The 144,179-nt window shown below is 43.1% G+C and overlaps 3 protein-coding genes and 1 non-coding gene across 9 annotated transcripts; 2 read left to right on the top strand and 2 right to left on the bottom strand.

Moving 5' to 3' along the window:
* Positions 1-15,733: 15,733 nt before the first annotated feature.
* LOC115032605 (U6 spliceosomal RNA) lies at positions 15,734-15,839 on the bottom strand. Its single transcript, XR_003838248.1, has one exon. It is a non-coding gene; the product is annotated as a U6 spliceosomal RNA (small nuclear RNA).
* A 47,981-nt stretch (positions 15,840-63,820) lies between these two features.
* On the top strand, positions 63,821-75,596 carry Rnft1 (ring finger protein, transmembrane 1). The gene is made up of 9 exons (XM_021176923.3): positions 63,821-63,977; positions 65,253-65,697; positions 65,851-65,927; positions 68,190-68,290; positions 69,469-69,622; positions 70,820-70,978; positions 72,412-72,477; positions 74,286-74,387; positions 74,873-75,596. Exons 2-9 carry the CDS (start codon positions 65,304-65,306, stop codon positions 75,005-75,007), a joined length of 1,188 nt encoding a protein of 395 aa, XP_021032582.1. The 5' UTR covers positions 63,821-63,977; positions 65,253-65,303; the 3' UTR covers positions 75,008-75,596.
* Positions 75,597-81,355: 5,759 nt separating this feature from the next.
* Rps6kb1 (ribosomal protein S6 kinase B1) lies at positions 81,356-119,639 on the bottom strand. Of its 4 annotated transcripts, XM_085829707.1 has the most exons (17): positions 119,396-119,638; positions 118,757-118,871; positions 110,214-110,263; positions 108,838-108,958; positions 107,594-107,662; positions 98,626-98,773; positions 96,288-96,345; positions 94,798-94,898; positions 92,245-92,335; positions 91,999-92,089; positions 91,523-91,630; positions 90,480-90,542; positions 90,244-90,321; positions 87,951-88,007; positions 86,144-86,251; positions 83,595-83,707; positions 81,356-82,278 (listed from the first exon to the last, which is right to left on the bottom strand). In XM_085829707.1, exons 3-17 carry the CDS (start codon positions 110,243-110,245, stop codon positions 82,041-82,043), a joined length of 1,476 nt encoding a protein of 491 aa, XP_085685833.1. In that variant the 5' UTR covers positions 110,246-110,263; positions 118,757-118,871; positions 119,396-119,638; the 3' UTR covers positions 81,356-82,040. The 4 variants fall into 4 exon arrangements, with proteins under 4 accessions (XP_085685833.1, XP_085685832.1, XP_021032269.1 ...); XM_085829706.1 differs by lacking the exon at positions 118,757-118,871 and having other exon boundaries at positions 119,396-119,633; XM_021176610.3 differs by lacking the exons at positions 87,951-88,007; positions 118,757-118,871 and having other exon boundaries at positions 119,396-119,631.
* Positions 119,640-119,748: 109 nt separating this feature from the next.
* Positions 119,749-143,280, top strand: Tubd1 (tubulin delta 1). Of its 3 annotated transcripts, none has more exons than XM_021177255.3 (9): positions 119,749-119,955; positions 123,973-124,192; positions 124,517-124,664; positions 127,961-128,177; positions 130,886-131,117; positions 133,637-133,801; positions 137,179-137,319; positions 141,576-141,759; positions 142,964-143,280. In XM_021177255.3, the coding sequence occupies exons 2-9, from the start codon at positions 124,021-124,023 to the stop codon at positions 143,064-143,066; spliced, it is 1,362 nt and encodes a 453-aa protein (XP_021032914.1). In that variant the 5' UTR covers positions 119,749-119,955; positions 123,973-124,020; the 3' UTR covers positions 143,067-143,280. The 3 variants fall into 3 exon arrangements, with proteins under 3 accessions (XP_021032914.1, XP_021032915.1, XP_021032916.1); XM_021177256.3 differs by lacking the exon at positions 119,749-119,955 and adding an exon at positions 119,974-120,063; XM_021177257.3 differs by lacking the exon at positions 119,749-119,955 and adding an exon at positions 120,082-120,169.
* Positions 143,281-144,179: the final 899 nt, after the last annotated feature.

The following is a 144,179-nucleotide window of genomic DNA, read 5'->3' as shown; positions in this document are numbered from 1 at the left end:
AGAGGGCGCCAGATCTCGTTACGGATGGTTGTGAGCCACCATGTGGTTGCTGGGATTTGAACTCTGGACCTTCGGAAGAGCAGTCGGGTGCTCTTACCCACTGAGCCATCTCACCAGCCCATGGTCAGGGTTACTATTGCTGTGATGAAACACCAGAATGAAAAACAAGTCGGGAAGACAAGGGTTTACTTGATTTACACTTCCACGTTGCTGTTCAGCATTGAAGGAAGTCAGGACAGGAACTCCAACATGACAGGGAACTGGAGGCAGGAGCTTCTTCTGATGAGGTAGGTCATGGGGAGTACTGCCTACTGGCTTAATTCTTATGGCTTGCTCAGCCTGCTTTCTTATAGAACCCAGGACACCAACCCCGGGATGGCACCACCCACAATGGGCTAGGTCCACCACCATGTATCATTAAATAAGAAAATGTCTTATGGGCTTGCCTGCAACCTGACAGATTAGCTAAAGGCCAGAGATGACAAGACAATAAGTATTATAAAATTCAGGGGGAACGTATGGCTCTGTTCAGGTAAGGGCAGAAGTGTATTTTAAAATGGGAAGCCAGGCGTGACGGCACACGCCTTTAATCCCAGTACTCGGGAGGCAGAGGCAGGCGGATTTCTGAGTTGGAGGCCAGCCTGGTCTACAAAGTGAGTTCCAGGAAGCCAGCTCACACCTATAAACCCATCATTCAGTAAAAGCAGAGAGACAGGGGCATGAAGGTCATCCGCAGGCACACAGTGCCTTGGAGACCAGATTTAACTACCAGATTTAACTAAGAGCTTTGTTAACTGGGAGATGGAGTGGGGGTGTCTTTAAGCATTTTGGAGGCAGGTGGATCTCCGTGAGTTCCAGGATAGCCAGGGCTCCACAGTGAAAGAAAAAGAGAGGAGGAATCCAGACACCTGCATCAGGGACGCCACAACACCCAACACTGTACGGATCACTCTTTTGTACCAAACACCTCACCTTCGCAGTGAAAGGTTATTTGGTTCCGAGTGTAGCTAAGAAGACAATGCTTTCAGATAAAATGGCGCTGACCCGTGTGCGTTGATCAGTTTTACCGAGCAGCTGCAGATGAAGTCAGCTGAAATTCTAAAATCAAATCATGCACAGCAACAAGCTGGTTCTCATTCTCCCTAGGATGAATTTTAAACTGTTGCAAAGTCTAAATTCTAAATCCTTCAGTCTATCCCCCAAAGAGACTGATTAGGTAAATTGCAAAGAAAATAGAAATGAGAACAAAAATTTCAGAAAAAAAAAAAAAAAAGAGGTTCCTTTTTAAACAACTTGGACTCTGTATCAGCCACTGGGAGTAGTCAGCCTCCTTTATAGGTTAGTTTTGGTTTTTTGTTTTCTTGTTGCAGAACTAGATTGGAACCCATGCTACGCAGATTCTCTACCACTAATCTACAGCCCTAGGCTCCTGCTCTTTATGTATGTCATAAAAATATTGCTTTCTCTGTAACCCAACCTGATAAATACTTCGAACGTATTATGTTCAAGCAGGAGATCAATTGTTAGTCTATTTCCTGGTTAGATTTGTTAACTTGATGCAAACAGCGTCACCTGAGAGTCTCAACTGGGGGATAGGTCAGATCAGATTGGCCTGTGGGCATATCTGTGGGGAAGCTTCTTCATTTTTTTTTTTTTTTTTTTTTTTTTTTTTTTTGGTTTTTCGAGGCAGGGTTTCTCTGTTTCCTTGGCTGTCCTGGAACTCACTCTGTAGACCAGGCTGGCCTCGAACTCAGAAATCCGCCTGCCTCTGCCTCCCGAGTGCTGGGATTAAAGGCGTGCGCCACCACGCCCGGCCATTTTTTCTTTTTAGTGATGAAGGAGGGCCCAGTCCACTGTGGGCAGCACCCATCCCTAGGCAGATTTTCCCAGGGCATATAAAAAAGAGCCTGAGCTGGGCATGGTGGCTCACGCCTTTAATCCTAGCACTCGGGAGGCAGAGGCAGGCGGATTTCTGACTTCGAGGCCAGCCTGGTCTACAGAGTGAGTTCCAGGACAGCCAGGGCTATACAGAGAAACCCTGTCTCAAAAAACAAAAACAAACAACAACAACAACAAAAACAAAATAAAAAAGAGCCTGTGAGTGAGCTAGCCAGTAGTGTTCCTTTATGGATCCTGCTCTGACTTTTCTCGGTGATGTATTGTGTCCTGGAAGCATAAGCCAAGGAAACTCTTTCTTGCCCAAGTTGCTTTTGATCAGTGTTTTGTTCATAGCTACAGAATGAAACCAGGACTATCTAATTCATAGTTCCACCTTTCTCTGGGAAAGGCAGCAGAGAGAAAGTGACCTGAGGTTACCTCCAGGGACCAGACTGGACCTCTCTAGTTGATAAGTGCAGTGGGTAATTTTGAGATCTTCACCTTACTGGTTTTTCCGTTCTTTCAGGGCTTCACTTTCCGGAGGTGCCCTCTTCCTCTGGCTTCTTGCAGTTACGTTCTCCCGTCTTCTGGACACTATCTCAGCCTCTTTCTGCATCTATCTTCCTTCAAGTTTCACTCGAGTACCCTTTCCCCTGGCCCCGAGTCACAGGCCTCAGCCGAGTATGTGGGCATCTCCTATATCTAGACAAGTGACTCACAGGTCAGCAGTCTTCTTACATGAGATTCAAATTCTGTATCCATGTATTCTGCATGGCTCATGGCCACCCCAAGCTCCAAAATGGACCACACCATTGCATCTCAAAGTCTGTTTTCCCTGACTCCAAGTACGGGGGTACACACCTATTGCCCAGCACCTGGGAGCTGAAGCTAGAAGACTGCTCAGACCCAGGAATTGGAAATTTGCCTGAACAGCATAGTGGGGTGTGATGGTTTGTATATCCTTGGACCAGGGAGTGGCATCATCTGAAGGTGTGGCCTTGTTGGAATAGGTGTGACCTGGTTGGAATGGGTGTGTTACTGTGGGTGTGGGTATAAGATCCTCACCCTAGTTGCCTGGAAGTCAGTCTTCCACTAGCAGCCTTTGGATGAAGACAGAACTCTCAGCTCCTCCTGTGCCATGCCTGCCTGGATACTGCCATGCTCCCACCTTGATGCCTTGATGATAATGGACTGAACCTCTGAACCTGTAAGCCAGCCCCAATTAAATGTTGTTTTTATAAGACTTGCCTTGGTCATGGTGTCTGTTCACAGCAGTAAAACCCTAACTAGGACAGTGGGGCATGCCCCCCCTCCACTTTTCTAGTGTTACACATTAATGACATGGCACTCCCTCAGTTAACCATGCCAGCAACTTGGGAGCCTTCCTTCAAATTGGTCTTTCCCTTCATCCTGACTATTCTAACCAAATGATATTTTTGGCTTTGGCCTTTTTTCAGACGGCATCTCACATAGCCCAGGCTAGCCTCAAACTTCCTATGTAGCCAACGGTAACCTCCTGTCCCTGGTCCTCCTGCCTCTTCTTCCTGCGCACTGCACCCTCACAACCCACCAAACACTGTTTTCAAGAACTAAGTGTTTTCAACACTGAAACACTTGCAGGTGAACGCCACATTTGTTTTCCGTGTTAGTGAATGTGAAGTGCACTGTTTCATCACACAGCCCTGCAGTCGGTGACACCACCTATCTCTAGATGCAGCAGTTTTCATCTTCCCTAGCAGAAACCCTGACCTGTGAAACCTTAGCTCTTCATTCCCTTCCCCCACCCCCCAGCCCCACCCGGCAACCACTATCCTTCCTATGTCGTTTTAACGACGCCAGTCATTCATCCCAGGGGAACCACAGTCTATCTTTGCGGCTGATTCCTTTCACTTAACATGGTGTTATCGGCTGGATAACAACAAGTGTTCCACGCTGGACCATATGTCAGGTGAGTAGTACTTCACTTGCAGATATCTGGCATGTTAGTTGGTCCACGCATCTACTGATGGCCACTTCTGACTATGGGGAAACAGCGCTTCTGTAAATGTGTGTATACATTACATGCCTGAGCCCCCCTTTGAAATGTATTCAGAGATGGGATGGCTGGATTATATATAAATTCTATTTTTGATAATTCTTTTCTTAAATTAATTTATGAATTGTGCATGTGTCTGGGTGTGAGTGCATTCATACCACTGCATGTGTATGGAGATCAGAGGACAACCCGCAGGCATCGGTATCCTGCAGTGGAACCCGTGTTTTGAATGCAGTTTGTCAGGCTTGGCAGAAAATATCTTTACCGGCAGAGCCATGTCATCTGCCATTATCCTTAATAATCTTGAGAAAGCATCACGCCATTTTCCACAGCAGCCGTGCCATAGCGCACTCCCATCGGGTTGACTTTGATTTCTCTGCCCATTTGCTGACAGTTGGGTGGAATACTGTTGTTTTATAGTGGCCATCCTCACGGTGTGAGCGAGTCTCTTGATTGGCATTTGGATTTGGATTTCTCTGGTTGTCTCATGCTCCTTCCCCCACCCCCATGTTTGCTGGTGATCTGTTTGTCATCTTTGGGGAAAACTCTGTTCGTATCCTTTCTCCATTTTTAAACTGGGTTGCTTAGGGTTTTTATTGTTGTTACTGAGTTGTGGGAGTTATTTATGCATTCTACATCTCAAACCTGGCATGGTGGTACATGCCTTCCCAGCACGTGGGAGGCAGAGGCAGGTGGATCTCTGTGTTCAAGGCCAGTCTGGTCTGCAGAGTGAGTTCCAAAACAGCCAGAGCTACACACTGAGAGCCGGTCTCAAAATAACTAAAATCTAAGTATCAGTCCTCTTTCAGATAAGTAATTAGCAAACCTTTTTTTTTTTTCTTTTCATGTTAAAGGTGGTCCTTTCGTTTGTCACCCTTCCTTTTATGTGGGGGTGGGGCAGATGCCTGTATGCAGTGGTCAGAGAATAACACGCAGGGATCTGTTTTCTCCTTCTCATTTGTGGGATGTCAGGCTTGCCACGGGCACTTGTGCCCACTGAGCCACTTCGCCAGTCCCTTTCCTCTCCTTTATAATTTGCAGTGCTGGATCAAGCCCAGAGCCTACGAAAGACAAGCACTGTACGTGAGCTACATCCATGGCTTTGGAGCCTCACTAGAGTCCTTTTAAACACAAAAGACCTTTTCCCCAGATTCTGAGGAGATCCAACACATCTATTTGTTCTGGTCTTGTCTAGACTCAGTATTATCCAAGAAACTGTCACCTACTTCAGTGTCATGACTCGTCCTGTATGACTTACTGTTTTGTTGTTTTGTTTTTTAACGAGAGTTTTAGTTTTTTTTTTTCTTTTTTCAAAACAGGGATTTTTTTTTCACACAATATACTTTGATGGTGTTTTCCCTTCCTTAAGTCTTTCCAGATCCTCCCCACCTCCCTCTCCACCCAACTTTATGTTCTCTAGATCCCTCCCTCAAAATAAATAATAAAACAACAACAAAGCCACAAAAATGAAAATCAAAACAAATAAGACAAAAATGCCAAAATGAAATACAAAGGCTACACATTTTACAGAAGCAAACAAACATGGAGCTCATTATATGTCAGCTAACCACTCCTGGGCATGGGCCTGCCCTGGAGTGTGGTCGACACACCACCCAGGGACACACTAGAGAAAACTGATTTTTCCCTTTGCCAGTGGGGATACCCAGTGGGGATATCAATTGCAGATACTGTCTTGGTTGGGGATGGGACCCCCATGTCCACTGCCCCACCTCAGTACTGAGAGTCCACCTGCCTTGAACCTGTGCAGCTCCTGTGCGCGCTGTTGCAGCGTCTATGACATCACGTGTGTTTTGTCGCAGTCTGTGATGTCACGTGCGCGTCAGTCCTTGTGTGTGCATCAGTCCTGCTGTGTCCTTGAGTCATCCACCACCTCTGGCTTTTACTATCTTTCCGTCTCCTCTTCTGAGTAGATCCCTGGGCCTTAAGAGAAGGGATTTAACAAACACATCCCATGTAGAACTGAGTGCTTCTACTTCTCTCACTTTTCATACCTCATCCAGTTATGGATCTCTGTGTAAAAAAATCCCATCGACTGCAAGAAGCTTGGCTGATGCGGGTTGAGCAAGGGATGGATCTATAGGTATAGCAGTATGTCATTAGGAGTCATTTTAATGCGACCTTCTACCTGAGATTGGCCGCTGGCCTTTATATACGCATGTATCTGAATATGCTTGTGTGTGTGTGGAAGGGGGGCTCCATGGTGAATGTGTGGAGGTCAGGGGACAGCTTCCAGGAACCAGATTTCACTTTCCACCATGGAGATGCTAGGGATTGAACTCAGGAAATCAGATTTGTCAGCGATCACCTTTGCCCATCCCTCTGGCCTCATTTTCTTAAAATAGAGCCCTACATGGGCTGGTGAGATGGCTCAGTGGTTAAGATCATTGACTGCTCTGCCAAAGGTCCTGAGTTCAATTCCCAGCAACCATATGGTGGCTCACAACCATCTGTAATGAGATCTGACGCCCTCTTCTGGAGTGTCTGAAGACAGCTACAGTGTATTTGCATGCACTAATAAATAAATAAATCTTTAAAAAAAAAATAGAGCCCTACTGTGCTTTGAAAGCCACGACACTATCCATAACAGGTTAGTAAGATCGTTACTGGTCTTACAGTGTGCTGGTAAAATTAATGTAATAACTGCCTAGCTGGCCTTGGTGTTAAATATCAATGCAATGAACACGTTATTTTTTTCTTTTTAAATTTTCATTTATTTATTTTATGTGTATGAGTGCTATGTTTTTAATGCACATCAGAAGAGGGAATCAGATTCCACTACAGATGCTTGTGAGCCACCATGTGGTTGCTGGGAATTGAACTCAGGACCTCTGGAAAAACAGCCAGTGCTCTTAATTACTGAGGCATCTCTCTAGCCCCATGTGATTTTTTTTTTTTTAATTAAAGGCATGGTTCAGAGGTTCAATTCCAAGCGCACACACGATGACTCATAACCATTTATAACTCCAGTCCAAGGGGACCCAACACCCTCTTTGGTGGCTATAGGATGCATGGTTCCAGGCACACACAGACATACATGCAGGTAAACACACATGTTAGTAAAATAAAAGTTTTTCAAACAGTCTACGTGAGGGTAAGCCTGGTGATGCATGACCAAAATCCCAGCACAAAGAGGAGGCTGAGGCAGGAAGATAGTCAGTTTGAGCCTAACTTGGGTTATATAATGAGATTCTGTCTCAAAGAAACAGAATGAAAAACCAAAAACAAATAAACATTAAATAAATAAAAAGCTTATCTTCTCCGTCCTACATTGCACATGTTTTTAACATTTTCCCCAGTTGAGACTTTAATTTAAACAATACATATAGACAAAAATGAAAAAAAAAAAGCCAAGCTTGTAATTTATTCTATACGCAGCACTAATAGCGAAATTCTTAACATGGATGCTTCCCAAATCATTTGAAAGTTCACACAAATTTATGCATGGAAACATACGAAAGGCTACTATCAAAGGCTGCTGCTCTCTCCATCAGCTCTCAGCGCCAGCAGAAGTAGAGGCAGTTAAAAAAAAAGCCACTCCTTTTTCTCTGCCCATATTTTCAGATTTCCTCAAGTAAACATATTAAAGTGTAGAGATAGTTCTCTGTAAAAAGAAAACTATCGCATGAGAAATGATCTTTGGGATATTAAATCTGACATTTGAAAGTCTGAGTCTTCACTTAGCATATTTTATCACTAGGCATGGGCTGGAATCGCAGCTCACCTGGCCATCTGTTAGATGGGACTGCGGGAAGCAACCTCCCTGAATTGTTACTGTCTATCAAAAGCAGCCAGAAGCAAGCTTGTCCTTGCAAGGGGTGGAGGTGCTATTTTCTTAGTGAACTGTGACTTTCATTATTACTAGGCTATGCTAAATATCTAAAAATAAACCCCCTTGGTGCCCTTGAAGCCTTATTTAAACGTTTCCACATCAACGCAAGGCAAATATTTAGATCCATTAGAAAAGGAAATTCGAGAATTAGTGTTGTGTTTTTAAGTTTTCAACTAATGAAGTATTTCAAATTCTAAGACAATAACAAAAGAAATCCACCCACTTTCCCTTTCTACTTATCAGAGAAACTTGAAAAGCCTTCCCACTCCTGTCCCCTCTCCCTGCAGACAGCAACTGCCCCTCCACTGACTTCTGCCACATACACACGTATTCAGACTTTATATAGATATGACCCACAGCCACACTTTATGTTCATATATAATACAATTGTGGTTATATAATAGAAAAAAATCTTCATTCTCTACTTGGTTTTGCTTGCTTTTATGTTAAGTCTATGGTGCCAAGGCCTGGACCTGGGCTCTGTGCGTGTGAGGCTAGACCCCACCGCCTCGCTGTGCCCACCCAACTCACTGACTGCTGTAGGGAACTGCAAATCTCAGTCAGAAATCCCATCCAGTTGGAATGTTTCTCATCTTCATTTTCCCATTGCAATTCTACATCTGTTTTCATAAAGCGTTGCTTTATCAAAATGAAATGACTCCCATTATAAACCCTGCTTTTCACATTAGCCCATTCTTTGCTTTAAACTCAGGAGTTACAGAAGGAGCCGGAGCTCCCAAAGGCTCACTTAAAACAGTGTGTATCCACCTTCCATCGTGACTTTTAAGACACAGGATTCAGAAAAGTAATCACAGTCTAATAAGTTTGTTCATTTGTTAAATTGGGTTTTGTTCTAAAATATTTATACTCATATGAACACAACAAATCAAATCAGTCAGCTTCGCCAAGGGACCGAAGCTACACACAGCAATAACATCTCTTTCTAATCCCTTAGTCAAATTGAAAGTACCAAGGAATTGTTGGGAAAGAATTAGTCATTTTCCAAATTACTATAACAATCCTATTATTTTAAATATTGCTATTCAATCTAAAAAATGTGATTTATGGTGAGCGGGTGCCAGTAACTATCAAGTAATTTAGCCCAAAATATGGACTGAATTAATTAACTAATTAATAAAAGCCAGTTTGAATAGTAACCAGTGTGGCCCCTAACAGACAGCTCCCTGTCCCTCAGTAACCACAAATCACCCACTTTGAAAACCATTCTTGGCAGCAGCCCACAGGGGCTGCCAAGCTCCTTGCAGTGTTATAGAGTGAAGGCCCTGTGCATTCTCAAAGCCTAGTCCTTGGGCTCCCACCTTAGCTGCTGTGCACAGGTGACAAACTAATTGCAACAAATGAGTCAAGTGGTCCTGAAATTTCACTCTCAGCTTGAGTCACTCCACGCAGAGAGCTTGAAAGTCCAAACAGTACCAATCCCCTAAGCATCCTCTCCATGGTACACTCTGGTCAGAAATATTACTTTCTTTTTTGCTTTTTCGAGACAGAGTTTCTCTGTGTAGCCCTGGCTGTCCTGGAACTCACTCTGTAGACCAGGCTGGCCTTGAACTCAGAAATCCGCCTGCCTCTGCCTCCCAAGTGCTGGGATGAAAGGCGTGCACCACTACTGCCTGGCAAAATACTACTTTAAAAAAAAAATTTTTTTTTATGTCTATAAGTACCTTGCCTGCAGCTAGGTGTTTATATTTGTGCCTGGTGCCCATGGAGGTGGGAACAGGGCCTCCGATTCCCTGGAACAGAAGTTATACACAGTTATGAGCTGCCATATGGGTGTTGGGAACCAAACCCTGGTCCTCTATAAGACCAGCCACTGCTCTTAACCACTGAGCTGTCTCTCCAGACCATATTCAAACCTTTACATTGTGTGTGTGTTTCACTGAATTCAAGAAGAGGTCAGAAGACAACATCATCCACGCAAATACATAAGTAAATAAATTTTTGAAACAAGACACACCTTTAATCCCAGCACTTGGGAGGCAGAGGCAGGCAGATCTCAAGGCCAGCCTGGTCTACAGAGTGAGTTCCAGGACAGCCAGGACTACACAAAGAACCCTGTCTTGTAATAAACAAACGAACAAACAAAAGACCAATCCTAAGGACCAAAAGGAGACATATAGAAATGGCTAACAAGTAAATCCCTGTCTTCATTAGTCCTTAGGGAAATGCACATTGAGCTACCATGAGACAGCCACAGAGATGGATGCCCACATGCCCCTAGTTTTCCCTGGCCCATATACTCTAGTCCCTTCCCAAGGCCGTGTACTGCAGTTGCATACAACAGGTGAGAGTGAGCTGCTGGATATTCAGGAGAGGCCCCAAGATGGAGGTTGTTTGTTTCAGAGGGGCAACCTAGGGATACCAAGGCTCTTTCTGTCCAGAACACTTAGTGTCTGCTCTGAACGTTGTTGTAGATACTGGATCTTTCTTTCATGTCATATCTTACATGATTATTTAAGGTTTCCTCTCTGACAGAGAAATGCTGAAACAATATTTGGATAGTCATTTATAGAACCACTCATTTATAAAATTTTAAAGCCGTCTAAGAGCTATGGCGCTGGGCATAGTGCCAGGCTCCCAGTATGAGCCGCTGAACTTGATGCTCTGACTCCTCCCCTTTCTCCTCTTCCTTCCCCTCCCTCTCCCTTTTCCTCCTCCCTATTCTCCCCTCCTCTCCCTACCACCTCTTTCTTCTCTCTCCATCCCCCTCCTCTTCTTCTCCCTCCCCCCTCCTCCTCTTTCTTCTCCATCTTTGGAGATGGGGGTGGGGTCTCATTGTATTGCCTGAACTCCCCTCAGACTCACTCCCCCCCTTGCCTCAGCCCACACCAGGGCATCACACCTGGCTGTGATGCTTCTATGGATACAGAACTGTGACGGAGTAAGGCTCGAAGCATTAATAAACACACAAAGATCTACTTTAAAGTAACCAATTCCTGACTCTTTGTCTTGGCAGTGGTCTCCAAGGATTCATGACTTCATGCCTGACAGTTTTCTTTTTTAACTCCAATATATGAAGGAAATTTGGGCAAATTCATATTGCTTTATAAAAGACTCTTGGACAAGCTTGTGACTACACCAACACCAACAGCTCCATTAAAAGTCGGTGAGGAAGACAGATTTGGGATGTACCTATAAAGTACTCAAGGACACGGTGACTATCGAATTCAGACACTGTTGATCACTTTGATCCTGGCTGTTCCGATTTCCATCTCCTCCCTCATCAGCAGGATTCACCCTGTCTATAGATAAAATCTTGCAGAGACCTCAGCAATCAAGAGGCAGCTCCACTTCCTTTTTACCAGATTGTTCTGCCTTATTTTAGCACCTTATATTTCCCTCCCACTTTACACCGTGACAGTCCTGTGTTGAGATCGGTCTGTAAAACCCTCCATGAAGAGAAGCGGTTGTCAGCCTCAGAAGATCTGAGCAGTTCCACACCTGGCTCTTTGCAGTGGGCACTTCAAAGGCAGAACAATCTAGCCACGGAGGGAGGAGAGTTCAACAGAAATTATGACTTTTCGGGGTCTGGATGACTTTGAAGACCAAAGCGTGTTTGATCCTTGCTCTGATACTGGCTTTCTGTTCACGCCACTTGCAGAGCGTTGTTGGATGGCTAGTGGCTCATTCTTGCCGTGCCACCTTCTAAACAATCAGCATAAACATTAAGACATCGCGGTGCTTAACAAATGTGTGGCCAGTACAGACCTCCTCTTTCATGCAGTGCTCTCAATTCATTTCATTAGTTACAAGAAATAGGCATTCGTTACAAAAAAAAAAAAATAAACTGTCAAAAATAAGAAATCTTGAAGATCATATTTATAGATACTATCCAAAAAGATATTTCACTGCGTCTCCTTTGGGGCTTTTATTTATACATTTTTAACGGCACTGGGATCATTCTAAAAATACACACATCGTGAGTATATACAGTTATGTCCTATTTTCACTTCTAATTATAACACAAGAAATGCATACTTTGGGAGCTGATATGAGTTCAGAGTTTAGTAAAAAATATGCCTCTCTTTGGAACTGGAAGGTGGGATTGTAGTATTCTGATGCCCCTCGTTATTCTGGTTTCTTTTGCCTTAGTAAATTGAATAATTTCATTTTTCCTAGATTTTAGAGTGAGATTTTTTATTTTAGATTTGCAGTTAAACTTTATGAAAAAATGTATATATACATGAATCTAAATGTTTTGGGAGCCAGATGTGGTGATGTATATCTTTACTCACAAGACTTGGGACGCAGGAGAAGCACTTTAAACTCACGGCCTGTAGGGCTACATGACAGTATTCTGTCTCAAAAAAAAAAAAATGTTTTGGGGTTGGTGAGATGGCTCAATCAATAAAGGTGCTTGCCACCAAGGCTGACACCCTGAGTTCAATGCCCAGGACCCACTCTGGAAGGATCTAGTGATCATGATTTTCTGACCTGCATACTTGGTGCTGTGGAATCTATGCACATACCATGCACACACACACACACACAAATTAAATAAGTTTTAAAGTTTTTTCAAAATGCAAACCAGTTTGCATTAGGTTTGATACTTATAAAATATGTTTATTTAGCACATTACAGACATCCAACACTACCTTCGAGATGAAACCAATTCATTTCCTACATTAGGTTTCCTTGAGGCAATGATTTAGAGACTCCATATTACAAATATTTATTAAACTCTTGCATGTTATATCAGTTTCCTCCCACACACCCATACTGCAGACCTGGTATAAGACACATGAGGAGTGGTAATCAAGAATTAAATCTTTCTTTTTAAAAACTGTCAAAAGCTTGCTACATCAGCATCAAGCGACAGGAGGAGAAATGTCTCCAGTCTACTATACGCCCCTGCGAGCCAGGTTTTAATTTGTTGCGAACGAAGGAAAGAGCCTATAAAAAAATCTTGGCAAAACACAGAACTGCTAATTTAATCAATTTTAGTAGTTAAAGCAGTGACTCCAAGCGCTAACACAATCTGTTGAAAGAACTACTTTCCAAGGTAGGGAGATTCATTTATTTCTGCGTTTTCTTCCCAGTTTTCCAGTCTAAGGATATGTGGGAAGCCATGGCGCACCCGCTGAAAGCCTCTCCCAAGACTTAGGAAACAGACCCCGACCCAAACCGGAAGGAGCCTAGAAGTGGCTCTGTGATCTTGCGGGGGGGGGGGGGGGGGGGGGCGCGTGGTGGTGGGGGAGAGGTGTTGGGGGGTGATGCAGGGATAGTCCGCAGCTGAATGACCATGAAGGAAGAGACCAGTCGACAGTACAGGAAGACATGAAACTGGAAAGGGAAAAACAAAAACAGAAAAAGGTCACAATGTATCATACGAAAAATAAAAAAATAAAAATAAAAAAATAAAAATAAAAAAATAAAATAAAAAACTAGCAGGAGAATCATGAAGTGTCTGAGACAGCAAATGTTTAAGGTTATAATTTTAAATTGATATACGGGTTAAAGCTCTTGGTGGTTTTGATGCAAAAAAAAAAAAAAAAAAAAAACAAACAAACCCAAAGAAACAAAAAACCACCTAACTAGTTTATTCAGAATAACTGCAAATAAGGTCCTCCATTTAGCTGTGAAAGCTGAAGGCCTGTAAAATTCATTTTTTAGTACTTATTTATTTATTTATTGGCAGTGGTGGTGGAGATTGGAGTGAGGCAGGGTCTCTCTATGTAGCCCTGGCTGTCCCGGAACTCACTATGTAGTCCAGCCTGGCCTTGAACTTACAGAGATCTGATTGCCATTGCCTTTGCCTCCCGATTGCTGAGATTAAAGGTGTGTGCCACCATGTCCAGCTAAGAATTCAGGATATTTTTTTTTAACTTAAAGCATATCAACTATACTAAATACAATTTAGAGGCTTTAGTCTTCATGAACAGAGTCTGACCTGAGTGTGCAAAATGTGTGCTGTCACAGTGGCATTAATTGCTTTATCAACTTCATTTCAAACTCCTTTTCTTCTTTTTTTTTTTTTTAAGTTATTTATCTTAAAAAATACAGCTTGGTTTCCTAGTGAGTTCCAAGACAGCCAGGGCTACATAGTGAGACCTACCTTAAAACAAAAGCAAAGAAAAATTGCACTGAACCTGAAGAAGGAGCTGATGGGGGGGGGCATCCTGTGCCCCAGAATGAGAAAGCTCTGCCTCTTCCCGATGTTGCTCTTTTCCCCCTTCTCCTTGCCTCCCAGCTGGATTTCTTTGTGGTACTGGTACGTTTGTCATTATTGGTGCATCCTTTGTATCCTCACAAAATAAGCAGACTCTCAATGAGTGCTCAGCACCTGGGAAATGGTTGCTATAGCAGAAAAAGACTTTTTGGGAACAAGAAATCCAAATGCCTGAGCTCTCAGAGCATCAACAGTTTGCAAGGTCTGTGTGCCATCTGAGACTGGATAATGTGTATGTGGATCACAGGGGATGAGGAATTAGCAGCAAAGAAGGCTTAGATGGTAGTCATCAAAACGAGGGATCAACAGGTGTGGTGCATGCCTTTAATGCCAGCACTGGGAGGCAGAGGTGGGCAGATCTCTGGCAAAAAAGATCTCTGGAAGGAAGGAAGGAAGGAAGGAAGGAAGGAAGGAAGGAAGGAAGGAAGGAAGGAAGAAAGAAAGAAAGAAAGAAAGGAAGGAAGAAAGAAAGAAAGAATCCAAGAGTAGAGGAACCTATGATGCAGAGCCAGACAGAGCCCACGGGGGTTCAAGAGCCCCCACTTCCCACTCAGACATACCTAGGTTGTGAGACTCAGCAGGTAGAGGACAGAAGTAACCTTGAAGCATCCTCTTGGACTCAGTGTGTTATGCAGAGAAATAAAAGTTTTTGTAAACACCTGAGTGTAACCCTGACTTAGCAGATAGACTTGGGCACCCCACCTACTTTTGTACAGCCCAGAAGAGTGGGTCATCAAAGTAGAAAGAGGCTGTACAGGAAACTTCCCGGTCAGACAACGCTATTGGACAAAGACTGAGGAATCAGATGGGAGGGGGACACTGGGAAGATGCTAATGAGGACTAAGGTCGGGGCACTGCCTACCCCGCCCTGATGCTGTAGTCAGTCCCCAGGAGCAGAGGAAGAGAGCAGTGGGGACTCTAAGGAGACTGGGTAACATGCAAACTAACTAACTGAGGGCTGGAGAGATGGCTCAGTACATAAACATGCTTATCAGGAAAGCTTGAACTGTGAACATGACTCCGTAGAATACCTGTAAAAGCTAGGCACTGGCACACTAAGTGTCTATAATCTTAGGGCTCCTACAGGTCCACACAAGGGATGTGGAGAGCAGAGAAACCGAAAGTCTGAGGGGCAGGTAGCTTGGCATGAGCAGCAGAACTACAGCAAAGAGACCTTGTCTCAGACAAGGTGGAGACCAAGGTCCAGCATCCAAGGTTGTCTCTGACCACCCAGAGCGTTCAAATACATGCCCATGCTCACATAAATGAATGAGAATGCATACACACACACACACACACACACACACACACACACACGAAAGAGAGAGAGAGAGAAGAGAGGAGAGAGAGATACATTAAAAAAAAGAAAAGAAAAGAACAAAGAAATTGAGAGGCTGGAAAGATGGCTCAGCAGTTAGGAGTGCTCACTGCCCTATCAGAGAACCAGAGTTGTGATGTCAACACCCACATCATTCACGAGACTCAGAGATGCCTCACTCCAGCTCGAAGAGATCCAGAGCCCCCTTCTGGCCTCAGTGGGTGCCTGCACCCACCTCTCTCTCTCTCTCTCTCTCTCTCTCTCTCTCTCACACACACACACACACACACACACACAAATAATAAAATAAGTATGTTTTAAATCTCCAGTGCTATAAGATGATAATCTTGCATCATTCCCCAGCTCCCTCTCCTCCATCCACACACACACACACCCCACAGGCCCCTCCTTGTTTTCCCAAATTCATGGCCTCCTTTTTCATTAATTGTTGCTTCATGCACATACGAAGCTATAGAACACTTCACAAATGTGCATGTCATCCTTTTGCAGGGCCACACTAATCTTCTCTGTATTATTCCAATTTTAGTAAACGAGCTGCCAAGGCAAGCACTAAAATAATTTTTTTTTTTAAGAAATCAAACCAGAGAGAAGCAGAGCCACGTCCGTTTATGCAATATATCATGACATTTGTGCCAGTACATGCATCCCCATAGATTCCCAATGGTGGTTCACTTTTTGAAACTGCTGAGTGTTTGAGACTCTGAATACTCGATGGACATGCCGTGGGAGGGAGAAAAGAGACATCTTTGTTGTGCCCTGATCAGAATCATCTTCAGATTGGAATCCCAGCTTTGCAGCATCTCTTTGGGGGGTGGGGTAGCTATCTGGTTCATCGGGATTCTAGAAAGAGCCGAAGGACTGTACTGTGCCACCTGCTTTCATTAACTGCTCAGTTGGTGGACTGACAGCAATGCAGCCAGTTCTCCGTTTCTGCCGCCTCCGCCAACTTTGTTATCCCTGCCATGCCCTGATGCCCTGGTATACGGACAGTGGAGAGAGGCAAGGGTTCGCAGGGGGAGTTTCAGAAATGTACCTTCCTCAGATAGTGTTTCCAAGCTGGTTTGTGGCCAAATGGTTCAAGATGAATGACTGTTTATTCGTTTTCCCTAAGCCCTGGGGATCAAACCAGGTCCTTGCACATGCAGTTCCCTGATGCTGAGCTATTGCCCTGTGGTTCTAATTTTAAAGATTTTTCAAGGAAGGCAAGTCTCTAGTAACCTGTCCGAATTATGATCTATATTTTTAAGTGTTCTTCCTTTCATCAAATCTAAGCCTAAATTTGCCCTCTTTGTTCTCCTTTCAGTGAATTGTGATTCTTAAAATATACAACACAATTTCATTTTGAAATCCTGTTTGCATCTTAAGTGTTATATTATGGTTTATAGATAGCATTTATTCTGCCAGAGATGCTGGACCATTTTTGAGATGTTGCTGGTAAAATGGGGCTTTGTAACTCGAGTCTGGGAGACCACTGGTCACCCACGTGGTGATTTGATCAGTGTGAAGAGCCAGACACTGGGCTAAGCAGATGCTGTTCAAAGTGCTGTCTGTGCCCAGAAGCTGCTTGTGCCGTGAAACCAGGAGAGGACCAGAAGGAGCTAGCTGCCTCGTCAGCTGCGAGGATGGGAAGACGGAATAAGAAGCAAAAATTAAGTTGTCTGTTATGGACTCTTATAGTCCCAACACTTGGAAGGTTGAGACAGGAGGCTGGTAGGTTTGAGACCAGCCTGGGTTACAAACAAAGTGAGACCCTCTCTCAAAATAGCAAGAGGCAGAGGAGCTCCCACCTGAGGTAGAATGCTTCAGGCAGCTCAGAACAGAGACCTGGTAACAAAGTATCATGAAGAATATTCCAAAGTCTCCACTGGAATCCTAGATGTACATCTGAGACCCTGTGCAAGGGGAGTTAGAGGTGAGCATATTCCATTCAAGGATGATAAAAAGCCAGAGGGATGCTTAAGAGATAAAGGATATGGGGTAAGAGCACTGACTGCTCTTCCAAAGGTCCTGAGTTCAAATCCCAGCCACCATATGGTGGCTCATAACCTGAGTTCAAATCTCAGCAACCACATGGTGGCTCACAACCACCCGTAATGAGATCTGACGCCCTCTTCTGGTGTGTCTGAAGACAGCTACAGTGTACGTATGTATAATAATAAATAAATCTTTGGGCCAGAGCAAGCAGGGTTGACTGGAGCGAGCAGAAGTCTGAGAAAGAGAGAGAGAGAGAGAGAGAGAGAGAGAGAGAAGTGTAAAGTGTACATTAGGGCTTTGTTTTTGCCAATGATATTTTAAGTTACGCACGTAATATCAGAACAGGTTCTGTTTGTATGTAGCAGAGTAAGCATCAGGATTATGGTGACATGAGCTCACTCCTCACTCCTCACCTGCCACCCTGGTGCCTCTGAGAGGAGGGCCATCCTTCTCTTTGACAAGAGCAGCCCCTCATGCTGGGGTAGTGGCAGTGGGAGGGGCAGGCCGTGGGAGTGAGTAATTCTCTCTGTTCTTGGACACATAGAGGCTCCGAGGAGAACAGCTGAGCATTGACGTCCAACCCAATCGTTGCACAATTAGGAAAAGGAACATATTATTTTGGCAAAGTATTTTATGTTTTAAATTTACATTGTCATTAGCAATTTGAGTTTTTAAAAATTACATTCATTTGTTGTATACCCATTTTGTACCTGATATGCAGATCAGAGGACACTGTGTAAGAGTCAGATTTCTCCTCCTACTGTATGGGTCCTGGGGATTGAATTCAGTTAATCAGACATAGTGACAAGTGTCTTTATCCAATGAGCCATCTTACCAGGTCCCAGTTTGCTTCTTTTTATGTGTCTTCACAACTTCTTTTCTTTTCTTCTCTTTTCTTTTCTCTTTCTTTCTCTCTTTCTTTCTTTCCTTCCTTTCTTTTTCTTTCTTTCTTTCTTTCTTTCTTTCCTTCTTTCTTTCTTTGGTTCTTTTGGTTTTGTTTTTTAGTTAGGTGTTGGAGAGACTGCTCAGCGGGTGAGAGCGTCTGTTCAAGCTTGAGGGTCTGAGTTCAGATCCCCACTCTGGAAGAAAAGTGAAAGGTAGCCTGGTGTGTTCCCTTAGTCCCAACTGAGGGGAAGACACAGAAGGCTCTGGGCTCGTTGGTTGCCGGCCTAGCTTCAGGTTCAATGAGAGAGAAATCTGTTCTCAGGGGGATAAGAAAGAATGGCTAATGGAGTAGAACATGTGACAGTGTCCTCTGGCCTCCATGCACCCCCTTACACACACACACACACACACACACACACACACACACACACACACACGGTGAAGACGAACACACCTGTCACTATTAACAGTCCATCATAAGCTTTTTCTTCTCTCTCTAGGGTACTGTTAAAAATTTCCGAAACGAAATCCCTTGTTCCCTAAGTCCTTTGCTCCCCATCTTCCCACCCCTCTGATTCCCCAACACAGTTATAAAACACGAGCTACCACTGTTACTTTGTCAGGCAGAATGGCATGTTCTGGAACATTCTAGATAAGTCCTATGGCCTCTTTAGTTCTGGTTCCTTTTCCCCTCAGGAGGTCCAGTGTGGGTCCACTCAGGATTTTGGGGTGCCTAGACCCTACTTACTGTCTTTGCAGCCCAATAAAAGGTGACCTTAGTTAGAGTGTGAGCTGCCCTGTGAGGCAGAGCCCTCCTGTGCTTGTTGAGAAAGGGAGATGGCCGGTGTTTCCAGGAGTGGCCTCCTTCTACAAGCACATTGATCCAGGAGATCTGAGTGCAGTGACCGATGTCCCTAGCCCAGGTCTCGGGCTCCATTCCTTCCTAGTCAGAGTCCTGACATGGTGATGTGCAGCCTTCATTGGAAATCTGCTGCAGTAGAAAGAAGTCCTGCTCCTCGCACCCACTGCGGGTGAGGACAGCATTTGCTGCTGAGGAGTCTCTGTCCCCACAGTCCACTTCGTGTAGGTGCTTAAGAATTGTTAGCTTTCCTGGTCTTTCTCAGTTGCATCAAAAGCCAGGGGGAGGGGCTGGACAGCTGGCGCTGTGGTGAAGAGCACTTCCTGCTCTTCTGGAAGACCCGAGCTCGGTTCTCAACAACTAAGTCAGGCAGCTCACAACTGCCAGTAACTTCTGCTCCAGAAATCCCAACACCTCTGGCCCCTACAGACAAAGGCACTCCCATGCACACCACACACATACACGTAATTAAAAATTAAATTAAATTTAAAAGAAAGCCAGAGGAAGCAGCCATCCATTTCCCAAATCATTATAGAAATATAATTTCCCTTGAAATTCTCAAGTGCCCTTCCAGTTGATCCACTTGACGTTCATCCAAGCCCTCGGAATCAAACCCAGTGCATGCTGGGTAATCACTCTTAACTTCTGAGCACCCTCCCCCCATGACCCATTAAAAATCTTAACAATTACACCACAATCTCTCGGAGTCAACATTTATTATTAGTTTGACCAGGTGTTCACAGTAAGGCAGGGCATGGCCTTGAGTGAGATAGTTCATTGCAGCTGAAAGCAGTTCTCAGAGAAACACTTCCCTTTGAACCCTCATCTGCCCCTAGCCCTGGCCAACTGGAGAACAGGTGACTGGGTACCGCAGTGTCCAGTCCCAGCATAACCGAGCTTTCAGTCCAGCCACTGGGCCAGATTCTAACACAACCTCCCCACAGATTCTAACACGACCTCCCCACGTTGCCTCTGCATAGCAAAGCTTTGGAAGCAGAAATGTACAGGTCAGCTTTCTGTTGCTCCCAGGTACTGGAGACAGACAACTTATTTAAAAGTCTCATGAAGAGGTGTCTTTTGGCTCATGAGTCTGGAGATTCAAGTCCAACATCAAGTGGGCCCATTGCTGTGGGCCTTGAGCAAATGGACTATGCCTCATAGTCAGGAAGTACATAAGCACCAGGTGGTGGAAAATAGGAAGAAGGGGAGAAGGAAAGAGAGAGAAGGAGAGAAAGGGAGGGAGAAAAAGATGGAGAGAGAGAGAATATTCCTCCCAATAACTTAAAACAGGGCTCCTTCTCAAGATCCACCACATTTCAAAAGCCCCACCACAGGGACCACGTCTGTCACATGTGGGACCTTGCACATGAGCCTTTGGAGGACCTTCAACATCCAAACTATGGTTATTGGTTTAAAGCTGGTTCTCAAACTTCTGCGTCAGGATCGCACGACACGCCCCTTACACTCCAGCTCCTGGGTGCAGGACTGAGTTCTGAGGTTGGCATTGTTGGTAACTGCCGGGCACTGCGGGCACTGCTGAGCTGTTTCTGCTTCACAACGTCCACCTGAAGGAGGACTGGCTTAAAATATACAAGTACCAGCCAGGCAGCAGTGGCACACACCTTTAGTTCCAGCCCTCAGGAGGCAGAGGCAGGCAGATCTCTGTGATTTTGAGACCAGCCTGGTCTACACAGAGAACCCTGTCTCGATATATACAACACACATATACACAAGTATCTAATCCAGGCATTGCTGTGAGTTGAGGCTAGTCTGAACTACGAATTGAACTTAAGGCCAACCTGGGCTACATGGCAGAAAGCCCTAACTCAGAAATCATATATAAATATATTAAATATGCCTAGAGGTAGCTAGGGTTGCAGCTGGTTCTGTTCATTCTGCCAGGACTAGCATATTGGCCTTTTGTCTTTGGGCTGTTCCCATCTGGTTTCCATGTAGCTATATCTCCAGTTAGCACAGTCAAGGCAGGAGGTGAAAAGAGGGGGGCCCCAACTGGGATCTGCTTCTTTCAGGAGGAAACAAGAATTTCTTTGGAAGTCCCCTGCTCATGGGGACTGCTGGGTTTTCTTTCATAAATCCCTGTCACTCCAGTATTGCAACAATGTCCATATGCAATATATTCTTTCAAAAGCCAACTGATGGGAAGAGGGCAAGACAATCCAAAGTCCTCACTTCCAATGTCACTCAGAGGATGAGGAAGCACCCTCCACAGTGTGCTCCTAGAAAGGATGCCTGCTATGACTTTTTTTTTTTTTTTTTGAGACAGAATCTCATGTATCCCATGCTGGCTTCAAACTTGATATATAGCCAAAGGTAACCTTGAACTTATGATCCACTGAAGCGCTGAGAGCCTAAGAGTCTCAGGGTTTCATTTGCTGTGATGAAACACCATGACCAAAAGCAACATGGGGAGGAAAGGGCTTGTTTCATTCAATTGTCCACATCACTGTTCATTAGCAAAGGAAGTCAAGACAGAAACTCAAACAGGACAGGAACCTGGAGGCAGGAGCTGATGCAGAGGCCATAGAGGGGTGCAGCTTACTGCCTTGCTTCCCCTGGCTTGCTCAGCCTGCTTTCTTATAGAACCCAGGACACCAGCCCACATGTAACCCCACCCACAATATGTTGGGCCCTCCTCCATCAATCACCAATTAAGGAAATGCTCTGCAATCTTGCCTCTAGCCCATTCTTACAGAGGGAATTTCTCAATGGAGGTCTCCTCCCTTGGATGACTATAGCTTGTGTCTAGCTGATATAAAACTAGCCAACACAACAGGCATGTGCCACCATGCCTGATTTATGAACTTGAACTCCTAATTTAAACACACACGTGTGCACACACACAAACACACACAAAGAGACTCTAACAATTCAAGGCTGTATTTGATGAAAACGTCTTTTATCTTCTATCTTAGACCCCTAGTGAGAGAGGAGAGGAATCTGAGTTCATTCCGAGGCTACTATTTCATTAGATCCTCCAGCCTGGGACACTGGTGTGAGTACCCGGGAAGAAGATGGGCCAGAGTTAAAAGTGAAAGATCTGTCTTCACTGAAGTCTCTGAAGGTATCTGGAGAGACAGGCTAGTGAGAGGACTGTCTGGGTGGCCTGAAATCTGAGTGTAGCTTCAAGAGTGTGACATTCTGCCCACAGACCTCACAGGTCTGTGACAGTAGGAGGGCTCTGAAGGGCAGGTAGCTTTGATATTCCACAGCTTCAAGGTCATGAGTGTCTTGAGTGGTGTAAGCCCAGCTCTGAGGCGCTGACATCAAGCACTTTGAATAGAGCAGCACTCAGGTGGAAGCGAGAGAGGGCACTGCTGACTGGAGATGTAAGTCAGTTGGTACGGTGCTTGCCTGGCATTTATGAGACCCTGGGTTTGATTCCCAACACCGCACAAAACTGGACATGGTGAAACAGGTCTTGGGAGGTAGAGGCAGAGGGATAAGACACTTAAGGTTATCTTGGGCTGAATGGTTCACGCAGCAAGTTTGAAGCAAGGCTGGGACACATAGGACCCTGTTTCAAAATGGGGGACTGGGGGTATCTGCACCTCATCATTAGTGGCCACCCCAGCATCAGAGAGCATCCTCACAGTGGTGTTGTAAGGTCAGCCTCCCTGAGCTTCCCCCCACACTGCCACTTACCGGTTTCTAGTGCCGCCTTCTCCAGGGGGTGTTGTCAGAATTCATTCATAAGTGCCTTGTTTATGAGTGCCTTGTTCATGGCTGTCTCCTATGTGGGATTCATCAGGGTGTGGAGACCCCAGGAGGGCCTTGGCAAAGGACAGTGATCAAGGGAAGAGAAAAGGAGCCCCAGCTATAACAGTGTCCACGCAGGAGATGGGAAGGGAATGGGCTGAGCCAGGAGAACACTGTTTGTTTTTATGAAGGTGAATAGATGTTTTTGCTCCCGGGCCTCAGACCTCAGAAGACATAAATTACTCAGGTCAGACAGAGAAGAAAGCTGGGCTTCATGGATGGGCTTCATGGAGGGTTTTTGTGTGTTTATCTGAGGAGATTGGATTTCATTACAGGGGGTCTGAGGAACAGTTAGAATTGCATGACCATTCATCTAGAGCTCTGTGCAGAGAAACCAGAAAGGGGGATGGACCCTCTGAGGAAGAGAGGGCAGTGAAAAGATGGTTCTCGTGGACCGTGGGAGAAGGCAGATGGCTCTGAAATCCGATGGTAGCACCGAGAATGAAAACGCTGGGACAGATGTGAAAGAGAAGCTGGGCGAGAGAACCACCCCAGGCTATATAAAGCACCTTGCTTGCCCAATCCTTCAGTGTGTTCAAGTGCAAACACCAGCGTTTTAGAGACTTCTATCAAGAGAACCTTACTGTAGGTAAGCCAGGCCTCTGGATCGCTCGCCGGTGCTCATAGACGCTGTTTTACACCACAGTTATGGTTCTCTGCAATTAGAGGTGCGATCGTTTCCAGCGAGCCACACACTGCAGGATGAATTCTCCAGCACAAATATCTCCATTGATTTCTTGTTCCCAAATCATTTCACGTGTGTGGATTTTATGCTACTTTACCATCTGTTCATACTCAGAAATCAAATAAATTATTAATAAAGTACATGATAAGTAGCAAGCAGACTTAATAAGATCATTCCTAGGCTGCTGCTGACAAATGTCCATTTGCACATCAGCGGTTGATTTTCTATATCCATTGATTAAAATAAAATATTTACTCTCTATAAGGGGAGTAAGTTATAAAAATCAGGATGAGAAAAATGTGATAAATTCACTAAAAAATGATAACCAGATTCCCAGGATTTGAGAAAAATCTGTAACATGGTTTTCTTATTGCCACTATTAGCCACTCTCCTGGAAATCAATTTTTTTCCCTCATGTACCTGTGTGTGAGTGGAGGATGAATGTGCATGCATATGTGTTTGAACATGTGAGTACGTGTGTGTGCCCAGATTGCACATCGTGTGTGTGTGTGTGTGTGTGTGTGTGTGTGTGTGTGTGTCTGTGTGTGTGCAGGTCTGAGGTTAACAGTGGCATCTTTCTCCATCTTATTCATTGTGGGTGGGTCTCTCAGTTGAACCCAGGACTCAATGACATGGCTAGTCCTGCTAGCCAGCTTTGGAGATCCCCTGTCTGCCTTCAGAGTGCAGGAATTACAGCTAGGCTGCCATACCATCTAGTATTTACGTGGTTTCTGGACATCCAAACTCCAGTGTCACATTTATACAGCAAGTGTGGTACCCACTAGGCCATGGCCCCAGATCCTGGGAATCAGGATTCTTTTTTTTTTTTTTTTTTTTTTTTTTTTGGTTTTTTTTTTTTTCGAGACAGGGTTTCTCTGTGTAGCCTTGGCTGTCCTGGACCTCACTTTGTAGACCAGGCTGGCCTCGAACTTCAGAAATCTGCCTGCCTCTGCCTCCCAAGTGCTGGGATTAAAGGCGTGCACCACCACGCCCGGCTGGGAATCAGGATTCTTTTTTTTTTTTTGTTTTTGTTTTTTTTTTTTTTTTGGTTTTTCGAGACAGGGTTTCTCTTTATAGCTCTGGCTGTCCTGGCGCTCACTTTGTAGACCAAGCTGGCCTCGAACTCAGAAATCCGCCTGCCTCTGCCTCCCAAGTGCTGGGATTAAAGGCGTGCGCCACCACGCCCGGCTTTTTTTTTTTTGTTTTTTGTTTTTTTAAAGATTTATTTATTTATTTATTTATTTATTTATTATATGTAAGTACACTGTAGCTGTCTTCAGATGCACCAGAAGAGGGCGTCAGATCTCAGTACGGATGGTTGTGAGCCACCATGTGGTTGCTGGGATTTGAACTCTAGACCTTCGGAAGAGCAGTCGGGTGCTCTTACCCACTGAGTCATCTCGCCAGCCCCTGGGAATCAGGATTCTTATGCTAAATTCAGAACCAAGAAGTAGAAGTACTTAAGCCAGGAGTAGCGGCACACACCTGTAATACCAGAACCCCACAGGCAGAATATTGGGAGTTCAATGTCCTCCTCTGCTATGTAGAGAGTTCAAAACCAACCTGGGCAACATGACACCTTACCTCAAAGAAAGAAAGAACCACTTGAAAGGACAATATCAATGAGCTGTGACTTCTCTAGTCACCCAGAAATGGTGCTACTTAATCATTATTTCTGAGTTCTAGGCCAGCCTGGTCTACAAAGTGAGTTCCAGGACAGCCAGGGCTACACAGAGAAACCCTGTCTCAAAAAAAGAAAAAACGAAAAAAGAAGAAGAATCAGCTTGATTTTAAAAAAGGTTTGAGAGGCTGGAGAGATGGCTCAGTGGTTAAGAGCACCGACTGCTCTTCCAGAGGTCCTGAGTTCAATTCCCAGCAACCACATGGTGGCTCACAACCATCTGTAATGGGGTCTGATGCCCTCTTCTGGTGTGTCTGAAGACAGCAACAGTGCACTCATAAATAAAATAAATAATTAAAAGAAAAGGTTTGATATATCTTTATGCTTTGTGTATGAGTGTTTCGTCTGCATGTATGTATGTGCACCATGTGCATGCCTGGTACCCGGGGAGGCCAGAAGAGCACATAAGATCTGGAAGTCGAGTTACAGATGTGTGAGCTGCGATGTTGGTGCTGCAAATCAAACTTGGGCCCTGAAAGATGACTCTTAACCTCTGAGATGTCTCCTGCCTCTTTTCTCCTCATCTGTCAGGGGAGGGGGTACTATCTCCCTTTCTATGCTAAGTGAAGAAGTTTCTGTTGAATTATATAATATGATACATGTACCAATGTTATTTTTCCAGTTGTCAAAAATACAGATACTGAGTGTGTGGGATACTAACAGTCATTCAGAAATGTATTTTTTTTTTTTTTTGAGACAGGGTTTCTCTGTATAGCCCTGGCTGTCCTGGAGCTCACTTTGTAGACCAGGCTGGCCTCGAACTCAGAAATCCGCCTGCCTCTGCCTCCCGAGTGCTGGGATTAAAGGCGTGCACCACCATGCCCGGCCAGAAATGTAATTTTAAAATCAAAACACAAGGCAGGGGTGGTACTGGTGAGATGGCTCAGCAGGTAAAGGTGCTTGCCACCAAGCCTGGAAACCTGAGGTCGACCCACCTGGTACAGGAAGCAAACTGAGTTCTGAAAGCAATGCTCTGTCATCCTTACATGACATGGTATGTACACACTTGTGCATGTGCACACGTGCACGTGCGCGCACACTCACACACACACACTCACACACACACACACACACACACAGAGGAGGGGGCCAGAAACAAATGTAAATTTAAAAAATAATATTAATAAGGTAGAAAATCAAAGGAAGGAAAAAAAATACCCAAGGATGCCCCCTGCTATCCACACACAGATGCACACATACACACGCACAAACACAGCCAAATGTCTTTTACATCTCACCGGTGACACCTGTAGTGAGGCAACAGAGCTGTGAACAGCTTCTGAGGGCAGAGATTCCCCTAACTGAATAGCTGGATGAAGGAGAAATGTTCGGTTGCACACTATGCGTTTGTTTGCTCGTCTGGGGCACGCATGGTGTTCATGAGGTACACCAGACTGACCTTGAACTGACCTCCTGCCTCAACCTCTGGAATGCTAGAATGACTTGCATGGGCTGCTGCCATCGTTAACGTTGGTTGTCAACTTGACAACCAACCTAGGAGGCGAGCATGCGGGCATGCCTGTGATGGGGAAAACTCGCGCACTGTGGGCGGCACCATTCCCTGCGCTTGGATCCTGAACTGACTAAAAGGAAGAAAAAGCGCCCTGAGAACCAGAACGCTGTGCTCTGGACCATGGCTGAGAGGCGGCCACCTCCTGCCAGCTTGAGTTCCATGCTGCGATGGTCTGGACCCTCAGACTGGAGCCAGAATAAGCCTTTCCTTCCTTAATTTGCTTTTCCCAGATGCTTTATCACAGTCACAGCTCAAGTAACCAAGGCAACCACCATGCCTGGCTGTACACACTTAAATAAGCTTAAATTTTTAGATCATGCTCATCTGTGACCTGTTTAAATTCTGAGTCAGTTTTTGAGGGCACTACATTTGATACAATTGATGTCACAAACAAAATGTAGTCCTCAAACATAATCCAACAGGTCCTGCCACCCATCTTTAAGATATTATTATTACTATCATTATTTAAAATAGTATTATTCGTTTTGTAGCCCCTTGTTCTTCCGTGGGAAAATCCTAGAGGAATATTCCGTTAACTTGAAGTTAAAGCGGCGTTACTGCAGATGTCACCCAGAAGTGTCCTAAGCTGTTAAAAATATCTCTACAGCTATATGGTGCTAAATATGCATTCTTTCACCTTCCCTTTCTACATTTAACGTCCCTTGGAAATGCTTCATACTGCTTTTGAATTAAAGATGGTTACAGAAATCTCTGTTGCTGATTTTACGCAGTGAGTAAAGGCCTCACTGTCACTCCTGATGACCCATGTTTGATCCTCAGGCCCCCGATGGTGGAAGGCAAGAACAGACTCCTGCAAACGGTCCTCTGAACTCTGTATGCTCATGAGTATGCATGTACATGCACGCATGCGTGCACACACACACACACACACACACACACACACACACACACACGATGTAATAAACTGGGTGGATGATGCACACCTTTAATTCCAGTACAGAGGAGGCAGAGGCAGGGGGATTCTCCTAGAGACCAAGGCCTTCTTGACCTGCATAATAAGCTTCAGGCCAGCCAGGGATACATAGTAAGACTGGAATTTAAAATAACTATAATGATGGTAATAATAATAATAAAGTTTTTTTAAAGATTTATTTATTTATTATATGTAAGTACACTGTAGCTGTCTTCAGACACTCCAGAAGAGGGCATCAGATTTCGTTACGGATGGTTGTGAGCCACCATGTGGTTGCTGGGATTTGAACTCCGGACCTTTAGAAGAGCAGTCGGCGCTCTTAACCACTGAGCCATCTCGCCAGCCCAATAATAAGGTTTTTAATAAACTTTTTTTTCCTGGGTTTACCACTCCCCTTGGGTCTGTGTAGCTGTGTTTCTTCAATTTGAAAGCATCAGAGAGTACCACTGTGCACTGTATAATAGAACATAAAACATAAACTAATATCAAGTCTCCAAGGAGTGACCAAATGGCTGGGTTTCATATTCTTTATGGTTTTCATAAACATGGTGAACAATTGCTTTTTTAAAAAAATCTTATGACAGGTTACATGGCTTTTCATTAGAAACTATGTAATACTGAGCCTGATGGTGGATGCCTAATGGCCCCAGTTACTTGGAAGGCTTGAGGCAGGAAGACTGGCTAAGGCCCAAGAGTTCAAGTTCAGCCTGGGCAACATAAGCTCAGGGCTGGGAATGAGGCTCAGCTGGCAAAACGAGTGTTTAGCCTGCTCTGACTTGAGTTCAGTCAAGCACCTACATCTGACAGCTTGAAACCACCTGGAACTTCAGCACCAGGGGATCTGATGCCCTCTTCTGGTCTCTGTGTGTATACACACAATCTCTATTTAAAATTATCAGAGTTGTATGAGAGAGAAGAAGAACATCTTGTTGATATTTTCAAAGCAGTTTTGAAGCCTGAAGAAATGGCTCAGTGGAGGAAGGGATCTGGCAGAAGGATTGGGATTGGAGTTTGAATACCCAACAGCTACACTAAAAAAAGAAAAGAAAAGAAAAGAAAAGAAAAGAAAAGAAAAGAAAAGAAAAGAAAAGAGAAGGGAAGGGAAGGGAAGGAAAGGAAAGGAAAGGAAAGGAAAGAAAAGAAAAGAAAAGAAAAGAAAAGAAAAGAAAAGAAAAGAAAAGAAAAGAAAAGAAAAGAAAAGAAAAGAAAAGAAAAGAAAAGAAAAGAAAAAAACAAACAACAGACTAGCTTGGTGGCCTGTCTGTAATCCCAGTCTTTAGGAGTTAAACCAGGGAATTTTCAGAAGAAGCGGGATAGCTAAACCAAGTGAAGAAGCAAGTTGGCTAATTAGATTAGCAGAGCTGATGAGATGCTATCTCAGTCAATGAAGTGGAGAGTGGTTGAGGAAGACACCAGAGCTCACATACACTCACATGCATGCGCACACACACACATGCAAACCTGCACATATGTGCATGCATACACACACATGCAAACCTGCACATATGTGCACACATACACATGTATTCATACACATGCAAACACATGCCAAAAAAGCATTTTTATGAAAAGTACTAGAGTCATAAAACTAGAATGCTATACCCTAGGACTGTGAATAGATTCTTCACAGAACGTTGAGCTAGAATGAGGTTTATTTACACATGATTGACATGTCAGCTGATATTAATAAATTGGCCAACATTTAAAAAAAAAAAACATGTATTGAGCTAGACATGGTGGCCTTTAATCCCAGCAAAGGCAGCCTATTCAATGTAATGAGTTCCAGGACAGCCAAGGCTGTATTAATTGTAACACAACAATAATGAGATTGATCAGATTACAGAACGTACTATAACAACTGCACTTTGGGCCCATCTGATAGCCTTTCTGTTAAATGAGAAATACTTGATTTTTTTTCTTCTTTCAGATAAATTAAGGAATTGAATCTTTGCAACTCCTTTTTTTTTTTTTCTGAAAAGAAAAATGTGTTAAAGTACAAGATTGCCAAGACAGATACTGGCTTTTGAAAGAATACTAATAACTTTTTATGGCAGAGAGCTTCTTTTTATACACAGCAAAAAAAAACCCTCCTGCTATTCTTAAGTGTTTTGAAAATCCAAAGAAAGACTTTTGATTGAGGCTTGTACACAATGCTGTGGCTTTCTCATGATGCTGCTGCCAAGGATGAGGGCACAGCACATGCAAGCTCTAACCAGCCTATGGAGGGCTTTGATTTCCAGGAAGACATGATGAATGCCTGCCGCATCAGGATAGTGTGAAAGAAAATGGTGGTGCTGTTGGCAAAATGGGTCCACTGGAACAGAGAAATGGTACACGGAGAAGCACTTCTTGACGGGGTCTCTTAATCAGTCTCGAGTCAGCAGATGTGAGAGAGCAGTGGGCTTTCGCAGTCCAGCATCCTTCCCATCTGTGACAGTTCACTCTTCACTGTGAACTTGGGTCCATTTAGGATACAAACCTCCGGGCGTATCTGAAGATGTTTCCAGAGAGGTTTCACCGGCATGGGAAGCACCATAACATGGACTGAGATCCCAAAGTGTCTTAGTCAGGGTTTCTATTCCTGCACAAACATCATGACCAAGAAGCAAGTCGGGGAGGAAAGGGTTTATTCAGCTTACAATTCCACACTGCTGTTCATCACCAAAGGAAGTCAGGACTGGAACTCAAGCAGGTCAGGAAGCTGGAGCTGATGCAGAGGCCATGGAGGGATGTTTCTTACTCGCTTGCTTCCCCTGGCTTGCTCAGTTTGCTTTCTTATAGAACCCAAGACTACCAGCCCAGAGATGGGACCACTCACAAGGGACTCTCCCCGCTTGATCATGAAATGAGAAAATGTCTTACATCCTCCATCAAGGCTTCAAGGTTCTAGAAGCTTCTAAAACATCATTCAGCAGGAACCAAATGTTAGACTACGTGAGCCTCTGGGGACATTGCACATTCAGGGCATACCAGGAGGAGGGATGTATTTGACCTGTGGTTTTAGGGTACAGTATGTTGTGACAAGAAGTCATGCCAGGAGGAATGTGAGGTGGCCAACCATGTTGCCTTTCATCTGGAAGCAGAGATGGATAATGTGGATATTCTGCTTACCGGAGCGAGTGGGGCCGAGCTGGGCAGAGGTCCTAAAAATTCAATTCCCAACAACCACATGAAGGCTCACAACCATCTGTACAGCTACATTGTACTCTCATACATAAAAATAAATACATCTTTTAAAAAAAGATAAAGCTGAAGTGTATATGTGTGTGTGTGTGTGTGTGTGTGTGTGAGAGAGAGAGAGAGAGAGAGAGAGAGAGAGAGAGAGAGAGAGAGAAAGAGAGAGATTTACTCAAGAGCCTTCACCGTATACCTTTACCCTTCCTTGTCTTTTCTGCATTGCCCGTTTCCCATGAGCCTGTACTGTACTTTGGGCATCTTTCTTATCTCTGAGCCGATATTCTTGCTTGCATGTATTATTCGAGTAATCTGGAACAACAGGTGTTTCAGCTTGGCTGGGAAAGAGAGTGAGTAGCAGCACGCTATCTAGACAGACAGGAAACTAAGGTTGGGCATGGTGGCACACACCTTTAGTCCAAGCACCCTCGAGGCAGAGGTAAGCAGGGGAGCTCAGTGAGTTCGAGGCCAGCCTGGTCTACAGAGTGAGTTCCAGGACAGCCAGGGCTACACAGAGAAACCCTGTCTCAAAAACAAAACAAAACAAAATAAAAACAAAAAACAAAAAACAAAAAAACCCCAAGATGGTTGTCACTAGAAAAGAGCTGGACAATGGATGGCAATATTCTTTGATAAACATTAAACACAATTCAACTCAATGTATATCACTTATGAGTTCACTGTTTAAATTTTTAATTTTATTTTTAAGTGTGTAGGTGTGAGTAGGGGAGTAGGTGGGCATGTGTGTGTGTGTGTGTGTGTGTGTATGTATGAGTGCCCTGCCAGTAGCAGCCAGAGGCAGCAGGTCTCCTGGCACCTCTGGTGAATCATGTGACATGGATGCTGAGAGCCACATGTCACACATCATATGATTCCAAGGGTCCAAAAGCAGCAAACACTTCTTTTCTCTGTTTTTGTTTTGTTTGTTTTTTAAACAGGGTCTCTATGTATCTCTGAATATCCTGGAAGTTAGTATGTGTAGACCAGGCTAGTCTCGAACTCAAAGAAATCAGCCTGCCTCTGTCTCTACAGTGCTGGGATCAAGGGCGTGCACCATCATGCCTGTCCCAGCAACAATCTTGCTTCTCTTAGCTACTGAGCCATCTCTCCAGCTCCCTCTGTGAATTCAAACGACTCTAGCCTGGTATAGTCAGAAATTATAGATCCGTTCAGGGAGGTCACTTTTTGCTTTGTTAATATTCTGTGCCATATATAGATATCAATTAAATGTCCGATGCAATGGCAGATCATTATACTCTGATGAAACAGAAGAAAGAAGACAGTTATCGTGTGTAAACAGCGCTAATGATGGCTGTGAAGCGAAGTGATGTCTTCTCATCAGGACGAGGGTGAATGAAATGGTGGCCTGAGGGGACTTGCTGCAGAAGCTTTTCCACGAGCTAAGCTCCAACCCAAGTCAGACGGAATGGGATCGGAGTGAAAGGAAAACACCAGAATTAGATGCAATAAAGGAGTTTTGGGTGGGAGATCATTACAAGAACGGATTACTGAGCATGGATAGACTTCCCTCGGCAGGCGTGATTACCTGCCTGGGATGACTTAATTATGGAGCTGCCTGGAGGCATGAGGCTGAATTGATGACTTCTGCACTTAGATTTTATAGTTCTATTGAAAAGAATATAAAACCCACATAGTTTTAAATTCAAATTTATTGCAAGGCTTATATAGTCAAATGTGTCCATATAAAGATCAAATTGTTGATTTACAGACAGAAAATCTATAACCTGCATTCTGCGGCATCCAAGTTCTACATAATCTTTATAGAATGCTTCCTTGTAAAAAGTCTGATATAAAAGGAATCATAAATTTGATAGTTCTTGGCAATCTAGTACTTTCCTTCGCTTAAAGGTATACTACATTGGATTAATATGATATTACACATAATTGATTTAAGTTGCTCTCTTATGCTCAAATATGAAAATAACATCTACAAACCTAGCATTTCCATTAAGGCTATGGGTGTGAGTGGAGTGTGATCAGAATTCCCCATCCTCTGTTCTCTATAGATGGTCGTTTGATGGGATAATCATTTGTAAGTCAGATTTGAGTGAGAGAAAAGAATTCGCCATGGAGCCAGGGGTGTTGGGAGAGTCATGGGTGAGCATAGAGAGGCCCCAGGTTCCACCCAGCACCACACATAAAGTGTTTGGTGGAATAAGCCTGTGGTGCTACACTCAGTGGCAGAAGCTCGAGGATCGACAGTTCAAAACCACCTTTGACTCCATAGTGAATTCTATTCCAGCATGAGATACAAAAGATCCTGTCTCAAAAACAAGAACAAGACCCAGCACTCAGGAGGCAGAGCCAGGTGGATCTCCGTGAGTTTAAGGCCAGTTTAGTCTACTTGGTGAGACCTTTCTCCACAAAGAAAGAAAATAGTAAAGTGCAATCAGGCTTTGTTGCTCGTGGGAGGAGCTCTAGTTGTGGGAGGCTCTGGATTGGATAGCCCAGAGAACCATGGGAGGAGCTCAGTTTTGGGAGGCTCTGGATTGGATAGCAAAGTGCAATCATGCATTGTTGCTCGTGGGAGGAGCTCAGTTGTGGGAGGAGCTCTAGTTGTGGGAGGCTCTGGATTGGATAACCCAGAGAACCGAAGAGGTAAGGAAGAAGAATAAAAGGAGAGAGTCAGTTTTGTTCATATGCATTTAAAAGGTGACACAAACAAACCTGTTTAAGAATCCTAAGCATGGGACTGGGGAGAAGGTTCAGTGGGTAAAGCACTTGCTATTCAAGCATGAAGACGCCGAGTTACCATCCCTAGCACCCAGGAAAAAGCCAGGCTTTGGAGCCTATGCTCATAATCCTGGTTCAGGAGGCAGAAACTGGAGGATCCCTGCAGCTCCTTGGCTAGCCAGTCTAGTGACCTCCAAGTTCAATGAAAGACCCTGTCTCAAGTAAAATAAAACAAGGCAGAACCAGTCATGGCAGGTCAGTGGGTCACGGTAGCCCACACCTTTAACCCCAGCACTCTGGATGCAGAGGTTTGTGGTTTTGGGTCCAGCATGGTCTACATGTCAAGTGCCAGGCCAGCCAGGTCTGTAGAGCGAAACCCTGTCTCAAATGAGAACAACAAGAAAAGAAGGTGGAAAACGACAGAGGGAGACACCTGACTTCAGTGGCGCGCACATACATGCGTGCTCTTGTGTGTGTATGTGTGTGTGTGTGTGTGCGCGCACAAGACATATATATATATATATATATATATAGGCACAAAAATTACATATATGCTGCATAGAAAGAACATATCGAAAATCACTCAAAATCTTTCAAATAAGAGATAGCAGTCTGCTATATTTCTCTCCAATCTTAATTAAACATTGTGTGTGTGTGTGTGTGTGTGTGTGTGTGTGTGTGTGTGTGTGTGTAGACCAGGCTGGGCTTGAACTCATAGGGTTCTGGCTCTGCCTCCTAAATGCTGAGATTAAAGGTGTGCACCACTATGTCCACATTTATCTATCTATCTATCTATCTATCTATCTATCTATCTATCTATCTATCTATCTATCTATCTATGTATCTATCATCTATCTAGTTGGTTGGTTAGTTGCTTGTGTATTTGTTAGTTTATGGAGGAGACACACTCCATGGTGCATATGTGGTGGTCAGACAACAACTTGGCAGGGCTTGGTCCTCTCCTTCTAACGTGGGTTCTGGGGATTGGACTTGGGGCCCTAGGCATGATGTCTTTTCTCTCTGAGCCATAGCCCTATTAGGAAATATTTTTAATGATTCACTATTAAATCTTTGTTAGCTGTTAGTTTGATATAAGTTTTTCCCAGTGTTTAGGATATACTCTTGACCCATGTGGCTAAAATCTGAGATCCAGGTGAGCAGGCTGGCTCAGCTAGTGTAAGGGCACGCAGCTGCGTGGGTTATACACACCCTCAAGGGGTGCCGATCACATTGCAAACTGAATGCTGGTGACCCCAGTGCACTCTACATTGCTGGCACAGAAAACTTAACAACTGGTGTCCCTTTGTGATGTCCTGCTGACCATCCATAGCCAGTGCAGTCTGGTCCCTCTATCCCCAGCCCTGCAGTTCAAGCACACAACCAGGCCTGGGGTGCCAGAATCCTGAAGAGAGCAAGCAGGCAAAGAAAGTGAGCTTCCTTCTTCCATGTTGCCCTATAGGCTGCCAGCAGAAGATGTGGCCCAGATTAAAAGTGTTTCTTCTTACCTCAAAGATCTGGATTAGAAGTAGGTCTTCCCACTTCAAATTATTTAATTAAGAAAAAAAAATCCCTCACAGGTGTGCACAGTCCTTTGGGTTTTATTTAATTCCAGACGTAGTCAAGTAGACAGCCAAGAATAGCCATCACAACTGTCTTACCCGGCCTTGCCTGGGCTCATGAGGCACTACTGCACTTGAGCCACAGAGGATCTACTAAACATGGTCAGATTAAAAAAGGCTTCCTTGCCTTTAATCCAAGCACTCAGGAGGCAGGTGGACCTCTGGGAGTTGGAGGCCAACCTAGAGTACAAACCAAGTTTTAGGATAGGCAAGGCTCCTGAGACCCTGTCTAAATAAAGAAAAGGCTTTCTTATATTAGGATATAGCTTTGTATTATGGCACATGCTTAGCAGGATTTTATCTCAGCAACAAAGTGGAGAGTGACAGACAGACAAACAGACAGACAGACACACACACACAGAGAAAAAGAGAAAGAGGGAAGAGAGGCAAAGATAGTCAAACAGAAACACATATACACACAGAGGATGACAGACAGACAAACAGAAACACACATGGGGGAGGAGGGACAGAGACAGAAAGAGAGACAGAGAAACAGAGATCTTGAGATTTCCCTGACTGAATGGAGAGTGCCATCATCTCAAAGTAAAAAGCCAAAAGAAGAACAGGACAGACAGCCATGTACTGGGAGGTGGTGAGCCCCCATCACCGCCTCCTGGGGATCAAGCCAGGCTGTGCCCCTAAGCCTGACAGTTGCTTATAAAGTCTGGATCGGAAGGGTCTCAATTTCTCACTGGGGGTTTGGACAGTCAGGAGCCTTAGCGATGAATTCCATGTGGGATTTTAAAATGGTGAAGATATTCAAGCCTATGCACACAAACAGAAGCACTGTGTTCCAAGATCCACATGGACTGCGCTCTAGCTTTGCCTCCAGGTTTTGGTTTTTAGTTTTTTTTCTGGAGTGGCGAGGGTGGGGGGAAAGGAATTGCAAGACTATAAAGATGCTCTGGTGGGAGGGACCACCATTCAACTCAAGCATGACAGCAGGGCTTCGGGATTATGACTCAGTTTCTTGGTGGGTTGGCGCACAATTTGGGGATATGGCACGTTCCTCTGTGCATTGTGTTATTTGATGAGACTCCCCCCACATACCTTGTCCCCATATAGCCATTGTGATAGCACAAAGTACAGAGCTGTGTGTGTGTGTGATTTATGTCTTTTGTTGGCCTAATTTATTTACAGATTGACAGTTTGTTGTCTGTCTTTGTTTGTCTTTCAGAGTTTGGAGATTAATGCTAAATCAACACTCTGTATGAATGTATTCTCATTTTTACCATAAATGTCTCACAATAGATCATTGGACTGAGGTGGTGTAAAATTCCATTGTATATAAATGACAACATTAAGCAAGTTGAAGGTATAAAATCAGCTAACACCCTCGCATAGCAGCTTTGAGTGAGAAGCCATACAGCGTTTTGATGGAGCATATGGGGAAGCCATGCAGCCCGGGAGTTTTGAGCTAACATGTCAGTTTCTATCTCTGATGCAGCCAGACTTCAAGTGTGAAGTTTTCACTGCTGCGCTGAAGGGTGGACTCTCTGCCAGGGTGGCGCTGGAGGGCGCCCATCCCCATAGAGTAAGTCTAGACTACTCAGCATGCATACATAGAAATACTCCTAACTGCAGGAGACGCCAAAATGCAGTTTTTCTTCACATTACAAAGCTGTTCCAAAATTACTCTGTTTTAAGCAATATACCTTTGTTTGTTTGTTTGTTTGTTTGTTTGTTTGTTTGTTTGTTTGAGGCAGGGTCTCTCTCTAAGTAACCCAGGCTGTCCTAGAACTCCATATATAGACTAGCTTGGAACTGACAGAGATCCACCTGCCTCAGCTGCCTGAGGGTTGGGATTAAAGGTGTGCATCACCACATGTGCTCTGAGCTTTTTATTTTAAAACCGTCCAGATACCTTCAGGATAGAAAAAGACTTAGTTTCTGACTCATAAAATGTAAATTCAGTTACACAGACAAATGAATTTCTGTGTTTTTAAACGGAAACATATACACATGTAAATATATTCATAGTATTCTACTGTTTCTGTAGTCAGGCCCTCAAAGAAAGGCCCTGCACCCAGTGCTGGTGTTTGTTCAGTTTCCTAGTTTACTTTGTCTTTTTTTTTTTTTTTTAAGATTTATTTAAACCGGGCGTGGTGGCACACGCCTTTAATCCCAGCACTCCGGAGGCAGAGGCAGGCGGATTTCTGAGTTCGAGGCCAGCCTGGTCTACAAAGTGAGTTCCAGGACAGCCAAGGCTACACAGAGAAACCCTGTCTCGAAAAAACAAAACAAAACAAAACAAAAAGATTTATTTATTTATTATATGTAAGTACACTGTAGCTGTCTTCAGACACTCCAGAAGAGGGCATCAGATTTCGTTACGGATGGTTGTGAGTCACCATGTGGTTGCTGGGATTTGAACTCCTGACCTTCGGAAGAGCAGTCGGGTGCACTTACCCACTGAGCCATCTCACCAGCCCCCGTCTTTTTTTTTTATGATGATATAATTACATCATTTCCCATTATTCCCTTCTTCCCACCAACTCCTCTAATGCACACATGCACTCCCTTTCAAAGTTCTGATTTCTGATCTCTTTTTAGTTGTTAGTTGCTGAGACCATTCAGTGTTGCTTGTATGTCCATGATTGATTTCATGGCTGGTTGCCTGGCATTGGATAGATTATGGGGTGCATCTCTGGGGGAAGACTGCTCCCATTCCACTGAAGGACTGAGTCTGACCCCCCAGCTCCTGAATAATGATACAGAAACTTATATTTATTTATGAAATCTTAGGCTGTATAGCTTAAGCTGTTTCCCAACTAGCTCATCTATCTTTCTATCCATCTATCTATCTATCTATCTATCTATCTATCTATCTATTTATTTTATGTATGAGTACACTGTCACTGTCTTCAGACACACCAGAAGAGGGCATCGGATCCCATTACAGATGGTTGTGAGCCACCATGTGGTTGCTGGGAACTGAACTCAGGACCTGTGGAAGAGCAGTCAGTGCTCTTAACCACTTCATATTTCCTAATTAATCCATTTATTGTAATTTATGTTCTGCCAGGTGGCTCACTAGTTCCATACTGACACCTGTCCCTTCCTCCGTGGCTGGCTGGCAAATCTTCCCACCCCTGATTCTTTCCCAGAGTTCCCATCTCTGCCCGGATGTCCCGCCTTTCCCCTCCTGCCCTGCTGTAGGCCATCAGTTCTCTACTAAACCAATCAGAGCATGATGGAGAAGAATGTTTACAAAACACTGAGACGGGTGATGCTTCATAAAAATAACAGGTCCAGGGGCTGGTGAGATGGCTCAGTGGGTAAGAGCACCGGTCTGCTCTCCCGAAGGTCCAGAGTTCAAATCCCAGCAACCACATAGTGGCTCACAACCATCCGTAATGAGATCTGGCACCCTCTTCTGGAGTGTCTGAAGACAGCTACAGTGTACTTACATATAATAAATTAAAAAAAATAAATAAATAACAGGTCCAAAGTCCAGACCTCGGCACTGCGCTGGTACAGAAATCAACATCGGAAGGAATAGAAAGATAACATTTACACAGTGCACAAGAAGATTGTCCCAACACCACTCAGCATCTCTGAATTCTTTCAAAGAACAACATCCCTGTTGTTCTTTGTCTTGTGCAATTTCCCCCTTCCTCACACCATGTCTGTTGGAAGTGCCCATGTTCATCTGTTGGAAGTGCCCATGTTCAGGTCTTGCAGCCACACTGCTGAGGTCTCATGAACGAAATTCCTTGCCATGTCTAGATCCAGCTTCACAGTATATTTGCAGGTCTTCTGGCTCTTACAGGCTTTCCACTCCCTTTCTCCTTAACGTTCCCTGAGCCTTAGGTTCAGAAGCTGTGTTGTAGATGTAACGGTCAGAGCTAGGCACCCAGGTGTGGGGAATTGCAGGCTGGTCTCCAGTCGAGCTGAAGTCTGAACCCCGATGGTCATAATTCACCCACATGACACGGTAGGCGTTCCCTCATGCTCCTGGAACTCTGGCCGCTGCCTAAGGTACCACCTCCCACAGCCCCCACAAGAGAAGCATGGTCAGTAGTCACGTAAGCAATGGCCCAAGCTTCTGACCTTCAGGCTAAACTCGTCCCCAGTTACCTAGCAACAGTGAAGACTGTGGAAAGCCTTTTGGGGTGCCGCTTGGCAGGAGTCTGACATTGGCTAAGGACAAAGAAGGGGGCTTCAGACAGGAATCTGACATTGGAAGTAAACTCAGGCAGGAATCTAACATTAGGGCATAATAAGGAAGTAAGTTTTGGCAAGAATCTAACTTTAGGCTGTAATAGAGAAGTAAGGTAAGGCAAGAATTTTAGTCTTAGGGTGGAACAGAAGAACTAGGCTTCAGGCAAGATTTTGGGCTTGGATGAGGAAGTGGGCTCAAGTATTTCGGTCATTATGAGAAGCCCTTTTAAACAACTGTTGTGGGAGTAATCGCTTGCTGCTTTGTTAGTTCCTTATTGTACTGCTTGCCTAAAATACTTGCATATAATTAATATGTATAAAAAGTGGGTTGAAAAATAAAAATTTGCCTTCAGTCTCAGAATTGACTGGGGTCACGCTACAATGTTGTCTAACTGTCTTGTTTCTTTTTAATCCTCACTCCTGGGCTGGAGAGCCTGTTGACTGACTGAGCGGGCTTGGTCAGAAGACCATAAAAGGGGGTGCTCAGCCCCCACCTCGCTCTCTCACTCATTTGTTCCTTCGCCTCTCACTTCTCTCACTTCTCTCTCCTCTTCCCTTTCTCTTTGTCCTCTTTCCTTTCCTCCTTCTTTCTCTCTCTTTCTCTCTAGCCTTTCCTCTTCCTCTGTCTCTCTCTTCCTCTGTCTCTCTCTTCTCTCTCTCTCTCCCCCCCTTCTCTCTTTCCCCTGCATTTATTTTTTTTGTTTGTTTGTTTTTTTGTTTTTTTTCGAGACAGGGTTTCTCTGTGTAGCCCTGGCTGTCCTGGAACTCACTTTGTAGACCAGGCTGGCCTCGAACTCAGAAATCCGCCTGCCTCTGCCTCCCGAGTGCTGGGATTAAAGGCGTGCGCCACCACGCCCGGCTTTCTCCTGCATTTCTATAATAAAGCTCTTAAACCATTGAGTCTCTGTTCTGCTCCTTCAAGTTCCGCTGCGCACTCTGGTCAGTGTTGGGAACTTCTTCCCTCTTCCCTCTCTCCCTCAACCCTGGTGGCTTTAGCAAAGTAGCTTGGGGGGGGGGGGGAGCAGGCAGGGCTGCCCCTTAGCCACCCCCTGAAGAGTGGGATAAAGGAATGCCCACCCAGGGATGAGTGGATAGGGTAGGTAGCAGCCCTCCCACGCCTGACTGACCAGAGAATAGGGAAACTCTGGTGGGGTGTTGGCATCTTTTTCTTTCCATTCTTCCCCAGGGCCTCCAGGCCCCCCCCCCTTTTATTTTGTTCCCAACACCCAGGGTCAGTTCTCTGCGCTCCGAACAACTGTGGTCTTGTCTTGATCTCTGTCTGTTGCAAAGCGAAGCTTCTTTGGTGAGGATAGGGAGCCACACTTACCCGTGTAAGTGTAAACTTACACTTTTAAGTTCAGACTCCACTTTAGAGAACTTGACCTACGTTTGAACTCAGGTAAACTAACAGGCTGGCACTTAGCATTAGTTTCCAAGCTGCCCCACAACAAAAACTGAGCCTAGTTCCAGCCTCTAGGCTAATCCCCAACAAGGTTAGGGTCTCCAGGTTACACCCTCAATGAGACCAGGGTCTCTGGGTTATTTCCCCCAACAAACCTGCACCCCCAGGTTACAAGCCCACCCCCTGCCTAACGACCACCAATGCAAAGGGGAGCAGAAGTTAAGTTTATGATAAGGACTCCCAGCACCAACCAATTATGTTAAAGGCCACGGTAGCTTTCCAATCAGATGCTTGCACACTTAGCCCCTGCTTGCTGCTTGCTATAAAACCTTGCCTGATAGATATTTGGGGCTCCCCCACCATCAAAACTGCCCTGTGTGACAGCAGTGCATTAGAGGGGCCCTAGCTAGCTCGAATAGCATAAAGACCCTGCTGTGAGTTTCATCAGATCGGCTCCTGTCTGGTTTGGGCGGGGGCCGGAGGAGGGGTGGATTAAAGACTTCCTTGACACTACAGGCAGAAGGCTAAGTAAGTATTTAGAAGGCAGTTAGGAAGTTCGCTGCTTTAGGAAAGTGGCAGTTGTAGGTTCTCCTTTAAGATCCACGATTTCGCTGGCTCTAGTTGTTTAGCTAGGTTTCTAGTACCAGGCATAATTTCCTTCCTGTCGAGCAGCCTGAAGTCCACTTAGACAGATGTTGGTTACCGCCAAGATCGGAGTCCCACTGCTGCACCGTGCTGGTCATTGTTCATAGGCTTCACAACTGTGTAGCAGTGCTGGTGGTGTCCTTCCATTGGCAGCTCAAATCAGCACCTCCTGGGACTATGAAGATTAGTCCTCGGGGAGGGGGCTTTAAGGTCAGATCCAGCTCAGATCCTCCAAGTCCTGGGTCCTTAGTGCCTGGTGTCTTCAGCAATAGGATAGGGCCTTGCCTTCAACCTCTGGGAGGCAACCAAAGACAACAGAAAGAGCCTGTATTATTTTGGACTCCTCAGACCAGCAACTCAATAAGGGGTTCACCATGCTTGGCTTTGGGGTTTTTATTAGGTAGCCTCTGGCTCTCAAAAGGAGTATTGTCAGCCTAAGTCACTTAAATTCATTTAAACAGTATGTGAATAAGTATACATTATACTTAGATGTATCATATATAATTTGGGGTGAATAGAAAAGTAATATAATCCCTTATGGCTTTTCCAAACAGCCCAAGTATCGTTTTTAAAAGTTTATCCTTTAGGTATTTTATATGTTTGGACATTTTGACTACATGTAGGTCTATACATCATGTGTGAACCTGGTACCCACAGTAGTTAGACAACATTGGAATCCCTGGAACTGGAGTTACAGAGGGTTGTGAGCTGCCATGTGGTTGCTTTCTCTGGAAGATCAGTCAGTGCTCTTAAGGGCATAGCCATCTCTCTAGCGCCTTCATTTTAAAACATGTTTTCTCCTAAGGAAAAAGAAGTCTTTGAAAAAGCAGACATGGGCTGCTGGAGAGAGCTCAGTGGTTGATTGGGATGCAGGTTCCAGCACCCCCAAGGCAGCACCAGGGGACCCAACTTCCTCTTCTGGCATCAGTGGGTACTACATGTACTGTGGTGCACAGATATACATGCAGGAAAAACACTCATGTACATAAAAAAAAATCCTCTTCTGGCATCAGTGGGTACTACATGTACTGTGGTGCACAGATATACATGCAGGAAAAACACTCATGTACATAAAATAAAAATAAAATGGATAAATAAATAAGTGTTTAAAAAAAGGAAGAAAGAAAAAAGGGACAAATGGACCAGAAGTGAGAGCACATACCTATGACAGAGTTTGTTGGATCTCTGTGAGTTTGAGGCCAGCCTGGCCTATATATTCAGTTCCAAGCCAGCCAGGGCTACATAGTGAGACTATGTCTCAAAAACAAAAAAGGAAGGGGTGGAGGAGGCTGGAGCCTCCTCCACAGTTAGCTCCACAGTTAAGGGCACATGCTACTCTGGCAAAGGACCAGAGTGGGATGCTCATCACCCACGCAGTTCATAGCCACGTGTGGATCCATCGCCTCTGTCCTCCACTCGCAGGCGTGTGCATGGACCCACACAGACACATAATTAGGAATCATAGAATAGCTCTTTGGAAGAGGACATGTAGATACCGTGCGACCACATACTCACTGGTGTGAGGAAACAACTCTCTCACGATGGCATGAAGACAGTTTGGCCTCTAAAGCAAATGCTGTCACCTGCATATTGATGTCTGGAAAAAGGAATGTGTGTTCTACAGTCTCATCAGGGCTTGTCTTTCTGGGTGTCTATGGGCATCTTCTATAGGCAACCAGGTAGCTTTATATTCGCCTGAGAATCAAGGAGTGAACTAGCCATATGCCAGAGATAAGTAAAAGGCCACAGATCTCCAAGAAAGCAATTTGGGGTCAGAGTTGATCATAGAAGACGTGCCACATTTCACATTGTAGAGGAAATGTCATGAAAATAAGCATGTTTGTTTGTTTGCAATGTTTGGATTCAAACCCCGAGTCTCACCCATTCCAAGCAAGGAGTCTCCACCCAGCTGCTTCTTGCCATTCATAAATGTTATTAATAAACTCATTCTCGATTTAAATATATTATTCCAGGCCAACGGTAAATGTTTCAAATAAAGATTTGCCAGAACACCAGTCAAATTCTCCCGCATAACTTCATCAATCAGGGCTTGCACAGACTCTTGTGGAATCCTAGAGTCCAGTTGATTCTCTAAGAATGGAGAATGTTGACTCACAAACCTCTGAAATCTTGTTGTCCATAGAAGTTCAGCACAGCCCGGTGTGGTGGCACACGCCTAAAATCCCAGCTCTCAGGCAGAGTGAGTTCCAGGCCAGCCAGGGCTATGCAGAGAAACCCCGTCTCGAAAAACAAACAAACAAACAAACAAACAATTAAAAAAGCTGGGCATGGTGGCGCCTTTAAACCCAGCACTCGGGAGACAGAGGCAGGTGGATTTCTGAGTTCAAGGCCAGCCTGGTCTACAGAGTGAGTTCCAGGTCAGCCAGGGCTACACAGAGAAACTCTGTCTCAAAAAAAAAAAAAGTGCAGCACAGCTTTTGACTTCTCACAAACAGCTCTCAGCTCTCTCGTACTGTTTCTGGCTGATTATGGCGCCCCCGTGTGTGCCTTTGTTGTAATGTTTTACTACTCCCAGAAGCAATGCAATTAGTAATGGCTCTGTTTTCGTATTTGAAACTATTTCAAGTAAATACTAAAGAATGTGATTAGTCTATATATTAACTATCAGACTTGCTTTTTATTTCTGGGTATGTTTTGTTTTGTCTGGTTTTTTTGGGGGGGGTTTTATGTTTTTTTGTTTTGTTTTTAAACATGTATTTATTTTATATTATGTGAGTACACTCTCGTTGTCCTCAGACACACCAGAAGAGTCCATCAAATCCCATTACAGATGGTTGTGAGCCTCCACGTGGTTCCTGGGAATTGAACTCAGGACCTCTGGAAGAGCAGTCAGTGCTCTTAACCGCTGAGCTATCTCTTCAGACCCTTATTTTCTGTTTTCTTGTTTTGTTTTGTTTTTTCCTGGTGGGAAGGGCAGGACAGGGTCATACTTATTCCAGGCTGGCCTGGAACTCCCTCTACAGTCTGAAGATGACCTCCTGCCTCCACCTCTCCTATGTTGGGATTACAGGCCTGTGCCATCATGCCTACCTCATGCAACGGTGAGATTCTAACCCAGTACTTCATGCAAGTACTCTACGAACTGATTTCTATCCCTCCCAGGTTGTTTTATGAGATTTTAAAATCATTTCTTAATCATGAGTGCATGTGTGTGTGTGTGTGTGTGTGCGCGTGTGTATGTGTACATGCAGGTGAATGCAGATGCCTGTGACAATCAGGGGTGTCAGAATCCCCAGGTGTGGGAATTAAGATGGTTGTGTTCGGGGTCCAGGAGTCACCCCACAAACCACGCAAACACTGATCGCAGTCAGACAGGGATGGTTTATTAAGTACATACCATAATACTGATCGATCAGGGCCACAGCTCATAACTCTAGGGCTGAGCCGTATCCACGAAAATTTCTCAGGGCCAGCTTATGAAGGGAAAAAAAATCCACAAAAGCCACAGTGAGCTCATACGCAGGTGCAGGAAGTGCTGCTCGGTGGTTGGCTCTGACTCAAGCAATTTTGGACATAACAGTTCATATTGACTCTTAATTTGATGGGTCCTACATAAAGCCCATGGAATTTCTTAAGATTAACAAGCCTCATACAGAACATAACAGGATGTGTGATCAGCATGACCTTGCTCTGAGTCAAGTTATTTTTCTGCATCAATGATGGGTAGGCATATGACAGTGACAATATGAAATAGCTGGCAGGTATGGAACAAAATGGCTACAGCTATGCCAGGGGTGGGGTTGGGGTGGGATGACCTCAACAGTTGTGAGCCACCAACATGGGAGCTGGGAATTGAACTCGGGTCCTCTGCAAGAGCAATGTGTGCCTTTCACCACTGAGCCATCTCTCTGGGACCCTGAAAGGTTGTTTGTTTTTCATTACTTACCATCCATAAGCACCTGAAGTAACCTTTTTTAGAGGTTGGTAACAGCTTAGGGGATAATTCTAATTCAGCTTTTCAAATAAATTTGGATTTATTTAAATCATTTTAAAGATACTTCTAGGACACTTCCGCACAAAGACCACAGTAGATATAAATAAACAGGGCCTCATTTTCTTTTTGTGTATTTTGTTTGGTTTTGTTTGTTCATTTGTTTGTCGAGACAGGGTTTCTCTGTGTAGCCCTGGGTGTCCTGTCCTGGAACTCACTCTGTAGACCAGGCTGGACTCACACTTACAAAGATCCCCCTGCCTCTGCCTCATGAATGCTGGAATTAAAGGCGTTTGACAACTCTGCCCAACCCTCGTTTTCTTTTTGATTGTATTAAAAATCATTGTTTTAAATTCTACTTACATAGAGAGGAATTCACCCAAAAGTGACTGAAGCCCCACTTTCTCAAAATCAAAATGCCAAATTGGGAGGGCTCAAGTTACTAAAGAAAAAAAAAGGAAACCAACCAATCAACCGATTTTCTTTTTCCTTCTGTAAACCAGTAATGACTGCCTCGTCAGACAGGCTGTAGAAGGTCAGGCTTCACGCAGTGCCTTGTCATTACTGTTTACAAGGGAAGCCTTGCCAGCTCCCAGCATCTATTTTATGGATAGCTTTGTATGGAGAAAATCCCCGAATCTGGGGTTTTGCTATTTTTTTTTTTAATTTAAAATTTTCCTGACAGGACATGAAATCTGAAGACATGGTGATCATTCCCAAATAAAAGTCTGAACTTAGTAAAACCAGGATGGATCAGGTGAGATATCCCTTCCGACGAGAGGCCAGACAGGCTATACCAGATGAGCCAGAACGAGTAACGAGCCTCCCCTGGAGGAAGCCAGGGTTTTCACCTTCCAGAATTCCCTCAACTAGACACCAGCAACCCTTGAGACTCAAAAGAGGGCAGCAAGTGAGAAGAGATTCAGCGGCCTCTGACCCTCATGCCCTAAGGAACACTGAATGTTGTCTTGTTACGTGTGTGTGCACGCGCGTGCGCGTGCACGTGTGTCATACTTAGAAATGTCATGCTGTTGTGTGGAGGTCAAAGAACAGCTTGTGGGAGTTGGTTCTCTCCTGCCACCATGTGGGTCCAGGGAATCGAAGCGGTGTGCTCAGGCCTGGCTGTGGGTCCCTCCACCTGCTGTGCCATCTCACGGGCCCTGAATGCGGTTCTTGGTGTCCTCCCTCCAGAGAACAGAACCTGTCTCACGCTTTCTGCCATTCTTTCCTGTCTCTTGACCACTCAAGCTTCCCCTCCGGCTTCCCTCTACCCATTCAGACCGCTCTGCTGTTTCCAAGGAAAGATCCAAGCCCCACTGTTCCCCAGGACCCAGGTCCAATCCGACGTTCTCAGGTCGCTATTGTCATCAACCTTTTAAAGGTTTAGCAATGCCCCCTCCTGATTTTTTTTTTTAAGATTTATTTATTTATTATATGTAAGTACACTGTAGCTGTCTTCAGACACACCAGAAGAGGGAGTCAGATCTCGTTAAGGATGTCTTTAAGCCACCATGTGGTTGCTGGGAATTGAACTCAGGACCTTTGGAAGAGCAGTCAGTGCTCTTAACTGCTGAGCCATCTCTCCAGCCCCCCCCATCCCCAACCCCCCCTCCTGATTTTAAACGTATTTGCTGCTGCTGCTCCCCTTCCTCCTCCTCCTCCTCCTCCTCCCCTTCCTCCTCCTCCTCCCCTTCCTCCTCCTCCTCCCCTTCCTCCTCCTCGTCCTCTTCTTTTTCACTGTTTAGCCCTAGCTGACCTATAATTCCCTAAGTGTGCCAGGCTGGCCTTGAACTCATAGACCTATGCTTGCCTCTGCCACCTGAGCACTAGAACTAAAGGTATGTGCCACTAAACCTAACTTTATCATGAAACAAATGTAAGGTGTCAAAGGAGATAAAGGGGAATGGAGATGTAGCTCAGTCGGAGGAGTGCTTGCCTGGCAGGTATAAATAGCTGGTTTTTACTCCTAGCATGGCATAAACTAGGGGTAAGGGCCCATGCCTTTAACCCCCGCACTTGGATGACAGACTTCTGCCTCGGCATTCCTGGCTACCTGGTGAGCTCAAGGGCAGCCTGGCCTAGGACATAAGCATCAGGTGTCATCACCTGGCTTTGGCATGTGAGTTAGTAAGGACCGTGGTGGAGCACTCGCCTAACAGTAGTGGAGCACTTGCCTAGCTTGTGAAAGGGCCTGGTTGGATACTCAGTGCAAGATGCACAGCTCGCTACTCAGGAAACACACAAGCCAAACAAGGATGGTGCACTCCCCCTCGCAAGCAGGCAAAGATCACAGGCATACTGTAAAGGGAAGTGCTGGGAAGGGCACGTGGGGAAATGCTGCATGCTGGAGGAAACACACATCACTAAGACCAACCTGGAAGGTACTGGAGCTAGAGGTCTTATTTTGGGAAACCTTCCCTCCAGGAGGAAAAGCACTGATACTCGAGGTGAAGACGTTGTAGACACCCCCTTACCGTGCTCCTATGCCTCTGCCTCCAGTGTGCCATGCGTTTGTGATGGGATTTGCTGCTACTCACGAGAAGCCATGAAGTCTGTATCTACCTGCTCTTGAACATGTGACTCACAGCCCAACACAAACGTGGCACAATTGGAAGGCTCGAGATACTGAGCATTGAAACCCTCTCCTGCTTCAGGGAACCTTTCCCTGGGTAAGGGGAAGTATCCGCCTCCTGGAGGCTCAAGAGGCCATGTGGCACTGGCTCTCATCCCAGCCATCTCAGCTGAGGTCCCAACTAATGAGTGAGGCCACTCTCCAGTTGCAGTTGAGCTGGCCTAAGGATTAGCGATGTAACAGTCAACCTGTTTGTTTGTGTGTGTGTGCATGTGTGTGTGTGGTATACGCGCATGGATGTTTGTACATGTGTGTGCAGGTGTGTATGCGTGTGAATACACACGCATGTGGATATCAGGAGTCTTCCTTTATCACTCTTATGTGTTAAGGCAAGTTTCTCGCTGATCCTGAGTTCTCTGATTTGCCTTGCTAAGATGAGCTCTCTCCCTTGCTCCAATGCGGGGGGATCGGAGGCTTAGCTTCCACACCTGCTGCCTGCTGTCCAGTATTTGCTTGGTTACTAGGACCCAAACTCAGCTTCTAACACTTGCAATGGCAAATGCTCTACTCATTGACCCATCTTCCCAGCCCTGGGGTGTCTAATCTTGATTGCCAACTTGGTGGGATTTCAAATCAAGGAGGAACAAGTCTCAGGGCACGTCTGTGAGCAGGTTTCTAGATCAGGTTAAATGAAGCCAGAGGGTCCACCCTGAGTGTGGGAAGTACCAGTTCATAGGCTGGGGGCCCAGAATGAATTTTTAAAATGTCACATCTGACTGAGAGCAGAGCTCTGGTCTCTCTGTTTCCTGACTGTGGACACAGCGCCAGCAGCTCTCCCTCTTGCCTGCAGCCATGCCTTCCCGCTGTGATGGCTCAGCTTCTCCTGGCACCATAAACCTGAGACACCCTCCTCCCCTCTTCACATTTCTTCTGTCAATGACCTTGTCCCAGTGACAACACAAGTAACTCCTTCACCAGGAGCGCTTAGGATTGTGAGAGATGATGAAGCTTTGACGTTTTAAGCCATTATATTATATCTTAGTAGAATTTGATTCACAAGAAAAGATCCTCGATAAGTCAGTAAAACAGAAATAAATCTGCAGGAAAAAACAACTGCAATGTAATGAACAAGTGAATGAGTTTACTATATCCAGACTCTAATGCAGCTCTTAACAAAGTCAGGGTCTTCTGCTCTACTTCAGACTTGCTTCAGGTGTTTTTTAGTTTTGTTTTGTTTTTTGTTTTTTGTTTTTTGTTTTTTTGTTTTTAGTTTTTTGTTTTTTGTTTTTTGTTTTTTGTTTTTTGCTTTTTGCTTTTTGCTTTTTGTTTTTGGAATGGTCAAATTAAAAGCACGTTAGGGGGGCTGGTGAGATGGCTCAGTGGGTAAGAGCACCCGACTGCTCTTCCGAAGGTCCAGAGTTCAAATCCCAGCAACCACATGGTGGCTCACAACCATCCGTAACGAGATCTGGCGCCCTCTTCTGGAGTGTCTGAAGACAGCTACAGTGTACTTACATATAATCAATAAATAAATCTTTAAAAAAAAAAAAAAAAAAGCACGTTAGGGGGCTGGTAAGATGGCTCAGTGGGTAAGAGCAATGACTGCTCTTCCAAAGGTTCTGAGTTCAAATCCCAGCAATCGCATGGTGGCTCACAACCATCCATAATGAGACCTGATGCCCTCTTCTGGTGCATCTGAAGACAACTACACTGTAGTTATGTATAATAGTAAATAAAAGTTTGGGCCAGAGCAGGGCTGACTGGAACGAGTGGGCAGGGTTGACTGGAGCAAGCAGAAGTCCTAATCCCAACAACCACATGAAGGCTCACAACCATCTGTACAGCTACAGTGTACTCACATACATAGAAAAAAATAAATATTTTTTAAAAAAGCATGTTAAGCCGGGCGTGGTGGCGCACGCCTTTAATCCCAGCACTCGGGAGGCAGAGGCAGGCGGATTTCTGAGTTCGAGGCCAGCCTGGTCTACAGAGTGAGTTCCAGGACAGCCAAGGAAACAGAGAAACCCTGCCTCGAAAAACCAAAAAAAAAAAAAAAAAAAAAAAAAAGCATGTTAGTTTTAACATTATTACTTTATTTAATTTAGTTTGCCTAAAATATCATTGCAACATGTAGCCAACAAAATGCCGAGGTGGTTTACATTCTACTTTTTCTTGACTCTTAGAAATCTGGGGTGTAGATTTCACTTGGGGCACAATTCAGTTCAGATGAGCAGTTCAGGCCTCTCCAAGCTACAAGAACCAGGCATGAAGGAGCCTGGAAATCCCAGCACCTAGGAGGCTGAGCAAGGGGGAGTGGGGTGGGGGAACACCGCTGACAGTGACTTTGAAACCTGTCTCAGGAAAGAAAGAAGGGAGGGAAGGAGAGAGGAAGGTAGGGAAGGAGAGGGACCACAAATTGCTCAGTGAGAACATGCTTGCCTGGCTTGTGCAAGGCTCTGGGTACAACCACATACACAAGAAAGACGTTTTCATAAAGCTCTTTGATAAAATAAGTATCTTTAGATGTTTTAGATTTTTTTTTTTGGATTTTTGTTTGTTTGTTTGTTTTTGTTTTTGTTTTTCGAGACAGGGTTTCTCTGTATAGCCCTGGCTGTCCTGGAACTCACTTTGTAGACCAGGCTGGCCTCGAACTCAGAAATCTGCCTGCCTCTGCCTCCCAAGTGCTGGGATTAAAAGCGTGCGCCACCACGCCCTGCTATGTTTTAGAATTTGGAGTTAAAAAATAAGTAGAAAATGACAGGTTTTTTTTTAATGTAATAAAATAGAATTTCCATGCGGTGACCTTAAAATTATTTTCCATGAGTATTTTGTCTTTTTGTTAGTATGTTGCTTGTAATTATACAAACTATACATATAAAGCAAAGGCGGGGAAGCAGATGTAACTGTTGCCATGGGCTCCTTTGCACATTGACTAGCAGCACAGAATATAAGGAATAGCCAAGTACGTTTCTCTCGGCTTTGAAGAGTCAGTTAGTCCAATAGTCAGCAGGCAGTGTGGTGCAGCTACTGTGGTTACTGCCGTGTCTTTCGTGCGTTATGATTTGTGTGCCATGGTGATGTGGTGTGGCGTGGCTGGTGTGGTGTGATCTGGTTCTGTTCTCCTGCTGTCCTGCACCACTCTTTCTCTTTGGGATCATCCATTTCAGAGAAGTGAGTTCTTGCTCTCCACTATGGAGGTCTACACTACTGGCCGGCAGTGACGGTGCTCATCGGTAATAAGAGCACCTGGAAAATGGGAAAAAGAGGTTCAAGAACTCAGTCATCCACAGCTACCAAGGGAGCTAACAGCACGGGCTATATGACATCCTGCCTTTTAGAGAAATCCATACATCAGATATGCCAGCACCCCTTCCAACCCAGGAAGCAAACACATAGGGTCTGATCTGGGCTTGTCTGGCCAGACTCCCCCTGAGACTCTTGAAATCGCGAGTGGGATTCTCAAAGGCATCTTTCTGTTTCCTGGATTCACCTTCTGGAGACAGGGTCTCACTCGGTAGCCCATCTGGCTTCAAATGCACAGTCCTCCTCCCTTAGCTTCTCTGACACTGGCCTTAGAGACTTGCACCTCCACCCTTCACATCAGAACCCAGTTTTGACTCTGGTAGCCAAGGTCTACACCCTCAGGCGGCAGAACCTTCCCCCTCTACCCCCTGTATGAGTGACACATCCCTGCTTTTTCCCACTGCTGACCCCACTTGCTCAGTTTTCTAAGCCCATGTCTCCAGTTCCCCTGATCATTTATTATGTTCTTCAACAGTCTCTCCTTTTCTGCCTTGCTGAAAAGCCTTTCAACAAATCCTTTACTGCTCGTCCAAGAGATCCTATCAACTAATCCCTTAGCAACATGACAACAGAAACATTTCTCTGGGCTGGCAATGTAGGGCCGTGGTAGCACACTTGCATAGCACGTGTGCGCTATAATGGGGGAGGGGGGAGGCATATAAATGGTATCAAGAATGTGAGAAAACTAGAATGGCACAGAAATCTGTCCACGAGGCTGTGTGGTGCATGCATGCAATCCTAGTATCTTGGAAGCTTGAGGCAGGAGGATTATGAGTTCTGAGCCAGCCTGGGCTACTCAGTAAAACCCTGCCTCAAAATAAAGACAAGGGCTGGCAAGATGGCTCAGGGGGTAAGAGCACTGACTGCTCTTCCAAAGGTCCTGAGTTCAAATCCCAGCAACCACATAGTGGCTCACAACCATCTGTAATGAGATCTGACACCCTCTTCTGGTGTGTCTGAAGACAGCTACTGTGTACTTACATATAATAAATAAATAAATCTTTAAAAAAATAAAAACAAAACAAATGGCAAAACTATTATACATGTATGCCAACAGTATGCCTAACAATAACCAAGAAACAAAACCACCCAAGCGCCCATTGTCTGTTGATATGGACACTGGTATAATTTATACAATGGAACATCACTGTACATTAAAAACGAAAGGCTGGTGCATGGATCAGCATTACAAAACCTGAGAGCATTCTGTCAACTGAAAGAAGCCGGTGTCGCGAGCTGCTTATTGATAACTCTGTTTATGTCAAATGTCTAGAATGGGCAAGTCACAGATGGCAAGGTGGCGGCTGCCAGCACCAGGGCCTGAGGAGAGGGAGGATGAGCGAGGAGTTTGTATGAAAGGAAGAAAATGTTCATCTTAGGAATGATGGTCACTGTAGACATCTGTGAAAATAACAAAACCCACTGAGCTGGGTTCTTCGCAGGGGAGTGTTGTGCTATGTGGATTATAAACTTATCTAAAGGCACACGCACATGGGGTTCTGTCATCTGGTACATAGAGGTGACCTTCAGATTCATGCTGGTGAGAAGGGGGGAGGAGCATCCGCCAGCACAGCGACTGCCGCTCAAGAAACGCCAGCAGTTTCTAATTTTACACTGCCCTACATTTGTTGCTTTTTGGGGCTTTTGACTCACTCTACGAGCTGGCCAAACAGAAATGCCTTTTATGTTTTATTACAACGGCTAAACTGGGAAATCAACTCACCAATTGCTTTTTCACAAAAGGAAATGAGCTAAAAACAACCTAGATGTAAAGCGGAGCTCAGTGGGATGAATGTGTTTGCAGAGAGTGTCCACTAGTAACGCGGCGTTTTGTTATTTTAAAACGCATTCAGTTTCATTTACAGTAAGTGGCAAACACTGTTCTGAGAGGCACGGCAGAGCTGTCGGATGGTAAAGCGAGATGACATCTTGTTTCCATTTTCATTTTCTTCCAGCTCATCTTCTCATTGTAAATCATTTTCCATTGTGGGAGGATATTAAATTTAAATCAAATTGAGGGTGGAAAAAAATGCAGCGGCCGCATTAATCAATTTATTTCCCTGACTTAGCCCTGCCTCCTGCAGCTCTCGAGCAAACGCTGCGGTCTGAATAGTTACAGTTTTTAAAGAGTTTTCAAGGACCACGCCCTATCTTTCCTGGATTTGAACAAATGGGGTGTTTCTTTTCTTGAGCAAAAAAAAGCTCATTTTAAGGTCAAGAAACTGATTTGTCAAGAAAAACATTTTTTTAACTTAACTATGATATGAATATTTAAAATGCATTTGAATATTCTCTCACAGGGAAAGATGGAGCCTGCAAGCATTTGAGGGACGGCATTATAGTTGCCTTGTAAACACTAATAAAATGTGTTCACCCCTCCTTAGACTAGCCTAGGAGCTCTGAAGGAGGGTGTGTGCAAACGTCTGCACCCACAATTATTTAAGTCAGCCAAAGTTCATCACACAAGCCCAGGAACAGTCAGAAACTGAGACACAGCAAAGTCAAATCACTTCCCCAGCTGAACCTAAGGAAGTTCAGCACCAGCACATACTAACATACACACACACAGAGTCACATGCACACACAGACACACTCACAGACACACACACACTAGCAATCTTGAGGGAAAATGAGACCATTTTCATCCCAATGCTGACATGGGGCAGGAGGCTTCCTGGCACACACTCAGACAGACACAAGCACACACAGACACACACACACAGAGTCACATGCACACACTCAGACACTCACAAGCACACACAGACACAATCCCATGCACACATAGACACACACACTCATAGACACATGCATACACTCAGACAGACACTCCCATGCACATACAGACACACACACATAGAGTCACATGCACACTCTCAGACACTCACAAGCACACACAGACACACTCACAGACACATGCACACACTCAGACAGACACACACACAGACACACTCACATGCACACATAGACACACACACTCAGAGACACATGTACACACTCAGACACACATGTACACATAGACACACAATCACAGACACACCCACCCACAGACACAGACATACACTTACACACACACATGCACATGGACACACAGGCATACATACACACGCATGCACACACACAAGCACACAGATGAACAACCTATAAAATATAACTGATTTCTGTTTTGAATTCTCCTGACATATAATGAAATTCTACAAATGTAATGACTAATTTTATTTTTCTAATTTATGATTTTTAAAAAGTTTTATATACATTGGCGTTTTATTTGCATGTATGTCCGTGTGAGGGTGTTGAATCCCCTACAACAGGAGTTACAGACAGTTGTGAGCTGCCATGTGGGTGCTGGGAATTGAACCTGGGTCCTCTGAGCAGCCAGTGCTCTTAAAACATTGGGCCATCTCTCTACCCACTAGTGACTAATTTTAACATCCTAACTCTTTCTTCAGGCCTCAGTAGATGAGGATCATATGCAAATACATTTAAAAAGATGTGTTCAAGGGCCAGGCAACTGGGAGACAGAGGCAGGTAGGTATCAGTAAGTTCAAGGCTAGCCTAGTTTACATAGTGAGTTCCAGAGGAAAACCAGGCCTATGTAGAGAGACATGGTCTCAATGAATGAATAGATGAATGAATGAATGAATGAATGAATGAATGAATAGCTGTTCAGCTTGTCAAGGTGATGCTTGCCTGCAATCTCAGGATTCTGACGGTGAGTCAGGAACATTGTGAATTTAAAGATATGTATTGAGCATATTTAATAAGCCAAGCAGGACCAGACTAGCAATCTTGAGGGAAAATGAGACCATTTTCATCCCAATGCTGATATGGGGCAGGAGGCTTCCTGGTTTCCAGTGGGAAAGGGATTCTGAGACCTGTAGAGACTCCGTTTCTGGCCACATTTGCTGTTAGGAGTGCTCGAAGCTCTGAAACCGCCAACGAGGTGGTGAGGTTCTGATTGTTCATAGAGAGTGGTTTCTCAGTTACCAGTTCTGGGAACGTGGTGTCTGACCTCCAAACGCCACTTAAAGTGGAAGGGGTTCAGGAAATCTATTCCAGAGTGTCCCCATTGTCTGTCAGAGAGTCTGGCTGTTTTGTTATCATCAACCAATGGGGTTTTGAGGTTTTAAGTCTCTGTAAAGAATTATTCTAGAGTGACAAAACACAGTCCCCTGAAGGTCTCAGTATGAATAACTCTTAGCAAGAGGGATCTATGACCTGACAGTTGGGCTAGAACCTCAGTTCTTCTTGAGATCCATGGAAAGAAATCTGAACAAGCTATAACCTGAAGTCTTGTGCACGCCTATCCTGAAGATTGTATATACTTGGATGATATTCTTTTAGCAAATGTCTTGAATGTAGTACTGGGTACCCAGCCCTTCACTTTCAAATCTGATTTCTGCATGGCCACTGGAAGACTCCAGGGAACCTTAGCTTACTGGGGATCCCCTGAGTGAACGACATAGAGCTGGGATAGATGCAAAAAGCAAGGGAAATTTATTGTTCCAGTGCACTGGGGTCATCCCAGGCCCTAAGGAGAGGCAGTGACCTCCAGCACCCGTACAGTGGTTGTTTTTATATGGTTTCCAGGGGCAGAATACAGCATCAGCAACTAAGCACAATATGACTGGCACCCTTTAAACTGATTGGTCTTTAGGAGGTGACAAGGACTTCCCTTGTCTGAAAGTAGGCAACAATCAGTCCTATGGAATATGTCCCCACTTGCAGGTTGGTTCCTACCCTGTGGTCAGAGAAATGTTAATTAGCCTCTCCCTTTCGGAAGGGCCAGTGTTCCATGACCTTCCCAAAGTTCCTAAGCTGGCCTTTTCAGCCACCACTTGACCTGTAATTTTTGTGGCTACTCTCTACAAAACTGAAAGTGCCTTCTCCGGTCTTCTCTATTCGGGTGTAGCCTTCCATGTCTCCCAACAGGTTATGACACACACCCATTTACTGTCATATAGCCTCCTCTTGCAACTTCAAGGGTCTCTTGCTTATGTTTTGAGTTTGAATCTCTCCATGAACTGTGTTCCCCAGCACTGGGATTACAGGTTCTTTACCCAGCTTCTCCTTGGGTGTTGGGGATATGAACTTAGCGAGCATTATCACACCGAGCCCTCTCTCCAGCCTCCCCAACCTTATGTCTAAACCCAGCTTTATGCTCCCTCCAGCCTCCATCCACCATGGCTGCTCTTTCATTGGTTTGTGCAGTCAGAGTCTTACTTGGCAGCCCAGGCTACCCTGAAATTGAATATGGAGCGGCCCAGATTTGCATTTGCAGTAATGGTGATTCTCCTGTCTCCATCCCTCAAATGCTAGGATTACCAGGTGTGAACCACCATCCCAGCTTGGTTGGTTGGGTTAGGTTTGGTTTTTTTTAAAGGCAAGGTCTCATTACGTAACTCAGCCTGGCCTCAAACTCAGATCTTTTGCCTTGGCTTCCTAGTGCTCAGATTGCAGGCATGACCATTATTCCCCATTTCACACCCACAAAAGCAAGTCCTGGCCAAACACACTGTGGCACATGACTCTAACCCAGTATTCAGGAGACCAAAGCAGGTGAATTGCTACAAATTGAAGTCCAACGTTGTTTATATGCAGTTTCAGGCTAGTCAGAGCACACAGTGAGTGAGCCTCAATCTTAAAGAAAACAAGGGCCAGTGGAATGGCTCAGCAAGTACCAGCAACTGCCACCAAGCCAGACAGCCTGAGTTTGATCCCCAGGACTGATGGAAGGGAAGGACGGACTCCCTCAAGTTGCCCTTTCACATCCGCATGCCCTTGCTGCATTCTCATGTGCCCGTGTGAGATGGGCGTGGCGCACACACTAAATGAATGTCATCAACCATTTTAACGGGGGCCAGTGAGATGGTTGAGTGGGGAGAAGTGCCTGCTACCAAGCCAGAGGATCTGATTCTGATCCCTGCTCCAGTTTGCTTTCCTGTTGCTGGGAGAAGACTCTCTAACCAAAAGCAACATCCAGAGAAGAAAGGGTTTATTTGGCTTCACGTCTAGATCCAAGCCCGTCACTGAGAGAAGTCAGAGTAGGAACTGAATCAGACATCACAGAGCATCACTCCCTACTGGTTTTCCCTTTGGCTCGTACCCAGAAAGCTTGCTTTCTCTTTTATTATATAACTTATTTTTGTCTTTAAAAAGATTTATATCTGTGTATGAGCAATCTATTTGCATGTACAGCTGCCTGACAGAAGAGAGCATCTGTCAGAAGAGGGCATCAGATCCCACCATGGACGGTTTTAAACCATCAGGTGGTTGCTGGGAATTGAACTCAGGACCTCTGGACGAGCAGCCAGTGCTTTTAACTGCTGAGGCTCCTCTCCAACCCAGTTTACTACAACCCATTTTATCTTCATTGGTGTACTGCATGGATGTCTGTGTGAGGGTGTCAGAAGCTCTGGAACTGGAGTTACAGACAGGTATGAACTGCCATTTGGGTGCCTGGAATTGAACCTGGGTCCTCTGGAAGAACAGCCAGTGCTCTCAACTGCTGAGTCCTCCCTCCAGCACCTCAGCTAGCTTTCTTATCCAACCCAGGCCCACCTGCCCAGGGGTGATGCCACCACAGTGGGCTGCGGCCTCTCACAGGCCAGTGTGATTTGGGCATTTCTTCATCTGTGCTTCTCTTCTGAGGAGACTCTGGGTTATGTCACAAAGACAAAAAACAAACAACAAAACTAACTGGCACACCCAGGACAAGGTGAAAGGAGAAAACTGAATTCCACAACTCCACAAGTTGTCCTCTAACCTTCATCTATATGTCTCTACACATACACACAAATAATTAATAGGTAGATGAGTAAATAGATGATAGATGGATAGATAGTGTGATGGTTTGTATATTCTTGGACCAGGGAGTGGCACCCTGTGGAGGTGTGGCCTTGATGGAATAGGTGTGACCTGATTGGAATAGGTGTGTCACTGTGGGTGTGGGCTTAAGACTCTCACCCCAGTTGCCTGGAAGTCAGTCTTCCACTAGTAGCCTTTGGATGAAGACGTAGAACTCTCAGCTCTGCCTGTGCTATGCCTGCCTGGATACTGCCATGCTCCCACCTTGATGATAATGGACTGAACCTGTAAGCCAGCCCCAATTAAATGTTGTTTTTATAAGACTTGCCTTGGTCATGGTGTCTGTTCACAGCAGTAAAACCCTGACTAAGACAGATAGATAGATGGATAGATAGATATTAAAAAAGAAGAAGAAGAAAAGAGAGAGATTGAGCTGGGGAAATGGCTAAGCAGTTAAAGAGCACTTGCCGCTCTCCCAAAGGACCTGAGCCTGTTTCCAGTGCTGATGCTGAGCAGTTCACAGCTACCTGAGACTCTAGCCACAGGGGACCTGACACCTTCTGGTCTCTGCAGGCACCTGCTCCAGGCTCTACCTTGTAGCAACAGTTAGTCATTTACTGTAGTATGTAGAGTTTTCCAACGTCAATTTGTCTCAAGCAAAGACACTTCCTTTCCCACAGCACATGGAATCAGTCACTCGGGTATCAATTAATTACTGTTGTGAAGCAGATCTGGAGCTCTCCAAACTGGAGGCTTAAAATCAATGATGGTTTGGTTTTGATTTTGGTTTTGGTTTTTCTTCTTATGCTCTGTGTTGACTGGTTGACTTTTCTGGTCCAAATGACCTCAGTTGGGGCTAAGTCAAGGGTTGCCTTATACATGTTTAGGGCCCCTCGTAGGAAGCTAAGCAAGGCAGAATAACTGGACCTTGCTCCAATGGCCCCTTGTGTAAGAATCCAGCCTTCATTGAACCACATGGTTGCAAAAGCTTTCCAGCCATGAAGCTTTCAAGAATCCATTAACATAACTGCTTCTATACCAATGGCCAGGACACCTTGATGTCAACTTGACTGCACCTGGAATCAACTGAGGCACAAGTTGCTTAGGCATTCCTTTTTTCTTTTTTCTTTTCTTTTTTTTTTTTTTTTTCGAGACAGGGTTTCTCTGTACAGCCCTGGCTGTCCTGGAACTCACTTTGTAGACCAGGCTGGCCTCGAACTCAGAAATCCTCCTGCCTCTGCCTCCCAAGTGCTGGGATTAAAGGTGTGCGCCACCACCGCCCAGCGGCACTCCTTTCTTGATCAGATCATTTCCAATAGGAAGACCCATCCTAAATGTGGGGGGCATATTCTAGTATCAGTACAGGCAAAAGACTCGAAAAAGGGGAACTTTGCAGGGGCTAGAGAGATGGCTCAGCAGTTAAGAGCACTGACTGTTCTTCTAGAAGTCCTGAGTTCAATTCCCAGAAACCACATGGTGGCTCACAATCATCTATAATGAGATTTGATGACATCTTCTGGTGTGTCTGAAGACAGCAACGGAGTATTCATACAACTGAAATAAATAATTCTTTTTTTTTTTAAAAGGGGACTTTGCTTTTTGCCTGCTTACTTTCATCCTTGCTGGCAAATTCACCTATCCCATTGCTGTGGCATTCCTTTGTTGATATTAGAACCGACTTCTTTGGGATTCCAACTAAAAGAAACCCAAAGATGGAAGACCAGCAGCTCTCTAAGAATCCTCCATGTCTTCAGCACCTGATTGGGACCTCTGAGATGGCGTCTCCTGGTGTGTCTGAAGACAGCTACAGTGTACACACATACATAAAATAAACAAATAAATCTTTAAAAATAATCTTGGGGGCTGGAGAGATGGCTCAGTGGTTAAGAGCATTGACTGCTCTTCCAGAGGTCCTGAGTTCAATTCCCAGCAACCACATAGTGGCTCACAACCATCTGTAATGGGGTCCTATGCCCTTTCCTTGTGTGTCTGAAGACAGCAACTGTGTACTCGCATACATGAAATAAATTAATTAATACATTAAAAATAATCTTGGGTGCAATGTGGGAGGGAGTAGGGAGTGATGGCTGCCACCTGAAACCTGGGAATCCTCTCTTACAACCTCTCTACCCTCATCCTTACCCCTGAATGCACTAACAAAGTCCTCCTACACGAAGTACGGAGAGTCGCTTAATTCACCCTGCATTGTGTCCGACTAGATTGTGAATTTTCTGGAAACACACTCTGGTCACAGAACTGATGCTTAAAACTCAGTAGCCCCTCCTGAACCATTAGAACCAACCACAGTGGGCACTGGAGAGACGGCTCAGCAGTGAAGAGCACTGGCTTGTTCTTGTAGAGAACCCAAGTGCAATTCCCAGCACCCAGCTCACAACTGTCTGTGCTCTAGTTCCAGGGGATCCAATGCCTCACACAGACATACATGCATGCAAAACAACAATGCCCACAAAATAAAAATAAAGAATGAAGTACAGACTGCTAAGTGAGGCCCCTAGCTGTTTTGTATTGCTGCCTCTATACTGGGACTTCTCTTCCACTTCTCTACTATGCTTACTGCTGTTCCAAAAACCAAAAAGGTAAGTCTTAAAGGGCCATGGTATTTCAGTAGCGTGTTCTTCCACCACATCTTCCTTTCTTTCTTTCTTTCTTTCTTTCTTTCTTTCTTTCTTTCTTTCTTTCTTTCTTTCTTCCTTCCTTCCTTCCTTCCTTCCTTCCTTCCTTCCTTCCTTCCTCCCTTCCTTTTATATGAGTACACTGTCTTCAGACACCGCAGAAGAGGGCATCGAATCCCATTATAGCTGGTAGTGAGCCACCATGTGGTTGCTGGGAATTGAACTCAGGACCTCTGGAAGAGCAGCCAGTGCTCTTAACCACTGAGCCATCTCTCCAGCCCCCCCACTCCCCCAAATGTTTCTATACTCAGATCTCGTTCTTTAGCCTTCATCGCAACTGGCACAGCCATAATGAAGTGTTTCTTGCTTAGACCAAGTTAAAGGCTCCTACCTCTTCCCCAGCAATGCAAACGCAAACAACCCTCAATGACAGCGTCTGGTCCAGTCTACTGTAATTATTTGTTGTGAGGCCTCTCTAATCACGGACTTCCCTGTAGGATTTGGGCTGTGTTGTTTTTCATTCTCTCTGAGTATCTAGGACAATTTTTGTCAGTAAATCGTTAGTAAATGCTTTTTTTGCTTGTTTTCTTGTTGGTTGGTTGGCTAAAGACAGGGCTTTCACACAGGTGAGGCTGGCCTTGAACTCCAGATTCTCCTGCCTCCAGCTTCCAGTTCTGGGATTACTGACTTGAATTTACTGATTTTGTTGTTGTTGCTTTTAGCAGATTATCTTTTATTATTTGACAATTTCATCCATGTGAACAGTGCGTCTTGTTCAATATACCCATCCCTCCAGAGGTCCCCTCCTTCTCCTCCCCCTCTTCCCGGGCACCTCCAACACATCTCCCTTCCCTTCTCATGTCCTCTCTTCTTTTGTTTTTGTCAGTAACCCACTGAGTCCAATCAGTGATGCCTACTAGAATGCTAACTAATCCTGTTAACTTGATCTTGATCGGAGCTTCGTAAATTCATGGGTTCAACAACCATGCCTTGTCCCTGAAACAGAATCTCACAGCACCCCTCCCCACCCTCCTGTTCTTACCTCTCTCCACCCTCCTTCCCAGATGTTTCCTTAGCCTGGCAGGGAGGGAGGACTGAAACAGATGGCCCTGACCAAGAAGCGCTCAACACTCTCAGCATTAACTGCTGGCTACTACAGAGAGAAGTGTCTTTGGCCCAAATGGAGGGCAGTACTAGTCTATGGATATAAGCATATTCAGAAGGCAGTTCGATATGTCCCTTAATAGAACAGCAGTAGGTTCCTCCTTAGGGCCTATGACCTCCTGAGCCATGGGCTTTTGACCAGGTTGACAGTACTTGATCTGAATTCCCTCCTGTGGTTGGTTCTCCTTGTTCTGTGCCACTGCTGTACCAGCAGGCACATCTTGCCTGGCACGAGCCTTGCTTTCTTAACTAACTAATTAAAACGAAAACGCCCTTTCTAATATTCCGGATTCGAGTGAAAAGAAATCTTATCCCAGAAATCAAAGCTCATCTCAAATGCTCTCCTTCAAATCTGTGACTGTTTAGTCAAGGTATTTGAATAAAATGTACTAATAAATTTCCAGTATGTGCTGATATGCCTTCAATGTGTTATATTGTTAAAATGGGAATTTGGGGCTGGAGATATGGCTCAGAGGTTAACAGCACTGGTTGCTCTTCCAGAAGTCCTGAGTTCAATTCCCAGCAACCATGTGGTGGCTCACAATCATCTGTAATGAGATCTGGTGCCTTCTTCTGGTATGCAGGCATATATACAGGGAGAACGTTGTATACATACTAACTAAATGAATCTAAAGTAAATACATAAAAAAATAAAATGGGAATTTGAACATTAGGTATATTAAATTTACAAACATACTAAAACAAACTGTTGTTCTGCTGTAGTTGGGGCGTGATTATGTGAAATTTTATGATTTTCCTGTTTCCTAAATTTGCATTTATGTTATTTTTTGAGATTAAGAGTTTTACTCTGTATCACAGATTGGCCTGGAACTCACAGCATCTTTCTGCCTTAGTCTTCAAAATTCTAGGATTACAATCATGAGCCACTAATGCTTATCATACATTCATTTTAGTTTAAAATAAAACTACTCACGTAGGATCTCTGCTGTGCATAAAACATGCAGTCAGTCTCAGTTGGCTCCCTGGAACCCAAATAAAGGTAGGAGAGAAATTTCCCACAAAGTGTCCTCTGTCAGACCAATTCAGGCACTACCTGTCACCATCACGCACAGGCACAAATAGGCCTATTCTACTTGGAACCAAGTCTTAAAAAAAGAGTGCTAATGTGCTGGTCACAGAGAGAAGCAGATCCAAAAGAGGATTGGGATTTTTTTAAGTGCTTTTTGACTTGAGAGAAATTTAAGAATAGTCTCATGATGAATGAAGGGCTGAGGCTAAAACCAGTAGATTCAGTTATACTACTATGAAAGGAAGACAAAATTTCATGGCTAAGGAGATTTTGACAAAGACAAAATTACTGGACACGTAACTCAGAAGTGTCTGCAAAAAGCCAAGTGTGTGCAAAATGCCAGACTTTTGCCTGGTCACGTCAGCCTCCGATGAAATACTTCATTTCAAGAATCATAGGAATCCTGCTATACATATGATGTCCTAGATTTTGCAGAACTATTTTTTTTTCCTTGTAGTATCTTTTTTCCCCTTTAGTAGCCTTTATTTGTTCCCTGCTCGCCAACACGGGGTTTTCTAAATCTACTTCCACGGCCTCACGAACTTCCTGGCGCGTCTGATATCAGTTCTGGCACCCGGTTCTGGCACGAACTGGGGCACACTGTTCAACTTCAGGCTTGGAACCCGAATCCAGGTCACACAACCTCTTGGCCCAGGTCTGGCGTAGCTAGCAACACGCAGCCGGAAGCCAGATCGCGGCTCCCGGTACGCAGCCCGCTGCCAAGCAGGTTCCTGGACCTACCCATTCTCAACCTCAAGTACTGAAGGACTCCGAAGCGTGTGACTGATCACTAATACACGCAAGACGTGACAGCCACGCAGACTTAATTAGCACACACGTCCGCCGCCACTACGCCACTCGGATAACATCACCAACAGGGCCACAGGGCGGGGCCTAGATGCGCTCTCCTCCTCCTCCTCCCAGTGAAGGCGGGGCTAGGGACTCCGGACAGGGCCTAAAGGTTCCCTTCTCTGCCGGGAAGGGCGGGGCCGGGATGAACGCGGGGCGGGGCCTAGAGGCGCCCTCCTCCACCGGGCGAGGGCGTGGCCCTGCGAAGGCGGGCCGCGCGTGACGACGTCTAGGGAGCGCGCGCGCCGCCGCGGGGCCAGGCCGAGCGCTGCTGGTGGCGTCCGAGGCTGAAGGCTTGGCGGAGAAGGGCTTGCGGCCGCGTGTCGGGCTGTTGGTATTGTGGCTGCCGAGGCCGCCCGCTCCTGGTCATGAGAGGTCAGGCCTGGGGAAGGGGGTGAGGCGGAGGGTTTCCGGGGAGAAGAGCCGAAGCTCGGACGTGGGTGGAGAACTCTGTCCTCGCGGATTCCGGAAGAGTTGGCGTTGACTTTTCTTTCTCCCTTTCCCCTTTTCTTGTTTATGTATGAAGGAGGGCAGGTTTTGTGTTTCTTTTTTAATAGCAGAGACACAAACTGTCCTGTCCCAAGTCGCTCTTCACAGAGTGAGGCGATAGAGCCGCCGTGGCTTCCGAGCCTCTTCGAAACGTCACACAGTAACTGCACGGTTTCAGCCAGCCAGCCTCCGCCGCAGCTAGCTCCATCGCGGGGGAAACGGGAGACGCCCGGCGGTGGGCTCTGCGTTTCGTCGGGCGACAGCGCGACCCTGGCACCCTGGTCCGAGATCCACACTGGATCACGTAGGGATCTTGCCCTGCCCACAGCCTCTCTTCTGACACCCCTAACCAAGGCGATGGTGGCATTTTTATTCGGGAGGCTAACTCCTTATTTAGACTAAAGCATCACTTAGCAATTACGTGATGACTCCCCCTAAGGGTCCCCTTTCAAAGGCATTTGACTAACATTCTTTTGGAAGGAGAAGCAATATTCTCGGTGGCACCATTAATTACTGAAAACCTTATTAGCTTTGTGGAAGCTGTTTCAGCATAAAATGAAGTGTTTATTATCTTTGTTGATGCTTAATTAAGGCACTGAATTTTCCTTCTAAACATTAATGAATCTGTAAAAAAAAAATCTATTGTATTTATTTAGTGTGTGTGTCAGAGGACTTGTGGGAGTCAGTTCATTGCTTCCACCATATGAGTTTAGGGGATTTAACTCAAATTAAGGGTCTTGACTTACCCAGCCAGCTCACCCACCCTTAGCAAACTTCCTGATGTGGACTCTGCCTTCTCAGAGTACATGAGCCAATTTATTCAGCATGAGTGCTGCTATTCACAGTGGTATCTGCTGGGCACCCCTTCTTTAACTCTTTGCTGATGTCTTTTGGCATTTGAAAAATCAAAACATCTGCAGTGCTTTGTACTTTAAGTAACCCCTGGTTCAAAACTCCTGGTTTGCCAAGTTGGACTTCGAGGTTGGGGTGCGGCAGGGCAGCAGCGCTTTGACAGTTGCAAAGATTGAAGGAGTGTTAGGGGACCTGAAACTTGTCTGTGACTGTCAACTACCCCTTTAGTGAACAAAGGACACCTAATGAACCGATGCACTGCTTGTGATTAACTTAGAATGCTTTCTGCTCTTTGATTTTACTTTTAAGGAGAAAGAGTCCTGAAGCAAAGACATTTTAGAGAGAAAATACTCAAAGGCCATGCAAGCCAGCTGTAACCAACTGCATGATCCTCCGGGCACTGCACATGAAGATGCTGCAGCCTCCCCGTGTGGTCATTCAAGATCAACGGAAGGTTCCCTTCACCCTGGGGATGTACATATCCAAATAAACTCCGGACCAAAAGAGTATTCTGAAAATCCAAGCTCTAGAAATCCCAGGTCAGGCGTCTGTACGTGTGCCCATGGATGTGTGCATGGTCGTTTCCGGAGTTACTCCCACAGTGAAGCAAGACCACCTGATGACTTTGCCACAGAGTCTGGGGAACATGGAAGTGGCTCCTTCTCAGAATTCCGCTCTCTCTTCAAGTGGTTGCAAAAAAGTCTCCCTTATATTTTAATTCTGGGTATTAAACTTGTTATGCAGCATATAACAGGTAGGAAATAAAACTGCTGAATTAAGTTTCCCATTTTATTAATAATTTTAACATGTTTTGGTTGCTAGCTTTAAAAAATTATATTAGCATATATAATCTTGTTGGGTTTTTTTTTTCTTTTCTTTCAATTAACTAGAACTTATTTTCTAACAGGAATTTCTCTTGGAATTGGGCTGCTAACAACTTTTATGTATGCAAACAAAAGCATTGTAAATCAGGTTTTTCTAAGAGTAAGTATGACAAGCAACTAAATTATTAACTGTTTCTCTCTACAGAATTAGAGATAACTTTGAGAGAAATATAAGTTACTTTCCAGAGGAGTAGGAAACAACAGGATACATTGGATGGCCACCACATGCTTTGTTTTATTTATTTATTTTTTTTGTTTTTGTTTTTCGAGACAGGGTTTCTCTGTGTAGCCCTGGCTGTCCTGGAACTCACTTTGTAGACCAGGCTGGCCTCGAACTCAGAAATCCACCTGCCTCTGCCTCCCAGGTGCTGGGATTAAAGGAGTGCGCCACCACGCCCGGCTATGCTTTGTTTTATTTTCTAAATGACTTGGAATAAGTTCCCTATCCTTTTTTTTTTTTTTTTTTTTTTTTTTTTTTTTGGTGTTTTCGAGACAGGGTTTCTGTATGTAGCCCTGGCTGTCCTGGAACTCACTCTGTAGACCAGGCTGGCCTCAAACTCAGAAATCCGCCTGCCTCTGCCTCCCAAGTGCTGGGATTAAAGGCGTGAGCCACCACGCCCAGCTTAAATTCCTTGTTCCTAAAAAAAAGAAACAAAACAAACCTAGACAGGAGGGTTAAGAGACTTAGACCACACTGTGATCTAGTTTGGCAAGGACCTTTGTACTTTATGAGTTAATTATACAGAGTAGTATAATATTTTAAAAGCTGGTTGATGCTGCATGAGATTGGCAATAAATAAAAGCAAGCATTGAGTACATTGGCCCTGGTGTTTTACGTAGGTGTTTGATACAGGATTTCACTATGACTTTCTGGTTGGCTTGGAACTCACTGTGTAGACCAGGCTGGCCTCAGACTCAAGAGCTACGCCTGCCTCCTGAATGCTGGGTTTAAAGGCATGCCCTGTCACGAATGGAAGATGTCTCTTATTTAAAAAGAATAATCTCAAGAAGTTTTTCTAGTAATGTGAAAAGTTTTAATCATCTGAATCATTAGAAAAAGTTCCAAGAATCTATGAAATTTCACCATAAGAGGGGTTGTATCTGGGAATTTATAGTATAGCATATTAACAAAAATTTTAGTGCACAATTCAAAACTAGCCCAGGTTAATTCTGGGCATAGTGGTATGTGCTTATAATCCCAGCACTGGGGCTGCTGAGGCAGGAAGATTGTCATGAATTCAGAACCAGTCTGGAATATTATAGTGAGTACCAGGCCACCTTGTGCTACAGAGTGAGACCCTCTCTTTAGAAAACAAAAATATTAGTACTAGATTGACTTCTTTAACATTAGAAATTTTGTCCATATATAATTAGGTGTCTTTAAGTTGTCTGCCTTACCCACATAGCCCAGAGGCATTCTTTTTTTTTTTTTTTTAAGATTTATTTATTATATGTAAGTACACTGTAGTTGTCTTCAGACACACCAGAAGAGGGCATCAGATCTCATTACAGATGGTTGTGAGCCACCATGTGGTTGCTGGGATTTGAACTCAGGACCTCTGGAAGAGCAGTCAGTGCCTTTAACCACTGAGCCATCTCTCCAGCCTGAAGCATTCTCACATAGTCTTTCCAGTGTGCCTGTGTTTTGACTTGGCGGTGAAGTGGCGTGTAGAAGTCCCCACTTTTGGATATCATGTTAGTGCTCAAACAGTTGTTCAGGTTATGGATGAGGAGGCTCACCTGTAAAACTTTCAATTAAACTAGTAATAAAAACTGGAATTTTAAAGGTCAAAATTACTGTATATTTATGAACTGATTTAAATTTTTATATTGAAATTTTTAAATTTAAAAATTTTTAAATTTCTGTTTTGTGGAAGAGAAAAAAAAAAGAGCTGCAGAGGTAAAGATTGCTTTGGGCAGGTCCCCTATGTCATTGTGGAGATTGGGCTCTGGGACTCCTAGGTCTTGTATTTTTTAAATTTTTTTTATGGGGGTGATGGTTTGAAATAGGGTCTCTCTACATAGCTCTGCCTGTCTTGGAACACTGTATAGACCAGGCTGGCCTCAAACTCACAAGACATCTCTGCCTGGCTCTGCCTCCCCAGTGCTGGGACTAAAGGTGTGCACACCACTGTGCCTGGCTTGCATTTTAAAAGTTTGCTCAGAAGTTATGTTTTGTTAATTAAGTATTAACAAAAACAGTGGTTGTGGGAATGAGCAACATAGAATGTTTTTATTCTTAATAAAATACAGACTACCTGCTACGTTAATACATTGATCATGAAATGAAAATGCTATTTATTATTCATGAAAACTCCGGCCTACCATAGCACAGTAAATTACAGAATTGTGTCTTTTTCAGGAACGGTCATCAAAGCTCCGCTGTGCTTGGTTACTGGTGTTCCTGGCAGGTTCCTCCGTCCTCTTATATTACACCTTTCATTCTCAGTCCCTTCATTACAGGTAATCAGAGATCCTAGTATATGTCTGTTGTTTATCATTTATTCTATGGATTTGCATGAAATGCTTAGTAGGGTTCAATTTTCCTTTTTTTGTGAGATTAGTGTTTATTAGATGTTTATTCACTAATTTATTAAGAGAAATTGAGCTTCTAGTCAGTAAGATCACCTTGCAGTGATCTTTAATTTCTTTAATATTTAATTTCTACCTTGCAGTTATAAGTATCTTATTTTAAGTAAATGATTTTAATCCACTTGTCGTTCAAGATTAACAGGTGTGACAGATTTGTATCCCCAATACCATGGCACATAGCATGTGCTCAATAAGTACTATTTGATAAGTGGATTTCTGTTGAATCAGTTTTTTTGCTTTTTGTTTTTGAGATAGGATCTCACTGTGTAGTCCAGGGTGCCAACTTGCATTCCTCCTGCCTCAGCCTCTCGAGTGCTGGAAATACAGGTAACGTGCCACTCACCAGTTTTAATCTGTGTTTATTTAGTAACGTTAGGTGGTTATTATCAAACTTTTATTTCTAAAAATGAATCAGTAAAACACATGTTAACATGCATGTCCATGCCAGATATTCTGACGTTTTAGCTTTAATCAGATAATTAGAAGGCCTGGGAGGTAGAGTGGGTGTGAGGCAGGAATGACCTGTGGCCTGGGAAGACAGAGCCATGGTCAAGAGCACCCGCTACTTTCCAGAGGTCTGATGCCTTCTGCTGACTTCACAGGCATCTGCACTCAGACATGCACATACTGTCCTTCACCACACAGAAACACAGCATTTTAAATTTGGTATTATCAGAATGTATGTTTGATATATATTCAGTTACAAGACCGCTGGGCATAGCCTGTAAACCCAGTGAGGTCAGCCTAGGCGAAAGAATGTGCGAAACAAAAGGGGCTCGTGGAACTGTACAAAACAGGCCAGGGTAAGGAAGTTTAGGTGGAGAAGAAGGCCCAGCCTGGACATAAAAGGAGGTGACATCTCTGACTTAGAGCTACTGTAGGAATGTATTGTTAGATGCCTGGAAACTGAACAGGCTAGGGGTATAGTTCAATGCTAGAGCTCTGAACGCTCATGAAATATGTAAAATACTGCAGCAAACTTAAAACCTTTACCAATACATTATGTTTCTGTGTTGCCTTAATAAATGCTTATGTTTTTCTCTTGATAGCTTAATTTTCTTAAATCCTACACTCGAACAGTTGAGCTTCTGGGAAGTCCTTTGGATTGTTGGAATTACAGACTTCATTCTGAAATTCTTTTTCATGGGTTTAAAATGCCTGATTTTATTGGTGCCTTCTTTCATCATGCCTTTTAAATCAAAGGTAAAAAACTAACTAATGCTTACTGGAATGATGTTAGCAAAACCCCTGAATGCTAGCCAGTCTTCATTTACATGTCTCTGAGTTTAGAGGCCAGAAGAAGGCATCAGATCCCCTGGGTCTGCAGTTTATACACTGCTATGTGGCTGTTGGGAACCTAGCTGAGGTCCTCTGGAAGAGCAAGAAGTACTCTAACTGCAGAGCTCTCTCTCCCACACCTAAATAACCTAATTTTTATTACTTTTGCCTGGCAACCACTTGCTCAAGTACTTCACCTGAAAATATTAATTGGCTAAAATCAGAATTATATTTCCTTCAAAATAATTGAAAACTCAGTCTTCACATCATACATCAGACAATTCTAAATTTGTACTTGTGCTTTTCTCTGAAGCACTGACAACTGATAAATGACTACGTAAGCAGTTAGTCAGTGGCTTAGTGACTGAGCTGCTCAGCAACTCATAGCAATTCTGCTACCATAGACTCCCAAATGCTGGCTACAAATGTGAGTCATCATACCCAACTTACAAATTAAGACATTTCTTTCACATTTATTATTTTGTGTGTACTTCTCCACCATATGGGTTCTAGAAAGTGAACTAAGAATAAAATGAAGAGAATCGTCACCACCACTGTAACTTGCTGATAGTAAGTTGCCACTAGAACTATTTGCTGTGGGTATTTTCTATTTTGTAACATCTTGACAGTGCCTTTCTGTACAAGGCACGAAAGGAAGTAAGGACTTAACTCTGGGTTTCAGATGACTTGCGGCTCCACCCAAATCTCTTGCTGCCTAGGCTGCACTACTGCAGAGCTGGACTGAGCAGCTTCTTAAGGGAAGGTTGGACCTGTGGAAGCAACTAACAGTTGCTCGGTTTGTATTTCTTAATTGACAAGCCTGAATAAAAACAATATGTAGCCAACATAAAAAAAAAAAAAGAGAGAGAGAGAGAGAGAGAAAGTGAAACTAAGGCCATTATCCATGCCCACTGGGTCATTTCACTGGCACAACACCAAGCCAAGCCATGTAATGACAATGGTGTGTTAGCCAAGTCAGATTTGTGTTAATCATAGTTCTGAAATATAAGCTAGTTATTGTGATTAGTGTATTATATACTTATGATGTTCTCCTTCCAATAGTGTCTATGCTATGTGTTTAATACCTTGGTTAGCTGACTTTCTCTTTCCTTCCTTTTTTAGGGATATTGGTACATGCTTTTAGAAGAATTGTGTCAGTATTACCGAATTTTTGTTCCCATACCAGTTTGGTTTCGGTACCTTATAAGCTACGGGGAGTTTGGTAATGTGACTACATGGAGTCTTGGGATATTGCTGGCTTTACTCTACCTCATACTAAAAGTAAGTAACATTAATTTTGGCAAAGTGACTGCTATACTAATTCCTGGCTTTACATTACTACTAAGCTGCCTCAAAATTTATCTTCATATCACTAATTGAAAGTAATGGCAGACTCTTACCTATTTAGAAATGTAGAGCTGACATATACCTGTAATCCCAGCTAGGGAGGCAGGAAGACCGTGAGTTTGCCAGCATTGGCAACCAGAAAGACCACCTCAATAAAGACAGTGATCAAGGAGTAGAAGGAACCTAATGGTCTGGGGGTGGGGGACTACATAGGTTCTTGTGTTGCCCAGGGTGCCTTGGCCTCCTAAGTACCTGCCACCAAGCTAAGCTCAGTCTTTGTTGAGGAGCAGCAAAGAAGATTAACGTACATGTGCTATCCAAGGGAGATTAAGTAGAAAGACACTAACCTCACAGTACCACTTGTAATACACAGGTCTCAAACCAGAGGACTAGCTTCTCTTCACTTTATGCCTGATCCTTTCAATTTAGCACTTTATTAAACTTTCTGAGAGAGAAAGAGCGCTCGTGTGTGTGTGTGTGTGTGTGTGTGTGTGTGTGTGTGTGTGTGTTGATACAGGATCTATGTAGCTCTGGCTGTCCTGGAACTTGTTACATAGACCAATGACACTTGTTTTCTGAAACATGGTTTCTCTATGTAGCCCTGGATCTTACTTTGTAGACCAGGCTGTCCTCTAACTCTGAGATCTGCTTGCCTCTGCCACCAGAGTGCCAGGATCAAAAGTATATGCTGCCCCCCCCCCCCCCGCCTGCCCCTGCAATAATTTCAAGTCTAAATGCCAAGGGTATTTGAATTAAATGAAGCTGATGCCTCCCCCACCCCTCCCTCTTTATTGCAACTGTGTGTATGTTTTTTCCCTGTATTTATGCTTGTATGTCACATGAGCAGAGTGTCCACGAAGGCAAGGGAGGGTGGCATCCTTTGGGAACAGAGTTACAGATGGCTGGTTGAGCCTCTGTATTGGTGCTAGGGATGGAATGGAACTGCAGCCAGTGGTTTTTTTTTTTTTTTTTTTTTCTTTTCTTTTTTTTTGGGACAGGTTTCTCTGTATAGTCATGTCTGTCCTGGAACTCACTTTGTAGACCAGGCTGGCCTCAAACTCAGAAATCCGCCTGCCTCGGCCTCCCGAGTACTGGAATTAAAGGTGTGTGCCACCATGCCCGGTGCAGCCAGTGCTCTTATCTGCTAGCCCGCTGCAGTGTCTTTGACATAGGCTTGTCTTAAACTGTAGCTGTAAGTTAAGAGGTGGCTCCAATCTATGCACTACTAAGCTTGAAATAAATTCATAATGGATGACGAGTATGGCATATAATGAACACTAGGTTAGGTGGGAATTGAATTTTACCTTTGGCCTTTAGGTTTAGCATATAGAGGGTTTGAATTAATAAATTGTCTCTTCCTCTTTTAGCTTTTGGATTTCTTTGGACATTTGCGAACTTTCAGACAGGTCTTACGAGTATTTTTTACACGACCAGTAAGTACTTTTATCAGTTAAGGGAAATACTTCTACCTTGTTTTGCCCTTATTTTCTCTAGTAGTGTTACAAATAGACATTCATAAGCTGTTCCTCTTCTACTTTGAGATTATTTTCTAATATTTTGGCACTTGGGGCTGTAATGACTTAGAAGTTTGAATTCCACCAGCAGTTTCTTAAATCCCACTGCCCACCAGCTGCTTCAGTGACTCTGTACTGGACTGTCTCTTGCCCTTGCATTCCCTGTGTCAGTTTGGATCTGGGCTCAGTGGTAGACATTTGGATATCCTGTAAAAAGAAGCACAAAAGCAAATCCATTGGACATCTTTTAGGATTTACAAACACACTTTAAAAACCTTGTCATGGACTTTTGTTTTCCTTTTTTAATCCATTGATACTTGCTTTGTATATTTTTATTAACATATCCTATTTCACTTTTATGAAAATACTTAAATACTTTATGATTTTAGTTTGAGGACAACTCAGTAAAAATCATGTCCCTTGCAATTTTCGTACTAAAAGAAATTTCCTCATACTCAATTCTGTATTTGAAAATTAAGTTTTCTAGGCAAGCACTCTACCAACAGCAATATCTCAGTTCATAACAGGCTGTTAGGTTTTAGGAGAGGTAGGGGAGGGAATGGAGGAGTCTCTCATCTCAGAATTAAAGGTTAAGGGCCAGGCGGAAAACACTTCAAGGAAGTCTAGCAAAAAAAAAAAAGTAATTTAAAGTATAGAAATAGAGTTTATTTAGGGCGTGGGAAGGGGAGTTGAGGGGGTAGGAGAGAGAGAAGGAGAGAGAGGGGAATAGAGTAGAGGCTGACCATGAAAGAAAAAGGGGGAAGGGAATGGGTTGAGAGGGGGAGCAAGAGCAAGAGAAGAAGAGAGCAAGAATGGGGGACCCATCTTTTTTTTTGTTTTTAAAGATCATTAATGATATAAAAGCAAATGCTAGGTGGGTGTGGGCATCTGACTTTAATCCCAGCATTTGGGAGGCAGAGGCAGATGGATCTCTCCGAGTTAAGGCCAGCTTGGTCTACAAATCAAGTTCCAGGAGAGCCAGGGCTACACACACACACACACAATCCTGTTAAAACAAAGAGAACATTAAAAAGATACAATAAAATTCAGAGATTAGCTTTAAGTTATTTATTCAGTTGCAGCTATAAGCATTTCACTTGGTTGAATTTAGTAAGGCTAGTGCTGAAACAGCCTCAAGTCTCAGCCCTGTGGGCTGTCTGTGTAACCTGAGAGTGCCTAACATGCATGTGAGCGCCTACGTTCAATACCTAACACACAAGAAAAACAAAATACTAAAATAAGCACCCTGAGTGCATATACATGTATTTGTCAACCCTATGAACAAAGTGGAAGTGACCATAAGGGTAAATCCTCACTTAAAGGACTTTCATGATAGCTTTTGTTAGCCCATCATAACTAGGGCCTGCTTATGAAGCCCTCAGGTGTTTTTCACCACCCCCCCCCCCCCTTCATGATTTCAATGCTTCAGAAAGCTTTTATTGTTCATAACTATTGTGTATGGATAATGATTAAACCCTGTTGACTTTAGTAAAAAAGTCAAGATCTTAGAGTTCAAACTATTCTTAGGACTTTAGAATGAATCCCATCTTAATGTTTAATGTCTGGGCTGCTAAATCAATCTCTACAACCTTGTTTTTTTTTATTGAAATAGTTTTAGGGATTGAGCCCTGGGCCTCAAACATGTGCTACCACTGAACCATATCCCAGACCAGATTTCAAAAGCAAACCCTCCACAGGGATACTTTTAACAGAATTTGTCTTTATAGAGTTATGGAGTGCCTGCCAGCAAGAGACAGTGTTCAGATATGGATGGTATTTGTACAATATGTCAAGGGGAATTTCAGAAGCCAGTTCTTCTCTTCTGTCAGGTAAGATTTCTAAACAAATTATATATAGCATTTTACAGATTTGTTAAAATCACATTTATGTTTGTTATATAGCAGTGAAAGTTCAGGATGGAAGGATATGGGAGACTGCCTAAATTATGTCCCTTCTGATGATTTTTGTGCAGAGGAGCATAAGAAAAGGGAGGGGGTAATTTGGTCAACTACTTAGATACTAAAGCAGTTGGCAAATAGACTCTATTTCTAACTGGATACTAGCCTTGCTCAACAGTAGCAGTTGTTCATAAATGTGTAAGGCTCCTTGCCATATTTTCATAGTAACTGCCAGTAAGTTACCATTAAGCAGGTTTTAAAAAGCAACACCCGGGAAAATAGTTAAGTAGAATCAAAACACTAGTATTGGCTCAAGGAGTCATTTTCTCATTTGAAACTGCTAAATCCTTTATATCTTAAATACTGTGACCTTCCAGAGTGCACTGTGTAAGACCTGCTTCTCTGTCCCCTTACAGCATATATTCTGTGAAGAGTGTATCACCTTATGGTTTAACAGAGAGAAAACATGTCCACTGTGCAGAACTGTGATTTCAGAATGTGTAAACAAGTGGAAAGACGGGGCCACTTCATCTCACCTTCAGATGTACTAAGTTCTTCCAACTATTAAGGCCTCAAGACACTAATTTTATCTGGTTTGGTAACTATTGATAAAGGTATAATTGATCTCCAGCAGTAGAAAAAAGGCTTTAGGGTATCACGAGACATGTTTATAGTTCAGTTTCTCAGAAGTTTAAGTGCAAGAGCCCTGCATTTTTAAACTACATATTCATTCACCTTAATAAATATGCAACATTTATTCCACTTATTTGACAAATAATTGCAGTGTTAAATTGGAAATGTGATTTCTTATAATACCAAATAGCAATTAGAAATAGAACTAGCCATTTTAAAGGGGTTCAGGTACTGTTTCCTGACAGGTTTTCAGAATAAAGATTTTGCATAGTATTTTAAGATATATAGTATCTGAAACAATTTACAGACTTTTATAATTCCCATTCTAAAAATGCTTAAATTTTTCATAAGATTGTATTTTTAAATGAAAGTTCTAAATGCTATATTTTACCTATAACAATCACATTTTCTAAGTGAAGATTTACTGAGGATGATATATTTTAATACTGTATTATGCTCTATAATATGACTAGTAATCAGTGAGAATAAATGATTTAGATTCATTCACCTGGTGGACCTGTTATGTGCTCCTTGCCACTAGCTGTCTTGTGTTTTGTGTAGTACCATGTAATAGCTTGAAATAACAATGAAAATGATTTGAATGTGGGCTGGGGATGTAGCTCACAAGTTTTACAATCACCATCTGTTGAGATATGAAAGCTTGCACTCAAGGCTGTGGTGGAGTGCCTGCTTAGTGTGCACTGTGTCCTGGCTGAATTCCACATGGAGGAGAAAGGGAGAAAACAGCAGCTTTCACTCAGGGGAAGCCAGAACATTAATCATCTCCGGCTGATTTCAGCAAGAAGAAAAGGTAATGGCACACTTTATCTTTCTGTGTTTCCTCTGAAGAATCTGAAATCTTTACCATGACTAAAGGCTGCTACTGCTAAGGCTTCTTCCCAGTTATCATCAGTAACAAGGAAATGAAAGTGGGAAGGAGAAGTCGAGACAAAAATTAGCTGTGTAAAACAGACTAAGCTGGGGTTCTAGAGATGGCTTTAGCAGATTAGAACATGTGCTGCAGTTCCAGGACCAGAGTTTATGCTGAATGCTGGGATTAAAGGCGTGTGCCACCACCACCACCACTACCACCTGACTAAAGTTAAACTTTAAAGACAGACTAAACCAGCACATGGCTTAATAAGGATAGTGACCAAGTGAAATCATGTCTGTACAGCTGCTACCTATATTGACAGAGGTACAGGAAGACTGTGATACTCTCAACCAGATAAATGCCACATAACTTTTCCTTTTAAATGAGTATTCACTCTATATATGTATATATTGTATGTGTCTACACACACACACACCCCTTGCCTAATGAGAACCACTGCTAAGTATATTAAATCATCTTCCTGGCTTTGTGGCAAATCTTAGTTGTTAGATATACAGGGATGAATGAGAGAAAGTAATTTGTGATTAAAATTTCGCTGTGAAAGTCAGCTGAAATGACTTCCTGTTTAAAACTATTACATTCATCCCTCTTAACAACACTTACCACAGTTTCTCCAGGCAACTTGGTTTTTTAATATGATTAAATAACAAAGGGAGTTTGTAGAAGACTGAGGTGGCTGGATTTTTTTTACAAGGCTATCACTTAAAAATAGAAAAAGGGAAGTAACTCATAGCAGATATTTTAATCCCAGCAATTAAAGGCAGAAGCGGGTGGATCTGAGTTTGATGCCCAGCTAGTCTCCAGAGCAAGTTACAGGACAGGCAGGGCTATAGAAAGAAACCCTGTCTTGTAGGGGTGCAGGATGGGGTGTGTGTGTGTGTGTGTGAGTGAGTGAGATAGGGCTGGTAGCAGTTGTTGCCACACCGGATGACTGAATTTTGGTCCCTAGAACTAACATGAAGAAGTGAGCAGACTCCTGCAAGTTGTTCTCTGACCTCACACACACATAGGGATGCATGCACACACCCAAGACAGACTATTTTAAATTGAAAAAAGTATAAAATTGACACTATATGTGGTGGTGCATACTTTTGATCCCAGGCCTTGGGGAATAAAGGCAGACAGATCTCTTGAGTTCATGAACAGCTTGGTCTACATAGTAAGTTCCTGACCACCTAGGCCTATATAAAGAGATCTTGTCTCAAAACAAAAACCAGAAAATGTAATAAGGTTGTGGTACTCATTATCAGTAATAAACTGAAACACTTCTCTTGCTTTTGCCCTGGAGGATTGATTTTGTGGATTTAGATCATCCTCTCTATAAACAGTTGCTGACCCAGCACTGAGAAATGCTGCTAGGGCATAGAGCAACGGCTCAACAGTGAAGAGCACTGTAGCTCCAGAGGCAGCAAACAACCATCTCCAGTTCCAGGGGAGTCTGATGCCCTCTTCTGGCTTCTTTGAGCACTGCACACATGATGCAGGCACATACAGGCAAAATACCTATATACATAAAAATAAATGTCCAAGAGAGAGGGGAGGTAAGGAGATTGGGGACGGGGGAGATGCTACCAACCACCAGGGATTGAGACTATAACTCCTTGCTAGAGATACTTTTGTTTTTCATCTTTTTCGAGATTGGGTTTCTGTGCAGCCTTGGAACTTGCTTTATAGACCAGGCTAGCTACAAACACAGAGATCTGCTTGCCTTTGCCTCCTGAGGACTGGGAAGGGACTGAAGGCAGGCACCACCGCATGTGGCAAGATGGGTGATTTCTTTGTTTTTCAGATTTATTTTGTGATAGTTATGATGAATCACTATTATGTGGGTACTGGAAACCAAATCCATGCCCTCACAAGGCACAGAATTGCTCCTAACTGTGAAGCCATCTGACATATTTGCTAATTTTTTGTACAATTATTTTGAACATGAACATTACACTATCAAAGCTAGCTATGAGGTGTACTTAGGCAAACTGTTGATTATTAATATAAGAAAGTATTCCCACTATTTTTATGTGAAGCTAGATTCCACATAGTTTGTTTCGTGAATATTTTTTAAAGCAAACAATTCAAGTATATTAAAAAAATAACAAGAATCTGTAACAATACATAAAATGACCACTAAAATTTGTTATATATTTAAATAGCTCCAATGTCTCGGGAGAAAGTTTTATAACGGTTATCTTTCATACAAAAGTAGTTTATTAAATATGGTAACATGAACATATCTAACACGGTAATGAAAAAATTGTACATCTGTTATGTATACTATAGTAAATATACTAAAAAATTTTTTCTCTCAAGTAATAAAAAAAAAATCACTTCTATTTTATGTTCATTCAAATTTGCATTTAATTTCTATTTACATTCATTCAATCTGAAATCAAATATCTTAACACAGTAAACTAAATACAAGATGAAACGCAGAAAAAATGTTGCCCTCATAGAACTCCTAGTAAGGCAGCTGAAGAACTTATTTAATAGATGCAAAGCCAACTTGGGGTAGGAGAAAACATAGTTTAAAGAGCAAACACTGTCAGAAACCCGTCTTTTAGATGCTCCTTCAGAGAATCCAGGGAATAATACTTGTGCTATAGTGTTGAGTCACATGAGAAAAGCACTATATTGTTCAGCAACAAACCATAGGCCCCCGTGTGACAAATATTGTCACAACTGTTTGTCCCGCTAGCTAATGTCTGCTCCTGGGATGAAACCATAGATGTATGGATACCGACATCTTTGAGATACTAGCCATTTTCATTTTCAAAGTCTCAAAATCCATTTCTCATAAATTCAACATTTCTCATGAGAATAATCTTAGATCTAGCCCTTGTAACCTAGGAAATATACAACTAACTGAATATTTCTAAAATGGTCCTGTATTAAATATGATGTTCAAGGCTCAAGATATTAATGCTAAGATACATTTTGTTTATAGTTGTCAGCTATAGTACAGAATGTTGAATTTATGGAGTCTCTCACATGCATCCTATCCTCAAATCTCAAACTATCTCAAAAACAGTATGGGGGAAATTTCTTTAAGAGCATACAAGGGGAACAAATAACATAATTTTCCTAATGGTCTGATTCAAGGTCAAATAATTAATACATTGTTAATCACAGCTGGTTTATAAATCCCAGTTTAGTTATTCTGTAACACTACAAACCTTATAAAACAAATTTAGTAAATTTCAGTTCAGCGAGTACATATTAATTAAAAAACAGCATGTAGAAAATAAAAAAATATCCGTAGTAGCTGATTTTAAAGAAAATAATCAAGTAATGAAAGAAAAAGCACTTCAATCTTTTTTAAATTCACTTACCTGGTACAAGCATGAACACCTCTCTTAGAAACTCAAAGTAGTATTGATATACACTTTAAATTATGCTTCAGTTTTTACAAATAAATACAGAGTAGGCCATATTGCATAGGCATGTGCTTTCTGTCTGTGACACTCATGTGACACCTGACATGTTTTCACAGTCATAGTAGGGATATCCATTTATGAAAGTTTCTCAATAAACTTGCCACAGCATCAATTTCACTTAATGTTGTGATAGAAAAGCTATATATTTGTGTAGATGGAAGTCGACAGAAGGTGTACAATTAATGCATTCTACACAAAAATGTTGCAATATTTGCCACTATTGCTGGCAGTAATTATATGAACAGTTTATTAACAGTTTATGGGGTGGTCACAGTGCACATATTACTAGCAACTAGGGCTAAGGAGGAATCATTTAGTGTAAAAGTTTTATTGGAATTTGGCCAGGCAGTCAACGCTATAGTTAGTAAACACATTTAGAAACAGATATCAGAGTAGCACAAGCCATCTGCAGTCTGAAATGATTCCTATAATGCATTGCCGTAGGTTTTTTTGAGGGGTTCTATTTTTTAAGCTACCACAAACTCTCAAAGGATGAAGAACATTCTTAAATCATTACTGCAGCTCCTAACTTACTGCTATGAAGTTGAATTATTAATTATGAATTATGAAGTTCTCAAAATGTTGCTACAGTCAAGAGAATCAGGAATGACCATTTAAATGATTAAAAAAAAAACTTCTCTGTCCAAAGATGGACGTTTGCTGCTACAGTTGAAGGGCAGTATTTCCAGTCATCTGCCATGGCTCTGGTTTTTTGTTTTTTGTTTTTAGATTTTTATGTATGTGGATGTTTTGTCTGCACATGTGCATGTAAGAGAACATCTGATCCAACGAGACTACAGTTTATAGATGTAAGCTATCATGTGGGTGCTGGGATTGAACTCAGGACCTCTGGAAAAGTAGCCAGAGTCCTTAACTGCTGAGTCATCTCTCCAGCCTCTCCAGGTTCTACTTTTGCTCACTGTTAAAATTTCTTCCCATCTCACTTCAATAACAATCTGAATAAGCAAGGTCTGGGTCAATCCTGACTGTGACATGCATAAAGAATTTTATGGCTTGGATCCTATGAGGAACACAGCAAGAGCATCTGCATAAAGAAACCCAAGGGCTGCAACTATTACCAAGACAATAAAGACCAACAGAGTGGTGTGACAGGACTCACTGTGTGACCATCTACCTAGACCAGTATGCACTGAAGTATATTTTATAAAGCTCTGCAGATATTAAACCCTTTCACCAGCTAGTCATGGAAATGCTCCTTAAGGCAGGAAGTATTTAAGAAAGGTAAAGCTACCTTTATTTTTATTCTTTGTACCTGTAAATCACTTATGTTGACTTTGTTACAATTTCAAAAACAGTGTCTTGTTAACATGTTTTCTAAATTAAGCCACTAGGTTTTCTTATTCGTTATGGAAGACATTCATCAAAAGGCCATCAAATATTTTTATAAGTGAAAAATGTAGCCCCAGTGCAGGAGGGGAAAAAAACACCATTTTTTCTTTTTTAGATTCTCAAAAAAGAAAATTGTTAAGGAAGGTAAACAGCAAAACAGTACAAAGTAAACCTAGAACCACACCAATGTGCTGTAAAGAGACGAGAGCCGGCCCGTGGCAACACCCTCTCCCCTGCAGGTCTATCTCCCCTGCTTACTGCCCTCTCTATGCACTTTAGCCTGATTCTCTTCTGTCCCTCCTTGACCACGGGCTTAACTCAAATACTGGTATAAGAACAAGAACAGGTGGTGATACTGTTTCCAGTGTAGTGCAGGCCCAGGACAAGGATGCAATGTAGATCATACAACTTCCACCTGTCCCAAGGCTTGCAGTTACGCCAAACACACAGCAGTACTGCAAGTAAAAATGATTAAACAGACTTTTCCCCCCTAGTATTACAGACAAGTATTGCAGCTAGGTTACTAAAACAAAAAGATTAAAAAAACACCCCAGGTCCACCCCAGGCCCTCAGACAAGCCACAGCTGTGGTTAACAATGATCATTTGCATTTTATTTCATCAAGAGAAGACAGAAGCTGGCTTTCTTCACACCAACCAATAACTTCGCATTTTAAAGTTTGGGATGTTTTTCATAATGAGCTGAATCAAAAATCTATTTGAAAAATATATATTTATATAAAAAAAAGATTCAGGTTGTTTGCAGGTAAAACATCAATCGATAAAGTTTCTTTTGTCTTTGATTCTGTGTTGCTGGAAAAAGTTTGACAAAGCTTGCATGCTAATTTGTCCTTAGTTGCAAGTATTACAGGCAATCTCAAACTTTGCCTCTTAGGATAACCCTTATTTGACATCATCAGATTTCAACGGTGATTCTGAAGCAACATCCTACCCTTAATACTGTCAGTTTGCAGCCATCAGCATGAGAACCCTTGTGAACGCTGAGATGTTGCTAGGATAGGAACCAGTCAGCTGATGTGTCTGTGGATTCCACAATACTATTTTGCTTGAGTTTTTTGTGGGTTTATTTTTTTGCACCATTTTTGATTGATTTTTTAAAATCCATGTTTATTTTTTCCTCCATCCAAAGCATTCCAGGTAATGACACTGACTCTTTGAGACTGCCATTTTATTCTTTTTATATTGCAGGATGCTCACACATCCCCCTCCCGGATTTGTTTCCTTGTTGATTTTGCATTAGTAAAAGCATTGTTTCATCATAGATTCATCCGCAGGTGCTCTGGCCGCTTGGAGATCATAGGAAAAGCTTGTTTTTTGTACGGCCCGGAGTTGGGTTGTCGGATTGGAAGTGGCGCTGATGCTTCCCCGCTCACTGTCACATCCATCTGCTCTATCCCACTTGTTTCCATTGGGTATTCCACGGGGGTCTGAGGATTTGCCGTGCTGGCTGAAGCACCTCGTCCCCAGAAATCCCCAGGAGAGAATTTGACTGGGCTTTAAGACAAGGAAGAGCTATCATTCATTTGTCTCAATGATCATCTTAACAAGAAATATTCCTCATGTTTAAAGGCAAGGGTAACGTGACCTTATTTATCTAATTTTATTTTCATGTGGACTTGCCCCAAAGGCAGAGCTTCAACCATCTTTCCCCTAGACTAATAGCTAGTGTGTCCAAACTGGCCTCTTTACCTCTACACTTGACCCTTTAAGCCCTTAATGACATATATTGTTAAGTCATTTTACTCTCCCACTTAAAAATGACTTCCTATTGCACTTAAAATACTTTCCCAATTTGCTGGCCATTTTCCTTATTTACCACATTCCAAGAACTCTGACTTCTTATTTCCAAAAAGCATGCTCCCTCCCCAGGGCGTTGTCCTGTCCTGGCTGCTGTTCTGCCTGCAATACTTTGTACTTTATTTTTTTATTTTTATTTTTTTTTGCATAGCTAGCTTTTTCCTTTTTCTTAGAAGTTACTTCACCAGGGAGACCATGTTGCCCATAGGTAATGGAAGTCTCCTCATTTTTTCTCTGCTTTCTACTACCACCTTTAAAAAAAAAAATGTATGTGTAACGTATGCGGGTACACTTGACATAACTTGGTAGGTACATAGATTTGTGTATATTTCTATCAGGAAGGAACAAATCTGTATTACATGTATTATACATATACGATGCAGCATATATAACATGTTGATAAATGCATAAAGAGAATACTTGGTGTGAGTAGATGTTATGCCTATATTAGGCAAATATGACAGACCTTTTATTTGTGTAACTTACATGCATTTCTTAAGCTATATTCTTCTATCTAGGCTTAAAAAAAATGTTTTCCAGCCAGGTGTGGTGGCACATGCCTTTAATCCCAGCACTTGGGAGGCAGAGGCAGGCAGGATTTCTGAGTTCGAAGCCAGCCTGGTCTACAGAATGAGTTCCAGGACAGCCAGAGCTACACAGAGAAACCCTGTCTCAAAAAAACAAAAAACAAACAAACAAAAAAGTTTTCCTTGTAAATAGAAGCACCTAAGTTCAATACACACAACCCATGTAAGGAAAAAAAAAAAAAAAAAGTGGGTACTGTGGCACATGGTTGTAATCCCAGCACCGAGGAGGAGACAAACAGGTTTCTTGGCCCTCCCTAGCCAGCCAGCCTAGCATTTGAGCCAAGTTCCAGGCCAATGAGAGAGATATGGAGATTGCTTGAGGAACAACACCCAAGGCTGTTCTCTGCATGCACCTGCACCTGCATACACATGAACACGCATATGAGAACATGAACAGAAAAAAAAGAATAAAAGAGCCTGAAATACCTGACAGGCGTTCGTGGGCTACCAATAAATCTTCTAGGAGATCGGATTTTTGGTTCAAATGAAAACTTTTCTTTCACACTTTCAAGTACAGATGGAGCCACATATGTAAAACCCTGAAAAACAGCACAATACACTACAGGATGATGTTTGGTCAGACACATCAAGAAAATGGCTTTTTATTCTGCGACACAACACTATGATGTACAACTAAAATCACCAATGTGTATATTTCTCCATATTCTTTTTGTTTTTTTTTCTGAGATAGGGTTTCTCTACGAATAGCTCTGACTGTCCTAGAACTTAGTCTGTAGACCAGGCTGACCTTGAACTCATAGAGATCCACCTGCCTCTATCTCTGCAAGTGCTGGAATTAAAGGCGAGCACTACCACATCTGGCATTTATTTTTATATATATATATATATATATATATATATATATATATATATATATATATATATATTTTAAAGTCTGATATGCTAATTAACAAAATTTTACCCCATGGTTAGTAGTAGGGAAGAAAACTGCGGGAAATATAACTTGAACATTAAAATATTGACTATAAAGATAAACATAAATTGGTGCACTGCCAGCTACCATTGTTTGTATAGATATATGTTATACATATACAATATATTTATAAAATCAGTTAGGATTAATATTCCAAAATAGTTGCTCATAACTAAGCCAAAATTAGAATTCTCTGACTTAGCATGTGCAACCTTCCCACTTTCACACCGTAATAGTATAATTTTTTTAATATTTTATTTTTAATTTTATATATGCATGCACATCTGTTTGGAGGTATGTGATTATGAGTGCAGATGCCTGAGGACATGAGGCACCCAGATCCTTAGAAGCTGTATTCATGCAGTTTTGAGCTACCTAACATAGTTGCTGGGAGCTAAATTCAGGTTCCACTACAAAAGTGGAATACAATATTAATCATTGAGCCACATTTGTTTTGGTTTTGGTGACCAAGTGCCACCATCATGAAAATTCCACTGTGCAGTACACAAATATTGTTGTTTTAGTTCCCACCATCTTTATTAGGCTCCTGCCTAGCTCTTCCTTCCTGCATTAGTCCTGCTGCTGCATGCTTTTCTTGTGCGTTACCAGCTGAGTGAGCCTAAGCATCACCTTAGCATCACCGTCCCTGAGACTATGGGGAGCCCAAAAGGAAGGTGCAGCTTTGCATGCCACACTGTGGTTGCAGAGGCCATTTCTCTCTATGTTCTGGGGGCTAAAGACAAACTTGTATTTTATTTATTTTTTAATATTTCCATTAATTTTTAATGAGATATTATCACAGGAGATTAAATATTTGTTAAACTTGAGGTTAATAAAACTGAAATATACAGGTAAGTGGGATCTTAGTGGTCTATTTATTTTTTTACTGTTCTGGAGACCAAATTCTAGGCCACACTTATGTTAAGAATGTGCTCTCAGCTAAGCTATGCCCCTCGCTATTTTTAATTTCTAAAGAGACTTTGGACTAGAGATACAGCACACAGACACCTCTTCAATAAAATTATTTATTTATTATCAAAGATGAATCAATATTTCTGCTATCAAATATTAACATTACAAATGTTCTGCAGAATTAGGTTGACAGAAATCATTGTAGTGAAACTTTTGGTTTCTTTGAAAACCTAATTATGTTATGTCAATGTTTCTGTTTTAATCCCAGGTGTGGGATATGGAGCTGCTTCAGTTTGTCTAAAGTTATTAATTATGATTGTCTCATGCTCTAAGAGGGCATGATTTTTGCCAGCCGCAGATGGTTTAATTCTGGGGACTCTGGAGAGGGTATAAATTGAGAACCTTGAGAGGGCCTGAGGCAGCTACTGCCACTGACCCCTGCTGTTGCATTTGCTGAACTGTTGGTCTGCTGCTGCTGTTTTGCTCGATTGCTGTTTGGAGAGCCTGGACTTGCACCTAGGAACGCGACATCCCTAGTCAGCAGGAAGTAGTCTAAAGAGCTCTATGCTCCTGCTCCCCTCTAGCCTTCTTTCTCTCCTACCTAGTGTTGGGGGGTTGGAAGGGAGGTAGAGGCATAAGAACCAAATAAAAGAGCTAAACAAATATGTCAACAAACAACAATAATGTTGTTGTTGTTATTATTGTCCTGGATCTTGCTCTGTAGAGCAGGCTGGTCTCAAACTCAAGTGCTCTCTGCCTCTGCCTCTGCCTCCCAAGTGCTGGTATCAAAGGTATGCATCACCACTGCCTGGTCATAGTATCCATACTTTATGATAATTATCTGGAAATAAAATAGATCTATTTTGGCTGGGTTTTGTTTGTGATGCTGACCCACACATCATCTAAGTCACTATCACTCAACCAAACATGAGTCACTCCAAAATTCAAACATTCTCACTGTAATTTCTAAAACAGAATGTTAAGATTATGAAAATCAATTTGTAGATACCAGTAAGTTATCAAAGAAATGGCTTAAAAGCAAAGTCATTCAAGCTTTCCACATAAACTTCTCACTGCATCAACCTGAGGTTTCCTATGGCTGCATGGAGACCTAAGTTCTTTCACTTACCAGAAAGACCTGGTTGGCACTTTCACTGAGAGTGGAGTCATCAGGGCTGTCAACAGGTGTCTGACGTGTAAACTTTGAATCAAACTGACTCACATCCTCTTCAGATTGCTTCATAAGAACAATGGTTAGAAAATGGTGAACAGTCTATATTATTCCTATCAATCAAAGGTGCCACAAGCCCTATATTCTTTGCACAGGGTTTAACTGTAATAAAACATGAGAATAATTTTAGCAGCCACAGACAAAAGGAAAAAAATGCAGGTAGAGAGTCAACAGTATATTTACATCATTGTTTTTTTTTTTTTAATGTTTATTTTATGTGCAGGTGTTTTGACTGCATGTATTTCCATGCACATATTTGTGCCTGGTACCCACAGAGGTCAGAAGATGTTGGATCCCCTAGAACTGCAGTTACAGATGGTTGTGAGCCAGCATGTGGGTGCTGTGATTCTCTCTAGCTCCACAGCATCATCCTTTTGTATATATGTGGTACCTGAGTTCAAACCCAGGGCTTCACCCTTGCTAGGCAAGCAAATGTTCTACCAGTGAGCCAAAGCCTACATCTTCAAACTTTATATATGAATTAACATAAATTTCAATAGATAGTTATCATCCTTCTTAAGACTGAATATCAGTTTTCCTTCATAACCCTTTAGTGCATCTAGTCACTCAATAGATTCCTAGAGATAATGTGCTCAATGGCTGTTGTATATCTACAGTAAGTCTAGATAAGGATAACTATGGAAGAAGAGTTCAAATGAGACACAGAGATAAGATGCCGGAGTTAGCCACCTAGGATGTAAACTTTGTTTACTCTCAGTGTCAAGCACTTGCCTGGGCATGTGCAATCACCTGGTATAAACACACCAACATCAAATTCTCCCTGCCTGAGAGTTTTCTTGTGCATTACTTCATGTCTAAGAGTTTTAAAGTAGTGGTTTGCTCTGAGTATATTTTCTTGTTAAAGAATAGTATCATCTAAGTTCTACCCACCAGATTCCTTTAATTTCTTCCCTTTCATGATGTGTCTAGTCTGACTCGTGAAACAAATAGAGGAAAGAGATATCAATTAAAAAATATGACCTATGCTGAACATGGTGATACATGCCTATAATCCCAGCACTTAGGAGGTAGAGGCAAGAGGATCAAGGCTATTCTTGGCTAAACTGTGAGCTTAAGGCCAGCCTGTGCTGTGTGTGTGAGAGAGGGGGTGGTGGTGGTGGTGGTGGGGAAGTTAAGAAGAAAAAAAGAAAAATCAGGAAAATGTTGTTAGAACAGCTTGAAATATCAAGACTGAGTTCAAATAACACTAAAAACTATAATTCAGGCTAGAGAGATGATTCAGAGGTTGAGGGCACTGTCTGCAATTCCAAAAGTCCTGAGTTCAATTCCTAGCAACCACAAGGTGACTCACAACCACCTATAATGAGATCTGGTTCCCTCTTCTGTTCTGCAGGTATACACACAGAAAGAACACTATATATATAAAAAATAAAGAAATACATCTTTTTAAAAATCTTATAATTCATTAATTTTAGAAGATACTAAGGAACTATTTCATTGTTTTCAAGAATATTTTAAAAATCATACATTTAGCCTACATTCCTGGTATCAACTATACTTTGGATAACCAAACAACTGATGTGTGCTTTATGGAAAACTTGTGGCTAGTGAAGAATGAACAAGGTAAGGAGAACACAGAACTGGACTCTCACAGCAGCACTATTGACCTTATGGAAGTTGATAATTTTAATTCTTTTAATTTTTTTATTTTATGTGTCTGTGTTTGCTTCCACTACATGCATACCTGGTGCTCACAGAAGCCAGAAAGTGTAGGATCCACTGGACCTGGAGCTACAGACAGCTGTAAGACACCATGTTAGTGCTGGGAATTGAACTTAGATTCTCTGAAAGCTCAAGTGTGCTAGTTTTTACTGCAGAACCATCTCTCTAGCCCCTGGGCTTGATAATTCTTCAAAGTAGAGAGCTGCCTGCCATGTGCTGGCACTTACGCTGTAGGTACTAGGAGCAGAGCCCTCCTGCAACACAACCAAAATGCTTCTAGACTTTGGTCCCTGGTTAAGAACCACTGACATATGGGGATTCATTAATGACTACTAACTGCTCTAAAGGAATACACTATACTGTAAGATAAGCTTCCTTGTCAAAGCATAGAGCATCAAGAAGTCCATCTGTATCCCAAGTTCCTTAATTTGGAAAGAGATAACATAATAAATGATGCAGTGGGGATAAAATGTGCAAAAATTAAAATGTAAGGATGTCTTAAGGTTTACATAAATTTCTTGAGCATTTTCTGTGGACTAAGTGCATGTCCTAGTGCCCTTGGATGTTAGAAGGTGTTAGATTCCCTGGAAGTGTAGTTATGGATCACTGTGAGCTACCATGTGGGTACAGTGGATAAAACTTGGTTCCTCTGCAAGAACAAGTGCTCTTAAGCACTGAGCCATCTCTCCAGCCCCGTCTATGTTCATCTTATGCTCTATGATAAAATAATAATTAGTCTGTGTTGGTTGGAATATACTTGGTCCAGGGAGTGGCGCTATTAGGAAATGTGTCACTGAGGGGGTGGGCAATGAGATCCCCCTCCTAGCTGCCTGAAAGACAGTCTCCTTCTGGCTGCCTTTGGTTGGAAATGTAGAACTCTCAGCTCCTCCAGCACCATAGCTGCCTGTAGGCTGCCATGCTTTCCACCATGATGACAACGACCTAAACCTCTGAAACTCTAAGTCAGCCTCAATTTAATGTTTTTTTTTTTTTTTAAAATAAGAGCTGCCTTGGTTATGGTGTCGCTTCAAAGCAATGGAAACCCTAACTAAGGTTTTAGCCCCATTCTTCTCTTCCTTCACCTACATCCCCCAAAATAGAGAAAGCATATGTCCTCAGATTCTGAGGTAAAAGAAGTGTTAAATATGCATTATTTTAACCATAAGCATTTTTATAGACTGACCTATGTTCCCTTGACCTCACATTCATGTGTTGACATTCACACTCCTGCTTCCTCAGAAAATGATCTCATTTGAAAAGAGTCACTTCAGGTGTCATTAATATATACTATCATACAGGAGAACACCACTATACCTGCTTTCTCTGATTTTTCTTATTTCAAAGAATTACCAGGACTGAGGTGTCAGTGTAGAGCACCTGGCTGGCATGTGTGAGGTCCCAGGTTCATTCCGCATACTGGAAATAATAGTTATGTGTGGAACCGTGAAAGGCAGCCTGTTCTCTGGTTGAGCTAGATTTAAATCCCAGAGACCCAGCAGCAATTACTCCACAAGGGATGGAAGGCCTGTTTGCCAGACACTAGGCTCCTGACACTAGGCCCCAGCTCCATAATTCTGTGGTCATCAGTCCCATAGGCTGTCTGGATCCCACCCCCACAGTCACCCGACAAGTAGGCCTGCCCACTGTAAAAGTGGCCACTTGCCCCTTCTCCCTCTCTTACTTCTGCTTCCAGCTTGATTCTCTCTTGCCCTCTTGCTCCCTCTCTCTCTGCTTTCCCTTTTCCTCTCTCTCCACGTGGCCATGGCCGGCCTCTACTTCTCTACTCTTTCCTTCTCTTTACCTTTCTACAATAATCGCCTTTAAAACCATGAACTGTCTCAGAGCAATGGAGCAGGTTTTCCTCTAAAGAGCCATGCCTAACCTTCCACAGGAGGACTCTCTGTACTCTCAGTCATGGTCTCCACCAACCCAAGCTAAGGGCTCTCTCCACTGCAGGAAACAGCCAAAGTGCTTTCCCCCTGCCCTTTTCCCCTCAGCCCCAGGCTAGGGCCAGCCCATGGGCCCCCACTCAATTCTCAGCTCTTCCATGGCATTTAGTGGTGTCTGGGGTCTCCTGAGAACCTGTCGGTGCCGGCCTGCATAGAGGCCAGTACTCCCAAGCCAACTCTGGAGGTCTGCAGAGACCCCAGACTGTGCTTCTCCATCCCCCAGAGAGGGGTCCTGCGGCTTCTCACAGCTGGATGCAAACTTCCCACTTCACGCGTCCCACCTCCCAAGGCCTGGGCCAGACGCGGGACCCCATTTTAGCTTACAATCGTGGATCTCCCATATTACATGCTTCCTTAGATACATACCAACAGAGGCTTAAAGGGAGGTTCCACCTTCCGCGCCAGAAGTTCTTCCCAGTTAATGTGTCTGAAAAATGGATGAGCCTAGAAGAAAGTCAAGGGGAATGATTGAAATAATAAACAACCTTTCTAAAGTCATAAATCACAAAATAAGTTAAATGCATATGAGTACTCAATATAACCATCACAAATAAGCAAAGTTAGCATTATATCCCCCAAACACCAAACATCTCAGTTCCTACTTGGACTTCTCCAGCATCCCCAGGGCCAGCTCCAAGACGAGAAGCAGCATTTCTTTTCAGCAGCTTTAGGGAGGAAAAGAAGCACTGATGAAAATTTGTAACTAACTGAATTGACTTTCTCCTTTATAGAATGTTGTCCCTATTAGTGCTCAAGGGATATGATTTAGTAATACCAATGTTTGAGAACAAAAGAAAATCTTTTAAATATATACTTTGCTTTAAAATATTGCAAGTCATTTCTGGTTTGTATCTATATATGACTCTAAGCAAATATGAATTAAATTCTTAGATAGGGCAGGGCTTAGGAGGCCCCATCTTTACTGAAGGAGCTACTGGCTATTGGGGAAGGACAGTAATTTTTCCTTGGGGTATGGCCACTAGTATATTGCCCATGCTCAAGTAATTAACTCCACATCCAAAGTTTTGCAGGCAAAACTAACTGGACTGTGTAGGTTATTTAAAAACAAAAAGGAAAGCACGAAGTGGGGAGGGGGAGGCATTGGAGATATTAGAAGGGTTGAAGCAAAGGTGAAGGTGAGACTATGCACACACATGAACTCCTCAAAGAATTCTATAAAACTACATGAGCGGTGCAGTGGTGCACACCTTTAACCCCAGGACTCGGGAGGCAGGAACAGGCAGATCTCTATGAGTTTGAGTCCAGCCTGCTCTACACAGTGCTACATAGGGAGTCACAAACAAAACAAAAAGCAAACAACCAGGGTGTGTGTGTGTGTGTGTGTGTGTGTGTGTGTGTGTGTGAGAGAGAGAGAGAGAGAGAGAGAGAGAGAGAATAGGTGTGTATGTGAGAGAGAGAATAGGTGTGTGGGTGTGGGTGTGAGAGTATGTGTATGTGACAGTATGTGTGAGAGAAAGAGATGAGTTATGTGTGAGAATGTGTGTGTGTATGAAAGAAAGAGAGAAAGAGAATATGTGTGTGTGTGTGTGTATGGGGGGGGGGGGGAAGGGAAACAGTGTGTGTGTGTGTACCAAATTCTATCTCATTAAGCCTTGCTTATGAGGTTGTCATTTAAGTGCCCTACCTTTTTAAGCAGATCTCGAGCTTCTTGTGTGAGGTAGGGAGGCAAATTAAGTTTACATTTGAGGATTTTGTCAATTGTTTTCTTTCTATTCTCCCCAGTGAATGGAGGCTAGGAGTAAAAAAAAAAAATTAGCATATAAAACCAAGTTTTAATTAAGAATATTATCTAGTTTCTGAATTGGATGGTTATACATTGAGATATAAGAAAGCATAAGAGACCTCTGGCTTTAAGCAGACATCACTCTTCAACCACTGAACAATCTCTCTAAACTCTACAAATGTCACTTAAATAAAAATATGGAATGCCTCAAAATCATAAGCTACCATTAATGCTAAACTACTAATAACATCAAATGTTTCTGCTTTGAAAATAATTGCACGGGAACATGTTCTAAAACCACAGCAAAGTGCTCTCACTAATGGCTGAGTAACTGTCCAGCACAGAGCATAACACATGCAGGTTTAACGTGCACCTACTGCTCCAGTCAGCATGTCATACATTAATGCTCCCAAACTCCACCAATCCACAGCACGGTTGTGGCCGCTTCTCATTAAGATTTCAGGGGCCCTACAATGAGAAAAATAACATTCCTTACAACTTACCCACATTCATATCATCTGAATAAAATTACTAAACTAAGAAAACTAAGAGTAATTTAAACCAGGTAAAAGTTAGATATTACCCCCAAACCAGTTATATTTCTTTTAACATGCAGCTCTCACATGTATTCTATTGTTCCACAAAATGTGTGTGTGACTGTTCCATCATGAATAGATTCTTTGCATAGTCCAAAGTCTGTTAGTTTCACGTGACCTACAATGAAAGATTAAAGCATGATTGTTTTGAAATTTTCAAGTATATGCAGTATTTGTACAAACAGATAATTCTTTCCACTTAGCTTTTCCTTTCTAAAACTTTTCTTGAAAATGCTGAGAACTAGATGCCATATCTACTATGGGTTAAAAATTACTTAAAGACAAGGTACTGCCAGTGATATGATCAGTGCTCTAAGAGAAAATACAGAAACGAATGCAACTGTCTAAAGCTCTGCCTTTACCTATCTGTAGAATTCTGTTCTGTCCTGAAAAAGCACCTTTCAAAATCTGGCTTAAGTAATATACTATATCCTCAGTAAACATTCTGTATTCAAACAAAACTCATAGCATACTTCAACTGTAGTGTTTCTTCACAGTGTACTTAAGAGTTCTCATAACAGTCTCAGAAAGCTACCACATGGCTTACGATGCCAAATGCTATCAGTTAGCAGAAACAAATTCAATTATTTACTGCCAAAAGCTGCCAGTGAAGGAAAAGAACTAAAATTTGCATAGGATAACCATTTCCGTTCCAGAATGTGGAATTCTACCTTATACAAAGATTATTTCAGATAAGTTTCCCTCAGCTGTGGCTCACCAATAGCAAGGGCCCTATTACTGAAGGTTCCTTTCAGACAAAAGGCAATGGCTCACTTACTCACATTTATTCAGCTGTGAACATCTACTACATTCTGATACAAAAGAAGAAACTGGGCTATAGTTATTTTTTATTTTCTCATTTTTAAGAAATTTATTTTATGTGTATGAGTAATTCTGCCTGCATGAATGTAAGTGCAACATATGAACTGATGCCAAAGCCATAAGAGGGCTAAGAAACCCTGAACCTGGAGTTATAATGGCTGTAAGCCAATATGCAGTACTGGGATCCCAGGTCTATAGCTAAGCAGAACATGGTCTTAGCCACGGAGCCATCTCTCCAGCCCCTCAGAACCCTTCTGGAGACTGGATCTGGGCAGGAGACAGAACCTGGCCGGGAACTCAATTACCTACTCAGACTAACCTTGAATATGATTCTCTTTATTTACAATCCACAGTGCTAGAATTATAGGTTGTGTGCCTCTATACTTGGCCATAGCTTTTATTCTCATAGAACCAAATGATATATCCAAAGTTATGGATTTAAAAAGTAATTTTGCTATTCCACCATTCTCTTGTTCTATCCTTTGTCTTAGAACTGAGAATCAGAAGGGTTGGGGGTCATAGCTTGGCGGTAGCATGCACAAAGAACAGGGTTCAGTTCTCATAACAGGAAAAATAATTTAAATACCTTAAAAACAACAACAAAGAATTCAGAATCAGAATGCAGGTTTGAGATAGGAAGGGAGAAATACAGACATGGTTCTAACAATGCAGTTTGTCAATTCTATCATTTTTTTCGATTAAAAAAAAGTTTTTTTTTTTTCTTTTATTTCAGATGTATGAGGGTTTTGCCTATGTGTATATATGTACACTACATGTGTGCCTGGTGCCAACAAACCCTAGTTTCAGGTTCCCAGGAAGTAAAGTTTCAGATGTTGTAAGACACCTGGAATTAAACCCAGGTCCTCTGCATGAGCAGAAGATGTTCTTAACCCTGAGCCATCTCTCCAGTCCCTCACAGACAAATTTTTAAAAAGTACCATTTGTAACATTTATATAGGCCTCACCATTTTCTGTATAAGAGTTTACATTGATTAACTACCTCATAATCATCCTATGGAGACCTAAGGATCAGCATATGCTCACTACCTTGTAGACGCCTTGGTCGGCTAGCTTGTTTCTTGAGTAAACTGCAAAGCCTTCCCCGCTCACACTACAGCAGAAGAAACTGAGCTGTAGGAGCATGGAGCTAAAACCAATGCTTGCTTTGTTATATTGATAGCTAAACAGAATGTTTGTTTCTCTGATTAATCTATGCCTAGAGAATATTTTATTATGGGGGTGATATCAAATAATGTAGTTCAATTTCAGTCTTTTTCTTCTTCAAACATTAGTTAAAATTTATTATAAAAAGTTTTGCTTTTAGCTACATGGTGGTGGTACACATATGTAAGCTCTACACTTGGGAGATTGAGGCAGGAAGACCCTAAGTTCAATGCCAGCTGGCTGTACAAAAAGACCGTATCTAAGAAAACAAACAGGTTTTGCTTCTGTGTTTTTGTCACTAAAACACAATGGCATAAAACAGTATCAACATCTGAATTGGCTTTGGAGTCAAAATATTTTATATGTAACTTTTTTTTTAATTTGTAAAGAATGGCTAATATGTTTAACTCTACTTAAGCTCAATCGTAAAATACTAGATAAAGTACTGTAAAGTACTGTGATATTATATATGCTGAGGGGGAAGTATATGTAACAAGACAGAGATAAACATGGGAGCCTTGGAAATGGCCATCATCATGTGGAAAGATGGTAAGCTGACTATTTGCTACAGAATGGTCCATGATAAATCTCCACCTTGGTGATTAAGCATGATGTTCTCCGGCTTCAGGTCTCTGTAGATGATCCCTTTTTGATGTAAATGCCCCAAAGCCATGGAGATTTCAGCCAAGTAAAAGCTGGAAACAAAAGTGATTTAATAAAAATTTAAAAAGTAATCTATCCAAAGCAGTTTATGTATGGAACAAAATTCCTTGAAAGAAACAGACATGCACCAAAGACCAAATTAGTGGGGGCAAAAGAATATACTGGGAAAAGAGATGGCACGGGTTGTTGCCACAATGAGGGGGGCATTTGTCACTCATTTTAGTCAAGCTATATCATGTTTAAATTTTTCCATTAGAACATAGTGCTAAAAGCTCAAAGATGTCCAGTCTATTCTAACTACTATTGATTAGGTTCTAATCTCTCTGTGTAGGAATTAGGCCAACAGTCATACAGATCAAACAAATTCTTCCCACCCTCCCCTAGTTTTTAAGATTCCACGGGAAATAGGGGCTTTATTATTCTGAGAGATCAAGTCTTGGTCCTAACGGCCTGACCTGTAGAAGCCCACTCATCCCTTAGATAATACAACTGTGTATTAATAGACAGCAATGCCCACAGTATCTGCCCACCCTCTTGCCAGCCGGCCCACAACTATAAACTGTGTGACACTCAAATTTATCTACCTCAAAAGAATAAAGGGCTGAATCAACCCTGTCTGGATTCGAAAAGCACAAAGCACTGCAATACTGGCTGTGTAACAATGTTGCAATCCTGCAGATTACTCCAGGATGGAGCGTGTGTCCTAGAGGACTGAGGCAGTTTCACAGCTAGCAGGACCACAGCCTCCACAGGGCTCAGAGAGCCTCCTCCAAAAAGGGGCACTTCATCCCTAAGGCTCTTAAATGCAGCTTCTGTGTTAGAAAAGGCCTGAAATTAAACAATGGAATGCAGTTCGGTAATTAAGATAGAAAAAACATTTAAGTGTTTTCTAATCAATTAATGTGTAGGTCAAACTGATTTATTGTTACCCAATACAGTCACTTCACAAAAGGATGTGTATATTTTTAATTTGAAGCAGATGCCATCTTACGAATAGGAGGGCAGATCCCATCCTGGCTATAAAATCAATCCACAGATGTATGTTCAGGGTTATCACCTCCCTAAGACTGCACCTTGAGAACTGGAAAGTCTAAAAAAAAGAGGAGATGATTTCTGATACTTTCCATTGCTCCACATACAAAATTTCACTGGAAAACCACTCACCCACAACCAAGGCAGGCAGCTTACCAATTCAAGGAAATTCTGCAGTGAAGAGCGGTCCACCCAAGGCCTGGGGGCAAAGGAATCACGTGATCTCCAATAGCTGCCCAGTCCCAAAGGTCCCCCTTGATGTTCTGAGTGACTGACTGCCTCCAGATCAACTTACTGAATCATGTGGCTGCCCACAGTGGGAAGGTAGTTTTCCTTTTAATTACATGAATCATGACCTGAATCCAAACAGCCACAAAAACTTTACTTACCATGCTGTGTCTTCCATGAATATTCCCTCTCTTTCTAACTGCATAAACAGTTCTCCTCCTACAAAGGAAACGTAGTAGGAATAAATATCTTTACTGCCAGTCCTTCTAATGAGTCTGTGCTTTCTTCTATTTGTAAGATTGACTTCTTAAAAATTAAAAAACAAAAACAAAAAGCTGCTAAAAACTGGGGTTTTAAAGTCTCCAGGAAGCTATTTTTAGCGGTACTGTTATTCTATTAAAACACTAAGTTTAAGAACTAAAATTGGCTTGAAATTAAAACTTTTATATCTGCATATTTAAAAAATATATAGATTTTAGGCCTGAAGTTTAAAAGGTCTTGTTTAAAGCCTCTCTAGTACTTTTCTCATATGTAAAAAAGTTAGTACACAATTAAGTCACCTAAATTTTACTGAATATGACATTTCTTTTTTTCAGAACCCTTATATTAACTGAATGAACTTGACATTGACATAATTTGAATACCAAAGTAAATAGTAATAAAGGATTGATTGTACTGTAAAATCCAGGACCCCATAATGATGTAAATAAACAAACAGATATGGTTTTCAATGGAAAATGGAAAGCTCTTCATTGCAGTAGAGTGAATGCCAAGTACAGTAATAAATCAAAGTGGCAGGAGTGAGGAAGAAAGCCACTTGGCAAACACTGGTAACTGTTACAGTTAGGAAGCAATGGACGCCAACCCTGGACCTGAAAGCCTGATGAGCTGAGATTCTGAAGTAATCCCAAAGTATCTCAAGAGACACTTACTAAAACCCGCAGCCATCATGGGACTACAATGAACATCAAGAGCAGCAGGGCAAAGATCTAAATACTATGCACCCCCTGTTCTGAACGCTGAGAAGGAACACAGTGTCACTTGAACAGCTCTGTCAAAGTGCATAACCTCAATCCTAAAGAAACACCAGAGAAACTCAAATTGATGACAATCTACAGAAACTGTGTTATATACATTTTAAAACATGTCAATGTGACAAAGACAGACTATGGAACTCTTTTATATTAAAGAAAACTAAAAGTTATTATTATATTAATATTAATGTCCTAATTATAACTAGCTACATAAGAAAATGTCCTTGAACTTAGTAAATGTTAGAGTTTTAGTTATATAAATCTTTGAATAGTACAAAAAATGTTGATTATGTATGTGTGCATATGTATGTTCACACATGGGAAGATGAGCAAATGCAATGAGAGGATGTGGAGGCTCTAGGTGAGGGGCAGGAATTCCACACTGGAGGACCTAGGTGAGGCAGGAGCCCTGTACTACTCATAAAATCTATATATATCTGAAATTATAAAATAAAATCACAAGATAAGCATCATTAACAAAAAAAGAGTGAAATTGTGAAGCTTTCAGGTCCATGATAAGAGGTATTATGAAACTTGGTGCAGGTATGCCAGGCCTGGTGGCGCATGCCTTTAATGTTAACACTCAGGCCGATCTCTGAGTTCGAAGTCAGCCTGGTCTACATAGCGAGTTCCAGGACAGCCAGAACTATATAGAGAGATCTTGTCAGAAAGAAAAAAGAAAAAGAAAGACAGAAAATACCAGGTGTGTGTGCACATCTGTGATGTAGATGATTCAGGAACCACATGTGGTAGTTCATACTTGCACACTGAGGAGGCTTCGCAGGACTGCTAGAACTCAAAGGCGGCATCAGCTACCCAGTGAGCTCCAGGCCAGCCTGGTGTGCAGAATGAGACCCTGTCTCAAACAAAAAACCAAACAAAACAAATTAAAAATAAAAGGGAGTCGTAAATCCCCAGCAGGGAGCAGGTCCTTGAAAATGTGATTGAAAGATGTAATTCAAAACCATTCAGTGTCTTGTAATACTCTCAGTAAACCTCCGCATTTCCATTTAGAATATTTAATGGGGTATGTGGATTACAGTAGATAACCCAGCTTATTACTGTGTTAATACTTGATTACAAGGAGATTTTATTTATTTATTTATTTTTTTAAAGATTTATTTATTATATGTAAGTACACTGTAGCTGTCTTCAGACACTCCAGAAGAGGGAGTCAGATCTTGTTACGGATGGTTGTGAGCCACCATGTGGTTGCTGGGATTTGAACTCCTGACCTTTGGAAGAGCAGTCGGGTGCTCTTACCCACTGAGCCACCTCACCAGCCCCACAAGGAGATTTTAAATAAAATTTTACAGATAGGAAAACCTTCCAAGTTTCTTTCATATTTGTCTGTAAAAAGAACCATTTGTTCACATGTGAAGTTCTTTCTTGGATGAATTCATCAGTTTTTGGCCGTGTTCACAATGTCCTTGGGAAGGAGCGTGGGAAGGCAGCAGGTACTAACCACTGAGATACTCGAGGATGAGGTAGAGCTTCCCACCGGTCTGAAAGGCATAAATCAGGTCCACAATGAAAGGGTGCTTGACTTCCTCCAGAATGTTCCGCTCTGCTTTTGTGTGGGCTGTGTCCTTAGCATTTCTTACTATCATTGCCTAAAGGAAACGAGATGATCTATAAGAACAAAATAGTCAACATTTTTATCCTATGGTAACTGGAAAAATCTACTTTATGCTTTTCTGGCTAATACACAATAGTTTCTACCAGAAACGGAGGTGGGTGAGGGTAATGGAGGCTACTCACTGTTTATAAATATCGAAATTTGCTCGGGTTTTGTAGTAAATATGTAAATGAAAACCAAGACAGGTTTTTCTAGGCATCTGTAAATAGATCAAGTTTATGCATATATTCACTAACAGGTGAGACCTTAGTGTGCCTCCAACCTTAGGCCAAGAGAGCAGAAATAAAATAAGGAATCCTGTCCGTGTAGCCCAGAGTATCAAGAGAAAAGATGTCAATGAAAGCAAGAACAGAATGCTAAGGGTAAGCACAGCAAGTGCACTCAGCCTGGCAAGATGCTTTCCTGAGTGACCCGACAACAAAACTGTCAAGTTAAAGTGAAATGTGCGCGTTTAAAAAGCACTTCATGGAAAAGGGGTCTGACAGGACGGGGTGTGTCCAGGGCATCCACAAGGTCACCAGGCAATGAGTGGTTAGATTCAGCTGGAGGAGGAGGCAGAGGCTAAGAAATGGGAAGCTGTACATCCAGGGAGAGGTGCTGAAAGTCCAGTGACCTACTGAGAAGAGTGTCCTGAATGTGTACTCAGCTTTGAATGCAACTGAGATGTTTAGGGAAGAAGTGAGAAAAAGCAGGTGCCCAGTACAAGAACCTAGGGAAATTGCCTTACAATTAAGAAAATGAAGATAAATAAAAATTAGGTCAAAGATTCGTCATCTGTGCTTGTAGCCTGACTAGTTTTAAGAATTAATGAAAGACCAATGTGAAGGCACATTCCTGTAATTCCAGCACCTGAAAGAGACAGAGGCAGGAAGATCAGGAGTTCAGGGCCAGTTATGGTAATTAATAAGTTTGAGGTAAGTCTAAACTATATAAGATCTTGATAGCAATAATAATAATAATAATAATAATAATAATAATAGATCTTGATAGCAATAATAACAACAACAACAATAATAAAAGCATTTTGACAAAATTATGTAGGTTTGGACACATTAAGCATAAGTTCCAGGAAATTATTCCAGTAGTTAAGCCCCCAGTATTACGGGACACTTACATACATTATGAGCTGTAACAATATCTACGAAGGTTAAAAGACTAGAAACAAACTGAATGTGGTATATTGGCTGGAAGTCTACAGAATCTACACACACACAGCCATAGAAAGAATAAGCAACATTCCTCAGAAGGCGAGGTGAGAGGAAGACATAAAGCGCTGTACCACTTACAGTCCACATAGCATGTGCTCCATTTCCTCAAAGGATGAAGAGCGAGTACAGACCTAAGCTGGGCATGATGACAAAGGCCTAGGATTCCAGTACTTGAAATTTTTAGGTCAGCTTATGCCAAGCCAACCAGAACACCACCATAAGACCCTGATTGAGAAAATCCAAGCAAACATATATCTGGTTTCTATCTACAAGATTAAATACAACTAAGAAAGTCTCAAAGCTGATGGTTAGAAAAAAAGAAAAAAATAATAAGAGAATTCAACTTTTAAGTATATTTGATGAGTTGAATCTCAATGATTTGCCATCTACCATCTTGTTTAAATTAGTTATTACAATTATAGTGATTTTAATTTCTGACTGTTAATAACTTTACATACTCTAAGAATAAAATATAATCAAGGACAGAAATGTAAAATAAAAGTAAGCACTACAGAACTACACAAACTGACCAGCCTGGTAGGTACACCTTTAGTCCCAGCAGAAGCAGGGGGATTTCTAAGAGTTTAAGGCCAGCCTGGTCTTCACAGAAAGCTCCGGGATGGACAGGACTTCATAAAGACAAACAAACAAAACAAACGTACAAATAAGAATGCTCTGTTGATTATTTGTCACAGAAGCAGGAGGAAAGACACTTAGTAACTTTAAACTGCACTCGGGCTGGGTACATGGCTCAACAGATGCAGTTCTTGTTTAACATACAGGAAGCCTTGAGTTTAATCCCCTGCACCATAGTGGTGGTACAAGCCTATAATCCCAGCATGCAAGAGGCTAAGGCACAACTTCTAGAAGTTTGAGCTAAGGCTGAACTACATACAGTGAGTTCTAGGCAACCTTAAGCAACAAGTAGGAGATGCTATTTCTAAAACAAAACAAATAAAAACTAATTTAAAAAACAAAACAGACTTCTCATTAGCCGCATTTGAGAACTACAATGAATTATAATAGAAACAGATAACACAGAGAAAGAGAAATGTAGACTGGTTCTTCCCTGTCTGGGGGCTTTTGAGGTTGACTCCCACTCTGACGCTCCAGCAGGCCTTGAGTGATACATCTGAAGTGGTAGGTTATAAGCATGAATACCATGCCCAGCTCACTGACTCCTTAGTCAATCCTTTTTGAGAAAAGGTACTCTTTTATTGCCCAGACTGGTCTCGAATTCCTGAACAAAGTAGTCCTGCCCTTTTCAGCTTGGTAAGCCACTGTCCCTTGTGCCAATTCTATTTTTGTTTTCCTAGACTTTTCTTTTAATTTGGTACCATGCATTCCAGGCTGAGTTCAAACTCACTGTGTAGACAAGAATGACTTTGAACTTCTGATCCTCTTCTCTGCACCTCCCCAGTTAACGTTACTGGCAAGCGTGTGCCACAACACATGCACAAAGGGTTCCAGAGCAAATCAGGGCTTTTTGCATGATAGAAAAGCATTCTATCAACCAAGCCACATCTCCAGGTCTTCCTGGGTTTGAGAAATGGTTTTACTACATTTTACATTGAATGTAGTAAAATGTACATACTGGATTTTAAGTTGAAGCCAGAGTAGGCTTCAACTTAAAATCCTGTATTAGCTTCCTAAATGCTGTGATTATAGGTCTGTACTGCTATGCCCAACTTCTGGCTTTGATTCTTTAAAAATAAAAAACAAAGCAAAAAAACCATTACCTTTTTTTTTTTTTTGAAAAATTTTCTTGTCCAGCATGGTGGTACAAGCCTTTAATCTCAGAAATTGGGAGGTAGAGGCAGGCAGATCTCTTTGAGTTCAAGGCCAGTCTATCTACAGAGTGAGTTTTCAGGGCAGCCAGGACTACATGTTTCAAAAATAAAATAAAAATTTCTCTTTTAAGTGTGTGTATGTGTGTAGGGGTGCGTGCAAGTAAGTGCAGGTATTCTCAGAGGCCAGAAGCATCAAATCCCTTTTGAGTTTGAAACTGCAGGTGGTTATGAGTCAAATAACGGATTTAGACTCTTTCATAAAAGACAAATTTTTAAAAGAGTAAGAAATGGCTTGCCAGGCAGTACACACCTTTAATCCCAGCACTTGGGAGGCAGAGGCAGGTGGATTTCTGAGTTCGAGGCCAGCCTGGTCTACAGAGTGAGTTCCAGGACAGCCAGGGCTATACAGAAAAACTCTGTCTCAAAAAATCCAAAAAACGAAAGAAAAAAAAAAATTGAATGTTCAGCCTGGCAGTGGTGGCGTATGCCTTTAATCTTCAGCACTTCGGAGGCAGAAGCAGGCGGATTTCTGAGTTCGAAGCCAGCCTGGTCTACAGAGTGAGTTCCAGGGCAGTCAGGGCTATACAAAAAAAACCCTGTCTCAACAAAACAAAACAAAACAAAACAATTGAATGTTCACCAAAATAGAGATGTTTAGCATTGGTGCAGAGACAAACATTCAAGTAAAATACCCATATACATTAAATAAATCACTTTTAAATGAAAGTTAAAAATGAACCAACTCAAAAGATGAACAATTCAGGGCTGGAAAGATGGCTCTGCAGTTAAGAGCTGCTTTTCCAGAGGACTCAGATTCAATTCCTAGCACCAACACAGTGGCTCAAACTGTCCGTTACTCCAGTTCCAGGAGATCTGTCATGCTCTTCAGGCCTCTCTGGGTACCAGAAATGCACAGACATGTGCAGGCAAAATACTTACACATATAAAATAATAAAATATTTTCTTCAAAAAGTGGAACAAAACAATTCCTCTTTTTTTTTTTTTTTTTTTTTTGGTTTTTTCGAGACAGGGTTTCTCTGTATAGCCTTGGCTGTCCTGGAACTCACTTTGTAGACCAGGCTGGCCTCGAACTCAGAAATCCGCCTGCCTCTGCCTCCCGAGTGCTAGGATTAAAGGCGTGCGCCACCACACCCGGCTTACAATTCCTCTTAAAAACTGAACAGACATCAGAATTTAGGGGGAATCATACATATGTGGCAGCAGAGAAGAATAGATAAACTACAGCAAAACGTCACAGTGTGGCCCTGAGGAGATGACTGTCACAGCAATAGCTCTGCAAACATGAGAACCCGAGGAGCTGAGTTCAAATTCCCCACACCCACATAAAGAGCTGCACATGGCTGTGTGTCTTTAACTCCAGCACTGAGAAGCAGAGACAGGTAGATCTCAAGAGCTTACTGTCCAGGCTTGCTGAGAAACCGGCAACTCCCAGTTAAGTAAAATACTCTACTGTGTCTAAGGGTAGTAAAGCAGAGGATGAGAGAAGATACCACATCCCTGGGCCTGGTGGTATATACCTTAAATCCCAGCACTCAGGAGGTAGAGGCAGGTGGAGATCTTCCAGTGTGAGGTCAGCCTGATCTATACAGAGAGGTCCAGGTCAGCCAGAGCTGCATAGTGAGACACTGTCTTTTTTTTTTTTTTCTTTTAGTTTAAAAAAAAAACAAAAACAAAAACAAACAAACAAACAAACAAACAAAAACAACGGCTGGAGAGATGGCTCAGCGGTTAGGAGCACTGACTGCTCTTTTGAAGGTCCTGAGTTCAATTCCCAGCAACCACGTGATGGCTCACAAGTATCCATAAAGGGATCCGATGTCCTCTTCTGGTATGTCTAAAGACAGCTATAGTGTACTCATATACATAAAATAAATAACTCTTTAAAAGAAAAAAAGAAAAAAGGAGAAAACAAAATGCTGTGGTCAGGTGGCTGGAAAGATGGCTGAGTGCCTAAGAGCACCTGCTTGCTACTGTTGCAGAGGACCCAGGTTTGGCTCCCAGCACTCCCACTGCAGCTCACAGACACACACAGCACTCCCACTGCAGCTCACAGACACACACCAGGCATGCATGTTATGCACAAACATACTACATACAGGCAAACATTCATACATGTAAAATACAAATAAATAAATCCTAAAAAAAAAACAAAAAACAAAAGATCTGTGGTAAATTAAGTCTCTAAGTAAAGACTATTGGATTTAGCATCTAGAAAATCAGTGATGATCCAGGAACAAGTGAAAGCAAAAACACAACTTGAAAAAGCACAGGCGGAGCTAGTGGGAAGGCTCAGCAGTTAAACACAGCTGCTGTCCAGCCTGTGACCTAAAATGGTAGAGAGAGAGAATCAGTTCCTGCAATTTCTCCTCTTAGCTACACACACACACACACACACACACACACACACATATGGAATATACACACACCCCAAATAAATGAGAAAAAGAAGAAGAAGAAAAAGAGCAGAGGTGGTAGGTAATGTGGACGTTACTTCTCAAGTCAAGTTCTGAAGATGCAAAAGGAGATCTTGAGTTAAGGAAGGTTTTCCTTAAACAGGTAACAGACTTGAATTTCTTTAAAGAAAGAAGTGATGGGAAGCTGCACATGTTGACATAGACCTGTAATCCCAGAACTGAGGAGCCTAAAGCAGGATGGTAATAGCCAGAGCAACTTAACAAACTCTTGACATCTGCCATGTACATTTGCAATTCTAGCACTCCTACTACAAGAAGGGAGGTCTTCAATAGGAGAGCTGTCAGGAAGCTTGCAGGCAGGCAGCCTAGATTACACACTGTGGAAGAAACAAGATGAAAGAAGAAAACGGATTCCCAAATACTGTCCTCTGACATTCACTCACATTGAGGTGTGATGCATGGACACGTGCCCAGACATACACAAATAATAAAACTGTTTATGGGAAGAAAAAAAAAAAAGAAGCCAGGAGAGAGAACTGAACAAGAGTGATTAAATAACAGAGTAAAGTACCCAAACAGGTAGAAAGGAACAGGATCTAAAACAGAGCAGTTAGCTCCAGAAAAGCACACAGTTCACTGAGTAAAAGATGCAGGTAAGACAGTGCTGGATAGGGAATAGAAAGGGCAGCCGAAAGAAATCAAGGTGTCTCACAAGGTGGACCAGAGGGGATGGTATTGGCTGAGCAAGAAGAAGGGCAGAGAGGAACAGAGCAGAGCAGCTAAGAGAACAGAAGGATTTGTACAGACTGATGACAAAACGTTGTTGGAACACTTGGAATCTAAGCAAGTAATAAAATGGAGTTTCTCAATTTTTCCCAAAAGCAATCTATAAATTTGTGCAATTTCTGCCAAAAAATGCTCAGTGGGTGATAGGAACATAAAGAAACAAGCTGATTCAGATTAGCATCTCACTAAATATAAGTTCAGTGGGGTAACGAGTGAATCAATTACAGACTACATTAATTAGAATAAAGTAAAGACACTAAGAAGAATGGAAATGGAAACTGACGGAGCTGTTACCTTGATTAGTTAGGTAATACAAAAGCAATGACAATACCCAGAATAATGAAGTCTGGACACAAGGGGAAGAAAACTTAAATATTAGTGAGTCTGAAGAAAAAACACAGAGACTATAGCTACGTGAAGCCATATCTATCTATATATCTAACTATCTATCTATCTATCTATCTATCTATCTATCTATAGGTTTAATGGAAAAAGGGTTTTGACTAGAGGGTGGCTAAGTAATATTAAAAATAAGCTTATTCATTGTTCTCTTGAATGACAGAGCAAGAAAATTAGAAACAGAGAATATATTTCACCTAAATGAAGAATGTTCGCATCCAGCATGTTATCTGCACACTATGTATTAAACACTGTGCACAATACAAGGTAAATACCTTGTTTAAAGGAGGAACACAGGCACAGGTAGCCTTGTGAGTCACAAAACTTTTGGCAAAGTCTCTAAAATTTATGATGTAGCTGAGTGAGCAAGATTAAAGTAGCTTGCTTCAAAAGATGGTTACTAAGAGTCTTTCCCTCAATATTCTGAGTAAATAACCAATAGGACCATTCCCATAAGGAATAAAATCTGATAAATCTGACAAAAAGGTCTGGAAGATGGGTCATCTGCCTCCATGATGTAAGAAGAATCAAAACAAAAACACTTTAAAGAAGCCTACTGTCATCTCACTTAGGGGTTAGAATTAAAACACCAGATGTCTGAAGAAGTAAGTTTAACCTGACTTGAATTACAATACATCTGTGCACATGAGGACAAGGAGGGCGGGTGAGATGGCTCAGCAGGTAAAGGAGACTGCCACCGACTGCCACCGAGCCTCAGGACCCACATGGTACAAGGAGGAAACTAACTTCCAAAAGTTGACCTTTGGCCCACACAAACAGACAAGAATTTTTAAATATAATAAAAAAAAATTTTAAGACAACATGATACTCACTAAGATACATAAATTTTAGGGGTTTTGGTTGGTTGGTTTTGGGGTTTTTTTGAGACAGGTCTCGCTGTGTAGTAGCCCTGTCTGTCCTGAAGTTCACTGTATCACTACTTTAGCCTCAAAATTGACAGAGATCCACCTGAATCTGCCTCTTAAGTACTGGAATTAAAGGCCTGAGCCATCACACCCAGCAAGTTAACTTCTTGTTTTTTCTTTTAAAGTCATTTGTAAAAACACTAGTAAAAGGAAGCAAACAAACAATAAAAGCTACAGCTAATGGGAGCTAAGAAAATCAGATCATCAGCCCAGGATCCAAAATCAACTAACTGCAATTCCAGTAGGCCAGGGCAGCGGAGAGGAAACTGTCAAAGAGTTCACTAAAGAAAACTCCTGATTCACCATGCTTCAGAGGGAGAGAGAGTCACCAGCCATGTGACCCCTTCCCCAATTGGGAGATTAGAAACACAACTAGGCTGAGGGCAGATGCAAGGTGTTGAGCAAGGAGAAGGTAACTGGGCAACTAAGCTAAGGGTAGATTTAGAGTATTGAACCAGGAATAAAGGAAAAGGCACGCTAGCTGCACAGGTTTAGAGAAGCCCAGCCGCTGAGCCAGAAGGCAGGTTAAAAACGATCCCTGTGTGTATGTGTGTGTGTGTGTGTGTGTGTGTGTGTGTGTGTCTTTTATCCGCAGATCCAGGGCGGTGGCTGGTAGCTCAGTCTGCCCAGAGCTTAAAGCAGGGTAGTACGAACTGCACACTGCACCTTGCCCCTTCTCTCTCCCTTTCTGTTTGTAAAGGAAGAAACTGTGATCAGCCAGAGATGACACAAGAGGGCCAGTTGATGGGCCAGTCTTGGTTATATGAGACCCTGACTCAAAAAAAAAAAAAAAAACAAAACAAAACAAAATAAAACAAAAACCACTAGAGAGCACAATAAAAGAATCAATAAAAATGAGCCAAAAGGGCAAGATAGAAAAAAGGTGAGTTAGGAGTCAAAGAAATTAAATTCTTAACTAGTTTAATAGTTACTAGAACTGCTGTATTAAAAGCAGTAATAATATGCTTAACATTTAGAATATGGAAATCAGAAGCTGAGAGTTCAGTGTTCACAACAGAAAGTGCTTTCCTTTCTACCCTCACCAGAAATAAAACAAAATACACCTCACAATATAGTTCCCATTCTATAAGGAGAATTGTTATAAGTACTTTTCCTTTTCTGGGAAGATTAAACCCTGGATCTCATATATACTAAACATGCATTCTACTTCTGGGTTAAAACCACAGCACTGACAGACAGATTTTATAGCAATTAAGATATAGCATAGAGTGAAGGGGGGGGGGAGTCACCTTTTTAAGCACCTTCATGGCAAATATCTTCCCAGTATTTGCTCCTGTTACTTTTCGTACTTGAAAAACCTAGACAAAGAAATGAGTGTTTGCATGTTATCAAAAGCCAAAGCGCAGGTCATCTTCCCTAATCCCCATTTGTAAGAAACCTGTGATACTGTTGTTTATACTATAAAAAGAGCACCACAAAGGACTGTGCACAAAAATGGTCTATTAGTAGAGGCCACATTTTAGGATTAGGGAAATCTGTGAAACGTGGGCCCTTCTGTGGTTTGCTGCCACCTGATGGCAGTGTATGGAAACACCCAACTAAACAGCACTCAAAATCCTAGTTCACCTAGCACAAACTATCGGTGCCCCCAACCTTGAATAACAAATTTTTAGTTTTCTATATAAATTGATTCCAGGGGTAAACTGTTATTATTTCACATAACAGTGTCAATAACTGACAGATATTTTTACTCACTCCACTGAGATAGCTTCTTATCCAACACTTATAATTAACAACTAACATATGTAAGATTCAAACTGTTACATATTCAGGATGATTAGAACATATTCCAGAGCTGGGCATGGTGGCGCACACCTTTAATCCCAGCACTTGGGAGGCAGAGGCAGGAAGATTTCTGAGTTCGAGGCCAGCCTAGTCTACAAAGTGAGTTCCAGGACAGCCAGGGCTACAGAGAAACCCTGTCTCAAAAACACCAAAAAAAAAAAAAAAAAAAAAGAGAGAGAGAGAGAGAAGTGAATTTCTCTTATTTATTATTTATTATGAGTTATCTTGGGCAAAACACATAAAAATAAGATCTTCAATTATAAAGCCCAGGGCAAAACTATGAAACTCCTTTCCGCGTTCGTGACTATTTTTTCTTAGATACTGCAAGTTAAAAAAAAAAAACACACACACACATTCAGATTCAAGCCTCGGTAACACATCATTTCACATACATGAAGTGAGGTGTGGCGTACCTATAATTAAAGGGGAATCCTGTATAAGGTCCCATTGGGCCAAAGAAAACAAACAGTCCTCTAATAGCAGAGCTAACCTGGCACACTACCTGTTTACTTATTCAATAAACACTGAGGGTTTCCATTATGCCTATGTGTAGTGGTCGAGAAGGAAGGGGAACTGAACTTCTAGCCCTGAAATCATGAGTCATGGTCAGATCCTACATTGATCAACGGAACCAGTGTGTAAAAACCAGTCACCCCAGTCAAAGATAACCATTTAAAACATGTCCTACCTTTCCATAGCCCCCTTTACCAAGTACCCGAAGTAGCTCAAAACATTCTGGTCTGATTTTTTCTGGCCCTCTGTTCACACTAGTTTCTGAGATTTCAAATTTCTCACAATGTTCCATGCCACTGGGAAGAAAAGCAAAACCAAAAGTGAATTTGCAAAATGTTTAAGGATATCCAGCACATTGTTAGAAAAGAAAGAGAAATGGATACAGGTAGGTAAAAGAAGAAAAGTACGCAATGGTAAATTTGGTATCTGTGATCTAAGTCACCTGACGATTGAGACAATGATATAACTGGGTCAAGATCAAGGCAGACTAGGAACTGTTTACCTGCTTGCTCAGAATTACTTATTTTCTTAAATATCAAGCACCAGGGCTGGAGAGATGGCTCAACAGTGAAGAGCACTGACTGCTCTTCCAGAGATCCTAAGTTTAATTTCCAGCAATCACATGGTGGCTCATAACCATCGGTAATGGAATCTGATGTCCTCATCTGGTGTGTCTCAAGACCAGTGACAGTGTCCTCATATACATTAAATAAATAAACAATTCTTTAAAAAAAAAATGCCAAATAGCCCCAACCTAAGAAAATTAGAACATGTTTACTAAGCTGACAAAGTAAACTAACTCAAATTTTGTTCATTCAAAATGTCCACAAGATTAGTTATTACCCAACATTGGGCAACTTTAGCAGAAGATCTAGGATCCTTCAGACATGACTCAATTAGTTGTTAAACAGCCCAGGCCTATCTCAAACTGATTAGGTAACCCAGGTTGGCCTCAAAGTCATCCTCCTGCCTCAGCCTCCTGAGTGTAACGAGTAAGGCACTTAACGCCACACCCAGATTTGTTTTGTTTAAAATTTCTTGATAATAAAATATATCTGCATTTCTTCCCATGTCTGACTTTTCCAAGTTACTAGCTTAAAGATTCCAAAAAAGGAATGGAGTGTGTCTGTCACATACACACTCCTTAGGTAAGTAGCTGGCCTTCCCTATCTCTTGTCATGCTCTTCACTGGTGGGTGGATAAGGAGCAGATGAATCACAAACCCACCTAACAGAACTCAGTCAACATGACTTAAAATTGCATTAATCTCTCTGTCTGAATGATGTATTCAAGTATTTTGGGAACACTAACAATAATTTTCAATACGAAGAAGTTATACAGTTTTCTGTATTAAATGAATAAAACTTCCTACTAACTTAAACTCGTATTCATATTTCATCTTTTTCTACATACAGAATATTAAAATTCTCATGTTCTACTCAGAAACTGGATAAGTGATTTTATACACAGATTATTAAAGCGCTGAGGCTATGGACAGGTACAACCTACTTGAAAGAAACAGCACAGTGGAAGTCTTCCATACACACTTACAGTTCATATGGTCCAACTCCCCCATGGTCCATGCTTTCATTTAACTGACCCTGAAAAATATTTTAAGTTTTAGAAATAAGTAACACCAAAAACTCAAATTTTAAGAAGGTCAATGGTTGATCTTATAATTCAGAGAAAATGAATGAAATAAACCAGTTTAAAGTCTCTACTTCACTGCCAGGCAAACATGGCGAACAAAATCAAGTACACAAACAACACTGGAGGTTGTGCTTTCAAGGTTACTCATTTTATACAACCACCTACAGCAGTTATTCATAACCTAAAACAAAACAAAGGGAGTTTTCCTTCATCAACTATACTTATCATCTATTAAATATTATTTTGATGAAACTAAAGGCATTACATTGAGATACTAAATCAAATTAAATACTTCTGTTAGGTAGACTAACATGTCATGAACATGAGCATGAACATGCCTAAAATAACCACAACTAGCCCAAGATATACAATGTGGCTAATTGAGGTAAAATGATTAACCAACTAATACAATGGTAAGCATCATACTGATCAAACATTTATTCTAGCATAGAATAAATGAAACTTGGACTTAGCCTATTATGCACTGGAAATGAGCAATCCCAAAATTAAATCAAGAAAATGCTATTTACCACAGAATCAGTAAAAAAAATGGCTTAGAAGATTAGAAGGTCTGGTGTGATGGCACATGCTACACTAGGGTAGCAGAGGCAAGCAGATTTCTTTTGAGTTCAAAACCAGCCTGGTCTACGTAGTGAGACCATGTCTCAAAACAAAACAAAATAAAAACCCTTAGCCGGGTGTGGTGGCTCACGCCTTTAATCCCAGCACTCGGGAGGCAGAGACAGGCGGATTTCTGACTTCGAGGCCAGCCTGGTCTACAAAGTGAGTTCCAGGACAGCCAAGGCTACACAGAGAAACCCTCGAAAATTCTCCCCCCCAAAAACAAAACAAAAAAAAAACCCAAACCCCTCAACAGCGTATAGTGGGGCTGGAGAGCTGACTCAGAGTTAAGAGAATGTGCTGTTCTTTTAGGAGGGTTCAATGTCAATTCCCAGGACCAACAACAGGCAGCTCACAACAGCTTGTAACTGCAGCATGGGAAGGATTTGGGGAGAATTTGAAACCCTTTTCTATCTTCCTCAGGCACCTCCAGTCATGTGTACAGACACAAGCACACATAATTTAAAACAAAAAATATCATTTTTAAAGTATGGCTTAGTTGTTGGGCATGGTACTGAATGGCTATAACCCCAGCACTTTAGAGATCAAGGCAGGAGAAATGCTGAAAGTTTGAGGCTAGCCTAGTCTAAAGAGATAGTTCCAGGCCAACCAGGACAAAACAGTCAGACCCTACTAAATAAATAAATAAATAAGGTAATTTTTTTTTAAATAGGAAAAGAAAAGTCTGGTAGAATAGTCCTGTAATCAATTCTAACTACTTTATTAAGAAACGGAGATCATAAATTCAAGACCTGCATAGAGTATGTTCACAGTCACCCTGAACTTGACAAGAACTCATATCAAAAACAAAAGGTCTTGATATATATCTCAGCATTAGAGCGCTGGACTGGCATATGCAAGTTTGATCTTCAGTAGGTCTAGCCCCTCTAAACCCTAATAAGGTGGAACAAACAAAACAAAACAAAACAAAACTAAAGAAGAAAAAGATAATTTTGAAAACAAGTTAGGATCTTAATTGGTGTATCTCCAAATACATAAAAGGAAAAATAACCCACACAGAAAAATACTCAGCATTAGTACTAGAAGGAAGATACATAGAAACAGACTAAGTGACATCTTTCCATTCACTAGACCTGCAGAGAGAGGAAGGGGATGGAGGGAGAGGAAGAAAAGGGAGAAAAGGGAAAGGTAGAGAGAGAGAAAAAGAACTATCATATTCTGCTAGTGTGAATGTAAAATGTTCAAGTACTTCAGAAAATAGAGATCTCTTAAAAGTACAAACATCATAGCCTGAATGGACAGATGGCTCAGGAGTTAAGAGCACTGGCTGCTCTTCCAGAGGATCCAGGTTAAATTTCTAGTATCATTATACTGGCTCACAAGTGTCTTTGACTCTGGTTCAGGAAATATGACATCTTCTGGCCTTTGAGAGCAACAACAACATGCAAGTGGCACACAGACAAAACATATCTACACATAAAATATTTTTTAAAAAGTTAAACATAGTCTGTGCCAACAGCACTCCTTCAATCCCAGGAGTCTGGAAGCAGAGGCAGGAGAGTATCTGTGAGTTCAAGGCCAGCCTGGTATATATAGGGAGTACCAGGACAGCCAGTGCTACATAGGAAGACCCTACTCAAACATACAAACAAACAAGTTAAACATAATCAGGCAGGGCTGAAGAGATGGCTCAGTGACTAAGAGCACTGGCTGCTCTTCCAAAGGACTAGGGTTCAATTCCCAGCAGCCACATGGTGGGTTCATAAGCATCAATAAGTCCCAGGGGGTACAGGGCTTTTTTCTGGCCTCCAAGAGCCAATATACAAATGGTGTGCAGGCAAAACACAAATATACATAAAAATAAATATTAAAAAAAAAAGTCGGGAATAGTGGAGAATGCCTTTAATCCCAAAACTTGGAAGGCAGAGTCAGGCAGATCTCTGTGAGTTTCATGTTAAACTGTTCTACATAGAGTTCCAGGCCAGCCTAACATGAGCTATGTAGTGAGACCATGTATCTAGAAACCAACAAACAACCCACTAAGGAGCTGGGCGGTGGTGGCGCAGGCCTTTGATCCCAGCACTTGGGAGGCAGAGGCCAGCCTGGTCTACAGAGTGAGTTCCAGGACAGCCAGGGCTACACAGAGAAACCCTGTCTCAAAAAAAAAGGGGGGGGGGGAGTTGGAGAGATGGCGCAGCGGGCAAGAGCACTAACTGCTCTTCGGAAGGTCCTGAGTTCAAATCCCAGCAACCACATGGTGGCTCACAACCACCCATAATGAGATCTGACGCCCTCCTCCGGTATGTCTAAAGACAGCTACAGTGTACTTACATATAATAATAAATAAATCTTTAAAACAAAAAACAAAAACAAAACAAGAAACAAAAAAAACCCACTAATGAACCAGCATCTTTAGTTTCTGTCCTCCACACAATCACAGCTGTACTTTAAAGACAAAAGACTATCAGATGTGATAGAACTGGTGTTTTATAATTATAAAATAACTGTTTATTTCTTAAATATTGGCTTTACTTAATTTTAAATTAATGACCACAGAGTAGTTAACAGGGAACCCCCTTTGAAGCCACCTCAGCAGACATGCCCTCAGGCTGTGGTTCATTTCCTGAGCCTGTCCCACCACCTGCACCTGCATCTGCATTTCACATTTCCTGCCGTTACTTTCTAGAACAGGGACATCTGAGACACAGTTCTTTCCTGCCATTCACTACACCTTTACAAAAGCTCACACTTTAAGTTTCACTTCTGTGAAGTAGAGGCTGCTAAAGCAAAGTATTGTACAAGATAGGCTGTGTCAAACTAGCTGACCACGGTATTTGCAAAGTTTTACATTAAAAATGTATGTAAAGAAACATATATATGTATGTGTGTGTGTGTGTGTATATGTCGTAACAATTAATGAAAAAGGGCCATGAATTAGAAAGACAACAGAGAGGGATATGTGGGAAGACTAGGAGGGAGAAAAGGGAAGGGAAAAGTGTAGTTATATTATAATCTCAAAGTCTTTTTTAAAAATTCTATGTGGGACTGGGCGTGGTGGTGCAAGCCTTTAATCCTATCACTTGGGAGGCAGAGGCAGGCGAATTTCTAAGTTCGAGGCCAGCCTGGTCTACAGAGTGAGTTCCAGGACAGCCAGGGCTACACAGAGAAACCCTGTCTTGAAAAAAAAAAAATTCTACGTGGGGCTGGAGAGATGGTTCACCCTTTTCTGGCGTGTCTTAAGACAGCTACAATGTACTTACATACATAAAATAAATAATTCTTTTAAAAAAATATTAAAAAATTCTATGTAACCAGGAGGTGGTGAACACCTTTAATCCTGGCATTTGGGAGGCAGAAACAGGTGGATCTCTGAGTTCAAGACCAGCCTAGTCTACAGAGTGAGTTCCAGGACAGCCAGGGCTACACAGAGAAACCTTCTCTCAAAAAACCAATATCAAAACCAAAACAAACAAACAAACAATCTAAACTCTAATCAATAAGCATGGAATCTTAATGAAGATTGAACACTTCATAAAAATTAAAATGAGTTGTTCCCCAATGAGAAAAATTATCCCTAATCCAGAGATGAACTAAAGCAAATATCCAAGCCATATCTGGCACATGTGAACGGCTCCTCTTGGGATGCTAGGTTCCGAGTTTGACACGGAGCTGGATTACACAATAAGACCATATTTCAAAACAAACAGCAGGGTGGGGTGCACAGTATGGCATAGTATACACTTGTATTCCAAGCATTTGGGAGGTGAAGGAAGGGCAGTCTAGACTAAATGCTACTCGATCTCAAAGATAATAAATAGGCTAAGTGTTGTGGTTCACACTTGGGGAGGCAGAAGCACGTGGATTTCTAAGTTCCAGGCTAGCCAGTGCTACATAACCAGATCCTGTCTTTGAAAAAAACAACAACAAAAAACAAAAACAAAAAAACAACAACAACATTTTTTAATCAAAGAAAAACAATGAGTGTGTGTGTGTACCATCTCGAGCTCCTGTCATGGTGTGCATGTGGAGGTCAGGGGACAACTTGTGAAAATCAGTTCCCTCTATCATGTGGGTTCCAGGACTCAAACTTAGGATGTCGGCCTGGCAGCAAGCTCCTTTGCCCACTGAGCCATCTGGCCGGGCCCTAAATAATAGACTTTAAAAAAAAAAAAAAGACACTGTAGCTGTCTGAAGATACACATCAGAAGAGTGCATAAGATCCCATTACAGATGGTTGCGAGCCACCATGTGATTGCTCTTAACCATTGAGCCATCTCTCCAGCCCTTAACCTTTTTGGGGTGAGGAGGGGGTTACAGGGTCTATCTGTAGTAGTCCTGGCTATAACCTGCTGTAGAGACCAGGCTGGGCTTAAACTCAGAGATTCATTTGACTTCTGGAATTATATGCATGTCCTTCCACACCTGGCAGTATGCCCTAACTTTTGTCAAACAAAAATCTGCTATCTCATTCTAAAACTTGTGTAATATGTCTTTCCAATTATTTCAGATTTTTTTTTTTTTTTTTTGGTTTTTTTTTTTTTTTTCGAGACAGGGTTTCTCTGTGTAGCCCTGGCTGTCCTGGCACTCACTTTGTAGACCAGGCTGGCCTCGAACTCAGAAATCCGCCTGCCTCTGCCTCCCGAGTGCTGGGATTAAAGGCGTGCGCCACCACGCCCGGCTTATTTCAGATTTTTAACTGGCAGAAAAAAACAAAATTCTCCAGAGGAAAACTTTCCCTTAGTTTCAACTTACTACCACAGAAATATAGACAAACACAGGAAGAAAAACTCTCATCATCAAAATCCTCTTATTATTTTGATTATCCATAACTTTATTCTTCTAAAGTTTTTATTGTTTTTTAAACTCAGATAATAGATACTCAGCTTTATCTATAAATTATCAATTTAGTTTCATCATTTACTGTCTAAAGAATTAACTAGCTGGGCATGGTGGTACACACCTTTAATCTCAGGACTTGGGAGGCAGAGGCAGGTGGATTTCTGACTTCGAGGCCAGCCTGGTCTACAAAGTGAGTTCCAGGACAGCCAGGGTTATACAGAGAAACCCTGTCTCGAAAAAAAAAAAATTAACTACATAAATGCCTATACTTACTAATATAGATTCCAGTACAAAATACTCACAAAGGTGTTATTTGTGTGATCAATGACAAATGAATAAAAGACAATTAATTCTAAAAACACAGTAGCTGCGGATACTTGGACTTGCTATTGAGTGGCTATGCACAGCTGATGGTAAAATGACTTGGACACAGCAATGGCTGGTTCTGACAACGTACAATCTGTGAACCAGCAAAATGTCCATTAAGCCAGGGTATTTTGAGAAATCTTTAAATTTTATTTCACTTAACCCTCACTTTACAAAGAAAACAAAATCAACTTACTCTAGATCCCATAGTTAATGAGTATGACCGAAGAGATCTACATTCACTATTTTTCTTTTTACTGAATTCAATATGACATACAAATAGAGACACTGTGAATGAGGCTAATAAATGCAATCAAGAATCTATGCAGTGCTGTGAGGTGGCTCTGTGAATAAAGGACCTTGTCACCAATTCTGATGTCCTGAGTTGACTCTTCTGGTGGAAAGGGAGAACCAACGACCAAAGTTCCCACCTTACCCCCAATGCTGTACTATGGCATTATGCAAGCACACATGCACGTGCACATACACATTCATACAAATAAATAAATAAATAAATAAATAAATAAATAAATAAATAAATGCAGTAATAATTTGAAAAAGAATCTATGCATGGGGCCAACAAAATGGCTCAGCTGGTAAAAGCCCTTGCTGCCAAATCTGAGGACCTAATTTTGTCCTTAGCTTCCTCACAACTCTCCCAAGTTGTCCTTTGACCCCCACACACGTGCTATTGCACACCTCCCCCATCAAAATAAATAAATATGGAAGAAAAAAGGTCCACGTGCAAGCTGGATTTGGGGATGTAAACCTATATCACTCAGGAGACAGAGGCAAGAGGATCAAGGAGAACCACAAGATGAAGGCTAGGATGATCAACACAGTGTAGGCCATCTCAATCAAATCTGTCCAGCTCAAGTCTTCAGGCTCAGAGCTTCCAATAGCCAAGTTTCTTTTGCCCACTGGGCTATCTCTGGTTCAAGACATTTAAATCTATACAATATAATCTGATGAACTCAGTCAGAGGAAACTCTGGCTTAAGCCTCAGTTCCCTTACTATAAAAGAAAGAACTGAGGCAATTCTGGCATGTACCAATGGATTACATAACAAACTAGAAGTTGTACATTCACCATAGGAAACGTAAGATTTTCTAAGAACCTAAACTGTTCCCACACTTCAGATTTTTACAACTTTTTTCCCCAGAGTAATCTAGACTCTCTTTACGTAGCTGACCAGTATCCACCTTGAGACCTTAGGACATCTCTTAGTAATACTCAAGGTCTGGCAGTACACACCACTATATTCTTGGCACTCAAAAACCTGATGCAGAGGAATTTGCAAATGCAAAATCACATTTGAATTTGAAGCCACTGCCACCGGGCTACACTGTGACACAAGGTTTTGGGGGTTTTGTTTTTTGTTTTTTAAAAGGACACACTCATGAGAAACATTTCAACTCTAAAAGCATCTTCTTCAAAACCCTCCTGGATCACTTCTGCTCTTCCTCCTAAATTCCTGCCCCTGTGGCTGTGGTCACATTTCATCCTCTGATCCACTTTTCCTGTCCCCCTCCTCAACATCCTTTCAGAATCCTTCCTGCAAAACAAAAGCCCAAGAGTAGGCCAACACTCAAGCACCTACTGCTCCTGAAGCACATTAAGAGAGAGAAAAAGAAATAAGGCTCCATCCAGTTCATACCAAGAACTGTAATGCACTACTGTACTCTCCAGGATGATAAACCCAGACTGAAAACTCCGCCAGCAACACAGTACCCACAGAACGAAACCCTCCTTACCAGTTTGCTCTCTGGCTCTCCTCCAAAACCACTGCCATATGGAACCAATGTGACTGAACAGTGTATCAGATTTATAATTAAAGTAATCCTGTGTGTGTTTCAAATTTAGAACTCACCACATCTGATTAGAAGGCTAAGTGGAATTCCACATGAAAACATGAAATTAAAAAGTGCGTGTAATACCCACATTTAGAACTCTGAAATTCTAACTGAGACTCACTTGATTATGAAAAGAATAATCTATGTGGGGCCACTTAATTTCCTAAAGTGTTCAAAGTCCTTTATACATAGCATTTCAATAGCTTGCCAGAAGGGCACAATTTATTCACTAAAGGAAAACTGGGGGTGAGAAGGAGACCCCATGTAAATACTATCTAACTATCTAACAACTCTCTAACATCAGCCATAAACCCATATTCTTCTACAAATGACGACATTTAAAGTCACCAGGAGGTTATTACTGATGACATTTGTCCAAGATTGGTTATTTAGTTTGATGTATCTTTTTTTTTTTAACCCTTGGTGTAAAATATGTGCGTTTCAGTAAGTATTACTGTAGAAAAATGGTATACATAAATAACAAACTACTAGGACAGCAAAGGTAAAGCCAAGATGTGCACTAGAAAAGCGATTCTAAATTTAAACTTCAGCAAGGAAAACCCTCACACCACTATTCACAAGTCTCGGTTCAAGCAATTTATTTTTGGCGAGACAAATCACAGCTGTCAACGCTTTTTTTCCCACCCTACAATTACATAAATTATTCTGAAAAAAAAAATATAGACATCTTCAACTTGAAGGGAATTAACTTACAAATGCCGTGTGTCGTTATGAATGGTTTTTTTTTTTCCTTTAAAAAGTCACACGGAAGGGGGGTTAAAAATAAAAGGCAAACAAACAAACCCTGGAAGATGCAGCAGAGCCCCCTTGCTCCCGAAATAAAACTCCTGGTGGCTGTCACAGCAGTGCTACTCCCGACAGAAGTTTTCAGCTGTCACTTCTAACAGCTGAGCGCTTCCTAGGAGAGAAGCGACAGGCCGAGAAGAGAGGTGGTTGTGGGGAGTCTGAAGATTTAAGGCTTGCAATCTTACACTCCACAGGGAAACCCTTCCGCATCTCACCTGCACTAAGGGGGACACCCCAACAAGATCGGCCCTCCCCACCCCCAGCACACGCTCACACCACCCGGGCCGCACTCAAGCCCCACAGCTCCAGAAGCCGACCGCGCGCCTTTTCTCCTCGGCGCTCCAGAAACACATTGCTCGGGGGCAGCGCTCAGCTAGGGATCAGGGCGAGCCCTGCACCTGCGCGCCCCGCAGAGGCCTCACACCTAGGGCCAGGTCCGTCCGCCCGCCCGCCCGCCCGCTCCCAGACTCGGCCGCGCGGCGCCTCAGCTCCTCCCGGAGACCGCTCGCGTCCCCCCCGGGTCTCCGCGCCCTCGGGCACACCAGGCTTCCCGGGCCCACGCCGCCACCCCGGCCCTGTCACCTCGCCGCTGCCCCCCCACCCCGCCGCCCATACCCCGGGGACCCCGGGCCTCACCCCCTCCTCCAGCTCATCCTCAGAGCCTGCATCTTCTGGCTGGTCCAGGTCTATGTCAAACACTCCTGCCATGTCCTCAGCTTCCCTGTGTCGGAAGTCAGGCGCTAGGTAAAAGCCGTCCCGCCTCCGTCGTCGCCTCATGGGCCCGGACCCGCCGCAGACTCCACGGCTGCCGCCGCCATCACCGGCTGCTTAAACTCAATGCGTCTGCGCCTAGGCCCCAGACTGGCTCCTCAAGTTCAGCTCCGGAGCATGCGTACAAAGTCTTCTGAAGCCATACAGTGGGCAGCGGACATGCGTAGCATTAGCTCCCGGGGCCAGGTACTGGCAGGAGCATGCGCAGAACACCGACGGACGCCAAGCCGGGAAAGTACAGCTTGCGCGTTTGTCTAAGGCGTTTGCCGGACACGGAGCATGCGTACCATATCTGAAGTTGATAAATTGAAATTGAACATGCGTGATTAACCTTCCTAAATAGAAGAAGGGAAACGGGGGTCGAAAAAAGACAAACCCTCAGCAGAGCTCTTCGCATAAGGAGCGAGCGCATTTATTTGTTCTAGGTAGTTTTTTTTTTTTTTTTAAAGTATTGAAAGTGAGCATGCGCGTAGTGAGAGGGTTGGTCTTCTGAAGTTTGAACCGAACTGAAACTGCCGGTCGCAGAGCTGTCAGTGAGTGTGGGGTTACCGGGGAGCTGATAGGGAAGAAAGGCAAAGAAAGACTCTTGTCTTTGCTATTTGCTAATTCAGTGGCTTGGAAAAGTTACATAACCCTTCGGTAACTCAATTTCCTTAACTGTAAAGTGAGAATAGAATTACCTACAATGCAGTCTTAGACGTTAAGTTGAAAATCTGGTTCACAAACCTCTGCTCCTTTCCGGGGCTACATAGACTTGATGTGAAGCACTTATCAAAAATACTCTTTTTAAAATAGTCCCTGTTCTCTGAGAGGCTGAGGCAGAAGGATCATGTGTTTCGAGTCAGCCCAGACTAATTAGACAGTTTCAGGCGTAACTGGGCTACATAGAGAGATGTTGTCTAAAAACAAACAACGTTGTTTAAAAATAATAAAGATTTAGTTTCATATTTTATCTGGTCTTTCTCTAAGCTCCAACTTTGTTTTTCTTTCTATTCTTTCCGAGACACGATCTCACTATGTAGCTCTGGCTGTCCTGGAACGCACGGTGTAGGTGCAAACTCACAGAGATCAGTCTGCCTCAGCCTCCCAAGTGTTGGGCTGAAAGGCTTGCACCACTATGCCTGCAACTTTATGTTAGTTGGTTTGGTTTTTGGTTTTCAGAGACAGGATTTCTCTATGTGGCCCTGGCTGTCCTGGAACTCACTGTGTCCTCAAACTCAGAGATCTGCCTACCTCTGTCCCTTGAGTGCTGAAATTAAAGGTATAGCCACCACGACCGGGCTTATTGATCTTAATTGTGCTTTCCGGGCCAGAAGACGGTTGGTGAGAAAAGAATAAATTAGTCATTTTGTTGGAAGACAGAAAATTAATGTTATTGAATGTTCTATTGTTGAGCTAACTTCTGATGTCCATGTAGTGTGAAATGTATACAAAGAATTCCTTCAGGATCATATTTCCTTTAGATTATTTATGTGTGTGAGTGTATATGCACATGTGTGTGAATGTGAGCACTTATGCAAATGCACAGGAGATGAGGGCATCCAGTTTTCTCTTTCTCTCTCTCTCTCTCTCTCTCTCTCTGAACTTGGGGCTGAGTTTTCTCAACCAAGTGGAAGCCATCCACAGTGGTCCTTCTGTCCGCACTGGACTTGCATCTGTAACTACAGGCCTGCACAGGACTCCTGGCTTGCTATGTGGGTGCTGCATCTAGGCTCCAGTCCTCATGACTACACAGCCCCCACAACCAACACTTTTATTATGATTTATTTGTTTTCTTTTAAAAGTGTACTTGGGACAACAGTGAATGTGAATCATATTTTGGAAACCATTGAATTGTATGTGAATGAATTTGGGCACAGTGAACCCCAAATTATAGAGTGAGGGAATTTCTTTAAATGACTAGATTCTTAGATGGGGACAGGAAAATTGAGGAATGTGGGGAGATCAGGAAAAGGGTGTGTTATTCCAAAATTTCACTGAGGTCTCACCATCTGAGAATCGGGATTCTAGCTCAGAGGACTGGGGAAGATGGCTCAGGGACAAAGTACTCACAATGCAAGCCTGAGGGTCTGAATATGAATCTCCAGAACCCATGTTAAACCAGATGTGTAAGCACACATCTGTTATCCCAACACTCCTATGGAAAGATGGGGAGTGGAGACAGGAGATTCCCTAGAATTATGGGCCAGCTAGTCTAATGCACAAAATTTTCCGTAAAAGTTGCCTATTAGAGACAACATTTCTTTTTTTGTTTGGTTGGTTTTTTTGTTTTTGTTTTTGTTTTGTCTTGTTTCGAGACAGGGTTTCTCTGTGTAGCCCTGGCTGTCCTGGGAACTCACTTTGTAGACCAGGCTGTCCTCGAACTCAGAAATCCACCTGCCTCTGCCTCCCAAGTGCTGGGATTAAAGGCATGCACCACCAAGCCCGGCAACATTTCTTTTATATAGGGCTATTTCAAATACGAACGTTAAAATAGTAATGAGCCATGCTTATGGCCTAAGAGTATATGATTTCTTACTCTGTTTGCAGATATAAGCTTGCAGTTTTCTAGGATGCTCTTGAACAAGCCATAAGCTCCATTTACAGAAAAACATGTTATAACTCCCTTGCTGCAACCTTTGTGCTCTTTGGTTTTACCTTGTCAGCCTGCTGACCTCCCCAGTACACTCAAGGAAACACTTTGTAATTACACACACACACATGCACACACACACACACACACACAAGAGGGAAAGAAAAACATGTCTCTTGGAAAGTCTTTGAACAATATAATGTCAAGGCAATAAAATCAGGCTGGAGAGAAGGCTCAGGAGTTAAGAGAACTTGCTGCTCTTGCAGAGGACCCAGGTTCAGTTCCAAGCATCCTCAAGGCAATTGTGACTGCAGCCCCAGATGATATGTTCTGACACCCTCTTCTGGCCCTTGAGGGCACTGCATGCATGTAGTCAACAGACATACATGCAGGTAAAACATACACATAACATAGGAATAAATTCACAGCACTCAGGAGGCAGAGGCAAGATGATCTCCGTGAGTTTGGGGTTAGCCTGATCTATATAGTGAGTTCCAGGATAGCCAGAGTCACACAGTGAGGCCCTCTCTCAAAAACAAGAGAGAAAAAAGATTAATTAAGTACTTTTAAAGAGAAGACAACAAACTCACATTAATATATGTGGCTCTTGCTAAGACACTTAAATGTGATTCTTGCTTGAGAAGTTCACACCCCACACTAGGAAAGTAATATCCTTTTCTTTTTTTTTTTTTGGTTTTTCGAGACAGGGTTTCTCTGTGTAGCCCTGGCTGTCCTGGAACTCACTTTGTAGACCAGGCTGGCCTCGAACTCAGAAATCCGCCTGCCTCTGCCTCCCGAGTGCTGGGATTAAAGGCGTGCGCCACCACGCCCGGCGTAATATCCTTTTCTTAAGTGTCTTTCTTTCCATTAACACCCTGACTGAAAACCGTGTTGAAAATCTTATAAAAAGCTCTGTGTTAATAAGCCTCAGTGCTGCTTCACACTGCCCTCCTGAAAGGCTTTATGATGGCAAAGCTAAGAATCATAGTTTGCAGAGCATGGTGCTGCATGCCCTTAATCCCCACTGTCTTATTCAGGGTTTCTATTCCTGCACAAACATAATAACCAAGAAGCAAGTTGGGGAGGAAAGGGTTTATTCGGCTTACTCTTCCACATTGCTGTTCATCACCAAAGGAAGTCAGGACTGGAACTCAAGCAGATCAGGAAGCAGGAACTGATGCAGAGGCCATGGAGGGATGTTCTTTACTAGCTTGCTTCCCCTGGCTTGCTCAGCCTGCTCTCTTATCGAACCAAGACCACCAGCCCAGAGATGGTCCCATCCACAAGGGGCCCTTCCCCCTTGATCACTAATTGAAAAAATGCCTTAGAGTTGTATCTCATGGAGGCATTTCCTCAACTGAAGCTCCTTTCTCTGTGATAACTCCAGCTGTGTCAAGTTGACACAAAACCAGCCAGTACACCCCACATTCCAGAGACAGAAACAGGCTGATCTCTGTAAGTTCTAGGCCAGCCAGAGCTACATGAGATCCTGTCTTTAAACAAATACATACATACATACATGTATACATATATAAGTGATTATCTGTACATACACACACATATTAGTGTATATATATTTTAAATTTTCTAAAAATACTATTTTTATGTTGTATGAGAATACCTGTATGTATACCATATGCATGCAGTGCCTGAGAAGGCCATAAGAGGGGAATTGGATCCCCTAGAGCTGAAGTTCCAGGCAGCAAGGTAAATGCTGAGATCCATCCTGGGTCATGCTAAAGAAGAGCAAGTGTTTTAACCACTGAACCATCTCTCCGCCCCTTACTGATAGAATGTGAGCATGTGGCATATTGTTTGCTCTTGTTAGCAATGTGGTGTTTTCTCATGTCTGTCTTTTTTTCTTTTACAGGTGACCCACCCCCTGGTGTTTTAGACTAAGCCTTGTTTGTGGCTTGGCATGTCGATAGTGACAGTACAGCTGGGGCAGTGTGGCAACCAGATTGGCTTTGAAGTGTTTGATGCTTTATTTAGAGACTCACACTGTTCCCAGGGACTCTGTTCTAAGAGGGAAAACGAGGCATATCAAGCATCCTGCAGAGAAAGATTTTTCAGAGAGGAAGAAAATGGAGGTAGGCATGGTCAAGAGTCCTCCCCTCACCAGACTTCAGCACCTTCAAAGTCTGACTCTCAACAAGTATCTCTAAGCCCCATCTCTTCCGCCTCTCAAAGGAAGGCCTTTACTTGTGTCCCCCCACTCCATGCTGCAGTTTGAATCCAAGGCCTCACCAGGCTATGCAAGTACTCTACCCCCAACCCCCGAATTTAAAAACAAAACAAACAAACAAAAGAAAAACCAAAAAACTGAATGTAGGGCTAGCAATATGGTTCAGTGACTTAGAAGTTTATGCTCTGTGGTACCCACATAAAATATATAATTCTCCCTCCTACTCTAGTTCCAGTTGCCCGGGCTGTTCTTGTTGACATGGAACCTAAAGTTATCAATCAAACCCTATCAAAAGCTGCCCAGTCTGGCCGATGGAATTATGGTCAGCACACGAGCTTTTGTCAGAAACAAGGATCTGGGAACAACTGGGCATACGGGTAAGAACAGCTCTGTAAATGTAGCTGTTATTCTCCTAATGTGATTGTCCTCTCAGAGGCCAACTGCCCTGTCTGCTAACCTGCCTAGTTCTGGAAGCTTCCAGCCTCCTACAATCTCATCTAGGCCTAGAATGTTTTCAGCCTCTGAGACTTAATACTGAATAAGCTCACCCTTTCTTGTTCTTTCTGAACTCTGACTGGTTTAACTCAGCTCTCCTGGTTCAAACTCCTCTCCACACTGACTGATTCAGTCTGGCTTCTCATCCTCTGACTGATTTGCTCTACTTGGCACTATGTTCTAATCTTCTGGCTCCTTCTCATTCTCTGGCTCGTTTGTCTACATCTATGTATAGATTGTTCTCTCTCTGCAAACTCTCTATAACTGTCCCAGTAAAACTACCCCTCACCCTCACCCCCCAACCCCCTGCCCCAACCTCCCAACCCCCTAACCCCCCGGCACTGCCCCTCAAATAGCTTCCCTTTCCTCTCTCTTCTCATGAGATTTAGGCATATCCAATTCTGTCAAATCTTTCTCTGATTCACCACTTTGTTTGCCACTCAAACATCACTTTCAAACATGGGTGCTGCCTTCTACAAACTAACTCTGCCTTCATTGTTTGAGATTAAAGATGTGTACAAAGGGCCTCTCTGTAGTCCATCCTGAGGGGTTAAAGGTGTGTGCTAAGGGCTGAGCCACATCACAACTAGGAAAGTGATTTTTCAGCAAATAACACAATCTTAGGGTTCACAGTGTGATCAAGTATCCTGCAACATAACTCCTCTTGATTTTCAGTGAAGTTCAGCAATATAGTTAAGTACTCATACCATTATCACTGTAGAGTTGATGCAACAAGCTCAAAATCTTGGAAGTATTATTTTAAAATTTAGAGTCTGGTGTGATGGCACATGCCTTTCATTTCAGCACTCAGGAGGCAGAGGCATGCATATCTCTGTGAATTCAGCCCAGCCTGGTCTACAAAGTGAGTTCCAGGCTATCCTATTCATTGTTCTATTGCTATGAAGAGACACCATGACCAAAGCAACTCCTATAAAAGAAAACATTTAATTGGACAGTTTAGTCTATTATCATGAGAACATGCAGGCAGATATGGTGCTGGAGAAAAAAACTAAGAACTCTACATTTGGATTCACAGGCAGTAGGAAGAGAGATGCTGGGCCTCACTTGGGCTTTTTTTTTTTTTTTAAGATTTATTTATTTTATTTATATGAGTACACTGTAGCTGTCTTCAGACACACCAGAAGAGGGCATCAGAGCCCATTGCAGATGGTTGTGAGCCACTATATGCTTGCTGGGAATTGAACTCATGATCTCTGGAAGAGCAGTCAGTGCTCTTAACTGCTGAGCCATCTCTCCAACCCCTCACTTGGGCTTCTAAAGCCTCAAAGGCACCCCCAGTGATGCACTTCCCCCCACAAAGCCACAGCCAATTCCAATAAGGCCACACCTTCTAATCCTTCACAAGTAGTCCCACTTCCCGATGACTACCCTATCGGGGCCATTCTGACTCAAACCACTGCACAGGTCACCAAAGCTAACTAGTCAAATCTTGTCTCAAACCAAAACTAAACTAAAATTAAGAATTTACAACTGGGCAGTGGTGACACATGCCTTTAATCCCAGCTTTTTGGAGGCAGAGGCAGGTAGATCTCTAGGAGTTCAAGGACAGCCTGGTCTATAGAGTGAGCTCCAGGGTAGCTAGGACATATATGCAAAAAGACCCTGTCTTGAAAAACCAAAGATAAATAAAAAAGAATTTGGGCCAGTGCGATGGCTCGGGGGGTAAAGGCATTTCCCTCCAACCTGAGGAACTTAGTTCAGTTCCCAAAACCCACAGAGTAGAAGAAGGGAACTGACTCCCCCGAATTATCTTGTGACATCCATACAGGTGTCATAACACATGGATGCCCTCCCGTAAATATATGCAACAAAATAAATAAATAAAATTTATAATGTGCCGGGTGGTGGTGGCGCACGCCTTTAATCCTAGCACTCGGGAGGCAGAGGCAGGCGGATTTCTGAGTTCGAGGCCAGCCTGGTCTACAAAGTGAGTTCCAGGACAGCCAGGGCTACACAGAGAAACCCTGTCTCGAAAAACCAAAAAAAAAAAAAAAAAAAAAAAAAAAATTATAATGTGTCAGGCCTGTAATCCTATAATCCCAGCTACTCAGCAAGAAGATCTCTGCTTCAATGTCTGCCTGAGCTATAGAGCAAATTCAGAGTCAGCCTGGGCATTTTAGCAAACTCTTGTCTCAAAATTCAGAGTATATAAACAAAAGGGAACCAAAACAAAAAAAACAAACAAACAAACCCGGGGCTGGAGAGATGGCTCAGCAGTTAAGAGCACTGACTGTTCTTCCAGAGGTCCTGAGTTCAATTCCTAGAAACCACATGGTGACTCACAACTATCTGTAATAGGATCTGATACCCTCTTCTGGGGTGTCTAAAGACCGCGACAGTGTGCTTATATGCATAAAATAAATAAATCTTTAAAAAAACCCAACCAAACAAAAAAAAACAAAACCAAAAAATTGTACCGGGTGTGGTGGTGTATGCCTTTAATTCCAGCACTTGGGAGGCAGAAGCAGGCGGATTTCTGAGTTCAAGGCCAGCCTGGTCTACAAAGTGAGTTCCAGGACAGCCAGAGCTATACAGAGAAACCCTGTCTTGAAAAACCAAAACAAACAAACAAACAAACAAACAAAAACCACAAAAAACCAAAAGGGGCTGAGGATATAGCTCAGCAATAGAGCTCTTGCCCAGTAGTTCCCAAGTTTTGCTGCACCACAGAACTTCCAGAAGGCAGCCAGGTAATCCCAGCACGTGGGAAGCTGAGGTACGATGGTGAGTTCTAGGCCACGCTCACAAAACATGAGGCCAGCGAGATGACTCAGGGTGGAGGTCATTGCTGCCAAGCCTGAGGACCTGAATTCAGTCCCCAGGAGTTTTCTTCTGGCCGCTACACATGCACCATGGTCTACATTCACGCACGCAATCCATGACATAGAATAATAAAATAATATCAACAAATAAAATAATCCCATTGTTCTCAGTTAAAAGGAACTTCCTAAGTCCTGTAAATGTACTCTTCCAGTCACACTATTCACCTATTAAATATCTTTAACCTGTGTCTGTTAAATGTTAAATCAGGGCACCTGAGCTGTCCATGGGACTCTCTGCCATACTTTGGGAAGGGCTGCCTCCTAAACCTCCTTCCTCTGTGCCACCTCCCTCTGGGTAAACTGACGGGCTCTGTGTTCCTTTTGCCACGGCATAGTTACTCTGTGCATGGACCGAAGCATGAAGAATCTATAATGAACTTAATCCAAACAGAAGTGGAGAAATGTGACTCTTTGAGTGGATTTTTCATCATAATGAGTATGGCCGGGGGAACAGGATCAGGGCTGGGAGCCTTCATTACGCAGAAGCTACAAGATCAGTACTCTAGTGCCTTGAAAATGAACCAGATTATATGGCCTTATGGAACGGGTGAGGTATGAACATGGTTTTTGTTTTGTTTTGTTTTTTAAAATGTATTTATTTCCTGTATATGAGCACACTGTCACTGTCTTCAGACACACCAGAAGTGGGCATCAGATCTCATTACAGATGGTTGTGAGCCACCATGTGGTTGCTGGGAATTGAACTCAGGACCTCCTGAAGAGCAGTCAGTGCTCTCAACCACTGAGCCACCTCTCCAGTTCATGAACATGTTAATTAGAAGTTATGTTTATTATACAAGTGTTTTGCTCACCTGTACGTATGTGCACACATGTGTGCCAGTGCCCAGGGAAGCTGGAAGAGGGCAGATTTCTGGTACTAGGATCATAAGTTTGTGAGCCATCGTGTAGGTTCTGGGAACTAAACTCAGGTTCTCTAGAAGAGCAACAAGTGCTCCTAACCACTGAGCCATCTCTCCAGCCCCTGAAGAAGAAAAGTATTAATGTTGTAAATTCTTTGCTCTTTCTCTTTTTTAATCTATTTAGCCACAAGTAGGAGTCTGGTATCATCATATGCTATTTCTCCTTGGTAAATACTCACTAGAGAAGTAATTAGATCATAGTATATCTTCTTCCTTTTTAAATTTTATTTATTTTTATGTTATATGTATGTATGTATGCATGGCTGTCTATGCATTAAGTGGTGTCAGACCCCCTGGGACTGAGGTTAGACAGTTGTGAGCTGTCATGTGGATGCTGGAGTCAAACCCTGGGCCTTTGGAGAAGCCTCTTACACTTTACCACTGAGCTCTCTCTCGCCCGGTACTCTTTGCTGATAGAGTGAGTGTGAATAAACGGATCCCGCTCTTTGGCAATGCTGAGTTCCAGCTTCAGGACTGATTGTGATATTTCCGTGAACAAATAATTTAGTTTTGGTTACATTTCCCACACATGTGAAGTATCCTTTGTTTTTTAAATCTTTTGTTTCATTTTGGTTTTAGGTTTTTTGAAACAGTCTTACCCAGTCTAGGCTGTCCTCCACATCTAGACCTGTCTGCCCAATGCGGGACTGAGGTGTCCTTAAAAACAAAACAAAACAAACACAAAATATTAAGCTCACTAACCAGTACTCCGGAGCTCTTGACTCTAGCTGCATATGTATCAAAAGATGGCCTAGTCGGCCATCACTGGAAAGAGAGGCCCATTGGACACACAAACTTTATATGCCCCAGTACAGGGGAACGCCAGGGCCAAAAAGTGGGAATGGGTGGGAAGGGAAGTGGGGGAGAGGGTATGGGGGACTTTTGGGATAGCATTGGAAATGTAATTGAGGAAAATATGTAATAAAAAAATATATTAAGCCGGGCGTGGTGGCGCACGTCTTTAATCCCAGCACTCGGGAGGCAGAGGCAGGCGAATTTCTGAGTTCGAGGCCAGCCTGGTCTACAAAGTGAGTTCCAGGACAGCCAGGGCTATACAGAAAAACCCTGTCTCAAAAAACCAAAAAAAAAAAATAAAAAAAAAAATATATATATATATATATATATTAAAAAAAAGAGAAAAGCAAAAAAAAATATTAAGCTCATCATGGTGGCTTTTAAATGCCCCCTCCCCCCAGAAAAGAAGACTCCCCAGTCATGCTGCCTGGCTGTTGACTTGGTCTGTTACTCTCCAGCACTACCACACTGAGATTATCTAATTTCTCTATGCACTGCTGTCCTCTGTAAAATAGGGACAAAAATATCTGCCTCCTGAAGGTGAAGGATATAACACAAGTAAAGCATACAGTAAGGTGGGTTGTGGTGGCACAGCCCTTAATCCCAACACTATGGAGGCAGAGGTAAAGAGGAGAGTTAATCTCTGCCAGTCTACATAGCAAAGTTCTGGACTAGCCAGGGCTATACAGTCTAAAAACAAAAACAAAAAGTTATTGCTACACACTTCTTTCCTGAATCATTTCCTACATTTGGTTTTCCTACTAGGAAGATCAACAGGAAACTGGTATGCAGGTGTGGTGGTGCACGCCTTTAATCCCAGCACTCGGGAGGCAGAGGCAGGCGGATTTCTGACTTCGAGGCCAGCCTGGTCTACAGAGTGAGTTCCAAGACAGCCGGGCTATACAGAGAAATCCTGTCTCGAAACAAACAAACAAACAAACAAAAATTCTCAACAGAGAGAAATTAAGATCATTTGAAGACTAGCCACAGTACCATGGGCCCCAATACAAAGTCCCTCCTTGCAGTACTAGAAGGACCAACCCAGAGATGGGCTCCTGAGAGATATGAAATCATTTTTTAATTTATTGATGTTATTCTTTTTTTTCTTTTTGTTTTGTTTTGTTTTGTATTTTTTTGAGACTGGATTTCTCTGTGTAGCCCTGGCTACTCTGGAACTCACTCTGTAGAACAAGCTGTTCCCAAACTCACAGAGTTTACCTGCCTCCGCCTCCGCCGCCTCACGAGTGCTGAGATTGAAGATGTGAGCATCACCCGAGGGCTGCAATCTACACTTTTTTTTTTTTTAGATTTATTTATTTATTATATGTAAGTACACTGTAGCTGTCTTCAGACACTCCAGAAGAGGGCGCCAGATCTCATTGCGGATGGTTGTGAGCCACCATGTGGTTGCTGGGATTTGAACTCTGGACCTTCGGAAGAGCAGTCGGGTGCTCTTAACCACTGAGCCATCTCACCAGCCCAATCTACACTTTTTAACTACTCAGCCTCTCTCCTTGTCTCTGACCCTGACCCTGTTCTCTCCAGGTCATTGTGCAGAACTACAACTCCATCTTGACTCTCTCTCACCTGTACCGGTCTTCAGCTGCCCTGCTCATTCACGAGAATGACGCTGTCCATAAGATCTGTGCCAAACGGATGAACATCAAGCAGATCTCCTTCAGAGACTTAAATCAAGTTCTTGCCCACCAGCTGGGGAGTGTGTTCCAGCCTACATACGCTGAGGACAGCTCACTTCACTACCGCAGAAATCCACTAGGTACTCGACCCCTCTGTTCTTTGTAGAAAAACTATATGTTCTGAGAGTCCAAAAGTTATTTTTCACAGTCTCCTCCCCTCTGCCTGGAGATACATCCAAGATATATACCCTAAACCCTGCCTTCATCCCTAAGCTATCTTACTGAATCAGCTCAAGTTACTAAATTTCTCAGAAGCATATGGTGTGGGTATCTAAATGTTCCTCGCCGACTACACCGTTTGTAGAACCACTGTTCTCCTAGGGCCTAAAGCAGGGCATGGCAAATAGCAAGCACTTGATAGAACATTCATTGGATAGAAAGTGAATGTGTTTTGTACTGCTGGGGACAGAAGCTCAGGTCTTACACCACTGTACTACATCTAACAGATAAAAGGTAGATAGATGTGGAGTCCACAGAAATTATAGGGCTGGGCTGCAGAGATGGTTTAGTGGTTAAGAGCACTTGTTCTTGTAGAGGACATTCCTGGCTCCTCTAGTGATTCACAAGCATCCATAATGCCAGGTCATGGAGCTCTGACTCCCTCTTCTGACCTCAGGGCACCAGGCACGCACATAGTGCAGATACCTACATGCAGGCAGAACATCCATACACAGAAAATAAGTCTTTGAAAAAGAGCAGGAGGAGGCCGGGCGTGGTGGCCCACGCCTTTAATCCCAGCACTCGGGAGGCAGAGGCAGGCGGATTTCTGAGTTCAAGGCCAGCCTGGTCTACAAAGTGAGTTCCAGGACAGCCAGGGCTACACAGAGAAACTCTGTCTCGAAAACCCACAAAGAAAAAAAAAAGAAAAAAAGAGCAGGAGAAGGAGGGAGAGGAGGGGGAAGAGGAGGAGAAGGGAGAAGAGGAGGGAGAGAAGGAGGAGGCAGTAGTGGTGGTGGTGATGTGGGCTTTTAATTGGACTGGCATTGTGTTTAAGGATTGAAAACTCAAGAGAGGATTTGCTGTCAGTCATGTTACCTGCTGCCATGCTTGACAGAGTATTCTCTGACTATACTGTCATTTTTTTCTCTTGGTAAAGTTTCCTTGCTACTTTTCAATAATGAAGAGAGAGGAAAGATAGGGGAGGGGAACATGAAGAAGAGAAGAGAATGAAAATGCAGAGAGACTCCAGGCTGCCATGTGGTGTCGTGTCCTATGATTGTGCTCTGATAGGGAAGATGAGGAGTAGGGGCAGTCTAAGATTTCGATGATGGGGAAGACAGACAGACTCAGAAGGTCTGAGAAGGAAGAAGCCAGTAGACTAGGGTCTCAGCCAGGCCCTGGAATTGCTAGGCCAAGTCAGAGGGACAGCAGAATGGCCTAGCACATGACTTAATAGCAGACCATGGCTGAGCATGTAAGCCACTGGGGGTGGAGATGAACCCCTAGAGGCATGAATTACAGGTTGTCGCAATCAGTCCTCTCTTCTGGCTTTTTATGTATTTATTTTATTCTGGGTCTTGCTCTGTTGCCTAGGTTGGTCTTGAACTCCTGGGCTAACGAGATCCTCTTGGTCTCTTCCTCAGACTCTGGAGCTGTAGGACCAGGCCTGCCTCATGCCACGAATTTTCATTTGGTGGCTCTCTGCCACAGACCTGTGTTTCTATCCCCAAACAGGTGTGATTATCATTTAGCAAGATAAATAGAAGACCTGGAAATTTTTCTAAGGAACATTTAGTGACTATAGAATGAAAGAGAAATATCTTAATTATCTTTTATAATTGGTTTTCCTGGAGTTTAGTGAATTAGTCATCCATATTTCTATTGATAATTCTTTTGGCAAACTGTATGGTATTTATTTTGTTTTTGTCTGGTTCTCTTTCCTTACTCCCTCCCTTCTTACCTCCCTCCCTCCCTTCCTCCCTCCCACCTTTTTTTTTCTTTTTTTGAGACAGGGTCTCACTATGGTAACTCTAGCTATCGTGGAACTCATTCTGGACAAGGCTGGCCTTGAACTCACAGAAATCTCCCTGCCTCTACATCCCAAGTGCTGGGAATAACGGTATACACAAGTGTGGCTGGATATCCATTTCAGTTTCGAGACAGGGTTTTACTATGTAACCCCTTGAGTGGGCCTGGAACCTGTGGGCAGTCTCCTGCCTCTGACTGCTAAGCGTTGGGATTAGAAGCATGAGCTACCATGCCCATTTTAAGTATGCTTTCTCAGCCATGCTAAAATGAAGCAAAGATCTAGGCTTGATGGCGCACGCCTTTAACCCCAGCATTCTGAAAGCAGAGGCAGATGGATCTCTATGAGTTCAAGAACAGCTTGGCGTACAAAGGGAGTTCCAGGTCAGTCAGAGCCACACAGTGAGGTCCTGTGTCAAAACTCATAAATAAAAAATGAATGAAATGAAGCAAAAATAGAGTCTGCAGCACGCATTGTGTCTAAAAATTCACTATTTTAATGTTGAAATAATTCTAGAATGGAGAAAACACATTTGACTCTGAACTTCATTAAGTCACCGTTGTATAGAAGTCAATGGCACCATTGTGGGTGAAGTCAATAGAGTTCACATTGCATTATTTTTTTTTCTCGCAGGAGACTTAATGGAGCATTTAGTTCCCCACCCTGAATTTAAGATGCTGGGTGTCCGTAACATTCCTCAGATGTCTGCGGCGTCTCTGGCATACAGCACGTTTACCTGGGCTGGCCTCCTCAAGCATTTAAGACAGATGCTTATTTCCAGGGCGAAAATGGAAGAAGGTAAAGGGATATTTTAAAAATAGACAACCCACATATGAGGGAAGTGCCTGTCCTGGAGTCCTGGGTATAAACTGGCTTAGGCTGGTTGAAAGAAAGGCCTCTTCTTCTAGCCTAGGGGCCTCCTATGGAAACTCGCCGGAGTTGTTAAGGGCTTCTTGATGGCTTTACAGTTTCATCTGGAAAAGACATGTCAGACAAGTGCCATGTTATTTCAAATCTTTATTTTAGTTTGTTCAAAGTAAAATATGAAGGTAGTTTTAGAAATCAGGCAGCTTACCTAACCTGTGTAAGGCCCTATGTTCAGCCCTAAGCCCCCAAAAGACCAGGGGTGGAAGTGCGTGTATGTCTGTGACCCCAACATTGCAGATATAGAAGCAGGAAGATCAGCAATAGCCCGCTCTGCTGCATAGCAGGTTTCAGGTCAGCCTCGGGTACGTTATACCTGGCCTCAGAAAAAAATAAACTGTGTACCAGTCCAAGCTGATGGCCTGAGTCTAGTCCCTGGGACCCACAAGGTGGAAGGAGAGAACCAACTCCTGACACTGTCCCCTGACTTCCACACATGCTCTGTGGTACACATGAGCACACACCTACATGCATGAATGCACACACCGCATGCAAATAAAAGAAATCAATTTTCTTTTCAAGACAGGGTTTCTTTGTGTAGCCCTGGCTGTCCTAGAACTCAATGTAGACCAGGCTGGCCTCAAACTCACAGAGATCCCCCTGCCTCTGCCTCCTGAGTGCTGGGAATAAAGGCATGTGCCACCACTGCCTTGTCAATTAATTTTTTATAAATCAAATAATCAAGTAGTTAAAATTCACTTAAGGACTAGGGGTGTACCCAGTGGCAGGCTACACGACTTTGAATTTCTTTCTTTATTTTCTATGTATGGGTGTTTTGCCTGCACGTGTGTCTGTGCACTACATGCATGCTTGGTACTGTGGAGACCGAGTGCATCACATTCCCTGGGACCAGAGTTGCAGACAGTTGTGAGTCACCATATGGATGCTGGGAATAGACCCTGGGTCCTGTGGAAGAACAGCCAATGAGCCATCTCTCCAGCCTCCCAGCAGACTCTGCGTGTGAGAGGCCCTGGATTTGATCCCTTGCATCGCACTATAGGCACATTGTAAGTCAGCCGTGTAGTGGACGGAGTAGTTGTGTAGCACACTTTGGTAAGGAGAACACCGCAGTGCCTGCCCTCGCTCCCTGTCGCTCAGGTAAAACCACTTTCCACGTCCTCAGTTGTTCCTTCCGAGGTTTATTTCCTTGCTTCTGAATATTTGGCTCAGATTTTTATTTTATTTTATTTTATTCCCAGCTTTAACTATTACAAGCCTCTCTGGACGTCCAGGCCTACAGTCCCTGAGGCTGGCCTTGCTGGTTTAGCTTTCCAGAGCAGAAATCTCCTTGTTCCCTCTGCTGTTAGAAATGTCTGTCTTGCTCTCAGGATTTTCACAATGGGTGAGCGGAGTTTCCACTGTCTGGTTGCTCACGGGTTTTACTGATGCTATCTTCTGCTGCTGGCTTTCCTATGTTAAGACATCCTTAGAGTACACTGGTGTATGTGTAGTCCTTTGCCTCTAACTAGAAATCACTGAATGTTATCTAGTAGTAAAGTACTCTAGGAAAACAAAATAACAGGTCGAGAACTGGAGAGATGGCTCAGTGGTTAAGAGCACTCACTGCTCTTCCAGCTCTTCCAGAGGTCCTGAGTTCAATTCCCAGCAACCACATAGTGGCTCACAGCCATCTGTAATGGGATCTGATGCCCTCTTCTGGAGTCTGGAAAAAAAAAAAAAAAACAGGTTGATTTGCTTCCCTCTGCAGGATGGCAGAGCAAGAGTGAAAAGTCTATCTTAAAGTGATGCTTTCAAATATTTGGGAGCCTCATCACTTGTTTTTCTAGCAATACCTGCTAATATCTCATGGAGTAAAGTGTTCTTCAAAGGAGGGTGAGGCACCCTTCACCAGGTTCTGTCAGGTCAATACAGTGCAGTTTGAGCCGGGCGGTGGTGGCGCACGCCTTTAATCCCAGCACTTGGGAGGCAGAGGCAGGCGGATTTCTGAGTTCGAGGCCAGCCTGGTCTACAAAGTGAGTTCCAGGACAGCCAGGGCTATACAGAGAAACCCTGTCTCGAAAAACCAAAAAAAAAAAAAAAAATACAGTGCAGTTTGTTTAGTCATTTTCCCACACAGAGCTAACTGTAGGATAGCTGTGATCTCTTTATAGTTACTTACAGAGTTTAAGCATGTAAAAAAAAAAAACTTTTGTAGTCCAGGAATTGAACTTTTTAGTTTTACATATACTAGGTTAGTGTACCACTCTTGAGCTATGTAGCCAGCCCTAAATGTCTTTAGTTTTGAATATATGACTAAGGATAAGGGTAAACATACTTATGGCACAGATGAAGGTGAAGGGTCTAGCTTTATGACTGTTCACATGTTATCAGATTGCTCTGTATGAAGATTGGCCCCATCCTTGTCACCATCATCATGTATCCCCACATAGCCCAGCAACAGACAACAGGGGAATGAATGATTGATGCAAGAGAGAGAAAATCGCCAGATGGGATAACACACCTCTAATTCCAGCACTCAGGAGGCAGAGGGAGGCAGAGTTCTTGAGTTCAAGGCCATTCTGGTCTACATAGCAAGTTCCAGGATAGCCAGAGCTACTTAATAGAGAGATAGCCCCCAGGGAGAAAGAGAAAGATACAGACAGAGAGGGGCAGACAGAGATACAGAGACAGATACAGACAGAGACATAAGACAAACACAGGCACACAGACATAGAGAGAGGTCACAGTGTCATTGAACACCTGGCTCTGAAGCTGAGCATGGTTGTGCATGCTTGTAATCCCAGCACTTTGAGGCAGGAGGATTGTAAAATTGAGGCGACCCTAGGGCTACATAGCAAGACCTCCTTAAGAAAGAAAAGAAGGAAGGGAGGGAGGGAGGGAGGGAGGGAGGGAGGGAGGGAGGGAGGGAGAACAATAACAACAGAAAACCAGGTGGACACTGCAGCTAACATCTGTAACCCCTGCAACTCTGGCACTTCGGAGGCCAAAGCAGAAGTCCCAGACCAGCCTGGGCTACATTTTGAGTTTTAGGCTACAGAGCATAACCCTGACTCAAAAAAACCAAAAACAAAAAACAAAACAACAACAACAACAACAAAACCCTAGGCAAACAAATGTGTCTGAGCGCAGGTGGATTATCCCAGGGCCCTGATCTCCTGACTGCGGATTCTCCCGCATTACTTGCCAGGTGCTGGGACGATAGCATGTGCTCCCACACTCGACCTGAAACGTCTGTACTCTCATGTTGTTCAGTGCCATTTCTAATCGCTCTTTCTTTTCCTCCGTGCTAGGTATCAACTGGCAGGTGCGGCCTCCTCTGTCAAGCCTTCCACTTATTGGCAAAGCGTCTGCTCACAAGGAGCATCATTTTAACACTTCTCTTGCTAACTTGGTCGTCCTCCGAGGGAGAGAGGTGCACAGTGCAGACGTAGGTAAGCACACGTTCGGGGGAAAGTGAGGCATATGCTTTGGAGCACGTGAGGGTTCTCAAAACAACTTCTGGAACTGTCAAGATGGTGCTGGGAAGAGCACTTCCTCCCCTTGAGTCTGAAGCCTGAGTTAGTACTGGGTCTCATGCAGAGGTGAGCAGTCTGAAGCCTGAGTTAGTACTGGGTCTCATGCAGAGGTGAGCAGTCTGAAGCCTGAGTTAGTACTGGGTCTCATGCAGAGGTGAGCAGTCTGAAGCCTGAGTTAGTACTGGGTCTCATGCAGAGGTGAGCAGTCTGAAGCCTGAGTTAGTACTGGGTCTCATGCAGAGGTGAGCAGAGGAACTGAGTGCACACAGCTCTCCAAACTCCACACACCTAATGCACAGGTAAGCACTTTTAGCTAGGCATTTAACCACTCTAATCCCAGGTCGGGGACAGAAGCAGGCAGATCCCTGTGAGTGTAAGGGCAGCCTGGTCTACTTAATGAGTGCCAGGCTAGCCAGGGCTATTTAGTGAGACCCTGTCAAAAACAACAACAACAAAACAACAAGCCAGGTATGGTGGAGCATGCCTTTCGACCCAACTCTCAGGAGGCAGAGGCAGGTGGATCTCTAAGTTCGAAGCCAGCTTGGCCTACAGAGTGAGTTCTAGGACAGCCAAGACTACACAAAGAAACCCAGTCTGGAAAACCCAAAAAAACAGAACCAAACCAAGCCAAACCAAAAACCAACCAACCAACCAAACAAACAAACAAACAAACAAAACAAAAAACCACACACAGCCGGGCGTTGGTGGCGCACGCCTTTAATCCCAGCACTCGGGAGGCAGAGGCAGGTGGATTTCTGAGTTCGAGGCCAGCCTGGTCTACAGAGTGAGCGCCAGGACAGCCAGGGCTACATAGAGAAACCCTGTCTCGAAAAACCAAAAAAAAAAAAAAAAAAAAAAAAAAAAAACCACACACATCCACCCCCAAAAACAAAACAAGCAAACAAACGAGCCCAAACCTAGTTAGGGGCTGGAGTATGTAACCCACTGAGCCATCTTTCCAGCCAAGCCAATATTCTTTGGAATTCAGTAGTGCATGAGTGTGTGCATGAGAGTGTGCCTGTGGAGGCCAGAGGCAGTGTGTGTCCTTCCTCAGGTGTCATCTATACTGGAATTTTGTTTCTTTGTTTTAGACAGAGTCTATCATGTATGTGTGTGATAGATCAGATTTGCTTTGTAGCTGTGGCTGGCTTTGAACTGATATTCCTGCCCCAACTTTTTGCTAGGGTTACAGGTGTATGCCGCCCTCCACATCTCATCTTAGTTTTGAGCCAGGGTCTCTCACTAACCTGGGACTTGCTGAGGAACTTAGATTTGGCTGGCCAGTGATTCCCAGTCTACACTCCCAGTGCCCATGCAGAGCTCCTGACTTGGGCTCTGGGGATAAAGAGAGAACCCTGTGCAGACTGAGCGACATCCTCTCCCCTTAGGAAGGGAAGCTTAGCACATCATGTGTGTGTGTGTAGGGGACACATGTACTGTATATGGGAACACTTTATTGGTTCTCTCTGTCCACTGTGTGGGTCCCAGAGATTGAAGCAAGTCATTAGACTTAGGGACCAGCATCCCTGGTTTCAAGAGGAAGTTATTAGCACTGGGGTTCATAGAAACAGGCATGTAGGGGAGGGTAAAGCACACTCAAGCATGTGTATGATATGGGCGCATATGCCTGTACATTTACATGCAGAGACCAGAGGAGGACATGGGGTGTCTTCATCTGTTGCTTCTCCCTGCCTTATTGCTTTGAGACAGGGTCTCTCACTGAACCTGAAGCTTGCCCTGTCAGCTCTGCAGACTGACTGCAAAGCTCCTGGGTTTGCCAATCCTTGACCACTAGCTGACACACCAAGCACTCTTACCCACTGCTAGTTCTCAGCCTCCAGATGTGTTCAATTTTGGAGGCTTCCAAAGTCCAATTTCACAGCTTTGCCTGGGGACCTGACTGAACACATGCAGTGGGTCCGTGCACACTGGGTTACAGCTGACAAGGTGACATGAGGCGGGCTAGAAGGGGGAAATGTTGGGACTTAGGAAGGCAAAGGGGCCTCTCACCACCCAAAACCTGAAGATTCCAGTTTGTCAGCATAGACATGGTATTTTGTGTAGAAATATCTTCAAACAAGAATGTTAAACAGGGGCTGGTGAGATGGCTCAGCAGTTAAGAGCATTGACTACCCTTCCAAAGGTCATGAGTTCAAATCCCAACAACCACATGGTGGCTCACAACCATCCTTAATGAGAAACAAATAAAAAAACCTATAGGCCAGAGCGAGTGGGGCCAGAGCAAAAGGGAAGGGGGAAAAAAGGAAAAAGAAAAAAAAAAAAAAAGAATGTTAAACAAACAGTGACCCAGGATTGGGGCCTGAATGTGTAGGACCCCGGGCATAGCCTCTCTCCTGTTGCAGACATTTTCTGGGAATCTCACAAAAAAAACTAACACCTTGTTTCCAGTGAAGACACACTACCCTCCTTCATTCCTGTGGTCTAGAATTTACCTCCTCACTGCAGTCCTGTCTGGGACCCTTCAGGAGCATCCTATGACCTCATTAACATTCCTTAGCAGCTCCTTGAAGACAGTAAGTTCAGGATCACCACAGTGCTGTACAGGACAATGGGGCCCAAGTAGTCTATGGATCTATACCTGTGGGGGTGGGGGTGAGGATGGGGAGGGCTGCGCTCTCCTCCCAAGGACATCAGTCTCTGTACTCAAGCTCCGTGTAAAACCATCTTTCAGGGAAGGCTGGCTCTGCCTCCTGCCAACTCAATCTGAAATTCTTTTCTCACAAAACCAGGGACTCACCTCAGTCTGAGCCGCTGACAGTGCTAGGTCAGGGAGTTAAGACGGCGTCGACTGCACTCAGGTTTATCATCGTGTTCTCCATATTCCCAGACTGCAGGTTCACATCTGAGAAAGCGATAAGGAAGGTCAGAGACCCTTGGGCCTCAAGCACGCCTTGCTGCTACTTTAACATGCATATTTGAATTGGCATTTTTTAAGGTTTCTGTGTAACCCTAGCTGTCCTGAAACTTACTCTGTAGACCAGGCTGGCTTGTAACTAAGAGATCCACCTGCCTCTGCCTCTGCCTCTGCCTCTGCCTCTGCCTCTGCCTCTGCCTCTGCCTCTGCCTCTGCCTCTGCCTCTGCCTCTGCCTCTGCCTCTGCCTCTGCCTCTGCCTCTGCCTCTGCCTCTGCCTCTGCCTCTGCCTCTGCCTCTGCCTCTGCCTCTGCCTCTGCCTCTGCCTCTGCCTCTGCCTCTGCCTCTGCCTCTGCCTCTGCCTCCTCTGCCTCTGCCTCCTCTGCCTCTGCCTCTGCTGCCTCTGCCTCTGCCTCTGCCTCCTCTTCCTCTGCCTCTGCCTCCTCTGCCTCTGCCTCCTCTGCCTCTGCCTCCTCTGCCTCTGCCTCCTCTGCCTCTGCCTCCTCTGCCTCTGCCTCCTCTGCCTCTGCCTCTGTGTGCTGTGCCCAGTGACAAATTTTGTTAATTGTATTTTGATTCTTTTTATAACTTTATTATTTTATGTGTATGTTAGCTTGCATGTAATTTGTACCACATGCATGCCTGGAGCCAGAAGAGGATGTCAGATCCCTTGGGACTGAAGTTACAGACAGTTGCATCCACCCTGTGGATGCAGGGAATTAAACCTGGGTCCTCTGGAAGAGCAGCCAGTGCTCTCAAATTCTTAAGCACTGGGTCATCTTTCTAGCCCCAACTCTTTAACTGAAGTCCAGAGTGAGGGACTCCCTGCCTTCTCTCTCTCTCTCTCTCTCTCTCTCTCAAGACATTTATTTTATGTATTTGAATACACTGTCCCTGTCTTCAGACACACCAGAAGAGGGCATTGTACCCCATTACCCCATTACAAATGATTGTGAGCCATCATGTGGTTGCTGGGAATTGAACTCAGGACCTCTGGAAGAGCAGCCAGTGCTCTTAAGTGCTGAGCCATTTCTCCAGCTCTGCTTTCTGCGTCTGCTGTCATGGCATGTTGTATGTACATGTACCACAGGACACATGTCGAGATCAGAGGACAACCTGTAGAAGAGTCAGTTCTCTCCTTCCACCATGTGGGTCCCAGGAATTGAACTCATGTCATCAGCCTTAGCAGCAATCACATGCACTACCTGAGCCATCTTGCCAGCCCTCAGCCCTCGCTATAATGTTTTCACACGAGTCTAGAAGGGACTTTGCTCATATGTATGGTGTTTTTAACTCTAGAGGGATTTAAAGACCCAGCTCTCTACACTTCCTGGTTGGAGCCTGTTGATGCTTTCAGTGTGTGGAAAACCCAGCGAGCCTTTGACAAGTATGAGAAGTCTGCAGCCCTGGTCAGCAACAGCCAGCTCTTAGTAAAGCCACTGGATATGATTGTGGGCAAGGCGTGGAATATGTTCTCATCCAAGTAAGTAAACATAAGTCTCCAGACTTCCCTACTTTAGCCAGAGAATGCCAAGATAAAGCATAGGTGTGCTGTGGAGCAAACCTTGCTGCCCCCATGCAGCTATGAAGCCTTGGACATGTGACGTAGAGGCTTCCGCTCCTCATGTGTGCAGCAGGATCCAGTGAGGAAATCACGCAAGCCACCTAGCGCACTGCTTGGCTAGTGTTCAGTAGGTGTTCTGCACTAATATTTTATATTTTCTTTCTTTCTTTCTTTCTTTCTTTCTTTCTTTCTTTCTTTCTTTCTTTCTTTCTTTTCTTATGTGTATGGGTCTTTTGCCTACATGTATGTCTACGTATCATAGGCATTGCCAGGACTAGAGTTACAGATGGTTTGCAGTCTCTATGTAGATGCATGGGAAGAGAACCTGTTCCTCTGAACAGTTTCCAAGCAAAATTCAAATTTTCATAGTAAGATGGTTTTCAAAAGAAGATATTGGGATCAGGGCTGTTGCTTGGGAATAGAGCACTTGCCCAGCATTTGTGAGGGCCTGTGTTTTGTCCCTAGCACTGGGCTGAGACAGGAAAATGGTCCTGGGCATGGAGGGGACTCTGGTCTTCCTCAGTAATAGCACCAAAGAGCTCAGCTCCACTGGGTACTGACAGTTATGTGTTGTCAAAATAAAATTCCCCAGATGACTGAACAGGGCTAGGATTCCACAGAGCCCAGGCTGTCCGGTCTGTCTCTCCTCACCGGGATCCCAAGTCCTCTCTTGGTCCAAGCTCTTCTAACTCTAACTATGATGTCAGTTTATTTTGTGTCTGCCCTTGCTATGTTTCTGGAAGCTGGGGGGTGGTGGGGGATCTGAAAAAACCACTCAGGCAGAACCTGGCTTCGTTTCTAATTTCAAACCTTAAGTGAAACTTGTGAGCTCTCTTTTAGAGTCAGTCTGGAGGTAGTCACCTCCTGTACTGAGCCTCCATGCCGGGACTACAGAGTCTGACATGCTGCATTTTCTGTGCCCTCTGGGACACGAAAAGCAGAGGCAGCTTGCTGACAGCTAACATTTGCTAACATTTATTAATTCAGAATAAACAAGTGGTCCACATGTGACAAGGACCCTAAGTGGCTGTGTGAGCTTTGAGTGCTCCTCCGAAGTCTGTTTATTGCTTACGTTTCTCATTTGCCTGGAATACTTGGTTCACATTTTCTGCTTTCTCCCCAGAGCCTATATCCATCAGTACACAAAATTTGGAATGGAGGAAGAAGACTTTTTGGACAGCTTTGCATTGTTGGAGCAAGTTGTTGCCAGTTATGGTAGTCTTTGACCCTAAGCCAAGAGGAAAAGCTCTTTACAGGATTTTTGGACTAAAATATTTTCAAAACTGAGCTGTGCTCAGTGGTGCTTGCCTGTGACTGAGCTCTCTGGAGTCAGGAGCAGGAGTCAGGGGCTCAGGTCGTCCTTGACTACACTGAAAGTTCCAGGCCAACCTGGATGACATGAGACCCTGTCTCAGACTAGATAAATAAATAAATACAAATCTTTGCTTTCAGGTTCAGTCTGTTAAGTAATAAAGTAGAATGCTGATTCTAGTTTAGGTACTCTGTCCACAGACATGAAGAAAACACTTCCAGTGGAGTGGAGTAGATTTTCAGTGAAAACATGTATTAAGTATTTCATTTATAAGAAGCTACCCATGGAGGCCAGAGGGACATGAGATGCTTTCGAGCTGGAGATGCAAGTGGGTTCTGACCCTCTACAAGTAGAGTAAGCAGGCCACCCCTGAGCCATCTCTTGGCTCCAGAGTGGTTGTTTGTTTGTTTCTGTTTTTTAGACAGGGTCTCTGTAGTCCAGGATGGCCTGGAACTTGCTGTGATCCTCCAGCCTCAGCGTCAGCTTCCAAAGTGATAAGCACTGTACTTGGTTTTTTGAGACAGGGTTTCTCTGTGTAGCCCTGGCTGTCCTGAAACTCACTTTGTAGACCAGGCTGGCCTCGAACTCAGAAATCCGCCTGCCTCTGCCTCCCAAGTGCTGGGATTAAAGGCGTGTGCTCTGCCACCACCATGCCCGGCAAGCACTGTACTAGTTAAGCAATGAAGTGAACCACTCTACTTGGGTCTGACAATTACAATTCTGTAAATATATTTGCCTTTGAAAATGATTGCTCTGAACCACAAGAGGGAGATGTTGTCAAATACTACGCTGTGGCCATCGGTTCTGAAGACAGTGAGACCCTCTATGTAGCCATTTTTAAAAAGGCCAGGTGCAGCTGTGCCCTGGACTGAAGCACTCAGGTGACTGGGGCAGGAGGATCTGTTCAGTTTGGAGTTCTAGGAAAAAAGAAAGGGAAAGAGAGAGAGAAGGAGAGGGAGAGGGAGAGAGAGGGGAAGGGAAAGGAAAGTAGAAAATGCAGAAGGTGTGGCAAATGGCTGTAATCCTA

This window comes from Mus caroli, unplaced genomic scaffold (genome assembly GCF_978045245.1).
Source record: "Mus caroli unplaced genomic scaffold, Mus_caroli_1 scaffold_13, whole genome shotgun sequence".
NCBI lineage: Eukaryota > Metazoa > Chordata > Mammalia > Rodentia > Muridae > Mus > Mus caroli.
Note: the sequence above shows the minus strand (reverse complement) of the source record. Positions and strands in the feature narration are given on the sequence as shown.

What these genes read in the sequence shown, in the direction of transcription:
- Tubd1 (XM_021177255.3), top strand. Translation starts at nt 124,021, where the DNA reads ATGTCGATAGTGACAGTACAGCTGGGGCAGTGTGGCAACCAGATTGGC. An exon ending in GGGAACAACTGGGCATACGG is followed by an intron (nt 124,665 to 127,960) that starts GTAAGAACAGCT and finishes GCCACGGCATAG; the next exon opens with TTACTCTGTGCATGGACCGA. An exon ending in TGGAATATGTTCTCATCCAA is followed by an intron (nt 141,760 to 142,963) that starts GTAAGTAAACAT and finishes CTTTCTCCCCAG; the next exon opens with AGCCTATATCCATCAGTACA.
- Rnft1 (XM_021176923.3), top strand. Translation starts at nt 65,304, where the DNA reads ATGCAAGCCAGCTGTAACCAACTGCATGATCCTCCGGGCACTGCACAT. An exon ending in TCTCAGTCCCTTCATTACAG is followed by an intron (nt 68,291 to 69,468) that starts GTAATCAGAGAT and finishes TTCTCTTGATAG; the next exon opens with CTTAATTTTCTTAAATCCTA. An exon ending in TACTCTACCTCATACTAAAA is followed by an intron (nt 70,979 to 72,411) that starts GTAAGTAACATT and finishes TTCCTCTTTTAG; the next exon opens with CTTTTGGATTTCTTTGGACA.
- Rps6kb1 (XM_085829706.1), bottom strand. Translation starts at nt 119,536, where the DNA reads ATGAGGCGACGACGGAGGCGGGACGGCTTTTACCTAGCGCCTGACTTC. An exon ending in TGTGGAACAATAGAATACAT is followed by an intron (nt 92,090 to 92,244) that starts GTGAGAGCTGCA and finishes TTCTCATTGTAG; the next exon opens with GGCCCCTGAAATCTTAATGA. An exon ending in GTGCCAACCAGGTCTTTCTG is followed by an intron (nt 83,708 to 86,143) that starts GTAAGTGAAAGA and finishes GCTGTTTTTCAG; the next exon opens with GGTTTTACATATGTGGCTCC.